Source organism: Alligator mississippiensis, chromosome 3, assembly GCF_030867095.1.
Source record: "Alligator mississippiensis isolate rAllMis1 chromosome 3, rAllMis1, whole genome shotgun sequence".
Classification (NCBI taxonomy): domain Eukaryota; kingdom Metazoa; phylum Chordata; order Crocodylia; family Alligatoridae; genus Alligator; species Alligator mississippiensis.
Window position 1 is genome coordinate 236,817,893 of NC_081826.1, and position 140,111 is coordinate 236,958,003.

The window sequence follows — 140,111 nt, forward strand, 5'->3', positions numbered from 1 at the left end:
CACCATCCCTGTGAATTTTTACTAGCCTTGAGTTCAGCGGCTAGCTTATCTGACCCTGGACCATATTTTACTTCACAATTTTCTAAATAGGAAGACACTTCATGGGCCGTGCCCTGGAACGCTGCCTCTCCTCCTGTTTGTGCTGCCTCTTTAGCTGCCATGTCAGCCTTTGCATTTCCCCTTTTCTGGCGTTCATCTGCAGCCTTGCCATGGGCTCTTACATGTACCATGGCCACCTCCTTTGGTAGCCGGAGGGCTTCCAATAACATTATTATTTGTGGGCCATTGGCAATCTTTTGTCCAGAGGCCGTGATGAATCCCCACTCTTTCCACAACAACCCATGGGCATGAACAGTGGCAAAGGCATAACGTGAGTCTGTAAAAATGTTTACCCTTTTATCTTTTCCCAATTCTAGTGCACGAGTTAGGGCCACGAGCTCCGCTGCCTGTGCTGACCATGTTGCAGGGAGCTTTTCTTTCCATACCGTTTCTGTCAATGTCACCACTGCACATCCGGTATATCGCACACCCTGTATCACACTGCTCGAACCATCTACAAAGAATTCCTCCTCCGGGTTCTCAGTTGGGTCATCGTTCAAATCAGGGCGAATTAGTACTGTCTGTGTCAATACTTCTAAACAGTCATGACCCGGAGGCCCCGGCTCCGGCAGTAGAGTTGCTGGATTTAAGGCAGTGGTGTGCTTAAAGGTAAGACCTGGATTAGATAAAAGGAAGATTTCATATCTCGATTGTCTGGAGGGGTTAAAAAATTTCCCTCCTTCTCCTCCGAGAATCTGGGGAACCCCATGTGGAGTGTGTATCTCCATGTCAGCTCCCATAACAATCTTTTGGGCCTCTTCCACGAGGGTAGCAGTGGCGGCGACAGCCCTCAAACATGCAGGCCACCCCTTTGCCACCGGGTCTAAGACCTTGGAGTAGTATCCCACTGGTTTCCAAGTTGGACCAACTGGCTGAGTTAAAACTCCTGAAGCTACCCCTTTGTTTTCATGCACATATAGTCTATAGGGCTTGTGCCCATTTGGGATCATTAATGCTGGGGGTCGCAAGAGGGCAGCTTTCAGTAATTCAAATGCATGTTGTTTTTCCTTAGTCCATTTCCAATTTGTGAGACCCTCCTTCGTGAGGGACTCATATAGGGGTTTGGCTTTTCCCCCATAATCAGGAATCCACAGTCTACAAAACCCAGTAAAACCCAAGAAAGCTCGCAGCTCTTTAGGGTTCCTGGGAGCAGGCATATCCTGAATTGCTTGAATTCGATCCTTGCTCAGAGCCCGAATCCCCTTCTTAATCTCATATCCCAAAAAGGTAACCTTTGGTTGGCAAATTTGAGCTTTTTCTCTAGACACCTTATACCCTCTCTGTCCCAGGGTATTCAGTAAGGATTCTGTCGCCTTTTTCCCTGTCTGTAAGTCGGGACTTGCTATTAATAAATCATCAACATATTGCAACAGTGCCACTTCGTGGTGTCTCTCTTTCCAGTGCTCCAAATCTTTTTGCAAAGCTGTTCCGAAAATATGAGGAGATGAAGCAAATCCCTGAGGTAATACTGTCCACAACAATTGGGTCTTATAGTATGTATCTGGATCTTCCCATTCAAAGGCAAACAATTTCTGACTATCTTTATGTAGTGGAATAGAGAAGAAAGCATCTTTTAAATCTAGCACAGAGAATACCTCAGCATCCGCTGGAACCTGGGTTAAGATGGTGTGGGGATTTGGGACTGTATGGTGGTCCACTAAAATCTTTTTGTTTATGGCCCTTAAGTCTTGTACCAGCCTAAAAGAGATTCCATCTGCTTTGGGTACACCCAAGATTGGGGTGTTAAAGGGGGATGATCCCTCTATTAACCACCCATACCTCTTAAATTTTTCAATTAGTGGCTTCAAGCCTATTCGAGTGGCTTTCTTCAGAGGATATTGTTTGACACACACAGGACCTTCTCCTTCCCTCAGGGGAATTTTTACAGGGTGTACATATTTTGCTCGGGCAGGAGTTCCGTCTGCCCATACACAGGGATCCACATTTTCTAAAATCTCAATCCCTTTGGGTTCTGATCTTGTCTCAACTGTCCGTAAAACCATCTGGTAGTTTGAGCCTTGCTTTACCGGTAATTGCACTACTATTTGATCTTCACGGAAGAAGATTTCTGCTTGCAGTTTTGTTAGCAAATCCCGTCCCAATAGTGCTACTGGGCAGGCAGGTGATACTACAAATGCATGCTCCAGCTTATTATTTCCAATCTTCGTGAGGAGGGGCTTATATACAGGCAATCTGATCCGTCTTCCCTCTATCCCTTCTATCGTTACATACTTTCCGCTTCCTTTAGCTAAAGGGGGTTTCACAGGAATCACTGAAAAAGTGGCCCCAGTATCCACTAGGGCCTCATAATCTCTGCCACCTACCCTAATCTGTACCATGGGATCCTTCTGGGCGTTTGCCCGTAGGGCGGTGGCCTTGAATCCCTGGACCCTTCAGCTAGAATCTTCTCCTGAGGATTCCGCTACCATCTGGTGGTCCCCTCGTTGGGTTTCCCTCTTTTTATCCCGTAGCTTAGGACAGTCTTTTTTCCAATGTTCTTTTTCCCGGCAATATGCACATTCATCCGGCTGCGGCCGACCTCTTCCTTTCTTCTGCCCCCCCTCTGGTTGCCCTTTCCATCCTCCATTGCCATTAGTACTCTTGCTTAAGGCGGCTGCTAGCATGGCCATTTGCTTCTGTCCACGCTTCTCCTCCTTCTTTTCTGCTATTTGATCCCGGTTCCCATAGACTTTATACGCAATTTCCACTAGCTCTGAAAGGGGTTTCCCTGGTCCTCCTTCAACTTTTTGCAACTTCTTCCTTATATCTGGGACCGCCTGCCCAATAAACAGCATATTCACCATGAGGTGATTTTCTGAAGCCTCAGGGTTTATTTCACTAAATTTCTTAAAGGCATCATACAACCGCTCGAGGAAGGCTGAGGGAGATTTATCCTTTCCTTGGCGGACCTCGCATATCCTGGAGAGGTTTGGTACCCGTGGTACTGCCTTACCCAGAGCTTCTACTATAATCCCCAGATATTGACGATTCAGATCTCTCCCTTCCTCTGAGTCATTATCCCAATTGGGACTCTCAATAGGACATACAGCACGCAGGTCCCCTCCAGGGGCTACTACCCGCTCCTCAGCTATCTTATCCGCTACTCCCTGTACCATTCGCCTTTCCTCAGAGGTCAGGAGGGTATGCAGCATCATTTGAACATCAGCCCAGGTAGGACGGTGGGTTTGCCCTACTGACCAAAACAGATTTTGCATCTTATCGGGGTCTTCTCTAAAAGAAGGATTTTGATTCTTCCAATTAAACAAATCTGACATGTGAAAGGGTACGTAAACGAAGGTTGTTCCCCCCCCTTCTCCTGGAGTCACTACTTGTCTCATGGGACAATTGTAATTGGGGTTCTTGTTACGGGAACTCCGGGGGATTTTATCATGCCAGGATTCCACGAGCTTTAACGCTGATTTGAGCTGAGACAGCCCCTCTGGGAAGCTGTCCATTTCCTCATAAGAGGGAGCTGTTGGTGGGAGATTCTCTGGGTCTTTTCCCTTCTTTTCTCCTGAAACCCCGAGGCCAGTTAGGGGTACTACTGAGGGACTTTCTGACCTCTCCCTGCCCAACAAGTCAGGATCCTCTCGGAATGATGAGGATGATGGTGATGATTCCTGGCTCCTGGAGCTGGGGCTAGAGTCCGTCTGAGATGATGATGGTGACTCCTGACTCCTGGAACTGGGGCTGACAGGTGACTGTGTTCTAACTCTGTGTCCTGGTCCCTGAATCAGATCTCCCTCACTACCAGAATCAGGAAGGACTTGGGCTGTTCTCCCAGTGTCTTTTGCCAATAACATCTTACACATTTTCTTTTTACACTTCTGAACCCATGAGTTCAGAATATATAAAGTGCATTATAGCAGTTATCCAACAATCTATATATGGCCACTGATCCCAGTGGCCGTCCCGGGTTATCACATTTGAAACTGCATTAGCTAATTTTACATTGTAAGAACCAACTTCCGGCCATCCAACCCCAAAAGTGGGCCATTCCTTCTGACAAAATATAATCAAGTCATCCTTTGTCATTTCTATTCCATAGTCTCCCTTAAATTTACCAAAATTCCTCAGCATGCATCCTAATGGGGAAGCAGAATCTTCTTCTCGGGAGCTACCCGAACCCATTGTGTCTACCAATATACAAATGCACTCAGGGCCCTGTCCACTGAGTCATGAGGTTCCAGCTGAGCCCCCTTGCGTTCGACTCTACCTTGTTGGGCAGAATCGGTGCGGCTAGGCTCAGCTATAGTCTCAGACTTGGTCAGCGGCTCATTTTTCTAAAGGGATTCCCTGGATCCAAAATCCAGACCAATATGCTGGATACCAAAACCAACACTTAAATCCTCAGGGCTCCCCAAATTCCCTTAGAGACCATTCAATTGACACAAGGAAAGCAAATACTCACTCTGCTGGACCCCTGGCGCCGTCTCTTTGGACCCACTCAGCCTGGATGACTCGTTCAAAGGAGTGCCTTTGACCTTTCAGGTGCCCGACTCACGGACCCGGGGGTCATGACGGACTCCAAGATCAGTCCGGTGGCCACTTCACGACTCCCCTTTGCCGATCTCGTCGTGCCCTGAAGTAGTCCAGAGGGCTCCTGCCTGGCTCGCCAAATTGTTGCCAAAACGGCTAGTTTCGTTCCCCTGGAGGCTTGTTCAATTACCCTCAAGGAAAGAGTCACACATACAGGCTGGGTCCATCTAGGTTTATTGTTTGCAAACAGTTCGACCGAGGAGCAGAGAGCTCAAATCAGGGCCGACGATGAGTCCGGCCTGGAATCACATTTTTATAGCTTACATTCAACAGAGTCTTGACGTACTAGAAGTTTATTGGCTGCAGTACCAGTTCCTAATTGTGACGTCTTATCTTGTAGGCTGTACTTAACTAGTTATTGGTTAATGTCTTTTATCAGGGTTAGTACGTGCGACTCAAAGGTAGAATTGCAGCATGCTCAGAAGAAAAGAGCAATTTCAACAAAGTTAGTTAAACTTTAGTAACTTCTTATCTTAACGTAACCTTAAGGCACTGAACAGAGATGATTTCAAAATGCAAGGCAAGCAGTAAGAACCACAGCTTGGACATGAGACCTCCTGATCTTTACACAAAAGGGTCATAAGATGGTCATAAGACACTTCTATCATATGGTTGTTGCTCAAGCATTACTGCAAAATTATGGGGGCTAACGTCTTTTTACTACAACTCCTACCCTTTTCTTTCTTAGTTGTCCCCCAAAAAAGTTAGTTGTATTTTTCAAACTTTGGCCCCACACAGTAGAGGGGGCTATTAGTTAACTAGGTGGACCTTAGGGCCCACAATCTCTGGAAGATACAAATAGACAGGCCAATTCCCACTGGCCTTGGGCCTCAGGCCCTCCTGGCCCCCATTGTCTTACCCATAAGCCCCAATCTCCCAGCATTGTCACTCATAGGCCCCACTCTCTCAGGCATTGGGCCTCGGGCCCTTCTGGCCCCTGTGGTCGTGCCCATAAGCCCCACGCTTTCAGGCTTTGGGCCTTGGGCCCTCCTGGCCCCTGTTCTGGTCACCCAAGCCAGTTGCTTTTCTTTCAGGGTGTACTCTCTCAGCCTTTTCCCTCCATGGGGTACCTACAAGGCAGCAGGGACTGAGGCTTTCTGATGCCCCATACTCATCTTTCCCTAGGAAGGCCCAGGTGTGCCATTTCCTAGGAACTGCCTTGCCATAGGGAGCCCCACCACACCATCCAACCCCAACAGGGTTCAGTTTCAGGTCTTATCTAGAACCCCTGTAGGCCTACCTTCCCCGGTCTCTCTCCTCCCTCTCTGGGCTCCTTGATGTTCTTCCTGAGCTGCTCACTCCTGGGCACTGTGTTCCAGCCTTCACCTTATAATTAACCCTCTGTCACTGGCCCCAACTCTCTCTCTCTCAGAACCCTTACAGGATACCTCCCATCAGGTGCCTGAGCTTCAGCCTCCATCATTCCAGACTGCTTGCTGGCTGACCCCCTTACTCTCTTGCCAGTGGTCTCTCCCTTGAGACCTTCTCTCACTTGAGCCTGGCCCTGCTGTCTGGCCAGTTGGGACCCTTGGCTCCTGGTTCTGGAGCCCCTCACAGTGGGCATACTTGCCCTTCAGCCACTCAGGCCCTCGCCCCAGCTTGGGCCAGTCAAGAGCCCTGGGTCAATCTACAAACAGCGGACTCTCTCACTCAATAGGTGTCCACCCCTGGGCCCTTCCATAACTCAGTCCTATCACACTGGGCTTGCCTGGAGCCCCACAGATCTTGTACAGAGCAGCCCTTTATTTTACCTGGCTCATCTGAGCCCCTCCACAGACTCCTTCAGAGTCCCCCCACTCCCTGGCTTTCCCCAGGCCTTTCCTTGGTCACCCATACTCTCAAACAATTCTATTCAGGTGCTTACCTAGCCCCTCTGTAGACCTACAAACTCTAAGATCTTTCTGCTCAGGCTAGCCTATGTATTCTCTAGGCCCTTGTACATCCAGTCTCTCTCACTAGGCCATCCTGGCCTCTCCCTTGGGTCTCTGTGTACATGGCCCCTTACTATAGGATGGCCTCTCCATAGCTGTAGACCTTTAGCCCCCTCCCAAGGGCTCTGGACTCCACCTGGGTCCCTAGGAACCTCTTACTTCCCCATAGTACCTGCCCTAACCTCCATGATGTTCCAGGAGCAGACTCCTTCGGCCAGGCAATGTTACTACATCAGCTTCTCATTTGCAACTATTGGCCCCACTCCCTAGGCCTGGCCTTATAGGCCACATGTAGACAAAATGAGAGGCGTGTGTGCATGACACTTTAAAGCGTGCTAATTGCTTTTGCACTGCTTTAATGGTGTTGGTATTTACACGCCTTGGTGGCGTATGGTGTTTTAATTCTGCTCTAGGAAATTCAGCAGCATAATGCGCCTTAAATGACTTGGGGTGCAGCAAATTAAAACTCCTTTAAGGAGTTTTAGTTTGCTGCCCCTACACCCATGGAGTGAAGCACTGGGCTCCGTGCAGCTCCGCAACTGCAGGAAGCCCTGCAGGCTGCTTAACAGCAGCCGGTAAGCCTGATCTCCCACCCCCCACCGCCCTCCACCTGGAGCCTGCCTGCCTCCTTGCCCAAGCTGCACAGGGGCCTGGTGCTTCTCTCCATAGCTGTGGTGTCCCCCAGGACTGCCCAAGCTGGGTACCTGCAGGCAGGTGCCGCCAGGGGTGGGGAGGGGGCACAACTGCTGTGGAAGGAAGCACCAGCCCCCTTCTACAGCCTAGGGACCACTCCACCTACCAGCAACTTGCCCTCCCCTCCCCACCAGAGAGGCAACTAAGTCAGCGGGGTGTATGCATGACACAGGTTTAAATGAGCCCTAAATTGAAGTGGTGTTTTTTTTTAAACCCACTGCTTCAATTTAGGGCCCCCACTTTGTATACACATGCCATAACTCAGACTGCCAAGCCCTCCTCCAATCAGGTGTCCTCCTGGCTGCCATGTGACCACCTGTCTCTTCTCCTACCTGCAGGCTGTTCTGCAGCCTGCTCAAGCCCCTTAAAGTGGTAGGCACCAAAGGTGCCCCATCATAATGCTCTCAACTACAAAGTAGTGATAAAAAAAAATTTAGTCTCTCCATCTCCCAAAACACCCAAGTTGTAAAAACCATAGATTATAGTTTGAGGCTTTATGGATCTTTATCAAATGTCCTAATTTGTGGTTAGAAGCAAGTAAGAAGTCAATACAGATTTTGGCTAATTGGTATAATATTGTTTTCTCAGATATGACAATGCCAAGATATATACTTTGTTTATTGGAAGGCAGAATAGAAACATCTTTATTTTTTCAGAGTTATGGCCACGTAGAACAGAGACAGAATCTAATCCTCAGCTCATTTGTCCCTTTCCTACTCGGAAAAAACCACAGGTTTTCATAGATTCATAGATGTTAGGGTCGGAAGGGACCTCAATAGATCATCGAGTCCGACCCCCTGCATAAGCAGGAAAGAGTGCTGGGTCTAGATGACCCCAGCTAGATGCTCATCTAACCTCCTCTTGAAGACCCCCAGGGTAGGGGAGAGCACCACCTCCCTTGGGAGCTTGTTCCAGACTCTGGCCACTCGAACTGTGAAAAAGTTCTTCCTAATGTCCAATCTAAATCTGCTCTCTGCTAGCTTGTGGCCATTATTTCTTGTAACCCCCGGGGGCGCCTTGGTGAATAAATACTCACCAATTCCCTTCTGTGACCCCGTGATGAACTTATAGGTGGCCACAAGGTCGCCTCTCAACCTTCTCTTGTGGAGGCTGAAAAGATCCAGTTTCTCTAGTCTTTCCTCGTAGGGCTTGGTCTGCAGGCCCTTAACCATACGAGTGGCCCTTCTCTGGACCCTCTCCAGGTTATCCGCATCCCTCTTGAATTGCGGCGCCCAGAATTGCATGCAGTACTCCAACTGCGGTCTGACCAGTGCCCGATAGAGGGGAAGTATCACCTCCCTGGACCTATTCGTCATGCATCTGCTGATGCATGATAAAGTGCCATTGGCTTTTCTGATGGCTTCGTCACACTGCTGACTCATGTTCATCTTGGAGTCCACTAGGACTCCAAGATCCCTTTCCACTTCCGTGCCACCCAGCAGATCATTCCCTAGGCTGTAGATGTGCTGGACATTTTTCCTCCCTAGGTGCAGCACTTTGCATTTCTCCTTGTTGAACTGCATTCTGTTGTTTTCTGCCCACTTGTCCAACTTGTCCAGATCTGCTTGCAGCTGTTCCCTGCCCTGCGGCGCGTCCACATCTCCCCATAGCTTTGTGTCATCTGCAAACTTGGACAGAGTACATTTCACTCCCTCGTCCAAGTCACTGATGAAGACATTAAAGAGTATCGGTCCAAGGACCGAACCCTGCGGGACCCCACTGCCCACACCCTTCCAGGTCGAAACCGACCCATCCACCACGACTCTCTGGGTGCGACCCTCCAGCCAATTCGCCACCCACCGGACTGTGTAGTCATCCAAGTCACAGCCTCTTAACTTGTTCACCAGTATGGGGTGGGATACCGTATCGAAGGCCTTCCTGAAGTCTAAGTATACGACATCCACCCCTCCTCCTGTGTCCAGGCGTTTCATAACCTGGTCATAAAAAGAAACTAGATTGGTCAGGCACGATCTGCCTGCCATGAACCCGTGCTGATTTCCCCTCAGCATAATTTGTCCTGCCTGGCTCTCACAAATGTGAGCCTTGATAATTTTTTCAAAGACTTTGCCAAGGATGGAGGTGAGACTGACTGGCCTATAGTTGCCCGGGTCCTCCTTCCTCCCCTTCTTGAAAATGGGGACCACATTGGCCCTTTTCCAGTCCTCCGGGACTTGGCCCGTGCGCCACAAGCGTTCAAATATTCCCTCCAGTGGCTCTGCAATGATGTCGGCCAGTGCCTTCAGCACCCTCGGATGGAGCTCATCCGGGCCTGCCAACTTAAAGGCATCCAGTTCTTCCAAGTGACTCTGCACCATTTCAGGGTCTACACATGGAAGTCTGGCGCCTTGCTGCTGCCTCTCTACAACCCCAGTGAGAGACTTCTCGTGCCCCTCACTTAGGAACACTGAGGCAAAGAACTCGTTGAGGAGTTCAGCCTTGTCCCCCCTGTCTGTCACCAATTGTTTCTGCCCATTTAGCAGGGGTCCTATTCCTCCCTGGGCCTTCCTTTTACTCCCTATATATCTAAAAAACAATTTCTTGTTGTCTTTTACTTGGGTTGCCATCCTCAGCTCCATGGTAGCTTTGGCCCGCCTAACTGCCTCCCTACAAGCACGAGCAGAGGAGGTATATTCATCTTTGGTGATCTCTCCCTGTTTCCACTTTTTATGTGCTCCCCTTTTGTCCCTTAGGCTGCCCTGGATTTCTGTGGTCAGCCAGGGAAGCCTCCTGGCCCCTTTCCCTCTTTTGCCTCGCTCGGGGATCATCTTGCTTTGTGCCCGAAGGATTGTTTCCTTAAGGCACAGCCACCCTTCTTGGGCTTCCATTTCTTCAAATCTTCTACTCTGCAGTGCATCCTTGACTAATCCCCTGAGTTCATTGAAATCAGCTTTCCTAAAGTCTAGCACTTTCACCCTACTAGTTACCTTACCCACTCGACGTCTTATGGTGTATTCTATTATTAGGTGATCAGCCAAAAGCAGAAACTGTAACTGTTGTTGAAGACTGGACTCGATGGGCAGACATAGGATTTCAAAAAGAGCTTCTCCACTTGCAACAAGCACTCCAATTTTGGAAAGAAACATGTGTGTGATATGTGAATAAGCTTGCCATGTTTTGAATGACTTAAAATCAGAAAGTACATCTATTGCTAAAATGTAGATCCCTTCAATAGCTACAGTGGCTTTGTTTCATAATAGAGAGGGATTTTGAGGTTGGAGGCGAGGAGGGGGGTAACTCCTACAATAAGAGAGAAGAGAATGTGCATCTACATAAAGAAATACTGTTCCTGAAAAAGAAGTAGCATAACAGTACTTTGCAAGCTAGAGTAACTTCTAACACCCACAACATTTATATAAAAAATCCTAATAGGCAACTTGTTCCAAGAAGCTTAAAACATAACTGAAACTAAAAATAAAATCCTGATCACTCCCTCAGCAACAAGCAGGAAATAGTCAAGTCTTAAATTGCTATTGTTGTAAATTTTAACTCGATGCACCGCAGGAATCCTCACACATGCTTTAGGATTGTGACCTCACAGTCTCCAAAATGACGTTAGAAAGTAGATAACACAATTATTAAGTCCCTTGACATCAACCTTCACTGCTCTGGGTCAGATCATCTCCTACTCAAAAAACACACAGTTAAAAATCCTGCATGTTTCATCTTGTTCAGGTTTTTTCATATTATCTTTCTATTAAATCTTCAGCCATTTCTGGAAATACAGGGCATGGAAATGTAAAGCATTTATTAAGGTGTTCATCATAGTCTATCCATGTTACTTCCGATTCAGGCTAGCTGAAAAAACAAGAAATTCATTTCGTGAAAGAGAAAGACTCCAGTTTTAGTTTCCATTCGAAAGTTCAATGAAGGTGGAACTTCCTGGCAAGCTATTGAAAAATCATGAGAAAGAATAGCACTACTGTGGTACTCAGAGCTCTCTCCCCTGGTACAAGGGACTTCCAGACCCAGCTTTTCTCTGAATCAGGCAGGTCAAGGAGTTCAGTCTCCCACCTATTGGGTGACTTCCAGTATTCTGCTTTCTCCTTTTCTTTTATATGTGCATTTTTTGATGAGGAAAAGATCTAGGGACAGGTTAACCATCTCTAGTGCTGAGATATCTGAAGAGAAGCAAAACTGTTTCACCTTTCAACTTCTCCTTGGTGAAGGTGAAATTATGATAGCACAGATTTTGAAAGACACAGAAGGATAATTTTTATAAATTTGCAAGGAAACTCATCCAGGAATGCTTCCCTGCTCTGGTTTATAAAGGGGTTCTGAGAGTTGGGCTAAAATACTATTCTTTAAAAAAGATAGAAAGTGTTTTCTCTCTGCAGTCACAATACATATCTGTATTATATGCAGGATTTTCTTATCAGAGAACAGGACCATGTGTTAGTCTGCTTATTCATGTGGTGTACCTAGGGCTTAGGGTTATATAAAATGCCAAGCATATTCTTGGTGTTGAAGAAAAAAGTTTATGTGGACTGGTGGTTAATTGTTTTTCTTTGTAGGAAAGAGATTACAAAGTGATTTATTTTTATACAACCCACTGTGGTAAGCCGTTTCACTTCCTTGATCTGGTGGTTGCAAAACAACGTATCCTCTCGCTTCAGAGAATAAACGTCTATGCAGAATAGGCATTCATGGAAGGAAATTTAGTATTTATCAAAAATTACTGATAAATTTACTCTGTGTCAAGAAAGTTAATTTTAAAAGATCTGATCCAAAGATGGAAATATTATCTCTCTCATTTTGAGGATGAGGACTATTCCATGAAAGACACTTTATCCCACACAAAAAATTGTGCCTCTTCTTTCCTGGATCTAAGGGTAAGCTTTGTTCAGCCCTCAGACCTGTCATAGACTTCCTGGGTGACCGTACACAAAAGTTAGAGGCCTTTTTAGCTTCCTCTTTACTGGGGTAAAAATTAGAAGTGTACTGAAATCAATGAAGTGTACTGAAGTAAAGCTGGTATAACTGAGAGGAAAATAATTTTCAAATATAAATAATACTTTTCTCTGACAAACACACAGACTTTCAGGCAAATGTGTTTTTCACTATTTTTTCCTGTTTATTTTAAATTCCCACATTTACAGGGGAAAAATTCCACTTTAGAAACTTTATTATTGTATTATTATAACAACGTCACTTCTAGCTTCCCCTTTTTCCAGATTTTCAAAAATGTTTCTATTGACAGACAGTCAGTTTAAACAAATGTGTTAAAAAAAATGCATTCCAATGGAAATAGTTACATAGATAAAACTGCCAAGTGTGGACTAGGCCTAGGTATTTGCAGGATCATGGCTTTAGGGGAGGGAGAGAGGTACATATAGTTTGTGAATGCCCGTGTAACATATATTGGTTTTTGTACACTGATTTACATTAGTGTCCAGGGCAGATGAGTGAGCATATCTCCTAAATTAGCAGCCTACAGCAACTACTACTGTGCCGTGCCATGTGACTGGCCAGAGAGGAGCTCGTAATGGCTGACTGCAGCCAGACTAATGGCTACCCCAGGATAAAACTAGTGCTGTGGATATAAACTTACTACACCAGTCTAATGTATAGCAGTATAGTTACTGCTTGCTTTAAGGGGTAACTTTACTGTGGCACAGCCCAACTTAAACCAGTGTAGCAGAGGCATAGCTGAGCAGCTATGCAATGCCTGGGGCAGTCCTGGCTGCAGCAGCTCAATCAGCTACTACTGTGGCTGCAGCTCTCCTCCCCAGTAAAAATGGCATTTGGAGCTGCTAACTCCCTTCCCTTCCCTGCCCCTGCCCCTGCCCTCCAGTTGCAACCCTAAACTGTAGTAATGTGCGTTTTGTGCCCTCTCCAGCAGATAAACCCAAATGTAAATGCATCATTTCTTCAAACCTGTAGTAAGTTATAGTTGTGTCTTCAAGGGGCTTATAGACTACAGGTGCAGGCACAAGAGAATGTTATTCTAATGCGATCTGCCTTCATAAATATAGAGCTATTGGCATAACCTATACTGGCATAAAAGTCATTCCACTCTATGGTAAAAGTTACCCCTTTACAGTAAGGTGTAAAGAGCAACCATACATTGATGTAAATTATATCAGCATATGGGTCTTGTGTTCCCAGCATAACTTAATCCACGGTCCACATTTGCTCAGTGCAAACAAGCTATTACAAGCTCCCTTGCCACCTCCTGACAAGGCACTGTAACAGCAGCTATAACAGGTTGTTATCTCAGGAGAACTGGTTCTCTTTGCTCTGGACACTTCTGCAAATCCAATAGCAGAGGAAGTGCTTATACCCCTTGCCAGAACATGTCTGTACAAGGGTGGGTCCAGGGAGGGTGCAACCGTGTGGTTGTACCCTCTTTAGATCCTGCTAGAGGAAAGACCCAACTCCTCACTGGAGAAAAGGGTGGCAAATGAGGAAGCTGGTGCTGTTCCCCAGGCTCTCTACCTTTGTGCCAGCCAGACTCATTGTGGCACAGCAGCTAAGGGGTCAGAACAGATGTGTAGCACGATGTGTAGCACTGGTGACTGTGTGGCAGTGTTCCTGCCTACCATGTGCCCTGGGCAAAGCAGGATGAGGGCAGACCATCAGTGTGTCAGCAGTGTTACCCGACACTGGTTGGGTTAACCACACTCCAGCTGCTGCTGAGGCACAGATGCAGGCTCACCTACTGCAGGTGGGAGATGGATTTCCCCCACCCTAGTTGCAGCAGCCCATGGGCTGTGGGCTCCCTGGGTGTCAGGGGCTGAAACCACCTGTCAGGGACTCATATCAAGCAGGCCTGGCTGGGCCAAACACATGAGTTACTACACCTGCCCCTGATTCCTGGCTAACGTAGCTGACCCAATTCTCTGCAGCCAGATTGGCAGATGAAAGCACCACTCATCCCTCTTAAACACACTGGCAAACTCAGGCTGTAGGCATGATTTCACAGTCTCAGTCTGTTCTGGCAAGTACTGTACTGTGTTTGTATTTCTCCCAACTTCTGACCTGGATTTGGCTTTTTCTGACCCCGATCTTAAAGCTTCCCTGAAACTCAGTGCTAGTTCTGCTGGTATTCCTGGCATCCTGGCTTGGCTTCCTTGATCTTGATTTCAGATTCTCCCTGGATCTCGCACTGGTTCTCTGACCCCTGGCTCATGTCTTGGACTATGTCTCTTGAATTTCCCCTCTTGAATCTGGTAACTTGTGCCCCCACCCTGATAACCTCCTACTTACCTTCCCTCCTCCTCCCCAGCCCCCAGGGCCTATCCACAGGCCTGGTTGGCTACATCCCAGCTGAACTCTCACATCAGGTGCCATCAGTCTAGTACCCTCTCCAAATTGTCTTCCAAGATTTTTGCCCCACTTGGAGCCCACACCCCAGATATGCTGCTGCCCATCACCCATCCTGTAGCTGCAGCAACTGTTACCCACACCACAGTAGCAGCAGCTGGAGAATGGGGAGCCCAAACCGTGGCATGTAGCACCACTGATTTCATTTGCTGGTGGTTGGTATAATATTGCCCTCCATCCCACTTTGCCCAGAATGCAGGTACCTGAAATATCTTAGTAAGGGAGAAGTCAGTGATGGAGCCTACCATGTGCCAGTCTCCTACACAGAACACAGGAGGGCCTGCTCCCCACTCCTTTACCCACTGTCCCAACTTCTGTGGGCTTCTCTAGGGTGGCTGATCAGTCCATGAAATAGCATGGTTAGGGTCAGGGCTGTGGAGACTGTCTAGGCTCTTCCAGCCCTGTGACGGGGCTGGGAATACATGCAAATGTCAGTTATGTTGGGTTAACCTCATGCTGATCTAAAGTTAGTTCTCTCATCTGATCGGGCATGCCTTTTTTTTTTTTCTTTTTTTTAGGGTGACCTAAGCCCTGTGAACACTTGCACAGTGGGGCATTTAGATCACCTAGGCTTGTTTAGGATAATCTAAATGTACCACTTGTATGTACCCACAGTCATCCATCATGTCAGAGGGAACTTCCAGCAGCTCTCATTCCTGTTAGGCTCTTTGTCCTCTCAACGTCAAACAGACTCATCTGCTGTACTTGGTTTCTCTGTTGTGTGCTCTAAGTACCTCCAATTTTATACTTCCCCCCCCCCCCCCCCGCAACCTTGATGTCTAAATTTCCCCACGTTTCTGCACCTCCTAAAATAAAATTTAGTGTGGGTATTATGAGATAACTCCTCAGTGAAGTCCAAACTATAGGATTAAACACATTCAACAAATCATATTTTGTTACAACCTACACACAATACAACTGCTAAAATACAAAATATGTAAGAGTCAAGTGAAAATGAATGTCAATATCTCTTACCAAGAAAACAGATGTCTGTGTCATCAACAGATGTCATTTACTATCCCTGAAAACAGAACAAATGCTGAACATGCTCCAGCTTCTTTATATAAAAACTTTAAGGCTGAATAGGTTGCACAAATAACCTAGAATTATTGTATCTGGCTACTGCACCCATAAAGGCTGCCTAAGAAGGCGATTCCAAGTATAAGTACCAGTAGTTTAAGTATAATCTAGCTCAAATTAAATATACTCTTGCAGAGACCAACTCATTAAATTATGCTGCTTATAATAATGGGTGTTGGGGTGGGGTGGTATTTTTTTAAGCTATTTTAAAGGCAAACTCTTCTTAGCTGATTTTTTTATTTTACTTTTACCACTCTCCACATATACCCACTCTAGGTTTATAGAATGTAGTTTAATGGTCTGGTATAAAGTTGAAAATGTTCAGTTGTCTAGTGGTGGTACCCATACCAGTGGTGGGAACTGCTGGTTTAAGGCAACAATAACATTTGCTAGTATAACAGTGTTTATTACAGATGTGATGTTTTTATACTGTCATGACCCAAAGGTATGATTTTGTGTGTGCTTCGGCACTGCAGAATTATTTCCCGCCACATGGAGCTTTCTTTGCACGGTGCAATTCTCAGTTGCATAGAGAAAACCCCGGTGCAAAGGAGTTCCCACCACCCGTATGTAAATTTGTGTCCCACTATTGGCTGTTTTTAAATTATTCCCACGTGGCGGCTAGCGATTGGCTTGCTAGCCGTATAAGAGGCTTGAGCGGTTTCCGCCCAAGTTGGAGGAGGAGAAGGAGGACTTCACATTTCGTGAAGAACTCTAAGCGTGCTGTGGAGCTTAACGAACCCAGCGTGTGCCTTAAGAAGGATATAGGGGCCTGATCAACCTCTAGCCTCTCCCCGTCGCCAAAACACTATCCCTCGACGAACCCCTTCCCTGTGCGCTCGTGGAGAGTCAACTTTTGGACTCTCATCGTGGTATCCAGAGCTCTGTCCAGGTTGTTTCAAGAGGCTCGAGTTTTCTACGGGTCTTGTTCGTGCGAGTTTTCTTTTCGTTTATAACTGCCTGCACCGCGACCATCTACGGTGTAAGTAAAATAATCTTTAATCAACTGCTACGAGTCCGTGCCTAATTCTAGTCCGCCGTGCCAAATTCCCCGACCCACGTGCCAGGGCTGCTGGCCACAGCCCGCCACGCGGCCCCAAAAGCCTTGGACCGCTCCTAGCCCGCACATATACCACCAGTGGTACTCAGACAACTTGTCAGTGGTACATATTAATATATGACAAAAATTTGCTGGTGGTACTTAAGGTTGTCGTTTTAAAATTGGTGGTGTGCAATCTGTCAGAGGTTGGGAAACTGCTGCCTTAGACTATTTTCCTAAGTGAAGCCTTCTCCTTTTGTTATGCATTCAAGTTCACATACAACCAAAGAAGGTTAAAAAAAAATATCTAACCTTTCCCCTGCAGAAAATTCTTGTCATATCCCAAACGGAACCCTTTTCAGCATTTTTGTTTAGTCCTATGATTTTTGGGGGACAGGAGGTAAAGAAAGGCTAAATTGTACATACTATGCATAGGATCAGCCTAATATGAAGGTGAAAAGGGGAATAACTGTCAATACTTGATCAAACCAAATACACTTAAGGAGTAACAGTTGTTGTCAAACTAACATCTGGCATCTGGTTTGTACAAGAAAAGCATAAACTCACTTGTGAGACAGAGTTGGATTTTATTTACTTTCTTGGGTTGGGTCTTTTTTCCCCCCAAATTCCAGAATATACCATGGGATCTGAAATGGTTTAGTCTAGTCTCTATACAACCCTAGGGTTAGGTTCTCCTATCTTGACAAAAATCATACATTCCCTTGTTTGGCGATCTTTTTTGGTAACATTTTCTGCTCCCGTTTACTATAAAACAGACATTGGCCATCTTTTGGAGTGGCAGGACTCTAACAAAGGCCTGCCATGCCTTTTTTGAAAAACCTCCAGTGAAGGAGATTTTGCAATTTCTCCAAACACTGTTCCACAGGTCCTGTGGTGACAAAGTTTTTCCCTGAGAAATGCCGCAAAGCAGATTTAGATTATTTTAAATGTATTGCCGTGTGCCCTACCCTCTAAGAGAGGGAAAAATATGTTTTCTTCTTTATGCAGGCTTTCAAACATTTGAAAACTGCCATCATATCTACTTTCAAATCTCTCTCTCCAAACTAAACATACCTAGTTCTTTCAATCTTTCCTCCTAGGTCTTGCATTCCAGCCTCTTTATCATCTTTATAGCTTTCCTCTGGATCCTCTCCAAATTCTCTATATCCATCTTAAAATGAGGTGCCTAGAATACACACAATATTCTAGATGAAGCTAAATCAACATTACGTAGAGTTGTTCTGTCACCTATCACCTTGTATTTGTAGTTCTGTTCCTGCATCTGTAAGTTGCATTTACTTCTTTTTTTTTTCTCACCAAAAAAACCCAAAAAACAAACAACCCCCCCCAAACCCCCCACAAACAAATTAAAAAAAAATCACCACATTGCATAATCATGTTGAGTATAAAACTCACTGTGATGAAAGGAGCCAACTCGCGGCCCAGTCATGATAGCAGCCCACTCCTTTTTCTTTGGGTCTATTGCCCAGCTCTTTCGCTTGCCACACGTTGATGTTCTATTGTTCTGCTGTTAATAGGCAGAAGGCTGCCCTTTGATCCACCCTGATATCAAGGGCCAGATGTACATGCTCCAGCCATCCCTACATGTGTCCCATGCCTTGCAGATAACGCTTCTCTGGCTTGAGACCAGGCCAACTCAACACCCAGTTAGGCCTCTCCCTAACTGCACCATTTGGGGCCACATGCATGCCACCCCTCTCACCAGGGCTTCTTGCACTCCCCTGCTCTCACCAAGGCTCTCACATAACCCCCCCCCACCCCCATCTAGGGCCTCACTCACCCCACCCCACCCCTCTTGGGCCACAGTCACCCTGCCCTTGCTTCCAGCAGGCCAACAAGCTTAATTCCCTTTTCTCTTCAGCCAGCAGGCACACAGCCTTTTGGGCCTCTCCTGCGATCCTCATCTGAACAAACACTGGGCAATTCACAGACCTGGGAGCAGGGTTTGCCTCACACCCCTCGCTGGGCAAATACTACACTCCTCACACTTTGGGCCTCACAACACCACCCAAACTCAGGGCCTCTCTACTCTGCCTTCCCACTCAGGCTCAGGGTCAACCACCCCTGTAGGCTCACTTGCCTTGCCTGGCCCATCACTCCCAGCACTCAGGGTTGGACACCCCCATAGGCTCAGGTAGCACACTTAGTTCCATGCCTGGCCCATTTCCAGGGTCCAAGACCCCATAGGACTCAGGTGCAGCTACTCTGTGTGTCTAGCCCCCAACTCCCTCTGAAACCCACCCGAAGGTGGCGGCTGTCCTTGAACCTGGTAGTTAAGTGGCCCTACCCCACCACAGGCAGGACCACCAGGCCTCCTTATCTCAGCAAGGTACAGTTTCAGATCATGTACAGGACCAAAAAGGCCTCCACCTTCCCCATAACCTCACCCTTACCTCTGAGACATCCCTAAAGCGGAAGCTCTACCAGGGCATATTACTCCCAGCACTGCTGGGCACAAACTGCTCTGCTCTTATAACAGAACTCCCCAAAATGGCCACCCTTGTCAGACACCTGGCAGCTGGTTGCTCCAGCACTTAAAATGACAGAGCACTAAAGCTGCTCCATCACACTCATCATAACACTCAAAGCCTTTTCAGTTCTCTATTTGTGCATTTGACTTCACTGTGGGTAAAATGAAAGAAATAATTCTAAATGAGGGTGCCAGTGGCGACGTGTAGGGAGTGCATGGGAGTGCACGTGCACGCCCTGACCAGTCGCGCTCACTGCTTAGGCGACAGGCGGTGGGGCAGGCAGGAGCGTCAGTGCCCCCCTGCAAGCGCTGGCCAAGGAGTGGAAGCAGCTGCAGTGATCGGCTTCCCCGGTTGGTGGGATCAGCTGCGGGGGGACCCTCCCCCCGGTTGCTGACTGGTCACTGGAGGGAAGCACATGCCCTGCCTAAGTCGGCACCAGTTGCCTATGGAGGGTGCCATGGCACCCTGAGGTGCCTTGAGAACCTTTCAAGAATGCCATGCTGTTCCACACAATGTTATCATTGCTTGGGGTGCAAACATAATTCACAAGATAAACCCAGACATTTAACACTATAAGTTCCTATTTGAAAAATATTCTGACCTGTCGAGGTTTTTCTGAGTTCTTAACAGAACTGCTTTATTATGTTCTGCAATCAAAAAACAAATGCAAGCTAAAAACTGGCATTTTCCACAAAGTGCCTTGAGTCTAGAAAAGTTGAAAACCACTGATCTAGAGCAGAGGTTCTCAACCTTTTTTTATACCAGAACCCATTTGTAAACATTGATGGCCAATGCCAACCCAGTAAGTAGTTTAAGTAGAAAACAACCCTCTGGCCCTGCCAGTATCCCTCACTCCTGACCTGCTGCCCACAGGCCCCAGTCCCACAGTGTGTGGGGCAGGGCGTGGGTGCACGGGGGGCCCCCAAACACAACCCTTTGCAGGTTGGAGCTCTGCCAGCCTTCAAGGGAATACCCATGGTTTCCTATGTCTTTCTCCTGTAAAGGAGGATCCATTTTTAAAGTTTGATTTATTTTTAAAGTTTGTTCATGAACCTTTCATATATTCTTGCAACCCACTTTTGGGTTGAGACCCACAGGTTGAGAAATGCTGATCTATAGCCTAGTATTTTAATAGATCAACATTATTTTGAATTCTCAGCCTAGCCTCCTAATCCTTTGTAACTTTTTCACCTAAAAATGTTAATCAATAAGCTCTTTTCCTGGATAAAAGTTGTTAATAAAAATGCTAAACAGCACCAAACCCAAAACTGACTTTTGTGGAACTCCACCTGAGACTTCCTGCCATCCATCCATTTAAAACTGCACTTTGCTTACACCAGTTGAACCAATTTTGTAGCTTAACAGTAACTCTCTCTTGCCCACATTTCTCCAGTTTGAACCAGGTTAACTGATATAATGCCCTAGATCTGTTTCTTCTTCCCTGTGTTTTCAAAGATGGGCAATCCATCAGCTCTTCTCCAGTCCTCTAGGACCTTGCATATTAACTGTGACTTCACTTGATCTGAAGCGAAAGGCTGAGAAGTATTGCCAATGTATCCAACATTTTTTTTCAACTGTTTTCTTCAGCATACTGGGATGACTTGCTGATTTAAATTAATTGAAAGCTGTTAAAAAAATCACTGCTGTGCTTTTTACTTATAACCTGAGTCCTTTCAGTCTGTTTATATTCATTTTGTCAGAGGGTTGATTGTAGTTTATATTTTTGTGTATACTATGGCAGCTCTATTTTTTTCCTTTGTATCTTCTTTAATTTTATTAATTGACCATAGAAATGGAGTCATTCTTTTCTCCCTAATCTATTTGTAGAGCTGCTTGAGCTCTTTAACCTTCCTTGCAAGTAGTATTTTTTTCTGTCCCTACGTGTCTTTGTCTTTACTATTTCTTGTTACACTTCCTTAGTGACTCACCATTCCTTTCACTGCCTCATTTGATAAAAGGTAGCTAAGAAGGTCCTTGTGTAGCCCAAAGCTGTCTGGTTCTTACCTTTCCCTGGTGTTACTGTGTTTCAAGCTCAACTGCAGATCACTCTAAAGTCATCAGAACTGTTTAAAATTAAAGCCAAACCAAATTCTTCTCTTTCTCTCTTAAAGAGAACAAGCAGATAATGTAACCTAGAAACCAGTGAGGAACAAAGAAGAACCAGGATCTCAAAGTCAGAGGCTTGCCCCTTGTGAAGCCATTCCAGGGCTGGCTACAAGAAGTCCTTCTGGGAGGTAGACCAAACAAGGTTATATCTTGGGTAGTCCTGAGGCAGAACTTCCCCTGAAAGGGGCATGAACTGTTGCAGTAAGATAAGCATGTCTTCTATGCAGGTTTTACACTACTTTATTTAACAAATTTGGAAACAAAAAAAAAAAACTGCGGGCCTGGACAGATGAGAAATTCAGCAAGGGAGGACTTGCTCTTTTTCCACTCCTCTCTTGCAGTAAATGAAACTACACTTTGATATTAACCTTGTTTCTTTTTTTTTTTCTTTGGGGAGCGTGGGTGGGATTTCCAGTTAAACTTCCACTCACCACACAATAGGACTAGTGGTAACTGATGGTAACTGATGGTAGAAGTAGGAAAGTGGAGATAAGGAGACAATACTTTTTCAAAGGAAAAACAAAAGGAAAAAGTAAGAGAGGATAATACTAAACCTTGTTTAGTCCAGGGGAAGGTATTATTTGAAGTATTCTTTTCCCCAAATTCCACAGCATTTAAACAATTAAAAATATCAAAAGTAAATATCTAGATTTTACCGTCTTAAAGATGCCAAATCTAAACAAAGTAAGCCAACATAAAATTGTCTTTGACCTGTGAGAAGTGTTAAATTGAATTACTTCAAGGTTAGACCTTAAAACAAATTGAGTTAGGTGTACAAGTGTGCATGTAATTTGTGCAGTCTGTGCATGTAAATAAATATGTTAATGACTTAAACTAAACCTTGGCTATATCATGCCTTTTTAACTTTTCCTTTAGTATGTGATACCTTATAGAATAGGAACAACATTATGGTCTTGATTTTGGGAACATTTAGAGTACATCTTCAGTAGATATGCTTGTGACAACTGCTAAAATAACTAATCATTTTATCTGGGGGATGCTGCCTTACTTCCATTTCCTCCATACCACTTTATTCAAGGATTTTAAAGATATTACTGGCAATATATAGATTTACTCAGCATCTTTAAGCATCATTTGGAAAGACTTTTAATTACCTTCTTTGGAGAGAACAAATAATTCGAGAAAACAAACAAACTGATTTTTGGGGAAATAAAGTGCTTTCATTTTGAGTAATTAGGGGTTTGTAAGGAATGTTTAGAAGCCAAGGAGGTGAATGCAGAAGAGTGTGTTCCAGTAACATTTGGTATCTTTATTAGCATTTGATTTCTGGATACTTAGTATTAGTCAACTGTATTCTATAGTTACAGTAATTGGAGCATACTTTCTTCTTTTTGTTACCCATTTTTCCTTCCTGGGCAGTTTTGACCCATCTTTGAACTAGGCACAATGTAACAAGTGGTTGCTTTAAGACTTGAACTCAATTTCTCCTCAGAGGATATCTTTATTATTATTATTATTGCTTTCCACTGCTTGCATGTAATGGTAGATGCATTTGTAACAAAACAATTCCTGCCTCTTATGGGTCACATCTGCTTTGTAGGGATAATTTTTAATTTCAAGTTTGATATTCCAACACTGAAGTCCATAAGCATTTTGCAACTGGTTTCAAGGGGAAAAGCTGATTCCTATTGTCCACTGGAAACCACTTTCTAGGTTATATCATCTGGCTGTTCTCTGTAACCCAGATATCCCCGGCATCTAGTCAACTCTCAACCTTCATAAACTACACTTAAAAAAATCAATTAATAATATAATTTTAAGGGATCAACAGTCATTCTGATCATCTTGTTTGAACTCCTGCATGCTACAGCAGTTGTAATATCATCCAATAACTCCTGTAGCTTATAATTCTGGTTGAACAAAAATAGTATCTTTTAGAAAGCCATCTAGTCTTGACTTAGACTTCAACTGATGAAAAGCCACCATGTCCCTAGGAAGGCTGTTTCATACAGAAGTCACCCTCACTGCAAAACAATCTTATTTCCAGCCACTGGCTCTTGTTGAGTCTGTCTGCTAGGCTAAAAAGCCCTCTTTCAAATCTTTGCCCTATGAAGGTACCTTTAACTTGATTAAGTTGCCCTCCAACCACTTTTACGTGTTCTGCAAAGAGGTTTTCTAAACTCTGAATCACTCTTATGCTCTTTTCGGAAGACTATTACTATTATTTTCCACCCCAAAAATGTCTTCACCTATGTCTTCAGGTGCCAGGCCTTTAAGTTGGTCTATTTTGTTTCAATGTGTGGAAGGGAGGAGAAGGCCAAGAGCAAAAGTCTTTCTTTTTTCTCTTAAGATGCTGATGTAACTAGGGTGAGGCAAGCCCCTGCCTGGGTCTTTGTTTCCACAGTGGAACCTGATTATGATGGAGCTGCCACCACAGCCAATCAGAAATGCCCGGTGCGAGGTTCTGCTCTTGCCTTCTGCAGAGCAATGGTTGGGAGTCCAGACTGCCAGCGTGGTGGTGGTTTCACTCCTCGCTGCCTGGAGTAAGCAGTCAGGGCAGGGCGGTTTGGCAGTCCAACCTGGTAGGTAAGTAACTACTGATAGGTGATAGCTGGCTCCGTAGATTCGGGAATCTGAGAGGTTCCTTGGCACCTGGCTGCTGCTGTTCTTGATACCCTTGAGTCCCAACAAAACATCACACCACCAAAGCATCACACCACCAAAGCATCACACCAGACTCTCCAGCCTGTTGCCTTTCCAGGTTATCAATACTGAAGGTCCTGAGACCTTTTCTCCTTTGTTACCATGGAGGTGAATAGTTCTTGCTTGCTTCATGCTTGACCTCCTGGGAAAGCAGCTGCTAGGCCTGCTATCTGGTTCGGTCAGTAAATATCTGGCAATTTGTGCAAGGCAGGTGAAGTATCCTCACATATAATGCCGTGTGTGAGCAGGAAGGGGGGGGGGGGAGAACTAGCAGACAGGAAGGCATCTCTCCTCCCCAAGGAGGAGGGTTTGGAGGTGATGGGGTGCAAAAGTGCTGTCAGGTTTTGCTGGGTTGAGCCCCACAGCGCCTGCTACAGCCCCCCTCCCCGATTTCCTAACCAACCTGCGATTCCACATATCTTGCTGATTCCCCCCATGAAACTTCTTGTTCCTTTAAAATAAAATGGGGGGTGTCAAATATATGGCCTGTGGGTCAAATCCACCTTTCAGAGCCCTGCTGTCCAGCCCCTGGTGCTGGGAATTGTCCCCTAGGGCACATGTGGCACCCGCCCTGGCCGGCCCAGGCCACGCGTGGCGCCACCGCAGCTGCCCCAGGGAAGGCACCACGTGCAGCGCGGCTCCCAGCAGGGCCGGAGCGGGCACAACACGCGGCCAGCGCCCCGGCCCGGCCCGGCCCGGCCCCGCCCCATCGCGCGGCGCAGTCCTTGCTAGGCCGGCGTGCGCTGGGGGGCAGCAGGCCCCTGGGCCGGGCCACATGAGTTGGAGGCCCAGCCTGACCACAAGGATCAGCCGGCGTCTGTGGGCTGCACGGAGGTGCCCACAGGCCTGGGCCCGGGGAAGGCGGCGCGGGGCCTTCTCGCTCGCGGTTGCCGGAGCCTTTCCCCGCCGTGCGCAGCCGCAAGGCGCCGGGGGACAGGCTGGGCGCCCGGGGTCGCCCGCACCCTCCTCCCCCCGGGCCCGGCTGAGGCCGAGCTGCCCCGGGACCTGCACGGCCTGGCTCTGCTACGCTTGGCTCCGCCCCGGCCGCTCAGTCCGTCCCTAGGCGCAGGCTGACATCACGCCCGGGGTTTCCACCCGACCGCGGGAGGGAGGAGGAGGAGGCGGCTGAGCGGAGCGGAACGGAGCGGCGGCAGGAGCAGCGTGATGGCGGCGGCCGGCAGGACCTGAGGAGTGGCGGCGGCGGCCCGTGTTGCCGGCGGCCCGTGCCCGGCGCGCGGCTCATTGTTCCCGGCGGGCGGCGGCGAAGCGGCGCAGGCCCCGCGGCGGCGGCCCCAGCACCAGCAGCGGCCGCGCTCCCCCTCCTCCCTCCTCCGCAGGGATCGTGCGGGCCCGGCCCGCGCAGGTAGGAGCGGCTCTGGCTCTGGCCCTGGCCCTGGCCCTGGCCCTGGCTCTAGCTCTGGCTCTGGCCCTGCTGGGGAGGGAGGGCGCGGAGCCCGGGCCGATGCAGGCCGCGCCGGGAGGGAGGCGGCGGGTCGGGCCCCCCTTGCCGAGGGGGCGGCAGCGGGCAGCGGGGCCGGCAGCTGCAGGGGCCGCGGCAGCGCGGCCGGACACGATGGCAGGCTCCTGGCGAGCTTCTGCCGCCGCCGCCATCTCCTTTGTTCCGGGCCGAACTGGGTGCGCGGCGTGGGCCGCTCCCGCCCGGCCGGCCGGCCGCGGCACCTCGGCGCCCCTGGGTGCGGCCCCCCGCCTGCTCGCGGCCTGGGAGGAGGATGCCTTGGTCGCCCTCCTTGCGGGGCTGCAGCAAAACTTATGCATCTCAAGCTGCGCCATGAAGCGCCGCATCTGCGTCCGCCCCCCCCACGCTGGGGTATTTTTTTAAGGAGAGCTGAAACCCCCCCTCGCTGGCCTTTACCTGGCCCCTGTAAGCATCCTCTCAAAGCCACGAGGCCCCTGTCACTGCACAGCCCCTCACCCCAAAGTATTTTGCGCAATGCCTCCTGGGCTGTAAACTTCGATTCAGGTTTCAGAGTGGGGCGCGCAGGCAGGCGCTCTTTGTTGAGGCCTTTCACATGGAGAAGCGCTTTTAAATGGGAACGGGACCGTTGAGCGACGTGTCCAAATCGAAGAGTTTGTGTGACAGGCCAGCCTCTTCCATATCCTTGGGGGTGGCGTGAGGGAGGCGGGGGTCATGGAACGCTTCAAGTCGTGTTAACCTTATGATATCCACCTCTGTTTCAGGTAGCGTGAGAAAAAAAAACTATCTCTGGTCCCTGCAGTGAGCAGGCAAGCAAACAAGCTACCTTGGAAGACGCACGTGGGCTACAAGGAAGAAGCTTAGAAAGTGGACTTTTTAATACCTGACTTTTAAAGTGTTTGGACTTATATTTTAAACTTCTGAGTATTTACAATGAATGGGCACAGTGATGAAGAAAGTGCAAGAAACAGCAGCGGAGAATCAAGGTAAGTCCATGCCATTTCAGGGTTTTCTTTGCTATCCAGTTGTATCATATTTTATTAGAATAATTGTTCTCAGAATAATTCAGACTACAATGGTTTGGGCAGAGCACCCAGCCTAGTAGGTTCCTGCATCATGATTGTCGCTTTAGCACCTTGATGTCAGTTTTGTTAGCTTATGGTTAAACTGTGAGTTTTTACTTATCTTCTGTTGTTTGAAATAGTGTATCTGGCATTCTTTAAGCGCAGTGCTGTATAGTAACTGTGAAAAATAGTTTTTTTTTCAAATTGAGAAAACAAAGCTCTATGAGAAGCGTTTTGTTGTTTATAAGATCAGGTTTTATTTCTGCTTCCAGTATGCTGAATAGAATCAGGTATTGGAAATGGCAAGCTGTGTGTCAGTTCATAGGAGTGTAAAATACTAATTAAAACAAACTTTAATTCTGCAAGAGGATGTTGATCTTTAGGACTTTTTAGTTCCTCCTGCCCTGAAATATGAAAACTTTGGGCTTCACCATAAGTTTGACACAACCTGCTTGAAATGCATTTCTTACAGTTAGAAAATGTATGGCCCTTATTTTTATGTTATTTTTAAGTCAATAGGCACAGAAAAGATCATATGATTTTAAAAATCCCTAGTCTTCAAACTTTGTTATGGATTTTAAAGATCTATGTAGCTGTCTTTTTAGAAGAACCTCCCCTTGCTGTAAGGGAAGTTTTTTTTTAGTATGATAGATAACTGCAGTTGTTTTTCCAGACCAGAACAACAGATCGGCCTTCATAATCTTAGGCTGTTTTTTGGTTTTAATAAACTGAGGTAGGACAGTTGATCCTTGGGTTAAAACTGGCATCTCTGGATTTTTGCTGCCTTTTTGTAGAGCACAAGTCGCCCAAAAGAGGGTGAATTGCACAGGGGAGAAGCTAGTAAAAAATATGATCTTGAGATTGAAATTGTTGTTATGGTGATGTGAACTGCTTCTCTTTCAGTGGGATGTTAACTCTTCATTATTCGGGTTTTTAGTTCATTAGTTTTAACTTTCACTAGGCAATTTAAGATCCTCTGCCACCACACTCAAAATGCCCAGGCACACTTGGCTAGAATTTTAAATGTGGTGCTCTACATCCGTGCTTGAAAAGGACAGCGGCTTTTTATTACTTAAAGAAACTCCATGAGTTCTGCTTAAAACACAGAGAGAGAATTCTGTGGTTGGGGGTGTGGAAGATCACAGTTTATTTTGTACGGTAAATCTCTTAACATGCATTTTATGTAATGAGAACTTCCTGCTATACTAGACACTTCTAGTTATCATTTAGCAATGACAGAAGAATCCAATTCTTGTTTTAGTGCTTGATGATGATTCACTTTAACTTCTGAAGATTACTTGTGACTAGGTAAATATTGTGCCTTTATTGCAAGCAGCAAGTTTGGGGAGCTTCAGCTATGCGGGATATCATAACCCTGCTCATGTACAGAGCTGTACTTTGTATTCTCCCTTTCTCAAAACTTGTCAACGAGGCTGGCCTCTAGAATTTTAAAACTACAGAAAAAGCTGCTGCTGTTTCTTGGGGGCACTTCTAGTTTTCACATTTTAGAGACTATATAGTTCCCTGAAAACAAGCCAGTTTAGTTGAAGCTGATTTAGGAAGACATGCTTCACAAAACTAAAAGTGCTGTGTAAAGTATGTGAATTGACTGTATCTACATTCTTGTTGAAAGTGAAACATTCAAACCTAAAAACTTTCCAATAATTTGAATATATTAAATGTTAGAAAGAGTCAAGACACCAACAGCTTGATCAGTAATTGTTGAGTAGGTTACAGCTTGTTCTACACTTTAAGTATGTTACTGAGCGTGCCCAAAACTTAGATTACTTAGATTTAAATAGCTTGTTTAAACGGATCAATCATTAACCATGAAGTCTAATCCAAGAGCAGTTTTTGAATAATCGGGAAGCTTTCCCTTTGAATGAATGGCATTTTACATTCTAAGAACTCAAGTTTTTTTCTAATAAGGAAGACAAATTGAACTGAACGTAAATACTGACGTCCTAAGATATAATACAATCCTGCCAAATGTAGGGCCTGCACAGGTAAATTTCTTACTTTAGAACACTTTCAAATTCTCCACTACTTAAGGTTTCATTAAAAGAAAAAAAATTGGCCCTCTTGGAAGTTTTTGTGAAATCAGATGTAAACAATGCAGTAATATATCTGTGTTCATCCTGAAACGGTGATCCAAAGATATGAATTTCCCTGTTCCTTATTAATCTTCCTGGAATCTGAGTATTCAACCCTGCAAAGCCAAGTGATAACACTTTCCTGTGAACATTACATTTTTAATTGCTGATTAGGGGATGGAATGGGATGTAGGTATTTGAAATGAAGCATGCCAAGTAAGGAACTGAGGGTTACTACTGAGAAGGAAATGTAAAGAACAGAAAAGTCTCAGAGAGGGGAAACTGAGAAGGCGGGAAGGAAGGAAAAACAAAAGGCAGAAATAGCAGTAGACTTAAAAGGGAGCATGTGTCCCTGCTGAGTGACACATGCAACAGATAAGGTGTTTGGGGAAAAAAAAAAAAGTTAAGTAAGCATTAAGTTACTATAGGAAGGCCATGTTTTGCCTTGACTGTACAGATCTCATGATATTGCTGTGTGTTGTAGACAGTATGTGGTCCTTAATGTCATTGTGGCCTACAGTCTGCCATTAAATATAACAAAGAAACCCTCTCAGAATAGATTTGACCTAGGAAAGTTGTCCCTACTGGTACTGCTGGAGCAAGTTTGTGCAGCAACTGAAAAGGACTGGACGGATAAGAGGATGTAAAGTAGAAGTCAGGAGGCTGTATAATTGTAGTTTAGTAAAGAACCTCCTCTCCTGTCACAGTCATTTGGAAGCTCTTCTGGGAAGCAGGAAGAGAGAACATTCCCTTTGAGTAGTAGGAGAGGCTGGGAGAAAACAGTTGATTTCCTCTTGTTTCATGCACCAACAAGAGGCTGCTGCAGAGATGACGTACACAGAGAAAGTTCCAATAGGACCCTATTAAGGTACTAAAGTATCTCCCATTCCTTGATGTTGATTATTGGAGAGGAAGCAAAAGTTTTGCTTCTGGAGGGTGTGTTTTAGGGAAGGAATCTTCCTTTCTCTTTCCATCTCTCCTCCCTCTGGTAAATTTAGGACTGGAAAGTTTTAGTAGTTAGCGTATAGCAACAGTTTCTTGGGAGAACATTATTTTGCTACTTGTGGTAAAATTACCCTTTAATTTTTCATTGACTAAGAACTTGCCTATATGGTATTTGGGCTGTTTTTGTGTATGCTTGAAACTTGTAAAACTATATTCACCACTGATACTATAATAGTAAATGAGTCTAGCGTGAATCTAGCTAGCCATTTTGTCATGTAACCTTGCTGCCTTAGAGCTCTCTGGACATGTCTACATATTCATTGATGCTCAGTAATTACGGCGCATTATGTTTAATACTCTCTAATCAGCACTACTGTGTATTAGTGCTGGTGCACACTTTTTGAGTGATGCTAACATGCAGTAGGTTAATTCTGCTACATCTTAGTGCATTAGCATGGCTTTTTCATGCTGCTCTAATGCGCAGTAGTGTTAGTCTGCTGCACCATTAGCGTTTCATGTAGATGCACCTTCTGTTCCCTGTAATAACTGCTGTGGAGACAACTCTTTCTGGTCCCTGTCCTTCTTCCAGTCTCCCAACCCCCAGTGTGAAGTTACAGTTTTGTGATACTAAGTATCCAGAGCAACAGATGTCACAAATGTGCTCCTCTACAAGTATGACTAGATCAACTCAGAAACAATGCTGTCTTTGTAAATGGCCTGTGTAATAAAGGGGCAAGACAGCAGTTAGTTTTCAGTAGAACACCCTGGTCAAAAAAACAGAACTCTCTCAAGGTCTGATGAGGCTCAAAAAATCACACTTACTTGTGATGAGCTAGTAGTAAAAAATCTCAGTGAGCATGGTGGGGCATCTCTGCTTGAAAGTTCAGTGCAATACCTGAATAACATCAGTACTAATGGGGAAAACAGAGGCTTCTTGTATTGTGCTGTTTCTGGCTTTGGCTGTTTCAGATTGAAAAAGGAATGAAACATTAGAACAAACCCTCCTCTTAAGATTTAGAACGTCCCACCCCATTTGCCAGGCATGAGAAGAGGAAAGAGAAGTGTTGCTCTCCTTTTGAGCGATAGTCAGAAAGTGATGACTGCTGGTGTTGTCCCCAGTCCTTTTCATATGTACACTAGCCAGGAACTGATTTGGAATTGATAAGAAAAATGGCTTTTTGAGGGCACCTGAAGGAATCAGTCTCTGATTTGCTATTATTAGGTATCGGGTATATATGAGCCCTTTAAATCAAACTATTCCTAGAAGTTTTCTCGCTACTGGGACAGACAAAATACTTTAGGTTATGAACAAATGATCGATGTAAAGCAAGTTAAGAGAAGGCAAGGGCTTATCACAGAAAAGCTGTTTTGCAGAAACTGTGTTCCTGCAGTTACCCTGCTAACCTGCCCTAGTTTAGCTTTTCCTTATCATTGCATAGCTGTGGGCACACACAGTTATTGCTCATTAGCTCTTGCACAGTAAGTCCCCATCTTCCCTTTAGTCACTTCAGTATGATCATTTGTCCGTGCTCTCAGAATGACAGAAGGAGGTGTGATTATTGCTGCATGTAGCTAGCCAGTGGGTAAAGAAACTACATTCAGTTGCTGGTGGCAACAGCTGTTTCAATTGTAAGTTCAAATTTTTAAAGAGAAAGTTGTGGTTAACTTTTTATGAGTCCCCAAACTGGGAACATTTGAAAAACACTTCAAAATATGATAAAATCCTGTTAAATTTCAAAACAAGTTGCAGGTCAAGTGGGTGATGCTTTGTATACTGCTAATTTCTGAAATCCGCATGTCATGGTAGAGGAAGGTTCTTATTTAAAAAATATCCAAGTTGATAGCTTTGATTTAATTATAAAAGTGAATTTTGACTAAGGTATCCTGCTGAATTGCATCATGGCTCCCTTTCCCTGATTTTTTTTTTTTTTTCTTCTTCTTCTTAATACTAACGCTGGTGAATTGTCATTCTAAGTCCCTGTAAGAGTATTCTCACAAGCATCTGTGTGGTGGGTGATATGCTTGTTTTTTGGTTTGTGTGTTAATATTCTACACTAATTAAACTAAATCAATTTATCTGAAATTTCCTAGAAGTGATCTAATGCCAGAGTGAGGTGTCTGAGTATGGGTAGTGCTTTCATAGATTGTAAGGCTGGAAGGGACCTCGGAAGATCATCGGGTCCAGCCCCCTGCACCAAGCGGGAAAGACAGATGGGGTCAGGTGATCCCAGCAAGGTTCCTGTCCAGTTTCCTCTTGAAGATTTCCAGGGTAGGGGAATTGTACCACTTCTGGAGGGAGCTTATTCCACAGTCTGGATACCCTAGTTGTGAAGAAGTTTTTCCTAATGTTGAGCCTGAAACGGTCTTCCAGGAGTTTGTGACCATTACTTCTAGTTTTCCCCAAGGGTGCCCTGGTGAACAGTTGTTCACCGAGCCCTTGATGCATGCCTCTTGATGTAGTGGTAACCTTTTTCAAGGTTGAAAAAACCTGAGACATTTGAGAGAGATTTTAAAGTAGAAGAGTCCCTTTTGAGGTGCACGTAATTAACGTGGTGATGAATATCCCAAGACTTGCCTGAACCAGCCACCTCCAGATTTATTTTATTTTATTTTAGTAAGGTTGTGTGGTAACCAAGATAGTCCAGAAAATGAGAGCCAAGAATTTTTTTTATGATAAGCTTTATTGGGCTAACTGTGTAGTTGTGAGAGCTATTGGACAAGCTTCTGTGTATGAGATGCTCTTCCCCAGTCCTTTAATTCTCTTGTATTCACTAAGGACCGATATTTTTGGCTAGTGCATTAGTTTGCCATATTTACTCAAATATAAAACAAGGTTCTCCCACTCCCCCCCCCCCCCAGTCAGCATGGGGGGGGGGGGGTGGAAAGCCCCCTGTCTTGTATTTGCATGCCAGCAACCCTTCCCCACCAAAAAAAAAACTTATTAAATACATTAGCTATCATTAAACTGCTGGTAGAAGCGGGCATGAAAGCCAACTAGGAAGTTGATTGGGTTGGAAGTCTTGGAGTTTAGATGACTCCTAGTCTTGCTTGCTCCTAGCCAAAAGCCCAAAAAGCAGCTAGGGAAAATTGTGAAAACAGTCCCCCATTGCCACAAAATTGATGGGAACGCCCCCCAAAATGGGCAGTTGCTCCCCAGGATGGAACGAACACCAGGCCAGGAGGTACTGCAATACTGCACTTGGAGAGGTTGGAGCAAGCATCCTCCCCTGGTACCAAAAATGCTGATGGGAACTTTTTTGTGTTTGTGCCCTTAAAAACAGAAAAATGAACGGGTGTTTTTTCTGCAGGAAACTAGTACTGGGCCTGGAGGTACTGCAATACCATGCTGGCATTTTGAGGGCCAGAGCTAGCCCTGACACCCTCCCCTGGTGCCAAAAAATTAATTTATTAGAAACTGTTAAAGTTAAGACAAGTTCAAAGAACAATGAAATACAGAAAGACCCAAGTTGGGGGCTAAATAGTAGAGGATGGGGGTAGTGGGTGGGAACACAACTGAAATTACATATGAAACATGCAGCCAGCTAAGCCCAGGTGCTACATTTGTTCGTAGCCAAAAGGCTTAGATGTTGATGAGAACCTACTGTAAGGATAAGCTAATGCAGCCCGTCTGAATAAGACACAATACTCATGCTCACTCCCTCTCAGCACCAACTCTTTTTCATGTCCTGGTGAATCACTACATCAAATATATTTTGACTTCCTCTTCACACCCATAGCTGAGCAGTGCCTTTCTTTCCTGATTCCTATGATTTCTGTTTATTCATAAGACTTAAATGTGAACAGCAGAGACTCCTGTGCCCAAAAGCTTTCCAAGAACTTTTTTCTAACTATTCAGTTGGTCTAATAAACGATATCACATCTACTCAAAGAGCTTTGCCTGCCTATGTCCTTAGACCAACACGGCTACAATCAAAAACCTGGCAAACATCACCAAACTTCTATATAGCTGTCATCCCATCTCTCAGCCTTTTGCACATGATTAGTATGGTCCCACTCTCTGTAGCGTGGAGATGCATGTGGCATTTCTGCACCTCATCTGCATGTAAATTTTTGGAGGGTCCCAGGACTTGTGACAGGAACACCTGGTTTCAGTTGCAAGTAAGGGATAATTAGCACGTGGATGCTTTGTTGGGGGAGGGCAGGGCAGGGGGCATGGTATTTGGAGTACATATACTGAGAAGTGCTGGTCTTTGAGGTCACCACCATGGCTTGAAATGCTGTTGACTGTGGGGTCCAACCCAATGAACTATATGATTAGTCCTTTTGGCTCTGAACTAATAACATGTACATGTACTGGTATGAAAGTAGGTATGAAAATGGTGCTCAAAACTGTTTCTGGAGTACCTGTGATGAAATTTGTAGCAGTCAGGGTTGGGGCCAAAGCCAGCCCCCTCAGTCTGCAGTTTCTGCCCTCCTCTCTGTCCCTTTCCCCCCTCGCATGCAACTTCCACATTGTACTTGGGGAGGAAACAGAGCCTGAGCAGGGTCTGACAGTAAGCGAAGGCAGAAAGGCTGCAAGGGGAAGAAATAGTGGGAACAGAGTACAAGGGGACCACCTGACACCACACCCACCCCCTTCCACCTCCACTCCTCCATGCTGTAGTAGTGGAAAGGGAATGAATTAAAGACAGTACTTCAATAATTAGATTCTATACCTGGGAAATTATAACAAATTTATGTATTTTTCATATATAGAATTTAATTGGGGGGGGATTATTTTATATTTAGGGTCATCTTGTATTTGAGTAAATATGGTAATCTAAAGTTTATGGTAGCTTTTGAAGCTGTATTTGGTCAAAGATTGTGGTCCCTGGATATCTGAGCCTGAATTTAGGGTAGATGCTCTTCTCTATTTCCTGGAAGCTAGCAAACCTAATAAGAGAAGGAGACAAGCAGGCAGGGGTCCACATGAGTATGAATTTGTAGGAGAAAGCAGAGGAAAACATGGAGCGGGTTTCATTGTAGTATTTCCAAAGTATGTGGTTGGGGGATATCTCTCAACTCTGCCACATTTTCTTTGGAGAAAAATTCAAGGCAGAAAATGGCTTGAAAATCCTTCCTTTTAAAGGGTAGCAGAAGGAAAATTAAGAAATTGTTTTTTTAAATTGAAAGTATGAAAATGTCTGCATAGTATAGGATACTTAGTGTGGCCTTATGTACTTGGTATAGAGAATGCTAAACCTTGTATTGGGATACGTGTAAGTATTCTTAGGAAATGCAACTTTTCTGAAATTTTGATAAGTCGCATTTGATTGTAATGTTTCTGTAAACTCACAGAATCTTATTGCAGATTCTACCAAAGCACTTGGACTTAGGGCCTCCAAAGGAAAGCAAAAAGTACAGTGCATTCAAGTGCATCTTTTGTTGGGGTTTTGGTTTATTTTTAATAGTACTTCAGTGGCAGCTCAAGTAAATCCAGTTTCTGTATCTAGTCTATCTGTGTTTACTGTCCCTTACTAGACTCAATAGTTTATTCCCCAAACCCAGCTTTTGCTTCTGAGCATCTCATAATGCTGGCGCCTCATAAAACATCTCGAGCTCAAGTGTGGCAATTCTAACCTGTTAGTATTATGAACAGCCCTCTTTCTTGATCTTGAATAGTATGCCTCTGCACAGTTTTTCTGCTTTTAGTTTCTTCTGTGTAAATTCAGGCTGCCCTTCTATATGCCAGCAAATCTACTTCCTAGTCACATGTTCTGTCAGTTGACCTTTGCCTTAAAAGTAACCTGTAGGGAGGGAAGATGAGCCCAGCACTCTCTTTAACAGGTCAGTTTAGTCTGTACATAAGGAGTTTTATACCTTTACTTTCTTTAGAATAACATCTCATAGCCATTTAGCTCTCTCCTTTTTTATTTTTTTACATTCTGTCCTTTATTACTTTTTTAAATTTAGAGTGTATTCCAAATCACAAGCGAGTGTACGCGTAAAAATCACCCTTTTGGCAATCTTCCTGAATTGTCTCACTTTTTTTCTTTTAGCTGGAATCTGTCTTACAGGACACTTTTATGGACCTGATGATTTGTCCTTTTTCATCATTTTTAGTCCTAATATGCTGAAATGTCTGTAAATAATGATGCTGTCAGGTTATAAAATACTTTATAGGCCAACTTTTTAGCTGTACATGGCAAACTTATAGAAGGTGTCAAACCTGGCTTGATGCATAGTACACGGGCCACCACTTGCTTCAAGGGGAGGCAGGAAAGGAAGGCATCTTATGGCAGAAAAACATGCACGATAACTGTTACCGTGGTGGAAACTTACCTACCATGGAAAAACCTGATGCATGGTCACTGTGCACATGCAGTTACCCTGGTATAAGTGCAAGTTAACTTGGAGAACTTAAGCTGCTTTTATTTGGAGGTGAACTACCCCATTTAGCTTTCACTGAGCCCAGGGTAATTGCAGATAGATCGTGATCATGCATCTGCTTTTTTATGACTAGTTCCCACTATTAACATTCTTTTAATTCATGATTTGCCTATAACTTCAGGATATACTTATGACTAATGTGTGTAAAAAGACTTTGCCTTGTTTCTTTGCACTAGGATTTTATTACAGTAGCTGGCAAACACGAAGTAAGGACACACTATTTTCTCTTGGATAAAATGCATCTAGTGTCTTTATTAGCTTGTAATTGTACCACATCGACATTGTTGTGGCACTTTGTTTGGAGCAAGGGTATCAAATTCATCAACCCCATGGGTTGGATTGGGCCCATGAACTTGATCTGCTGCGCAGCCCTCCTTTCCCCTGCCCCAAGCAGTTCTTGTTCCGGCTGGTCTGGGATGTACAACTCCTGTGGGAGGCTAGTCTGGTATTCATACTGCACATGGTGTTTGCCCAAGAGTGGCTGGGCTGAGGGGGGCACCAGGTGCGCCATGCGTTCTGGACTGACTGTTTGGATTCTGGACTGACTGGAGTGGGTGGTGATCATTCTAGACTGGCCAGGGCAGGCAGTGTTCAGCATGTGGGTCAGCACCTCTTCTTCTCTTTCCTCCTACCAGTCCTGTGATGTCCTGTAATAACTCTGTTCAGTATCTGTTTTTCCATGCTCCTGATTGTTTACTTCTGTTCAATAGAGTGCAAAGTAGTTATGTCTAGAATTATGTCTTAAGTGTATTTTTATTTTTTAATGCACCTTTTATTAAATACGAGTGCCATATAGTTTTTACATGATGCATCTCCAACAGGGTATAGATGCTCCTATAAGGTAACGTTGCAAGCAACTGCACTGCTGTTACTCTCCTTAGCTGCAGTCAGTTAGTGAAGGCAGGATGTTAGTTGACTCCTGCTCCTCACCAACAGAGTCCTCTTTTATTTAACGCTAGAGTGAGAAACACCAAAATGTTTGTGATGGTTGTTCCATGATAATATCTTACCATTTTGTATATTTTTGCGGTTCCTAATTTCTTTTGGTCTACAAGTGGGGTCTGAGACATTGGAACATGGAAGGAGGAATAAGGAAGGTAGACCAAAAAATAGCATCTCTGGTCGACTTGGTGAAAGAGAAAACATTATGCAAAAATGAAGATGGGGTGAATATGAAATGTCAAAAGGAACACACACACATGAACACTTGGATGATAAAAGGAGGGGCAAGAAAGGGAACCCTGGTTAATAAGTCTTTCTTACAGATACCTGTAGTTTTCCCTGTCCCTCCTTCACAGTTCGAGTGGCCAAGATCTGGAATGGGCTCCCAAGGGAGGTGGTGCTCTCCCCTACCCTGGGGGTCTTCAAGAGGAGGTTAGATAGGCATCTAGCTGGGGTCATCTAGATCCAGCACTCTTTCCTGCCTATTCAGGGGGTCGGACTCGATGATCTATTGAGGTCCCTTCCGACCCTAGCATCTATGAATCCTCTCTGGAACTCTTCCTAAATTTCCAACACTGGTATGCAGAGATCTAACAGAGTACAATGAACTGGATTTCAAAATAGGAAAGAAAAAATGCTGCCTGTATCATGCACCCTGCTTAAACCTGGCTTATTGATCTTCAGCTCCCACTGAGGGGATACTTATCTTTCTGCCTGTAATTACAGCAGTTGGACATCCTGCTTAATTTTTCTCTGCAGCTGCTATTGTGTATAAGCATAACTGAAAAACAGGTAGAGCCTTCTGGTCTGAAAGGGAGAGCTGAGTAAACAGCTTGCTTCTCATGCTTTTTTCTTCTCTTTCTTTCTCTGTCTCCCCAACAACAGTGGAAGATCACAGTTGTAAACCTAGAGAGAACAGCACAGTGAAAACTTTATGCTCAAGTTAGCAGTTGGACAGCAGCTAAGATGTTTTAAGATAGAGCTTTAAAAATCTCTAATGAAGAATCTTCATTTTTCTTTAGCAGATTTACTGTGGTTTTTCTCCAGGGTATTGTTTTGGATCAGACACTGTTCCTTGCTCTGTGTACAAACAGGTGGTAGTAACAGACTGATGCTAACACTTAGAGACATTCCTTCAAGGGTTCAATTTTAAAGATCCCAGGAACTGGTTTCTAGGATCATGTGAATAACTCTGGTCAATAGTTCTGCTGAGCTCAGTTGGACTTCTTACATGAGCAGATATTGTTTCTTGTAATAAAGAGTTGTCAAATTGGTTGTAAAGCAGTAGAGATGATAGATTGGGGGTGGATGGGGGTGGCGGGGAGAGGGTTGCTGGCCTGTGCTGCCTTGGGGTAAGTGATGCAGCGTAGAAAAAAGGCCTGGAAACCTGGAGAAGAGGAGTAAACGTGTTGAAGTATGCAGATCAAATGTGTTCTGTGACCAAATGTAGTCTTGTGTCTGGATTCATATTTTAAAGTATGCTGTCTTATATTCATATAGGTTTACTTTACACTTTGACTTAGAAATTTTTTTTAACTGATGTGATGTGAGACATTACTGGGTAGTTAATTAAAATGAAAGTTTGTAATGATTCTTGCTTGAAAACATGTTAATTGCTGTTCTCTTCCATCTCGGGAAAGATTTAAAATGTTTATGCCACTGTGATAAAAAAAAAACCTATCGTGGGTTGGTGGTTGGGGAGGGACGGGGTAGGGAGAAGAAGAGAGACGCTTGTCTTTAGGCATGGACAGACAGACAAAAAGCCTGGGTCTGGGGTGGAAGGATATGCATGGTCCAGCTTAATCTGAAATTGTCTAATTTTGTCTTCTCTTGTGTCAAGTAAAAGTTAAACTGGGGCAAATGTTACCCCTGAATGAAGTGCAGGGGGAGTAAATTACCCCCAGGTTAGTTTTGCTTTCTGCATTATGGAAGCAGACAAAACAGCACAGCAGGTTGGTTTACACTCTTTTCTTTCCTGCAGCCCCAAATGGGGTAAATGTTTGCTTAGTCATGCTCTTAATTCTATAAGTCCTTTAAAGTCTATCAAACTAATGTCTGTGACTTGTTTTCTCTTGTATGTGCTTCCTGTTCCAATATTTAGAGGACAAGTAAATCTCATCTGGGTCTCTAGAAATCTGGCAAGGAATTTGGTTTCAATGGTGGGGGTAAAGGGCTTGGTCTGTTTTCATGTAGACCTATCATTTTATATGTAAACATCAGTAACTTTTAAAATTATTTATTGTTGCCAAGATATCTTTCCAAATTTGCAGCTTTTTATGCAGTTTTGCCATGACAGTATTCTTTAGGTCTTGGAGATGGGGAGGAGGAGGACATGTTAAATCAAGATAAGTGATCAAGTTAGAAATTGTCTGTACTTTCCCCTTTTAATTGCTCTGAAGTTTACCTAGCATACCTGTAGGGTGCATGTGTATACGTATGTGTTTTCAGTGGCTAGTTATTCTAAGCTTTTTACATTTCAATTGGAATTAATTTCAATACATGTAAAGTTAACCATTGTGTCACTTTGCATCCCCCCTCAGTCTCAGTGTGAAAGGAAATAGCTCATTATTCAGTGACAGCTCTGCTTCTATTGTCTGTTTTGCTGACTACATTTAAGCATGAAAGCTGCTGAAATCCAAGCTCTTGCTTCCAAGTCAGGGCTGACCCAAGAACAGCAAAGCTGAAACTACTGAAGCTCCCTAGGGTTCCTATGCATGCACATTCATATTATTTTTCCAGAAATCAATGGAGGGCATAACAATAATTGAAATAAATGTATAACCTAAAAATAACTTTTCTCATCTAAGTTTTGCTCCTGTGAGAGGAAAAGATTTCTTAGGGTGTTATCTTTTTATTGTACCAATTGCATAGTTGGGATAGAGTAAGGCTTTCAAATGTAAGATATTCTTCAGGTCTTGTTTTGTTCATGAAATTCCACCTGGAATCATACTTCCTCCTTAAATTAACTTTAAAATTTTGATTATGGATTTAGCCCCAAGTAGAGAGGGGTACCAGGAGTTTGCACACGTTTCGAATACCTCTCATAACACAATCACCCTCAGTCCTCAGCACTGAGAACAGAATAGGGTGTTTTACTAATGTAGACGTATCAGCCTACCTTCCCATCCCCTGTCTCCTGCCACCATTTAAGACTCTTCTGTTGGTGTTGATCCATATATTATCTTCTCTCTCTTTTCTTCCTCCTCCCTTTCTATCCTTATCTATTGGGTTTCTGTTGAAGGTGGTGGAAGAACTAACTGGCTTCATGGAAACTAGTTAGTAATGTAGAGAAAGTCTTGCTCTGATTCTTGCAGAATGGAAAAATGTATTCTGTGCCTTTCAGCATCACACAAGTTACTTTGTTAGGACGAATCATTTGAAATTGACATAAACAGTGGTATATGGATTAAAAATCCCTCCCCCCGTAATTACCTTCTTCAATTTATTTAAATTATAAAGATTTATTTTGCCCCCCTTTTTTTCTCAAATTCTTTAAGAATAATGAATCCGTGAGTCAAAAACTGCATTATAGTCTGTGTCCTTTTCTGTGTAAAGGAGAAAAAAACTGGAGGGTAAGCATCTGACTTCTCAGATCAAGCATTATACATATTAATATATTTATGCACTAAGGACGTGATGATTTTAGGAGCTCAGGCGTTGTGCTACCAGATGTAAGAGGGTCACAATCTTTACAAGTACTTGGATCTGGTCTCTGACTCAGATACCAGTTTCTTCAGAATCATTCCTTGAGCCTACCTGGTTGGTCTCAGACTCCTGCTTTTACAGCTTCTCCCAACGCTTGAGCTTTCTTGTTGTGAGTGGGAAAGGATGAAAAAAGATTTACCAAATCAAGTATAAAAGCTCTGTTCTACTGTACATTTGTGTTTCAGTGGTTATATACAATGATGAGTGTGTCATTTTCTAGGGAAAGGCACAGAATTGTAAAAGGATCAATTTAAGGTTACATGCGATTCTTAATCCTTGCATATTTTTGGAATAAGACCCTAAGCTGGAACAATTTTGAGTTTAGTGGCAAAAGTTCATTCTTTGCTCATATTTTTGAATAAATTATTATTTTACATAGATCGTGGATCTGTATATTTTTATTATCTGATACAAACAGGAGGAGAAGGGAGGAAATGGATTTACCTGAATTAGAAATCTCTTGGACTTTCTGTAATTTCTGTCCAGATGTTTAGTTCGACTTCTCCCTTGTTATTTTTTATTTTCCTACATCATCTTGGTTAAATCTCTCAGCAGGTGTGTTAACTTGATAAAAATAATTCCTGCTGTATTTTAAATTGACTTTCAGTTTAAAACAGGAATCAATCAAATTATTGTTCCTACTTGGCCTCTATCACTTTTATCTATAGGCATGTTAAGTAATTAGAGATTTGACTTCTCTACGTTTTAAATTTTCAAAGTGTTCTTTAAAGGCAACTACATTTCAAGCTGACTAATTTGGGAATAATGCTGACTAATCATTTCTGAGTGAGATTCCCTGCCATTAGGAAAAATAAGAGAAAAAGAGAGGATTTGCAGGTCCCATAGGGCCCAAACTCAGGAAAAGTCTCAGCTGGCACTTGATCCATAAGGGTACTACAACCAGTGTTTCCTGTTCTTCAGGGGAGCAGTGGTCCTGCTACTAAAGGCAGATGGTAAATAGAAAATGGATTTGTCTTTGTATACACAAAAACAACAAACAAAGAACTGCATACCTTTTTTTTTGGACAAATTTAGATTTTTTTTCTATCTTTTATAGCGTCGGGATCATTTTTTTGCCTAGCACTTCACACCATTGTTATCTTTGATATAATTTCACTAGGTTGTGTAAAAAAACACAACAACAACAAAGAACTGTTTCTTAGATGACATGATGTGTCCAGAAGGGCAGACAAGTTCTGCCACATTTCATTGGGAAAGAATTGCAAGAGTGGGTTATTATTCTACTGCATAAAAGAACCAAGGGATGTGTCCCGGGTAGTCTTACTGCAACATACAGGGAAGTTGACAGTGCCTCTAGAGTAGCTGGCCTCACTTGGGCTTCCATGAATTTGGATGCTTAAACCTGAACTAATTCTCCAGCGAGTACACCTGAATTCCCACCATTGCTACTGTACTATTGGAAGTCTGCAACTGAAGACGTCTCAGTTAAGTAAAGCCTTGTGTAGATACCATCACAATGACAAAAAATTGAGTGAAATTATAACAAGAGGGTGAAAGTTGAGTAACTGCAGGGGTGGCAGGGAATTTAGTTACCAGGGGCTAACAACTTTGTTTCTTTCAATGATTTTGCACTGCTTTGAAGCACAAATGATTGACTGTGCCCATGCTAACCTACAAACTATTTTATTACCAGTACTGTACCACACCTACGCCTGCCCTCAATGTGGACTCTTATTTTTGCTGTCACCTCCCTGTTCCTAGCCATATATTTCTTTTATGAACTTGCATAATCTGTTGATGACTAGGTTGAATATTGAATTCTGAAGTTTTCGCTCTAATTTGTCAGATGCTTAATAATAATTCAGATTAAAAAATATATATATATGCTGGACACTGAGATGGTTAATATCTCTTGTCTGATCGAGTATGAGAACTGTGTGAGTTAGTAAATCTTTTAATAAAGACAAAAGTTTGTTAGGTCATAACTAACTGCCTTATGTCTAATTTTTTGATTCACTACTTCCCAGGTTTTTATTTTCCTTTCAGCGCATATCCTTTTCTCACTGAGCACACTCTGGACAAGCAGTAATTTTAAGGATTCAGTAACTGATTGGTGGAAAATCATTTTAAAAAAATGTATGAGAGGTGAATTGTTACTAACATGGTTTTGCTCTGGTGCCTCAGGCCTGATTGACAAAACTTTCTAATGTAAATGGAAGTTGTGTTCAGCTGATAAAAGTTTGCATGAGTTCACACACAAAATGCCTGTAAGCCGATAAGACTACAGATTTGTCATTTGGGTAATGCTGCCTCCCCAAATGACATAAGCCCTCACCTGCCATAGGCTTGCTGACATAAAGTTAGTGCAGGCAAACCTTTGCATCTGTTTTTTGAGGGTGAAAACAAATGTCATCTTAGTTCTTGTTTTGTGCCGCCTTAAAAATGTTTAAGGTGGCACAACTATGGAGCAAACAGATGTCTTTACCCTTTGTTGCACCACCTGACCGGAAAATCAGTGGCACAACAAAATATAATAATAGACCCTGCCACTTTATTGCGGTGGACGTTAGGGCTGTGCAAAGCTTCAGTAGCTGATTCGATTCAGAGGAGATTTGGCCCAATTTGGGGACCAAATCTCCAAATCTGAATCAAACCGGGAGACCAGTTAAAAGCTCTAAATCAATTCGGAAAAGCTTTGGAAAAGATTTGGCTGCTTCAGAGATTTGGCCATAGACTAAACAGGCAACTGACACAACTGGTAAGTCTGTTGCTGTTGGGGGTGCAGGAGGGAGGGATTGGAGCTGGGACTGGGTCAAGCTGCCTGGGGGGGGCGTTGTTACTCGGCAAGGGGGACGAGGGGGCGTGGGATGCAGGCGCAGCAGCACTGAGAGCAGGGGACTCTGCCCTGCTGCCGTTTGCCTAGCTGGGGTGAGGTGGGGGGCGTGGGATGTGGGCACGGCTCACTCCAGGCAGAAGGGGGCAAGCAGCAGCAGAGCAGAGCCCCCACTCCCAGCGCTGATGTGGGTGCGGTAGCTCTGGGAGCGGAGACTATGCCCTGCTGTCACCCAAAGCAAGCTGCACCTACACTGTGCCCCCCCCCCGCATGCTAGCTGGGTAAGCGGCAGCAGGGCATAGCCCCCTTGGCTCTCCATGCTGGAGCAGAGGCAGACACAGATGGGGGAGAAGCTGACATGGCTGCCCTGCCTGGCCCCAGCCTAGTCCCAGCACTTAAAAAAAAAAAAAAAAAAAAAAAAAGAAGAAAAGAAAAAAAAAGCCCAAACTCACGGTCTGCGGCAGCCTCTGAGGGCTCATGGTAGAGCCCCCCTGTGCAGCCTGGAGCAGCAGGGAACACTCCCCCCTGCCTGGCACCCACACAGCAGCTGTCTCATCATGTGGCTCTGCAGGGTGCTGCACACTGTCTGAGAGCTGGGGTGGCTCCACCTGCTAGCTGGAGCCTGGCAGTGCTCAGCCCCAGTGGCCCCAGCTCCCAGAAAGTGCACGGTGCCCTGCTGAGTCACGCTGCATGGGGCAGCTACCGTGCAGGTGCCAGGTGGAGGGGCCAATCCCCACTGTGCGGGGGAGATCTGCCTCAAGCACCCAGTTGCCACTGCTGCAGCTGGTGAGTGCAGGGCTTTTTTTTTTAAATGCCGGGACCAGGCTAGGGCCGGGGAAGCTTCTCCCGCTGCTCTCCCCAGCTGATCTGAATCACTGAATCTCTCCAAATCAGCGCTGAATCTTCCAAAGCTGATTTGGCCAAAACAATTCAGGACAGTGATCCAAATATCCAAATCAAATCACTGTCCTCTGAATCAGCCAAATCCAAATCCGAATGGAATACTTCCCTATTCGCACAGACCTAGTGGACATCTGTTACCTTGTGGCACTTTCCCTGCTCGGCCAGCCCCACGGGCCTGGATGGGCAGGGAAAATGCCGCTTTCCTCACTGCCCCAGATGCACATTGTGTGCAGGGGGTAAAGTACTCCCCTACTCGGCCAGCCCTGCAGTACTGCCTTGGTAGGAAACATCCCTTCTTTCCTTGCTGCCTCAGACCCACACGATGGGGGGAACAGCTGACATTCCCTGCTGCCCCAGCCCCATGCTTGGCAAGGGAACATCCATGGGTCTGAGGCAGTGGGGAATGCCGAGTGTTTTCTCTGCCCGACTAGCAGGGCAGCAAGGAAAAGTGTGGGTCTGGCTGAGTGGAGAAGCACTTTTCTCCACTGCCGCAGACGCACAGCATGGGTCTGGGGCAGCAGGGAGATCGTCACCCCTTGTCGCATACCGTCAGGAGGCGATGTGCATTTGGCACAGTTGAGCTAATCATCTGTGCTGCAACACATCGCAGCACTGTTAAATCACTCCATTAGGCAATGTCTGTTTCAAGCCTTAGAGGCATTTAGCTGTGTTAGTCCAAAGTCAGGCAGAAGACTGGGAGACAGTTGCAGCCATAACCTGTGTCTTGTGTTGAATGTTCTGGTCGCATTTTTGAGTGCTTGTTTTCCAAGTTCAAACTAACTGATAGATCTTTCCTTAATCGGTAATCCTTTCTTCTAGAACAGCGTCTTCCTCTCCCAATCTCCCCACAGTGTCATGCGCCAGACTTCCTCTATGAGTAGGGTGATCATACATCCCAGTTTGGCTGTAACAGTCTTGCATTTCAGAGGATGGTCCCAGCTGGCCAGTATAAATTAAAACAAGCATCCCTGGCATGGGATGTGGAGGCAGAGGGGTAGGAGCTATGAAGTAGGAAGCCCTAGCAGACAGGAAACTTGTCCTAAAATAGGTTAGCTTGATTAGTGGAATGATTATTAACATTAATTGTCACTTCACAGGTGATTGTTGACAACAGTGAAGTAAAGAACAATAGGTCATTAATGGCCACTGACTCCTTGCAGCCTGGGTAGGGAGGGTCTTGGATTTCAGTTGTCCCATATGGCCACTTTGTCCAGGAGAAGCTTCATATGCTGCTACACTACAGGGCCCAAGGGTGCACGCTTTTTCTGTCTTCAGGGCTTGGTGTGTCCTAATGTTATCATGTTGATTTTTGTCTTTTAAATTGCATGCTTTGTGGGTTGTTTGCTCTGCTTGTTTTCTTTCCATTCAAGCACAGCGGCACTCTTACCTCAAATCAAGTCTTTATTACTGCAGACTGAATTTCATTTTGAATGTTAAAAATTAGTCACTGACATACACCAGCATATGATCATCTGCTGTCCTTGTTTTTGTTTTGTTTTTAAAAGCAGTAATAGCAGTGATTTGTGACCCAGCACTGCAATGCTCTTTTTAAGGCTTCCCTCAGTTCATCGTTACATGACCTCTGCTAATTGCCCTTCTGCTCACCTGTTCCGTGGACATTCTTACAAATATTTTGCAAGAAATATCAGACACCAAGAGCAATGGGAATGGTTAGCTTATTCAAATTGAGCCCTGCCATGCTACATCTCCAGCACCCTTTCAGGTGCTCAGAATCTACTTCACTTATCTGGTAGTTTTTCAGGCCATAGTTAAACCTCTGCTTGCTTACTTGTTTTGTAGATTGCCAATGTATGGGAAGCCAGGTGCCCAGCATGACTATTGGCATTTCAGTATCCCTACTCTGGATGCAGCATCTGAAGAAGAAAGTCCCTCTCTGCAGTTTCTGCCCACCCTAGGGCTGCTACAGGATGAGCCATGGGCCCCCATGCAGATGCCTCTCCCTAGCCTCCCCATTGCACCACATGCCCACTGCTGCACTGTATAGGCCCATTGCCACAGTCTCTCCCCTTCGCTTTCCCCACATTGTATCATGAGCTTGCCAGCCCCAGACTCACCCTGGAGGAAGGAGGAGAAGCCCAGAGATTTTGCTTTTGCATCAATAATGATGAGGGGAGCAGTGGTCAGAAGAAAGACTAGGGGCTGCAACTCATCCCATAAGCCACCTGTTGGACAGCCCAAATATATCCCCCCTTGTGATATAGTAGTACCTGTATCGTTGTTGTCATCCAACTGGGTGAACTGCCTGAACACAGACTGGATGAGCAGAGCCAGATTTAACGAGTCTTGCCTGGTGCTACTCTTTGCTCCCCTCATCTCAAATCTCTCACTTATTGGCTCCACGTTGCCCAGAATTGCAACGCTTTGCAGGAGGATGTCCGTGGTAGCTCTGCACAGTTCAATGACAGTAGCCTTAACTAAACACTTTCTCACCCTAAACTGATTGTTCAGAGGGCAGTAATAACTGGTAGCATTAGCTCTCTCAGCATGATTACTACCTGCTTCTTGATAAAATGAGCTTGTTTCACAATGTTGGGAGAGCGGGACAAACTCAGAACAGAGCTTCAGATACATTGCCTTCTGCATTTGAAAGGTTTATAACCGCTACTGATCACCCCAGACTGGTGTTATGCTGCATGTCCACCAGTCTCTGCTAGTCTTAAAGTATGCAAATGGTGCTCTGAGGTGTTTAGATCAGTGAATGCCTTGCTAAGCCTTTGGTTGCTGGCTATATAGAAGCTTAGAAAATCTGGGTTTGAAGGGACCTCAGGAGGTCATCTATTCCAGTTCCCTGCTCAAAGCAGGACTAGCCTCCAGCTCTGCCATCTCAAGCAAGGCTTTGTCTAGCAGGGTTCTAAAAACCTCCAAGGATGGAGATTGCACAGCCTAGCTGGGTAGTCTGTTCCAATGTTTTATCTTCCTGGCGAGAGAGTTTTTCCTAATATCTAACCTAAACTTCTCTAGCTCCTTGTTCTGTCATCTGCCACAAAGGAATGTAAGTGCACAGAGGAAGAATTCCAGGTTGGGCTGTATGGGTCCAGCCATGTTGTAAACATTCTGAAGAGCAATTCAGCTAGATATGATACAGCACCTGTATTCTCCTTATTTATCCCCCTTGCAACAGTTGTACAGCAGTAGCCCCATTTCACACTGCTATCCTTTAAATTATACAAATACAAAAGAAGTGCTAAGCTCATTTTTTGGAATGGACTTAATCCTTCTGGAGACCTCTGACATAGTGGGGAAAGAAAATGCAAGTAGCTTTATGTAGTAATAATTAAAAAAAACAAAACAAAAAAACCCATGCCAAATAAAGGGACAATCTGACAAAGGGGCAGAGAGATATAGGCATTGCGGGAGTTTTTCCCAAGCACTTACAGTTCCCTGTTGCCCTCAGGATCCCATAACATTGTTCCTACCAGGCATGTTCCAGTTCAGTATATTGAGCCATAAGAACCCCTGGGCTGTCTCCCTGCCGTGCACTTTGTCTTCAGCCAACACACAAATTCACTGCGAGTATTCACAGTAGAGTTAAAAGCACCGGGGTATGCATCTGTAAACAAATTTATGCTTTTTTCTACAAAAATGTATAGTTCAGACGCACTTATTCATCTGCGCTAACCTAACATTGGTTAGTTGTAAATGTTCTGAAAAGCACCTCAACTTAACTGGTTCCATGCGTTCTAACCTTGAATTCTGCTGAGCATTTATTGCTTTTGGGCTTAGGTACTGGACCATTATGCATAGTCAGGGCTGTCCCTGGTTGAGTGAATTGGGGCAACTGCCCCATGCTTTGGGGGGGCCCCCATGGACAGTGCCATATAGGCGCCGCCATGCGCCATCAGCTCCACACTCCAGCTGCTTGCTATCCCCCTCCTCCCCTCTCTGTGCTCCAACCGCTCACCACCCACTGGTGCTGCACACCCCTAGGGGTGGCTCTGTGCATAGTACAAAAAGTAAAGTATTGTACATCATGTTCTCATACGTTAACAGCTTGGTTTGGAGGAGTGGTGCTGTGTTAAGGAGTTAGACTTCTTACTTTTCCATGGAAAAGTAACCTGATTCTTAATTGACTGTGCTGTGCTTAGCTTGTACTGGTCAGACGTGATGAAAAATATCTTGCAATCTAACTATTCCAACTACACAGTTGGTCCAACAAACGATACCATCCTAAGAAATCCTTGTCTCTTGCCTAATTCTTAATATGCTGTGGCTCAATATAAATTGACGCTGTTTGAGTCTCTTAGGAGTGCAGATCTATTTCCTTTCCTTAATGACAGTGCACTTAATCAAAAGAGTAGCATAATTGCAGAAGTTGTTTTGTAAGAAATTCTGCTTTTTTTTCACCAAGATAACATTGAAGTTTAAGCATCTTCAAATGGCATTTCATCACCCATCGCTTAGGCTTGTTCATCCCATACTTCCTTTTATCTCCTGAGTTTTCTCTAGGCTGACTTACCCATCTTTCTCTTTGTTTTCATACTGAATTTCTGCCACTCACTCTTCCCTCTGACATTCTCTTTGGGATTTGCTTTGGCGTCTTCTTCCACTGTGCTCTGCCTGGCTTTGCTGCCTCCTTTGAAGGAGCATCTGTTGCTGAAGGTCAGTGAGCTTTTTCTTTTTCTGCTCCCTGCTGTGCTAATACAACAGGGCACATAGAGAGATGGAAGGAAGCAATGTGAAGGAGGATGAGAGGTCACTCTTTGCTGCCTGCAGAAAAGATATGAGAGTTTGTGTCTTAGTTCTGTGTCCCTGGGAGAGAGGGGTAGTTAATGGAATCCGTAACTGCACCAAAGTTTGGAATGTTCCCAGCAAAATTGGTGCCGTTCAGCATTTATCCTTCCAAAGGAAAGGTGAATTTAGATGTCAGCCATTCCTTTTCTGCTACGCTACTCCAGAACAGGGAAGCTTAAAGGTTGCTCTTCCTTCTGTTTCTTTCAATCTTGGTGCTTCAGTACATTAAGAAATAAGGTGTTAAAACTTTTTAACTACATGTTAAATACAACAGTGGCATTGATATATTGTCCTAGAATTATGTAACTAATCAGGTTGGATACCAGCTATGATTATTTCAGACAGTCCTAGTCTACAGTAGGTTAATATATTTATAATGGTTATACTTATATATAATATTATTACTGAAGTGTGTGTGTGTGTGTGTGTGTTACAATGCAATTTTGTGCACTTGGAAATGACAGGTTCTTGATCAACGAATGGGGCAGTTTAGACACAATCTAATATGTTCTCTCTCTCCTCCTTGGCAAAAGTAGAACAGTTCAGCAATGGCATGTTTTTTCTACATTCCCACTTTGAGACAAGGTAATTCATTAATGTCTTGTTTATTTCTCCTTACATCTTCTGCTCTGAGCCAGAGACTTAGAGGACAGACCTAGATCTTTTTTTTTTCATGGCTCTGGTGCAGTGTTATTGATGCTAGCAACAGTATAAACACTAATATAGTTTATAACATTGATTATTAAGCATACTCTAATACTAAAGACCAGAATGGAAAATAGCACTGTTGGCTTTACAACATGTATTGCAGGAGTTTTTATTTGGATATGGGTACTTCTGCTACTGCCTGCAACCTGCTACATGCAACTATATAAAGATTCCTTTTTTCCCTTTTACACCTTTTTCATCTAAAGTTATCAGTTTTTCTTAAAGATGGGAGTATCCCCATTATAGACACAAAAAGACACAAGAAGGGACAAGACTTTTAGTTTTGGTTGCCTCAAGTTTAGGATGCCCATTTATAAACACCAAAATGCTTTAAATTTGGACATTCTGAACATTCTCTGTTCCCATTGTATTAAAGTAAATTATTTACAGATAAGGTTCATTTGTATATTGTAATTTCATATTTGAAAGGCTTTCTTAGCAGTCAGGAGGACTTGAAACTTTATTTTCATTGCATAATTTGCTGCTGCTCAAACCCCACATCCTTTTATTTTGGAAAATATTTTCCTATAAATATTTATTCACTTTCTTTTAACTTGTTAAATGAATATAGAACTGTTAAAATAATGGAATACTTGTGTTCTTATCTGTGTAGACAGGCCATTAGGGATGGAATCCAGGTATCCTGATAATCCATCATTTATAGAAATCAGCAGTTCCAGATTTACAACACAAGGTGTGAAATGAGATTTAGGAAGGGATTTTGTTTTTTGGAGTGTTGGTTTATCCCATTTTATTTCTTTATAAAGTTTAAAGACTGACATTTGGGGACTTAGGAGTTTTTCTGTGTCTGCTTTAAATTGAAAGGTAACAGGAAATACTGCCTGATCTTACCTAGTTTTGGCTGGAAAATATCTTTGTAGGCTTGGAGTTTTATTGCTCTCTCTCAGATCTTACTTAAAAGGAGTAGGTATTGCCAGTTGTAAAGTTGATTTTATTTAAAACAAGGAAACAAATAATAGAGGGGGGGGGGGCAGTATGAAGCACAGTGCCATGCCCATTCTATCTGCTTGGATAGTATGTATTGTTCCTGAATGATCTGTTCTGCATTAGGGTATTGTTTCCTGGGCCCTACAAATCAACTTGGTTAAGACAAGTCTGATAAACTGTCTACTAGCTATTTGGTTAGGAGGGGGAGCTGTTCTTGATTCTGCCCTTTTCATCTTGTTTTTGCTGTCTGTAATAGCTGTCAATGACTACTGGGTGAAATTCAAAGTACATATTGCTGTCTCTACATTGAATTACCTATGCTTGACCAGAAAACTAAATATGCATGTCCCATATGGTGAACTTTATGGACATTGGATATAGAGCAGTATACTCGGTCTTTTGGCTTCGCAGGCCAGATAAGAGGTGCGAGGCCAGTCCACAGGCCGAATCGGGCCTGCATTCCCAGATAGGGCCCCTGCAAGGACTCAGCTGTCCCCCTTTGTGCTTGGATGGGGCTTCATGCCAACCCACCCACTGGGATCTGGCTCTGGGGCCCCGTGCTACTTCTTGTCTGGCCCCATGTGCTGAGATCAAGGCCCCAGATCCTTGCACTGCTCCTGCCTTGTCGCATGTGCTGGGGTTGGAGCCCCAGGGCTTTGCATTGCCTGTATGCTGGGATCACATCAACCACACTGTCTCAGTGGTAATCTGGTGCAGAAGGCCATGGCGCTAGGTGCCAGACCTGGCCTGCAGTTTGTGGGTTGAGCCCCTGGTGTAGGGCATTCACAATAATAAGGTAACAACTGTAGAATTTCCTCTTGAAGAGAATATGTAGATCAGAGATGTGGGACAGAAAATTTTCCCATGCTTTATTTTTCCATGGGAAATTTTACATTTCTAAAAATTAATTGTTTCATAAAATTAATTAGTAACAATGAATGAACGCTAATATCTGTGATGACAGACATTGCTGGGTACCCTGCAGAAGAAATACTTTGGAGCAAAGATGTCATTTGGTGGGTAGCAGAGAATGTCTCCTCTCGCATGGTAGAAGGGATACTGTAACACCTGACTGTTGTCCAGGATTGCTCTAAGGATCTTAAGTATTCTACCAACAGCAGGTGCTTGTGAACAGAACTGGAAGGCTTTCAGCTCAATCAAAACAAAAAAGAGGAATAGACTAACAACTGAATGCACCTCTAAGCTTGTTTCTATTTCTCAAAATCTCTGGTTTCTGGAGACAAGGTTCCTTGGGTGAATTTGATATCTTTTATTAGACCAACCCCAATGGTTGGAGAATAGTTATTAAGCAAGCTTTCGGGTTCAAAAACCCTTCGTAAGGCTAAGGAAGCTGCAGCAGTTGGTGTGTGCTCTGAATCAGTCAGAAGCACAATTAGTGAAGAAGATGCAGTGTGATGATAAGTTGCCCTTGCGCATAGACTCATTGGTAAAACCATCCTTTAGCAAAAGAGAATGTGGTTTAAGTAGTTCTGAATCAGATTTGCCTCAATCTGATTCTGAAATGGAACTAATAAGTAGTGCAAGTGATTCTACCAATAGTGACAGTGAAACTGGAGGTGCTGCAATGACCTCAGTGGAAGAGAGTTAAACTCTGTTGTAGATGAGTGGATGACCATGGCATATCATGCACAGTTCTTTAGGTGTGCTAAAATTAGTGTGCCAAGAGTTTTCAGTGCCTTTGCTTGTTTAAATGTATGGGAAAAAAACAATGTAAGGGAAGTACTTGCTATTGTGTATTGTCTTTACATTTTTACAAGTATTCCAATAAAAATAATTTCTTTCCACATAAAGCTTTGAATTTGTTTGAATATAACTTTTAAACCACATTAAGTGTGCTGTATTTAATTTTTTCCTAATCAAATATTTCAGTTCAAATACTTGTGGCTATTGGGACATAAAATTTACATGGGGTACATTTTTAGTTTTGTTTATTCAATTTAAGTCAAATAAATATGCCAAATCAGATCATACTCTATTTAGGGCACTGGAAGATTTTCCAATTCAAAATTCTCCAGAAAACCCACATCTCTGACAGATGCTTCTCACTTGGATCTGGCTACCTTTAGGAAGACGAGCAAGACATTCTAGTTTGCCTATGCTTTGAATAAATGTAGAGCCCTGGGCATGTAATTGACTGTTAAAGCTTTAGGTTATAGGGAAATATAGTATATGTATTCTTGTTTTGATATGTTGTTAATTGATTCAGCCTGTACGGTGTTCTTGGCTACTGCGTTAGGAGCTCTACAAAGCGAGTTAAGAGTGTGTTATCTGTATGTGCTTCACAAGTTGAGCTAAATTATTTCTCTTATCACTGTGAGTTAAGCCAGTAATTAGAACAAAGCATAATAATCTTTTAACTTCTAATTGCAGCCAATCAGATGACGATTCTGGGTCAGCGTCAGGTTCTGGAACTGGTTCAAGCTCTGGGAGCAGCAGCGATGGAAGTAGCAGCCAGTCAGGTAGCAGCGACTCCGACTCTGGTTCAGAGTCAGGAAGTCAGTCAGAATCAGAGTCTGATGCATCTAAGGAGAAGAAACAAGTTCAGGCTAAATCACCTAAAGTTGATGGAGCTGAGGTAAAATTTATAAATACCCTTCCATGGAAGATGAGCTTTCATGAGTAGTTGTTTCCTACAGCTTTTTTATAGTTTCATACAGCTATTATATGGAATAGAATGGGAAGTCTTATTACATTTTTACGATCTGACGTGGATTGTTTAGCAAAATAAGCACGTGCTAGGACTATCACAGCAAATCTCAAGGTCAAGATTTTCAGTAAATGGATACTTGAAGTTTTTTTCCCAAATCCTTTTGTAGGTTCCTAAATAAATAGCTTAATCAGAAGTTCTGAGTACTCAAACAAGATCAGTTGATTGGGCACCTGGAGTCCTAAATCCTTCCTAAATTTTACTTTTGAAAACCTTGGCCTCATGCCTTAGCTTGCAGATATCTGATAAATTGTTGAACGGGTAACTACAAATTTATATGTAGTAGTCTTTTCATGAAGAAAAAATGTACTAAACTGTGAGAAAAGTATCTAAATGACTTACTAAACTCACTAGAATGGGTTTTTAAGCCAAAACTATCTGAACTTCACTGTAATGCTTTTCTGTACATGGTGCATAAGTTTGTGAAATGTTTTCATTTCCTATTGGAGGAATGTATTATATAAATTTAAAGTAATATTAATTAACACAAGATTCAAAGACTGCTTAAGACTCACCCTTTCATTTAACAAAATTATTTAAAGATTGCATCAACCACACTGTCTCAGTACTATTAACTGAATTATAATGCATTTAAAATGTTTTACCATGAAACAGGATATTTAGTGTATTTTTGGTCTAGTTTTTATTTAAATGAGTACAGTTTTGCAAAACTAATACATTTAAAAAGTGATGTTAGATAAAATTGCATGTTATTTGCTGTAAAATTAATGAAAATGGCACCAATTTTATTTTCAAGTTGAGAATAATTGAAGTGAAACTTCCCATATTAAGAAATCTAACTTTGTATAAAATCATTTTAAAGTTTCTATACAATTGACTGCATTAATTTTGTATTTGATTTCTGATTCAGTTTTGGAAATCGAATCCAAGTATTCTAACTGTTCAGAGATCAGCAATGCTCAGAAAGCAGCAGCAGCAACAGCAGCAAAAAGCAGCTTCATCAGACAGTGGTTCAGAAGAGGTAAATACCTTGTTGTAAATGTTACAAATGTAAACACTCAGGTTTTGCTGCCTGGAATGTAAAATAGAAATTTATGCAGAGCCAAATTCTCTCGGAATATGTCAGTACAAGAATTTTTAATGCATGTCTGAGGCTCTTATAGAGAAACATACTAATATTTTAAATTACATATATTCAGGTAAGTGGTGAAATTGTACAAAGCAGTGTGTCTGTATTATTTTTAATTATATTCTCAAATCCATGGACAAAGCGGAAGGTCACACATTGCTGTTTTTATCAGTTTTCTAAATTGCATTTCAAGGCTTATAATGATATTAAAATATTTTCCTAATTAATTTTCCATATAATGAATTGTGTTAGTTTCAAAAAGTTATGCAGAGACAAGTGGGAGGAGGGATCTGCTTCACCAAAACTTTAAGGTACAGTCTATACCAGGGGTTCTCAGACCGGAAGTGGCTGCAGATCAGCAAACCACAGCCCCCCATAGCCGGGCTGAGAGTCTGTGGTCTCCTTCCACAGGGCCCATGGCAACACAGGGTTTGGGCTGCCTGCTGCCCCCCCTTGCTTGGGGGGTTGGGGTAGCCTTACCTGCCTTCTGGCTGGAAATTCCAGCTGTGGTCAGCTGTGACTGCTGGGCCGTGGCATAAAAACTTTGCAAATCCCTGGTCTATACTTAAAAAAAAAAAAAAGAATCCATAGCCTAAAGCATTCATCTTTTCAGTGAATCATTTAAATCTCTGATTTATTTTAAACACTTTAGAATACAAAATATAATTTTTTTAACATTCATAATATAAAATATTAACATATGGTTAAAGATGGCACTGTTCAAGATAACATGGTGAAAATTACCTGTAAAACAAAAATTTTATGGGCATCTGCCCACACTTTTAAGGTATAGATAAACACTGATCAGAAATACAGTCTTAACGGTTTTTCTTTTTGTTCTCCCATTGTTTCTATGTGATGTAGGTGGTTCATTTTTTAAGAATTTGTTCAGTGTTATTTCAGCTATTTAATTAAAAGCTGCAGTGCATATGTAACTTTAACTTATAACTGGTGATAAGTATTTCTCTCTAGATGCCAGTTTTGAAGATGAATTTTCTCTAGTTTTCTCACTGCCTGAATATGAATAATAGTAAGAAAGTCTTGAGAGACAACAGTTCATTCATTTTTAAAGTACCCTTTACACTGGGCTTAAATTTAATTTTTGAAGCTGTTTTAGTCCATAAATGCAAGAAATGGGAAGGATACAAAACTGACAGGGATTGTCCTTAAAAAAGGAGACAATTCTCAGGTTTCTGGTACAAGTTTATCTTGATTTGATCATTATAAAAGTAGTTAAAACGGTTATTCTTTAAGACTAAAGTTTTTCTAGTGCTTCCCAGTGTTCTGATGTGCATGAATAGAAATCTGGGATGGTTTAAATAGTACTAATAGTACAGGTTTGTATTCAACATATGGGTGTATAATGAAATTGGTTGGTATCAGATGGGAAGAATAAACTTTGCTAAATAAGGAATAGAAGCCAGATTGCTAACAGTTTTTTTGCTTTTATAATACTATATTGTAATGAATCCTGTATATTCTTTGTTTTTTTGGCAGGATTCATCTAGTAGTGACGACTCTGTGGATGACTCAACCAGCGAAACCAAGAGGAAAAAACATAAAGAGTAGGATATTCTCATAAAAACAAGAATACTATATCAAAATTTCCTTATTCTTCTATATGTTAGTATTTACACATACAGCATTTCTCCATGCAACAAAATAATTCAGTTCTGCTTTGAATTCAGGTTACTGTTTGCACCTTAGGCTTGATTTTTAAAAAAAATATACTTTTTAATGTTCAGTAGCATGTTGGGATACTTTCCTTATAGATCATCCCACCAATGTATGGGTCAAGTTGAATCTTAATATGTAAAATGCAACATAAAAATCTCCTGAATAGAATACTCTGTTATGAATACAGGAAGTTAGTGATTATGATCCTAATTTAAGAATTTGAGGTCATCTTGTCCTATAAATTTGTAACAGTATAGGAACCCAAGAACTGTTGATGTATCTAATATTGAAATGAGACCAATCATTAACATTTTATTTTATAAGTATTTTAACAATAATGTCTGTTTTAACCAAGTATATTTGACTGGATATAACTGCATGCCCCCACTTAAGAGTTTGTCAAAATCTGCAAATCACAAAGGCCTATGTAGTACCAGAGCATTAGAAGTACATGCATGCTCTGAACAAGTATCCATTTACTTAAACTTGGAACCTTGATATTATGAACATATTTTTCTTCTTGTTTTTAGAAAAGAAGAAATGAAGGAAAATACTTATGATACTATTCTACTAGATTTCTTAGATGAAATTTAATGAATGGACACATAATGGTGTCTTTCAGAACTTGGGTGTTTTTCCAAGTTTTCAGATGAAGGTCAAATGCTATATTAATAGTATAACACAGTGGATGGCAGAGGAAACATAGTGGGAAATACATAGTTTATCCAGAATCCATGTTGGTTTTTTAGATCATTTGAATCTGGGAAAAGTCATGTGAACATTTGCAGCCTTATAGATGTAAATCTATACTAGTCATTCTTTACCTTTTTAGAATCAGGGCACAGCCCCATAACTTATTTTTTAATTTGGCAGCACCCTGGTTGAGCACCGTTTGTGTACTGTTTCAGCTTACTAAGTATCTCCTTATTCAATAAGGACTTTACCAGACTCTTCTTATTTTCCTTTTCCTACAACAGCACAAGCGAACAGCAATGCAATTGTTATGTCCTATCCATACTTAAAGAAACCCCCCCAAAAAACAAGAACTACCCACCCCTTCCAGACAAGTTTGCTTCCTCTCCTATCCCCTTCTGCTTATACAAGAAATTCTCAGATAGTTGCAATGGAATTCTGATTTTATACTACATTAACTGAGATAGGAATGAGGCCTGCCAAAGATGCTTCCCAAGCTGATTATGCAGGACAGGTACACTGCAGTTCCACCTGGCTGCCCCCACAGTGTTGGTGCCCATACTGTGTCATCCCTTTCATGGTGCCCTGCTTGAGAACCACTTGTAAAGTATAATATCTCACTGCCAATATATCACTGTTGTTATGAATGCCAACATTAACTTTAGATAGCTATTATTATCAAACTAATTTCTTAAAATTGAAATATGTATGTAAGTCAGAATTTATCTTACTGGAAAATCAGGAATGTATATTTCTCTTTATTAGGTAGCCTCCACTGGAATCAGTGAGAGTTTCCTGATGTATTTGTAGTAATTTTCTGTTTCTAGAATTTTGCTGCCTTAATAATTGTTTTTATCAGCAAGATTATTCTTGTATCAGGAGTCTGTGTGCATTTGTGAAAAGTTCAAATATGCAGCACATACACACACTTTGTAATTTTTAATATTAGATTTTTTTAAAACTTTCCTTCCTTTTAATTCATCCAGTGAAGACTGGCAAATGTCTGGGTCAGGATCAGTCTCTGGGACTGGTTCAGATTCTGAATCAAGGGAAGATAGAGAAAAAAGCAGCTGTGAAGAGAGTGAATCTGACTATGAGCCAAAAAATAAAGTAAAAAGCAGGAAACCTCCCAGCAGGTAATAATTTTGTAATTTTAACTACTATATATAATAAGATTTATTATGAGTAATGTTGTTATTTTTAATGTTCTCTCTCTCTCAGCTTAAAAGCCAGATGGTACAATTTATTAGCAGGTTTTAGCGTCCCAAAAATGGCAGTATGTTTTCTAAAGTTACTTAAAAAGTTATGAAAATTGTTCATAATAAATATTTGTTTACATGAATAAACATTTCAGGACAGTTAGACAGTCATTATGAAATATTACTGCTTTGAAAGAAATGGCAGAAGATTTGCAGTTATCTATATTAAAAATAATTTCTTCGTGTTCTCTTTAAGAATTAAGCCAAAAAGTGGTAAAAAGAGTGTAGGACAGAAAAAGAGGCAGCTTGATTCATCTGATGATGATGACGATGATGATGAGGAGGAGGATGATTATGATAAACGAGGATCTCGTCGCCAGGCAACAGTCAACATTAGTTACAAAGAAGCTGAAGAAGCAAAGACAGATTCAGATGATTTGCTGGAAGTCTGTGGAGAGGATGTTCCACAACCTGAAGAAGATGAATTTGAAACTATAGAAAAGTTTATGGATAGTCGCACTGGACGAAAAGGAGGTATTTATGCCCTAAATACTTGCTATAATAAATCATATAGCAGTTTTTACAAATTCACTGAGTTTTCTGGTATTATAAAATACTGCTTATTAAGAACAATATTGAGCTCTAAAAAGCTAGTCAATAGAGTAAATCTTTAAAAATTCATAGATTCATAGATGTTAGGGTCGGAAGGGACCTCAATAGATCATCAAGTCCGACCCCCTGCATAAGCAGGAAAGAGTGCTGGGTCTAAATGACCCCAGCTAGATACTCGTCTAACCTCCTCTTGAAGACCCCCAGGGTAGGGGAGAGCACCACCTCCCTTGGGAGCCCGTTCCAGACCTTGGCCACTCGAACTGTGAAGAAGTTCTTCCTAATGTCCAGTCTAAATCTGCTCTCTGCTAGCTTGTGGCCATTGTTTCTTGTAACCCCCGGGGGCGCCTTGGTGAATAAATCCTCACCAATTCCCTTCTGTGCCCCCGTGATGAACTTATAGGCAGCCACAAGGTCGCCTCTCAACCTTCTCTTGCGGAGGCTGAAAAGGTCCAGTTTCTCTAGTCTCTCCTCGTAGGGCTTGGTCTGCAGGCCCTTGACCATACGAGTTGCCCTTCGCTGTACCCTCTCCAGGTTATCCGCATCCTTCTTGAAGTGTGGCGCCCAGAATTGCACGCAGTACTCCAACTGCGGTCTGACCAACGCCCTATAGAGGGGAAGTATCACCTCCCTGGACCTATTTGTCATGCATCTGCTGATGCACGATAAAGTGCCATTGGCTTTTCTGATGGCTTCGTCACACTGCCGGCTCATGTTCAACTTGGAGTCCACTAGGACTCCAAGATCCCTTTCCACCTCCGTGCCACCCAGCAGGTCATTCCCTAGGCTGTAGGTGTGCTGGACATTTTTCCTCCCTAGGTGCAGCACTTTGCATTTCTCCTTGTTGAACTGCATCCTGTTGTTTTCTGCCCACTTGTCCAGCCTATCCAGGTCTGCCTGCAGCTGTTCCCTGCCCTCCGGCGTGTCCACTTCTCCCCATAGCTTTGTGTCATCTGCAAACTTGGACAGAGTACATTTCACTCCCACGTCCAAGTCGCTGATGAAGACATTAAAGAGTATCGGTCCAAGGACCGAACCCTGCGGGACCCCACTGCCCACACCCTTCCAGGTCGAGACCGACCCATCTACCACGACTCTTTGGGTGCGACCCTCTAGCCAATTCGCCACCCACCGAACTGTGCAGTCATCCACATCACAGCCTCTTAATTTGTTCACCAGTATGGGGTGGGATACCGTATCGAAGGCCTTCCTGAAGTCCAGGTATACGACATCCACCCCTCCTCCTGTGTCCAGGCGTTTCGTAACCTGGTCATAGAAAGAGACTAGGTTGGTCAGGCACGAAATGTTTCATTCACCTTTGAATTGAATACAGTTTTAGATTAGCAGTGTAAATCATCCAGTTCTCTGAGTACACATCACAAAGATGTATTTAGTTTCTGGTCTTCTAAGCTTTTGAATGAATTGTCTTCTGAGCTTTTGAATGAATTGTTTCTAGCCTCGTATACACAAAGATACTATTCTAAATCAGAAGTCAAAGTAAACCAGTGTCACTTCTCTTTCTCAATCTACTAGTTTTGTTGGATGTTAGCTACAAAGCAGCAATTCTCAATCAGGGTGCTGCAAGATTCGTTCAAGATGCACAATGTTAGCACTATAGATTGTACAAATTGATTTGGAAGATAAACTCAGAAATTTCAAATAGGAATTCACAGCGTTAAAAACATTTTGATCTGTTGTGATCTTTCTCTTTCTTTGTAACAGAAAAATTACTCTATGTCTATAGGCAAAAAGAGTGAAAACTCAGAGCTGGCATTTTCCAGGGGGGTGCCTTGAGTCTAAAAAGGTTAAAAACTACTGCTCTACCATTTGAAGATATCAGTATTAACTATTTAAATGCTGATTGTTTGGGGGGATAAAATGGAGAAGGATGTGGAAATGAAGCCTACAGAATCTTGGAATTAAGAGTGGCTTTAGGGAAGGAAAACAGGCCTTGTCTTTTCTAAAAAGAAATTTTTCTTTTTTTTTTCCTTTTTTGTTTCAGTTTACAATATCTGGTCAAAATACATGCTAGACTTGCCCTAAGGTTTACCTCAAACTGCAGATATGTTGAAACTCAGCTTGCTTAGTGTGTAATAGGGTTTTAATATGTTTACTTAAACACGCCAGTGTTTCAACACTTCCTAGATATAGCCAAGAAGTAAGAAAGGGAAAATGGGAGGGGAAAGAATGAGTGAGGAAGAGAGACAAGGGATAGGAAGAATAGTAGTCCTTAAAGAATTGGAAGCCTATTTTCTCACTGGCTGACACTGAATATGCTAGTAAGGATCTAGATAAATTTGCTGTTTGAATTTTAATATGTTCTTAACTATAAAGTAACATATATAATAAAATATTTCTATTATAAATGTATTGGAGCATTCATCTTTGTGACAGTGTAAGGCCTCTGACAGACATTCATTTTAAGGCACCGTGGGATCTAAATTGTGCTCCCAACAATTGCACTTCCTAGTATAGGGGAAGCCCCAGGGTCTGGGATACAACTATCCTGGCATCCCAGTCCCAGGGCTTCATGTGCTGGGACCCTTAAAAAGCCATACACTGCCCAGAAGACAAGTACACAGGGTTTTAATTCTGCTCCTGGTACAGCGGACTCTGGATAGGGCTGCTAGAGCCTAATCCCAGAGATTCCATGCACAGGGAACTTTAAAACCCTGTGTGCTATCCAGCAGGATGGCATATGGGGTTTTAACTGTACCTTGGCTCCTGGGGACCCTGGGATTGGGCTATGGCAGCCTGATTGTGGAGTCCCTATGCCCAGGACCTGTAAAAAAGGCTGATGACTAGAAAATGATACTGGTTTCTAAAAGCCTGTTTGTGACAGTTCAGCTGTGGTGGCTCCACAGCTGGACTGTCATTTCCTGGCAGCTCGTGGTGGTGGCTCCTTCCAGATACCACTGGCCACAGCCCCTTGGAGACTAGCAGGGCCCAAGTCCTGGACTGAGCACATGGCCCCGGCCCCAGCCCGTCCTGCCTGGCAGGTTGGGGTCCCTGCAGTGCCCATTCCAGACCTGCCTGCCCCAGCCATAATGAGCAGCGGTGGTGGCAGCCTCAGCACAGGCTCTGGGTCCCACTTTTTCCCACTGCCGCCACTGCTCATCGTGGTCAGGATAGTTGGGTCTGGAGTGGGTGCTGCAGGGACCGTGACCCCCTGCATGGGGTGGGCTGGGACCAGGGCCATGTGCTTAGCCCAGGGCTGGGCCCTGCCTGTGCCAGTTTCCATGGAGCCAGGGCTGGCGGCAGTGACAGCCAGAAGGAGCTGCCACCTCTGCAACCTGACCACCACTGCTGAAACCAGGCAGCAGCTCCAGCCGCTCCTCAGAGTAAAAGGGTAGCCCAGAGGCAGCGTTTGTGGTGGTGGGTGCCTAGGTGCAGAGACAGCAGTGGTTTCTTCCAGATGCTGTTGCTGTAGGCCCTGGGCCCATGGAAACGGGTGCAAGCAGGACCCAGGCTCCAGGCTGAGCTCACAGCACCAGCCCCTACAGCACCCACTCTGGACATGCCCACCCCAGCCATGATGAGTGGCAGCAGCGGGAAACAGCAGGACCCGGAGCCTTCGTGTTTCTGGTGCTGCCACCAGCAGTACCTCTCGGTGGTGGGGAGGAGCCACAGGGTAGCCCCGGCACATACATCAGCCTGCCCACACCCTGGGAAGCTAATTTGGTAGCATGCAAATGTTCTCCATATTACATGCAGCTCAGTTTGTACAGAGGGTTCTGGAAAATATACCCCTTTTGAGTAAGAATGCAGAAAGTGGACTAGATCATAAAAAACTGATCAATAATCAGTGTTTTGTAAAATGATGATGGGATACTCTAGTTGGGAATGGTACTGCTTTGAGCAGAGGTTTGGACTAGATGGCCTCTTGAGGCCCCTTACAACCCTAATTTTCTATGATACTAGGAGGAATGTTTGTTATGTTGGGATTTTTATCCCAGTCATTTCTGGCCACATTGACACTATGTCATAAAGTGACCCAGTGAATGATGTACAAGGCGATTCACTTTGCTTAAAACAATTCTAGTTTGGTGATTGTGTGCTTTTGAACTTGCTTTTGTATATGGATGCACAGTGGATCGCAGATATCTTACAGCTGACCAGTCAGAATGTAAAATTTCTGTAGACATCTGTAGATGTAACATTTATTGTGTGATTTTCATGGCAATTTGCCACACAGGCAAGGGATTTTTGAAGCCTTAAAATGCCAGGCTAGCCTCAAAGATATTCCATGTTGGCTAGTTTGTATTATTCTAATTTCCACATGTGGCATGCGTGTCCAAAGGGCAGTGGGTACAGCATGTTTGTTTTATTTAAAGGTCCAAGGGCACCCCTTGCTTCCATGTTTTGTTAACAGATGCCCAAAGAAAACTATGAGAAGGATGGGCACTTACCTAAGATGTATATAGTGGCAGGTTTACCAGTTATACTTTTCTCGTTCTCATCAGCATATTTTAGATATTCCTAAATTGCCCATCTGTCTTCTCTTTTACATATTAGCCACCTTCCACTCCTCCTTATTTCATCCTTATTCTGTTTACAGGCAGCAGTTTTTAAGATATTTGTTCAACTGCTATATCCTTCTATAAAATAATTATTCTGATTATGTGATCTGAAGAATGTAGAAGTCGTTGGTTGCATGTTGATAAATGTTTATATTATAAAAGCTTTTCCAGTTAAGTTGTATTATAACATTGTTGAATACTGTGCTGAGGTATATTCTGTGATTTCCTTTTAGCAACTGGTGCTGCAACTACCATCTATGCAGTTGAGGCAGATGGTGATCCAAATGCAGGATTTGACAAATCAAAGGAGCCGGGGGAAATTCAATATCTGATTAAATGGAAAGGCTGGTCCCATATACATAACACATGGGAGACAGAAGAAACTTTAAAGCAACAGAATGTGAAAGGAATGAAGAAACTGGACAACTATAAGAAAAAAGATTTAGAAACAAAGCGATGGTGAATATTGTCTATAAATCTCTTTCCTAATACAGATATTTATTATAGCATGTGTGCTTACATACTGTCTTCTCTCTGTGAAAGCATAATTCTAAAGTAATCAGAGTTTGTGCTAGAGGTGATCTCTTTTATTAGATCAACTAGATTTTTGCCAAAAAAATCTTTAATTGCAAGCTTTTGGGCACAAGCACCCTTCTTCAGGCATAGGAGAAAAGAACTTTTACAATCTTTTCTCCTATGCCTGAAGAAGGGTGCTCGTGCCTAAAAGCTGCAATTGAAGATTTATTATTATTTTTATTTATTTATTTGTTTGTTTACTTATTTATTTATTTATTTTTGCAAAAATCTAATTGTTCTAATAAAAGAGCACCTCTACCACGAGTTCTGATTCCTTCTGCCTCAAAACCAATATGGCTACAACCTTGATACTTAATTCTAAAGCAGCGGTTCCCAGTCTGTGGTATGGGTACCACCAGTGGTATGTCAGTAGTATGCATTAACAGATTTATTATAATTACTTTATATGTCAAAAATTTGCTGGTGGTACTTAAGGTTGTATTGTTTTAAATTGGTGGTGTGCAATCTGTCAGAGGTTGGGAACTGCTGTTCTAAAGTATAACACATAACAAGAGGATATAAAGTTTTTTACCACTGAACTTATTCCCATTGAGCAACTGGGAACATTTGGCATTTTTAAAGGTCAGACTCTATAATAAACGGTTATGTCTGCTTAGATACTATATTTTTCTTGAAGACTTTTAATGTGCGTAATATAAATACTTAATTTACAAGACCAAAGAATATAAATAGTAGCCATAATTTACTACTTTGATGCTCATTTCACTCTTCACAGTGATTCTTACATTTTTTCTGAGAGGTTTATCCAATTCCAGTTCACTTCATTAGGCTTTCCAGTCCTGCTGTTTTGTCGCATAATGATGTGCTGCTAGGCATTCTGAACCAAAAGCTAGAGGAAATCTATACCTTCTCTTGTCCCTTTTATGACATTTATTTCGAATGAAGCATTCAAAATTATCCTTGATAGCGATATTGAATTGGGGGACCCGTTTCATTTGTCTTTAGGAATAATTGGGATAAATATTTCCTTAATTTGTACCCTCTTCAAGTGTTACCTTCTCTGAAGCAAATGTCCTGCAAAACAATGTACTTCCATTGTTGGGTATGTACATTCTGTAGTACAGTAGTTCTACATGAACTGTATTTGCCAGGTGTAGGTGTCACAAGTAGTCTGTTGCCATTTTCTCTCAATTGCTAGGGAGGATGGATCTAGACTAGAAAGGATATACCATATGTTCTTGTGTGTAAGTTACCTCTTCTCCCCCGTCCCCCCAATCAGCTAGGGGAAATTGGGGTGTACATGGGTCTGGACATTTGGTGGCAAGGGTCAGGGGTATGGACCAGTAGTAGCATTAATTGCCATGGCTCCCAAACCCATGGTAGTTATTGCTGCCACTCGAACCCCATACTGCTGCTGCTTCCAGATGTCCAGACCTATGGGGAGCCCCCATCCCCAACAGCACAGTGTATCAGGCTGATAGACCCTGTGCACTGGCTCCAGGACCATCTGCTGGCTTCAGGGCTGTGTGCTGGGTTGGACCCAGCATACAGCTCTGGATCCAGCATGTAGGGTTGAAACTGCTGAATGGGCCCCAGCATCACTGCAGCTGGGTCAGGCCCCACCACACAGCCCCCCGCCCTGCCATGGCTGGATTGGGTTGGTCTACAGCAGGGGCGGGCAAAATGTGGCCTGTGGGCCATTCTATCCAGCCCGTGGGACACCTAAAAAATTTAGAAAATTTAATATTTATCTGCCCCTGGCTGCCTGTCATGTGGCCCTCAAGGGCTTGTCAAAACTCAATAAGCGGCTCTCCACCCAAAATAAATGCCCACCCCTGGTCTACAGGTTCAGGGCCAGCATCCAACCTCTGGTTCCCAAGCACCCAGTACACAGCCCCTAGGTCCTAAACCTCCAGCCTTGGCACCAATCCCTGCAGATTTCAGGTACTTAGCCATACTCCTAAGTAAGATGTTTCTTCCTTCTTGAAGCCGTCCAAAAATTGGTGCATGTTATAATCAGGGGTCTCTTATATGTGAGAAATACAGTATTTGTAGCAGTACCCCCCCTCTTCCCCCCTCCAGTCTCACCCTGCAGTCATTTCTTTCTTTAAAAAAGTTTTCCAAAAATATTCCTGTTATGCTTATATTGAAGGCTTTAGTACTATTAAATTGTTATAGTTTTAGAACTAAACAATGCAGTGAATATTGTATATAATTTCCATTCCAGGCTGAAAAATGCTTCTCCAGAAGATGTGGAATATTATAACTGTCAGCAAGAACTTACAGATGATCTGCATAAACAGTATCAAATAGTTGAAAGAATAATTGGTATGTGATAAATTGAAGAATGGTAATAATGCTGAAGATAATATGATAATACTATAATTATAATAAGTATAGTAATATTAATTATAATTGATTTTGTATTTTATTTATAATAAGTGCATTGGAGACACGATCTGTTTTTCTCTCAAACTAAAATAATTAGGTTAATTAAGATGGAGATTAGCCATAGGTTCCTCAGTTCTGAAGTCATGTTATTTATTCTGTCATAAAACTGAAAGAAGTGTGTAGTTAAAATAAAGACTGTGGGTATTTTTATATGTGAAAGCTCTTGGTGCTGTGATGCTTGCAGTTGTATAAATGGCAAAATGTGCATCAGTGCGGAGAAAATGGCAGTGGTGCACTTCGGTGCTTTAGTTCAAAAGTGCACTGCCGCCATTTTCTCCATGCTGACGTGCGTTTCGCCACTTATACAACTGCAAGCAGTGCTTCATGGTGCATGTCAGCTCCCACGTGCAGCAGAGTCGTTTAATTGAGTCTTTCCCAAAGCAGCGAATCTCCAGCTTGTCTGAGAACTAAAAGGTATGTGTATAAATGCTCTATTAACCATTTTGATTGTGTTCTACAGCTCATTCAAATCAGAAGTCAGCAGCAGGTTATCCAGATTATTACTGCAAATGGCAGGGTCTCCCATATTCTGAATGTAGCTGGGAAGATGGTGCTCTCATTGCCAAAAAATTTCAGGCACGTATTGATGAGTATTTTAGCAGAAATCAATCCAAGACCACTCCTTTTAAGGACTGCAAGGTGAGTACAAATTTATGGTATTTTTGTAGATTTTGGGTGATTGAGAAATTAAATTATAAAGGATTATGTGGTTCCAGGAGGTAGGGATGGGATATTACATCTTTTCACTCACAGGCACAATCATTTAGAATTGTTCAAGTTAGTACTCACAGTTGATATATGCAATATGAGTCAAGAGCAGCATTAGTTTTTAGCAGACAAATGTTCTCGTAAATAATTAGACAAATAAATAGAGTTATATTTATTAGTTTAACATTTAAAACATAATCGATATTAACGTCATTTCTTTTCATCCTTCTCCTTGAACTTAAATCCAATAACCTAACTAATTTTGAGATGGATCTTTGAGCGGGATTATTTGCTGTGCCATCCACTCTAGTTGTTGTAGATTAGACTCGCTGTCTTGAGAGTTCTTCCTTTTCTGTATTTCTTTAAAAGTCATATTGAATACCTTAAACCATTCAGTAATAGGAATAATATCCAATTTCCCTTTCATAGGTATTAAAACAGAGACCAAGGTTTGTTGCACTGAAAAAGCAGCCATCATATATTGGAGGGCATGAGGGCTTAGAGTTGAGAGACTATCAGTTAAATGGACTGAACTGGCTTGCTCACTCTTGGTGCAAGTAAGTATCATCTGAAATAAACGTTATTACTCATAAATGGCAGACATCCATAAAACCCAATCAAATAACTTAGTTGTTGGAACAGTAAAACATAACATAGACATCTCAGGGGAATTGTTTTCACATGTAAATTATATGCAAGTTTATTGTAGTCTGTCATGTGATAATGGCATGTAGGCTTTCCAGAGCTTTTCTTTCAGTTCTGAAATCCAGAATCCAAACCTCATATACTGGTGTATATCTTTAAAATTTAATGCATGAAAACTATTTAAAGCTTTAAAGAAACTGTATCTCATATTTTATTTCTGCCAATACTGTTTAAAGATATAATCATCAAAAACTGGGCTTGCTACATTTCTTTTAGGGGTGGTGTATTTAGAAAGTCTTTCTGTAAATCTTGAACAAAAACGATTAAAGAATCTGCTTCTTTTTTTTCCTTCCAGGTGATTTAGGAATGTAATGACAACCAATTCTATTTTTTTCCATTTGCAGGGGGAACAGTTGTATTCTTGCAGATGAAATGGGCCTAGGTAAAACAATACAGACGATCTCCTTTCTGAACTGCCTGTTCCATGAACATCAGTTGTATGGTCCTTTCTTGCTGGTAGTGCCACTTTCCACTTTGACATCTTGGCAAAGAGAAATTCAGATATGGGCTTCTCAAATGAATGCTGTGGTTTATTTAGGTGATATAACTAGCAGAAATATGGTAAGAATTTCTTTACATTATTGAAAAGCCTAATACTAAATTATGTTCATCTTAAACATTTGTCTAATATTAACTCATGTGTTTTAGAAGTAAGCAACTACTCATTTGAACTACTCATCGTATGAGATATGCAAATGTGAAATTTTGTTGGGCTACTACAAATCTTTGTATACATTTTTTAATTTCCTTCCTGGGCTCTTCTTACTACAGTCAAGGAGTTTGTTCAAAGTATCATACAGATACATGCTAAACCTTGATTTGAAATTTGTCTGGAAAAACAGTTCAAACTGATATGCTGATGTCTATTTGAGCTATTAAGGGCACAAGAAACGGTAGCTTGGAAAAGTGTAATTTGTCCAATTCACTTGAAGAGGTTTTTAAATCTATGCTTTAATGATGAGTCATGACTGTTCCAAATGTCATCATAGTTGACTGTTTTACTTCTGATCAATGCATTTACATAAACTTTGGTGTAAGTGGATTCTAAGCATTGTTACGTTTTTTGTTTGAGGCCAAGTTTGAAATAGGACATAGTGCAATATTCTTAGATGTTAACAAACAAACTTTTCATCTTGTTAATTTCTTCCTCTTGAAGAAGTTTTGAAATATTCTGTGTGTAATCACTGGCCAAAAAAACTCTTCTTAATTTTTCTCATTTGCATTTAAGGAAGCTTTTACCTAGTTCCTGTTTTACTCAACTAACAAATATATGTATAGGAATCATATTAATGAGGCATGGGGAAGCTGTTTTTGGGCAGGGGGTTCTTTTTTTTCCCCCTTTTTGTATTGGAAACATGGATCTTTATTGGTTTGAGAAAAAAGTTCTTAAATTGTGGTTAGTAAATATTCATATTTATCCTAGACTGTAATGACATGAAAGCATTATTATTTCTCTTATTACTCTTACTTTGAAATAAACTGCTAATGTACAAAAAACTACAATTCAAAGTGGAAAATAGATGAACATCCTCTTTCTCACCTCTCAAATGTTGTTTTATGTCAAAGAAGCATGTCTTCTCTTACTAGAGTGGTCAGGTGGACTTCTTGATTCTCTTTTAGCACTTTGACATTTATTCATACCTAAAAATGTTACATGTGACTATTTATTATGTACCTGACTTTGCATCTTAATCCAGTTCCTTCCTGCTAGTAAAGCTCTTTGCTGTTATGTTCTTTTCAGGAATTAGATTACTGCTTGTTGTTCAACATTTACATTGCTCTAGCAATGGAAGTTAATGCTATTCCTATGTGCTTGCTTAAATTTGTCACAAATTTTCAACTTTCCTTTGTAGATAAGAACTCATGAATGGATGCATCTGCAGACCAAACGGTTAAAATTTAATATCCTTTTGACAACTTATGAGATTCTGCTAAAGGATAAGGTGAGTCTTAATAGAAAATAGCTATTTAGTAAACAGAGATTGCAACATCTACTTTACTATGCCATGGGGTTGCATTTTTCTCTACATTTATTTTAAAAATTGCTTGAATGCATATGCAAGCCTTGTTTCATAAATGATGGTTATATAAAAATGTTGGGGTGGGGGGTAATTATTTTTTTAGAGCCTTGCAAACATTTGTTTCTTTGTCGTTACTGAGGCAACTAATAGCTATAGTATTCTTTCAGTCCTGGTGGTAAACAACAACACCACAGAACAGCATCAGAGAATCATGAAAAAACTAAGGGATAGTGTCCTGAAATTATAGTTTCTTGTCTTTTTATAGTGGTGGTGGAGGTTGATGACTTTCAGTAATCAACATGTTTTCTGACCTGCTGAGTTTGGATTCTTTTTGTTGGGATTGCTTGGGGAATTCTTCGTTGTTCATATTGAATTTAGCAGAATCCAAAATGACTTTGAATTTAAGATGTCCTCCTAGTATTAGATTCTGTACAGGGAAAATTTATAAATTTGTACTAATTTTTCTTGTACAGAATATAATTACTGGGGGGTGGGGGGGGCCATCTTAAATTCTTCCCCTACCACTGCTGTTGTGGTAAAAGCAATGGCAGGGGGGCAAGGGGCCAGACTCTGTGCCCCCTTACCCTCACTGTCTTCCCTCTTGCTGTCTGTCCTACCTACCACTTGCATTCCGCTCACCTTGCCCCCTCCAATCTTTTGGTCCCACCTCCTGCTGCCAGTCCACGGTACTTGACCTCTCCCTCCCATGCCTGAGCCTGACACCCTGCAGCCTTCCCACCCCCTGCTGCCTGCTCCCCGTGCCACCTGCACTCCCACTGCCACTTTTTCCCCCCCACACTTACCTTCTGTGGCAGCTTCACTCTGCTGCTGGGGCAGTCAGTGGCTGTGGCCCTGGTTCTGACCCCATCCTGGCCAGGTAGAAGCAGTGGCAGTAGCTCCAGGCATGTCCAGGTCAAGGCTGAAGTGGGAGAAGAAGGTAAGTAGGAGAGGCAGTCTATGCTGCCTCTCCCATGCTACCCTCAAGCTGCACACAGTAGATCTCCCCCATGTGCTCCCTGCCCCCACCACACAGTCTCCCCATACATTCCCCACACTGTGAGCCCCCCCCTGCCCTGCCACATGAACCCCCTCAACCCAGAACAAGTACTCAAATCTAAGATGGCTTCCCCCCATGTTGATGGTGGGAGGACGGGGAGAAATAAGTCATCTTGGATTCAAGTAAATACAGTACAGCTTTTTCTCCAGGGCTTAAAAAGTTTTTTGGCAACTTAAAAGGCATGATTCAGTATTAAAATATAGAGCTGTACAAATTTCAGTCTTTAAAAGCATGAGTTGTCCTGCCTTGTGTTTAGCCTAGTAAAAGGGATCAGCAAAACTGGCTATCAGTTTAATGTTTGAATTTTATTTCTTCATACCAAAAAAAATACATAACTTGGCCTTAATCATCCTAAATAATCATAGGAATTGCTTGTTAATCTAATGCTTCCTTTTTGGGTTTTTTTCCTCCCCCTTTTAAGTCATTCCTTGGTGGTCTAAACTGGGCATTTATAGGAGTGGATGAAGCTCATCGTTTGAAAAATGATGACTCTCTTCTGTATAAAACCTTAATAGACTTTAAGTCCAACCATCGTCTTCTTATCACTGGAACCCCTCTGCAGAACTCTCTCAAAGAGCTTTGGTCTTTGCTTCACTTCATCATGCCAGAAAAGTAAAGAACAATTTTATGTCATTTTTGTCTATTTTTTGTTAATATTGCTGTGCTCCTTAAGAAATGTCACAGTTGCTGAGTTCAGAGAATACCTTTAAAACACTGTCATAGTTAAAACACGCAGTAAATATACCATGTTCATGATGCATTAAATAAATTACTGTAATAAAAGTTTACAAGTTTTCTTTTACAGCAGGCCACCAAAAAATATTGATTGATGCTAGAAACTGAATGTGGATTACAACACGGACTGTATGCTGCCTCGCCTTATTGCGAAGGACAGTCTCCACATAGTTAATTCTCCATGTACTTGCAATCATTGTCCCCTTTGAGATGGCCAAAAGATTACAAAGTGTTATGTAAGGGTCATTCTTTCAGTCCACGTACACTTACCCTTCTACTGATGACTGAATTTCAGCTAGTAACATAGATGCTGTAGATAATCCAAGGGTTCTGCCCTGCTAAGTAGTCTGCCTGCCTAGGTAGGACTTTCTGATTCTGAAATAAATCAACCTTGATAAATAGCAACACTCCTGTCTTCTAGTCAGGATGGTCTAGCCTTATAGAACAAGTGTTCATTTCCAGTTAGATTGAATGCTTGTTAAAATAAAATAAAATAGAACAGATGGATATCACAAACACGCAATAATGGTTTTATGTTAACAGCAAACAGAAATGACTGGTTTGTGTGGTAAACCTCTTCTGGAAGGAAAAAACCCAATTAAAGTACAATTTAATGACCTGGAACAAATTAAGGGAAGAAAAGGAGAGTACATCTGAAAATATTAGATAAATCTGGATTCAGGCAAATATGAAATTTGATGTCCCTGAAGCCAAAGATTTTCTGTACATGTCCATCTACAACTGTCAAACAGGGTTAACCATAAAGGAAAGAGCAATTATGGCCCTAGAGTCTTGAGTTTTTGTCAGTTGTGTCTGGTATGAGTTGCTTTGAAACTTCATCCAGTCCCCAGTTTTGAAGTACTAACAATCCACAAATGCTCAAAGAATTGAACACAATAGTTTACCACTCCTCAGAGGCAGTGAAGCCAATTAAGTGAGCCAGAGTTTCTTTAAGAAGCTTATTTCAGGCCTGTAAAGGTTAATATAATTGATTTTAAGTAAACGTAAACCTTTGATAATTCATGTTCAATTAATTGTGTTTTACACATAAGAGAATTGGCAGTGGAATCGAAACAAAATACAGCAAAAGTTGTGCTATCCGGCACTTTATTAATTGGCATGCCAATTGAGGCAAAAGTGAAACCAGCAGTCGTTGTTAAAAGTTTTACTATTGTTTCATTGTGCATTCAACTAATTGCTATCACTCCACATACATTAATATTTTGGGTAAAAATATTTATTTAAATCTGTTTTTTTCCTCCATAAAATGCAGTGGGTCCTTTAGTGTCACTAGTATTTGTATACAAGTACCTATTAACTTAATTAGAGGAGTTTTGGCTAAAAATCTGTGACATTGTATGGCCTGTGATAGTAAATTAAATGACAGTAAGCTGATCGCCATGTTGAAAGGCAGTTTTTGTTTGTTTGGGGGGGTTATTTGTTTGTTTGTTTGGGTTTTTTTTTAAGTATCCTTGAATGATTAAACAAAGCAGCCAGTTCAAACAGTAATCTAATTTTCAAGTTTATTTCTGACATTTTTGGAGAGACTTGAACACTTCTAGTTAGCATACTTTTTCCAACAAAAATGCAGTTTCTGCTAAATCAAAACTTTCTTCATGTAAGTTCTGTTTTTGTCAAAAATGTAGAGTTTGCCTTGGAAAAAACAAAATTAATATTTCCCTTTGAATTGGTTCAGTGAAGTTTTTAACTGCATTTCTCTATGTAGTACAGTGTTGGGAGTTGTGCTCTAGGTCTTCTTTATTTTTATCTCTGCCTTATTTTATTTAAACACTTCAAACTACTGAATTTAAAAAAAATTGGTATCATTGTGATCCCTTGTATTATACTGAAGGTTTTCTTCCTGGGAAGATTTTGAAGAGGAGCATGGCAAAGGGAGAGAAGTCGGCTATGCAAGTCTTCACAAAGAACTTGAGCCATTCCTGTTGAGGAGAGTTAAAAAAGATGTAGAAAAATCTTTACCTGCTAAAGTTGAACAGATTTTGAGGATGGAGATGAGTGCATTGCAGAAGCAATATTACAAGTAAATAATGAAAAAATTGTGCAAAAATGTTTTTGCTGTTTTTATAGTGTCTGCATGATTCAAGGTGCAAAATAGAGAGAATTTTCTATCATTTGACAGATGTGTTAAAAGCCTGTACTCTGAAGTGGAAGTTTTGGCCTTATCTTTAATGGAGCCAAGATTTTAACCCGTAGTTTATAGAATTGATATTTAAAACTGATTTTGGTGGAGTTCAGATTTGTTTAAGCCAATTCAGTTAGTTTTTCTTGAATGGGATATTGTAAGTTGTATGATACATGCTTTGTTCTGTTTTGCCTGTTTTAGCATCTGTGTGCCATTTTTCGTTTTTTCCTCCACAAATTTGGTTAAGTATTTATATTATATATTCTATATTGCAGGTGGATTTTAACCAGGAATTATAAAGCCCTGAGTAAAGGTTCAAAGGGCAGTACCTCAGGGTTTTTGAATATCATGATGGAACTCAAGAAGTGTTGTAACCATTGCTACCTCATTAAACCACCAGATGATGATGAATTCTATAATAAACAGGAGGCCTTACAGGTAAAGATATTAGTCTTCATTACAAAATAGTGTGTTCTGCTTATCATCTTTTATTTCTCTAATACACATACATCTAGTTTGTACGGTATTTAGTAATTTTTAGATCTTGTTGAAGTATAATATGTAAACTGTGATAAACTTTGTCCCATATAGGACGTGGAATTGTTTCCTAGTTAGAAATTTTATTTATAGTCAATTACAGAATTAAAAAAAAACCGTATCAACTGGCTAGAGTAAATCAGTCAAATGAAAAAGCCACGGTACCAGTATAATAATTATACTGTTTAAATTTTGTAAACCCATGTGGACTTGAGAAATATATGGTAAAGTACCTTCATCAGTGGTGCATTCAGCCATGGCCAAATATAGTTTTCATATCGTGAATAGTGACAAAATGTTATTTTATAGAAGCTTTTGAAGATCAGAGAGCAAAAAAATTCTTCATTAGCACTTTTGTAATTTTAAATACTTTTCATAGGAGCACTGAGTGACATCTCATAATTCCAGTGTAATTCATATTTTAAACTGTTTCTTAAGAAGGCAAAAAGGTATTTAATTTACAACTTGGCATACTGAGTTGCTACATAAATCATAGGCCATATTTTTCAGAAATATTCTTCAGCCATTATTTTAAAAAAATGCCTATTCTACGTAGTAGCTTCCCTGATTAATTTTAATAAGGATATGAGTTAATTATTGAAAAAAGGAAACCAATAATATACATTTGCCGTCTTAATTCTACCCAAGGAAATTACTTGGGTCCTGATATAGACAAGGACTTCATATCAAAAGTGGCTCTCAAGTAGTATTTAGGCATCTCAGTGCAGAATTTGTATCCTTAAAACTAGGTAACTGCCTAAAGTTTTGGAAATTTGAAATTTCATTGGTACCTAAAGTTCTGTTTCTTGTTATGTCTTCAAGTGCCAAACGTCATATCCCAAATTCACATGTAATCGTTCTTTGACTTCTCTTGCCAGAAGAATTCAAACTGGTAGATATGTTCGAGGAGTACTAAATTCTAGTGGATTGGATCAGTTCTGATTATAATAACAGTTATCTGAATGTGTTTGTATTCCTGAGACAGCTGCCTCTTTGAAGAGTCTTGGGAATTTCCCACATTCATGCAGGCTAGTAAACTTCAAAATTGAACAGTAAAATTGAACAAATAAGTCCAACCAATTGTATTGTTTTATAGGGCAGCAGTGGGGATGAAGGGAGGAAGGGAGGGTGAAAATTGGGGAATAAAAGAGGGTAGAGAGAGTATGTTAGGAACCACTATATATTATGTTAAGGTATTTAATACCTTATGAGCATGTGAAGTGTGTGGTATAAAACAAATATCCTCTGCCTGCACCCCAATCACCACCGCTACTATTTAGATGGTTGATTAGAGTAGTAATCCCATAACAACCATATGTAATAAGTGTACTGTAATGCAGTTTGAACTGGAAATTAATACATGCTTAGAAGAGAATATCAGACTCTGTATAGCATACTGAAATGCTGGAGAGCCTTAGTTAGAAGTTCTAGGCGGTTTGTTCTGGAAGTTACTACTCCAGAAAAAAGCTCTACTCCAAGTTACTAATTACTGTGTCATCCTTGGCAAATATCTGGGAAAAGATAGTTAATGATAATTTATTCACTAAGTAACTGCATTTTAGATTCGTGTACACATTATTTAGTCTGTCCTATAATAAAAATAGTCTTCTGGTTACACAATGCTAACTGATGTGGGTTCATTTTGTAATAGCGTTTTTATTGTTTTGGCAGCATTTAATTCGTAGCAGCGGGAAACTCATCCTTCTTGACAAGCTACTGATTCGCCTACGGGAACGTGGCAACAGAGTTCTTATTTTCTCTCAGATGGTGCGGATGCTGGACATCCTAGCAGAATATTTGAAGTATCGTCAGTTCCCCTTTCAGGTAAAACTGTATTCTTGAATCTGTGTTGGTCTAAGAGACTGAGAGTTCTGTAATTCTTTTCAACACTTAATTTCTTTTGTAGAAGCTTCCATGTCACATTATCTTTACAGTTTTACTTAAGAAAAAAGTTAACAATGCTATATATCTTTCTAGAAAAGTGACTTTATGTGGAGAAATGCTGTCAAATGATATATGTTAGAAGCTTATTTTGAAACTGAATTGATGGGTTTTTATATGTATAGAATTTTTAAAATTCATATTTTTATAGCAGTACTCTTAGTTCATATTTCAAATTTTACTGTAATTAGTATGTGATATACGGGACAGTATTTTGATGATGGTGTTCAATACTTCTAGAGACTAGATGGATCAATAAAAGGGGAATTGAGGAAACAAGCACTGGATCATTTTAATGCAGAAGGATCAGAGGTAGGCCACCTTACCAGAATTTTCTACATCTTTTTCTATTACTTAAATTATTTTTGTTACAGGCAATTATAATAAAAACCTTTATAATAACATTCATGTTTGGGGGCATAAAACCCACGTTAATTAGCCTTTATTTTTAAATGTTTTTATCTATCTAGAATGTAATTTTTACAACTAAGAGGATTAGACATATCTTCATAATATTTTGTACTTTTCTAATACCTTGTCTCCAAGTATTTTAAAGCACTTGACAAATATTAAACAATTTTGCTTTGTGGCACTCTTAAGGGGTACGACTCCCAGTGGTACACTTTCACTTGACTGGTAATCGTCTTTTACCAAAAAGTCTGTTAGATAATGGACATACAAAAAGAAACGTATTCCTCAGCCTTAAAAAATATAGTTCTATATAGATATATAGATAACTGTAATGATATTAGTTGGATTGCCTTTTTATTATATAATAGGAAAAGATTAAAACTATTCTTGAAGAATGTTTGACACTGAGTAGATCTAATTTCCCTTACTGCATATTGATATGTAAATAACAGGCCAGTATTTTTACTAAAACACAGGACTTGAAAAGGTACGCCAAAAACCAACAATTTTAACTTTGTCAAGAACAGTCCATTACAATATTTAAGTAATTAGCCTTTTAGATACTCAGTAACTCATTTTTGAAAATTCAGATCATGAATTTCCTGCTATATTAAATTCATGCATGCATATAAAAGCCCTCAGATGCATATTAAATAAAAAACCACAACTAATTTTATCCAAATGTTCCTAATCATTCCACTTCATACATTAGATATGCCATTTTTTTTCTAGCCTTTGTTAGTTCTGTTCTAGAGTTCTGGCAGGCTCCTTTGGTGTCCTTTAACATTAAGGAAATACTTGCATCAAGGAATGAGACAGATTCATCTTTGTTAATAGGATTTGGAATCCCGTGACTCCAAACATCATAAACATTTTTTGTTATGATACATTCGTTATATTGTATTTGCGTGGCCAAGGAGTTTTGCAAAAATGAATTGCCACCTAAATTTTAAGTTTTGCTATAAGTTGATTTTATTTATTTATTTATTTTTTTGGCCAGATTGCTAACTTGTGCTTACAATCCATTCCTTTATTTTATAATTTCAGGATTTCTGCTTTTTACTGTCTACTAGAGCTGGAGGTCTAGGTATCAATTTGGCATCTGCTGACACTGTAGTTATATTTGATTCTGACTGGAACCCACAGAATGATTTGCAGGCACAGGCAAGAGCTCATAGAATTGGGCAAAAGAAACAGGTATGAGCATTTTGGCTGCACCCCAAAGCTGAAGTAGTGTGTTCTGCACACAGGTAGAGTTGTATGAATGTAAATAAGATGCTAAATAGCAGCAACATTTATCTGCTTTAAAAAAAATCACTTTATAAAACAGAGTGACAAATCTATTGAGAAAGTAACTATTTAAGAAAATCACACATACGTTTGTATTACTTCACAACTGAAATATGATTTTTATGAAATTGAATTCACAGTGAGAATTGCAGGTAGCATGGGTTGAGATTTGAATCTGAAACATATATAGGGAGACTTTCTGTGTCATTCAGGAATGTAATTTCTCCTTTCATCTCAGTTGTGAAATATGACTCCATAAAATAGAAGGGTTATACTTTCCACAGGTGCCCTTGTTAAGATCTGTTAACAAAAATCAGGATATGAAACCAAAGTTTAATACACTAATTTATCTTCATCTCATTTAAGTTGTTTCTATAGTCCTAGATCCATTTAAAATGTTGATTTTTATGAGTAACTTGGAAAATGTTCATGTAAAGTTTGGGTGTTTCATATGTAGGTAAATATTTATCGGCTAGTCACAAAGGGATCAGTAGAAGAAGATATTCTAGAGAGAGCCAAAAAGAAGATGGTGTTGGATCATTTGGTAATTCAGAGAATGGACACTACAGGCAAAACTGTACTACATACAGGTTCTACTCCTTCAAGGTAAAATAATGGGGAATGCAGAAGGCTTGGAAATATGTCTATCAAATAATTTTTCATGTGTATTAGTCTTTTAAGATACTGACTGAAGAAGAATATGAAGTAAAGTTTGTATAAGTAATATAAAACATTCTTAATACTTTTGGAATTGTGCTTTCTTCAAAAACCCTTCATTTTCCATGTTAGATACAACTTTTTTAAACAATGGATTGAGGAGAAAACGTGTTTGAACCAATACTGAAAAAATTGAGAATTATTTGTTAATATAAAGTCTAAGTGTTTTCTGTTATGAATGGAAATTGAAAGCTAATTTCTTTTATTTTAGCTCTACTCCTTTTAATAAGGAAGAGCTGTCAGCTATTTTAAAGTTTGGTGCAGAGGAGCTTTTTAAAGAACCTGAAGGGGAAGAACAAGAGCCCCAGGTAAGTGGAACTGAATTTCTGCATATGCTGAATACATCAGTCTTTTCAATTTTTTTTTTTAATTTAAAGCAAAATATTATTCTTTCAGGAAATGGATATAGATGAAATCTTAAAGAGGGCTGAAACTCGGGAAAATGAGCCAGGCCCATTAACTGTAGGAGATGAGTTGCTTTCCCAGTTTAAGGTACTGTTCTCTGCTCATTGTAATTGATGGTAATTTCCTTTGTAGTGATTGTGAATTTGTTAGAAAAATTTTACTATACATCTTTTTAACATGTAACATTCATATTAAAGTGATGTATTTCCACAAAGTACTGGTGTCAAGATGGATTTTAGATTTACACATTTAGAAGATTAAATAAGCGTGTAGTATCTGTTTTGGGTAGCACTTTCCATTGGTCTGTAGATGAGTCTTTTCACTGAAATTTTAATTCAGGCTTTACTGAACCAGAAGTAGTCAAAACTAAAAAAAACTAAAATTAAACCGAACTCAAACTGGTTAAAAAAAAAAAAAAAATCCCATTTATTTGACTTCTTTTTGTTGCATTCCTCAGGAATTTTTTGGTGGTAAACCCAAATAATTCCTTACAAAAAAGCAACCTCAAAATCTAGTTAAGGTCAAGAGTACATACTAGTGGCCTAAATGTAAAAACACTAATTTTATCAGACCAGGAAATTGAAAATCACACATGAAAGAAATCTCAGTATATAAAGACACGCAAACAACTTTAACTCTGCCTTGTTGAGATATCATGCAATAATCATAATTCAGTAATCATGACTAATAAAGGTATTACATTTTTTTTATAGTCCAGATTATTTTTAAATACAAATTAGGCTTTTCATATTTTCCATTTCCCTCTTCTGACATTATTACAGGGAACAGTATTGTGTTGTACGTGGCTTTATGAAAAAATAGCCCACAAAGTTTATATTACCACATAAACAGATAAGTAGACATAAAAACTGCATATACTGTCATGACTATACAAACTGTATTTTCCTAAAATATTAGTTTGTAAATGTGTGTGGAAGTGTATTCTTATACGATGATTGGCAAAAGTACGTGCATTCTCATTCATAAGGTGGCCAACTTTTCAAACATGGATGAAGATGATATTGAGTTGGAGCCTGAACGAAATTCAAGGAACTGGGAAGAAATCATTCCAGAGGTTCATAGGAGAAGAATAGAGGAGGAAGAAAGGCAGAAGGAACTTGAAGAAATTTACATGCTTCCAAGAATGAGAAACTGTGCTAAACAGGTATCTCTGCATTTTGACCGACTTTCTCCCATTTCATTCCTTTTTAAAAAATGATCCTGTGTGTTAGACTGTTTAGAAATTAATCAAAAATGTTCATGCTACTTTATTTTTTTTCTGAAATTTCAGATTAGTTTTAATGGGAGTGAAGGAAGACGTAGTCGGAATAGAAGATACTCTGGATCTGATAGTGATTCTATCTCCGAAAGGAAACGACCCAAAAAACGTGGAAGACCACGAACTATTCCTCGAGAGAATATTAAAGGATTTAGTGATGCAGAAATTAGGCGGTAAGTTGGGGAGGTTGGGAGAACCTGCATGTTTATAGCAGTGAGATGAGATTATTGTTTAGAAATATGAAATAATCTATTTTTCATGGATTTGAAATAAGACTATTTATTATAACCATATGGGTCTCCTACATTAAGTATGAATGTGGTACTGGCATAATGGACAATTAACATGGTCAGAATGAGAACCTACTTGGGGTAAGGGATACTGTATTAAGCATTTTATTGAATTTTTTTAAAGTTCTTTCATAGTAATACAGATTCTAATCCCTGAATTCCCCTGATACTGCAGTTTCAAAAACTAGTTGCTATAATGGTGAGTGTTTTTGTAATATATGCATATAAAGGGGAAATGTGTTTTTGTTTTATGCAAAACCGTGGATAAAGAGTCTGCACGTTTTTGTAGGTAGGCCTGCAAGAAGTTGAGAGGGTACTTTTTTGTTTTCGTCTTTTTTGTCTTAAATTTTTACCGCTCTTATTGTATTTATGTGATGTGATGCTTTATAAAATACTTTAATCACTTAAAATAAGTGATCCATACTGAGAGTTCTTTCAGTGTTTGGTGCTGAAAGCATTTTTGGTATGATGGAGAATATTCATTTTTGTTAGTTTCTACACAAATGGATTTTGAAAAAATTGCTGGTTTGTTTGTGTAATCAAAGTGTTTAAATTGATATCCATTAAATCATAGTAAATCTTCTAGAGTATTTTGGGTTGGAAACATAATTTTTAAATTTAAGATCCTCATTCTTTCTCCATTTTACCTGGTAACATATCGTAGACTGCTGCTTTTGTCAGGAATGTTTTTATGACTGCACAAGTAACTTGGAATCATTAGTGAAAAGGGAATATTCTGTCCTGCTTCACTCTGTTTCATACCTCTTATCATCCTAAAACTACCCCCATACAGATAATTGCTATTACTTAAATCTTTCTTTTCATGTTATCTAACTCGCAATTAAAATAATCGTTCTAGAGTTGGTACTAACTCCTCTTAATTATGAGGCATACTATAATCCATTAATCACTCTTTGCTGTAAATCCACATATGATCTTATGACTAGATGCATCTAGTTGCTGAATATCTATGGTCATGTGAAAATAATAAAGTAATTTCTGAAATAAATTGTATTTTCTACTGTTTTATTTATAATATTTATATTAGTTTGAATGTGGATAATCTTGATTCAGTACACTGCCCAAGTTTTTTTTTCTTTTGTATCATTATAACGATGCAAATATAACTTGATTTGCACAGCATAATATAGATTATACTCAATATAGATTTTTTAAAACAACATAGCCAATTAAGCTGGTGCTTACACAATGAAATTATTTTCTGTTATTAGGTTTATCAAGAGTTACAAGAAATTTGGTGGCCCTCTGGAAAGGTAAACCTATTTGATTGTAGTTGTGTAGCAACTTGAAAGCTTACCTTTCATAAGACTAAAACAGGATATGAAGAGTCCATATCTTCAAAGGGAGAACACATTACTAATTTTTTGTATTAATATTAAACCATCTGAATAACCTCTATTTTTCTTACTCCGTTTATATAAATTGAAAGCCCAAAGAAAACACGCTTAGAGTCATTTAATCATCATAATTTGCAGCAGTATTAGTTGCATCTTTCTCAATATTGTCTTAACTAAAATGTTGTTTAGTAATGCTCAGTGATGATCCACTCAGCAAACTTGCTTGATAGGACATACTGGGCTCTGCTCAAAGCCTATCGAAAGACTTACAATGATCTTGTCCCAACTAGTTTTGTGTTTCAGAATTTTTTCCTAATGTTTGGTCTTTTTTTTTCTTCTTATGCCTATCATTTGTAATATGAGAACAATACTCACCTTGACTTCTCTTGAAAATATTTATAAATTTTGCAGTCATGTAAGCAAATACTGTCAAACTTAAATACATAAACATTCCAATATTGTATAAGAAAAAATAGCTTCCTCACTTTTCTAAATCATCTTTTCTATGTCTGGATCACATGCATTTTCTTTCTTTACAGTTCTTCTAGTTTTTTCTCTAGTCTTTTTAACTGTTTGGCTCAGAACTGTATAACAGCATACCAGAGGCATGGATGCACAAGGGTGAATGTTGACTGATATGATTACCTCTCTAGTTTCACACTTTGAAGGAGAAATTCACAATCAGATTTCTGAGGTGTAAAAACTTCTTGTGTTTTATTACAGGTTGGATGCTATAGCTAGAGATGCTGAATTAGTTGATAAATCTGAGACAGACCTTAGACGATTGGGGGAGCTCGTGCATAATGGATGCATTAAGGCTTTAAAAGACAGTTCTTCTGGACAAGATAGAGCAGGTAGAGTATGTTTGAACAAAAAAAATGGAATGAAAATAATTTATCAGTAATAAGTACTGTACATCTATAAAGTAGGATGTCTGGGTTTATTATTCTCACATTCTAACTTTGGTAAATGCAGAACCCCTTTACTCTTTCACACCACCCCCACAGGGCAGGGCTAGGTTCAGGTTGGGCTGCCCTCCTCCCCACTCGGCATAGCCGGATCTTAGCTGCCACATTGGCTCCAGGCACTGGATCAAAACTACCATCCAGTCTGCAGTTTGACTAGGCACTTCCTATCTGGTCCACAAGGGAAAACGATTGAGCACCACTGACTCAGTTTTGGGTAAAGGTGTTTTATTTCATCCCTCACTGGATGAATCTCCATAAGAGTAAACTGGAAGGGCACCTATACACATGACAGAGCTCTGCTCTGACGCATGATAATTAGAACGCATCAGAGCAGACTTGATTAATCGAATCTGCTGGCGTGTGCCAATTAGTGTGCTCCGGCAGCCTCTGCATCGCCTTTTCAGCATCCCCACATTCTAAAATGACAGTAGGGGTGCTTTAACTAATGCTCATTTGACATGCTTTAGTTAAAAGCACCCCTGCTGCCATTTTGAATTGCAGGATGCTGAATACACGTGACACTGCAGGTGTTTTACTAAAGCCCCTCTCCCCCACCCCTGAGAACATGTATAGTCACGCTAAGTTTCTACTTTACCCAGAAGTTTAAACTTTATCTCAGTAGCAGTAAAATATATTTGATTGCTAAGATTTTAAAATGTACTGTTGCAGGCTGGGCATTTAAATCAGAATCTGACTCCTGTTTTCTTTAAATGTGGTCATTGATAAAACATAATTAGTACTTTCCCATTTATAGACAAAAGATTTTACATAAATGTTGTTTTTTTTCTTTATTCAAGGAGGCAGACTTGGGAAAGTTAAAGGCCCAACATTCCGAATATCAGGAGTACAAGTGAATGCAAAACTGGTCATCTCTCATGAGGAAGAGTTGGTACCATTGCACAAATCTATTCCTTCAGATCCAGAGGAAAGGAAAAGGTGAATAGTTGTTTAGTGTGAAAAGAGGCCATTTTCTGGTAACTTTTAATACTTTTATGAATTTATTCATGGAACACTTTTTAGCATAATTAACAAAAATCTGCAATCTACACCAGGAGTGACCAACCTATAGCAGCTGTACCACAAGTGTATGACACACAGCAGATCAGGGAGGGAACAAACTGTATGGTGGCAGGTAGGGAAGGAAGCAAAAAGCTAAGCAAGAGATTGGGAAGGAGATTGGAGTGGACATGGTGGAGGGCTAATTTGTGGCATGCCTGCCAAAAAGGTTGCCCCCTCTTACCCCCCCACTGCTCTACACCATTGTACATGGATCCTGTAGTTAACCCCTTATCACTATATTGAATGGTGGTAATAGATTTCCTTCTTTTCCCTCCATGGAGCAGCATAGGGATGATCTGTTCCAGTCACCTGCACCATTCTAGTGGAATGGTGTTGACACAAATCTCGTCACATTGCAGTTGGGCTTGGCATTAACTTGTGGGTATGCACAAAAATTCTTGCCTCTTATAGATTTCATTAGGCTGTCTGAAGACTCAAATGTCACTGAAGGTGTTAAATTTGGATCACATCATAGTTTCCTTCACAAATACCCAGGTAACCAAGACTGAAAGCTCCCATTTTAAATAACTGCTGAGAGTCTTATGGACACATGGACCCAGAGTCTAATAAACGCATGGACCCATGTGAGCTATTTGAAACACAGATAACAGTATTCATGTAATTAAATGAGTACGGCTGTTATAAAATGTTGAGAAAAGTACCTCAGGTACTTCTTAATAAGTCAGAGCTTCATATATAAATATAATGCTCTTCCACCCCTTATTCTTTCCATTTTACAGAAATAAAAATAGCTCATCTGGCTTACAATTTCTTCCTTCTAGATATGTCATCCCATGCCACACCAAGGCAGCTCATTTTGATATAGATTGGGGCAAAGAAGATGATTCTAATCTGCTAATAGGCATCTATGAATATGGGTATGGCAGCTGGGAAATGATAAAAATGGATCCTGACCTGAGCTTGACACAGAAGGTATGTTCTGTCATCTAACTGGGTATACACATTTTATTTGGTTGATAATGTTGCTAAGAAAGAATTGAAACTGCTTTTTTTTTAAGTTGCTGAAGCTGCACAAAGTTATATGTCCATTACTTTTTTTGGAATTCCTTTTAGGAATTCCTTTTATGGTCATTTTAGTAGATGTCATGGCCATCCCTGTCTGTCTTTTTCATCTTCTAGCATTTCCTATTTTCTCCCCTCCTATTTTGCTTTGTTTAGTCTTTTATATGTTAATGTTTATATTCATTTTCACTCTTTTTTTTCCCCCCTGTTCCTTATTTGCTTACTTAACAGATGTCCTTATTGTACAAGCATGTGAAGCCCTTGATGGCTATATGATGCAGTAGCTGAAGGTCTTCTAGCTCAGTTGTAGTTTAGAACAGAAATTCAAAGCTGGGACTGGTTACTAGAATTTGTAGCCCTCATGTATACGATTTGTTTTTCAAAGCTCCCTATATTAAAAGATGTTGCTGGGGAGGGAGCCAGGGAATTAAGGTAATTTTAAGAGATTCTCCACTCTTTCAAGCACACTAGCACATTTTGCTATCTAGAATCAGAGTAGATCCAACTTCATGAAGACTTTTCCACGTTAATATTCCTGTCCTTCTGTCCACTGCTCCAGTCTATTTCCTATTTTCCAGTCTCACCTTCCAAATTAGAAGTTATATAAATATATGATTTTTTTTTTTTCTGCTCTCAGATTCTGCCAGATGATCCAGATAAGAAACCCCAGGCCAAGCAGTTACAGACTCGTGCAGACTACCTCATTAAATTACTCAATAAAGATCTTGCAAGGAAGGAAGCACAAAGACTTTCTGGTGCAGTAAGTGATATTTAGATCTTCAGTAGTAAAATACAGTAGTGATGTGCTTGTGGGACATGTTAGTCAAGCCTTTTCCCTGCCCCCGCATCCCTAACCTGGTGCCTCCCTCCCTCGCCATTTGGATTTTTCTACACACTTTTAGCCAAGTTAATCAGCCCATGACCAGCTCACATATTTAGCACATATAGGAAGTTTGTACTATTTTGTGTGTTCTCATTATTGTCAGACAAACTCCTTTCTCCATTACTAGTCAAATTAAGTACTTCTTATATCTGAATGCCAATTAATAAGATGAACTTAGATTTAACATACAAACAAATCCTTCTCTGTAACGCACGGCAAGGTATTTCTGTCAAATCAAATAACGGTGTCTTTGTATTCAGGGAAATTCAAAGAGGAGGAAAATGAGAACTAAGAAGAATAAAGTGTTAAAATCTGCAAAAATGAAAGAGGAGGTAAAAAGTGACTCTTCACCACCAGCCTCAGAAAAATCTGACGAAGAAGAAGATGACTATAAGGTGAGCATCTTCATTTAATTTAAAAATACCTATTTTAGTGCTACTTATTGGAAATACTTTTTGTTGAAGGACCACATCTTCAGTTCTATTTGTTCCATGATATTTAGATATTGATTCTTCACTGAATAGTTAAAATGGCACTCACAGAAAAGTGCTTTTATCATTTGACTCTTTCATATATGTTCTGTGGTACCGCTTGTTAATCTTATGTAAATTAAATATGGAGGAGGAGGATTTCACTTGAATGGTAAAGAAAATATGACTGTATGGTTAGGATTCTGAATTACAGAATTCAGAACAGTTGAAATTGTTTTCATTTCTTCAAAACAAGAAAAATGGCATTGTCTGGTTTCAAGATTTTTTAATGGCCTCACTGTCCTTGTGGCTGGAAATGAAAATTTAGTAGATAAATGTAAAGCTGGGATGTTTCTTGTTAAGGTATCACTCCTGATTCTTTGGGTGGACTACTGTTAGCTATTGTGGCCAATAATAACACCTAGCCCTCGTATATTGGGTTTCATCAGTATATCTCAGTGTCTAAATTAGAGGTTTACCAGTATATTGGTTGCATAATGGATAGACACCAATAATAGGAAAATTAACATTATTGGCTATCAGCTTTTTTTTTTTTTGGCCAAGAATGCCACCAATAAGCCTCTTCCCGGCAAGGGGGCTGCACTCAGGGTAGGCAGGGGCAGAGCAGTCTCAGCTGCATGAGGTGGGCAGCTGCAGCACTGTGAGGAGTGGCTACGGGGAATTTTGGGGTGACCATAATCCCCAGTCCCCCCCAGTGCTGCCGCCGCCTGCCCCGCATAGCTGAGTCTGCCCTGGCCCAGCGCCCCCACTGGGAAGAAGCTGGCTCAGCCCTTGCCTCAAGCCTGGAGCAGGCAGCGTGGCCTTGCCCCATGCACAAATTTGGGGGGCACATGCCCCCGCCATGCCTCACCCGGGGGCACTCTCCACATGCCCCTGAAAAGCCATCCATGGCTCCACCCTGGCTGAACAGTGCCTGCCCCAGCCCTACTCCCTCTATCACTACGGGGGCCTTGATCTGCCCCCCACAGACTTACCAGCAGGGCGCTGCTCTCCAAGCTGCCAAGCTGCATTCCTGTAAATTAGCTGTCAGATTGTTATCAGCCGATAGAGCTACTTAATAATCAGCCATCAGTATCAGTCAAGAAAATCTTCATCGGTGCACCCCTAGTTTAAATATCATTAAGGAATGCCATCTCTGTTCTTCAGACAGGAAATAAGTTACAGTGAAGTAAAGTGACATTTTCTCTTCTCTTCTCTACGTGTCTTTTCATCAACTCCTAGTCTCCAAGAGAAGCCAGTAGAAAGAGAAGTGTAAGACTGTGTTGTCTGTTTAATAGATAAACCGGTACCAAATCTTAGATGGAAATTTACTTCATCTTAAACCAGGCTTGAGATTAACTTAAATTGATTAGGAATCTTTTTAAACCTTTTAAATAACATATTTTAAAATCTTTTTAAATAAGAAACCTTCAATCTGAAATAAGTGTGTCTGCACAATGCTCTGCATTACTGTATCTAATTGATAAAAATATTAGTTAAAATGAAACATGTTCAGCTCTCTTCTGTAGACCTGGAATATATTGAAATAGACAATAAAAATGGAACCAGACTTAAGAAGCAAGAACTAGACTTAAAAAGAAGAGAGATTACTGAAAGTATTAATTCTTTAGTTTTAATATTCCTATATGTATTTCTGTTGAGCACATTAACGTATAAACAGCAACTCAGGCAATGTGTAAAGCTCGTTTACTATTTGTCCAATCTGCTGCGAGTTAGAGAGAATAGCCAGGTTATTGGATAGTCTAAGCAGCTTGAGCTGCCAAAAGGTTTTCATTTGTTTGTTTTGTTTATAAGGTAACAAAAAAATCTAAAACGAAGTAATCAGGACTTCACTTGTCCTATGCCAAATGAGTATAGGACTTCACTTGGAGCACTTTGGGGGCAAGGTTGTCTGTTCATTAAACTTGTGCCACCATAAAAATGTTGATGGTGGCACAAAGTTGACATCTGTTTGCACTCTAAATAGTGTACTTTTGGGGCATATTCAAAATTGTTGTAGGCCATGGACAGGTGTCCGTTTCTACAGTAAGAATTTTTTCCGAAATTCTCACTAATAGGAAAATAGCCAGGGAGCTGAAACATACATGCCTTCTAGCCCCCTGGCTGAAGTGCTACAGAGCTTTCCAGCCAGGGAACATGTGAGGGCTGCTCCCTGGGCCATGCCAGCCCTTAGGAGAGCCTGTTACTTCATAGCCTGTCCTCTTCCCTGCCTAGGAAGACAGCAGGCTGTCAAGATGGGGTTATTTTAAAGCTGGCCAGGAACTGGGTGGTCCCAGTTGGTACCTTGCTTTGTCCTGGTTCCCTACCCCATGGTCTTTCGAATTGTTGCCTGCTTAGCTCGCCAGTATGGGTAGCATTTAAAGCTGGGGGGGAAGGTGAGGGAAAGATATTCTCTTGGGACTGGAATCCTCTTAGGCCTCTGGGAGGGTTCCTACCACAGAAGAACTCTCTTTTGCCTGTCTTGCCAATCAGCTGATTGGCAGGACAGGGACAGAGTCTCTACAGGTCTCCTTAACAATTTGCCCCTGAGCAGCCCCAGGGGCCCAGTATTTTCCCTCCCTCCCTCTTCCTCAAAGGGAGGGAGGGAGAGCAGAGGAGTGTGGGCTGTTTGGTGTCCTTCATAACTGAGAGAAGCATATGGCCATTCAAGTTAAATTTGAAGATACCTAACTTTTTGAGTAAGAGCCAGTTCTGTGTCATAGGAAATCCCTTGAATGACTTATACGCTCTCCTTTTTGTGTCTAGAGAGACTTTTCTCCCAGCTCAAAAGTAACACCTATTTATGGTCTTCTGGATAAGGCTAAGCAGGTAGTCACCTAAGTTCCATTGGGATTCATGAAGTGGCATCCCGCCAGCTATTTGGCCTGAAGGGCTAGATCTAGAGAATCGCTTTAGGTTGGACATAAGGAAAAACTTCTTTATGGATCGAGTGTCCGAGGTCTGGAACAGACTAGACTTCCCCAAGAGGTGGGGTGCGAGCACCTACTCTGGAAATCTTCAAAAAACATTTGGACGCTCACCTTGCTGGGGTCATCTGATTCCAGCAGTCTTTCCTGCCTAAGCTCAAGGGGACTGGACCTTATGATCTTGTGAGGTCTCTTCCAGCCCCTAATATCTATGAATCTGGTAAGTATTCTCTGAGTTATACCTCTTAATCAAGGCCCCGTACAGAACACAGCTGAAAGAGATGCTAGAGCAATCCTTTACCCAATAACCAAGGCTTTAGAAATCTAAAATGTCTAAAAGTGCTTCCTCTGCCTGAGAGGAATTTTGATCTGCATCTTCCTGATGAATACTATAATGTAGAATATTTTGAGGCTGGGTGTTCTTATTCCCTCTTAGTGAAGCTGTTCTGCTTGGCATGAAATAAATACTCACTGAACCAAAAATAAATGTGTGAACTTGATTCCATAGCCTAGTGATGAAAACATTCACTAGGCTACAAAAAGAAGAGGAAAGAGATACCTGGGTTTCGTGTTCCTCATCTAATGAATTCTTAGTATAAGATATATAAACAGCCAGTGTAGGAGTACCTGGTACACAGCTCTCCTTCCCCTGGCTCCAAGTGCATGTCCTGAGCACTAGAATTTGTTGCAGTGCCTGTATCCTTTTTTGGATTTAGATTTTTGTGACTTAACTGCACTTTAGAGATATTAAAGCAAATATAACAGTCTATATCAACTTTGTTTTCTTTATATTACTAATATGATCATTATAATATTTTTTAACATGGGAATGGAGTATGAAATGATATATTGTGCTTAAATATTGCAGGATGAGATCTCTTCAGTGAAACATCCAAATAAAAAAATAAAAACAGAAAAAGAAAATGAAGAAAAGTCTGAATCAGATATTGGTGTAAAGAAGGAAACAGAAGAAAAGAGAGAGACAAAAGAAAAGGAAAATAAGAGGGACCTGAAAAGGGAGAAAAGAGAAAAAGAGGATAAGAAAGAATTAAAAGAAAAAGAAGTAAAAGAGAAGAGAGATAATAAAATAAAAGAGTCCACACAGAAAGAAAAAGAAGTCAAGGATGAAAAGGTAATTAAGTTAGGTTTCATCTTTTAAAAAAAAAAATTCTGAGGTAGCTTTTGAAATGGTCATTATTGATATATTTTTTTTATTTTTACTACTTCCACCCAGAAGGAGAGAGAAATGGTTTTGGAACCTCAGCCTACACTGGCAAGTTAGCTGGCTGATGGTACAAATAGTATAAGAAACTTGTACACTCCATTCTGTCCCATTCCTAGGAAAAAAGGCTCAGTACAGACAGTCAAAAAGCCCAGTCAAAAAGCCTAAGGCTGAATCGATTCAGTCTTTGCAGGTTAGTCTAAACTGCAGAGCTTAAACTCAGAAACAACTGGACACACATTTACTTTTGATTCAGGAAATGCAGCCACATGCCTGCAGTGGCTCAGGTCAGAAGCTGTGGGGTGCTAGAGCATGGCTCTTGCATGTAGCCAGCATGGGCTGTGTGTTTGCTTCCTCTTCCTGCTGCCCCCAAGGGCTCTGGGATTTTCAGTCCAGTATCATAGCAGCAGGACTCTGTAGGGTTGCTTATTGCTTCCTCTTCCTGCTTCCAGGTGCCTCTGGGATTTGTAGTCCAGTCTGAGCCAGCCCTAAGTTTCAGTAAGTTTAACAGGAAGGGCAGCTCTGTACTTTTAGGAAGGGGAGTTTAACCACCCCACCCTCCCTGACCCTGGACCCCAGCTTTGCTTCCTGCATTTGTCTGGAGGGAAGCAGTCCCTGCGTCTCCCCCGACTCTTCTCCCTGCCGCCCCACTTCTGTGCTGGAGCAGACGGTACAGCCCAGCCCAGGGCTTGAAAGCATGCTGGCGTGCTGGGGGTACTGTGATTTAACTTGAACCAGGAAGGGGTCTGGGACCAGTGTGACTCAAATCAGTTAAATCTGATAGTGCATTCAACCAGGCTTATCTTAAACCAGTTTCAGCCATTTTCAAACTAGTTTATGTGCACTGAACTTCTGTTCTGTTACAGGTTTAAACCAGTTTCTGATCACTTAAACCAGTTTATGTAACGTTTGTCCATAGCCCTGATCAGGCAAAAAGGAGAGGGAAAAGAAAAAAAATGTAACCAGTCAGTGTGCGTAGTAAAGAAAACTATCTTGTTATTAACAGACTACAATAATTATGGTATTGAGCTGGTTAGTACTGTAATTCTAGACCTAGATTATAATTCCCTTTTCAGATCTGGTTTTTTTTCATGTTTTACTTGCAGACAAACGAAGTCAAATCTGAAAGTAAAGACAAAACTAAGAAAACTCTTTTAGCAGATACTCCAGTTCACATTACTGCAAGTAGTGAGCCAGTTCCTATATCAGAAGAATCTGAAGAACTGGATCAGAAGACATTCAGTGTAGTAAGTCTCTTACTGTTAATACTGATAGTAAGAAATAGAGTAACATTTTGAACTATAACATTTTGTTTCCACATACGTAGTTCACTTCCTGAGCCTAGGTATTGTGGTACATACTATCCCTGTCGGTGAGATCCCAGAACAGTGCAGGGAAGAAATGTCCATGTACTAAAGGTTTAATTCTGTCTCTAGGCAAATAAGCATAATGCACAAAATTTACTATTCACCAGCCTCTTTTTCTTTTTATGCCCCGTGTGTGCCCCATTACTTTTGAGCTGTATGTTGAATATGGATTCTCGCATTCAATTAAAGCTTGTTAAGGGATATTATGACTATCAGTTTGTGATCTCCAGTGATAGTCTAAATATTTGGGAATGATATAATCTGTAACATGAATTTTGAAAATGTGTCCATGAAAAGATGATGACTGTACCATCATAGGTCTCTGTCACCAATAGACAATTAGTATTCTCTCCAATTTCATCTCATCTTCATCAGTGAAGTTCTGCAAATGCTGAGGGAGCCTTGGCCTTGCCATCCATAAAACGGGACTCTGTTCAGGATAGAGTCAGGGATTGCCATTGTTTAGGATAAATAGCTGTATTGAGAGGTAAGATGCCTTGTTCATTCAAATCATCAGTTAAACTTAAGCCAAAGCCCCTGTTACTTTGAGGGGACAGCAGCTGGGTGCTGCAGCAAGCAGCTGGCCATCAGTGTCAAGTAGAAACCCCAGCGTGTGGCTGGGGAGTCATGCACAGGAAGGGTGGGGCTTCGGGGCACATAAGCCCAGTGATTGAGACCCAAGCTGCCCCTGCTTGCTGCAGGAAGAGGAACTCCCAGGAGAGAAGAGCCACTGGAGACAAGAGAGGCAAGCACCCAAGCCACCTAAGAGAGCTGGGATAAAGAGGCCTTCAAGGGAGGTATGGCCTGCAGGCAACAGTGAGGGAAACTTTTTGTTTTGAAGCAGCTTGCTTGTGTTTGCTGCATTTCTAACTTGAAACTGGAGGACTGGATTATGGCTACCAGGGAGGTGTGGAGGCCTGGTGGGGCACTCTGCAGACAGGCAGCCTAGCTTGGGGTCAAGAACCTGATGGCTGATACAGCAAGCAGCCTGGCCTGAGGCTAGGGACCCAGAGGGCTGAAGGCAGAGACAGTGAGGGCAGTCCAGCCCCTGGAGTCAGGGACCCTGAACACTAGCCCAGGGTGCATGAGGCAGGAACCAGGGGCCCAGAGCACATAAGTGCAAGATGGATTTGGATCCAGGAGCCAAGGTGCAGGGCAGTGGACATTCTGGCTGAGGGGTGCAGCCAGTATAAAGGGGCCAAGGCTAGGAAGGGTGGCATTTGGCATCCGAGAGCCAAAAGCTGCATTGGAGCCAGGGAGCCCCCTCCAGTGAATATGAAGTAACATCTGCGAGGCCTGGGTATGGCTACAAGAGAGGAAGAGGGCCACGAACATAGCACCTAAGGCAGCTTGTGCCCCAAGGCACTGATAGGGCAAGGGGGACACAACTACTAAGTAATGAGGCAAGACTCAGGCCAGCCAGGTACAAGGGCTACCAGCTGGCCAGAGTGAGCAAGGGTTCGTTCTGAGACCCCAAGGCAGTCTCCTTTAACAGAATAGTACTATCAAGGCGTGGCAGACGGAGAAAAGAGAGGGTCCCCGTAGGAGCTTTACTGGGGAGGCATGAGTCATGTGGCCACCTGGGGTGTCACAGCTGCCCCTAGGGTATGGTCCTACTGTAACTCCAAAACTGTTTTAACCCTGACAGTCTTGCTAGCAATTTCTATTTTTTTCTACTTACCCCAAAAATAAAGGGTTAATGTAAAGACTGTGAAAAAGTACTTGTGTGTGCAGTATATTAATTGAATCTTAATATTAAATTTGCATGATAATTGAATCTTAAAGCTGATTATAGCACAGTATAACAGATGTAGAAGTTACAAGTTTTGTCCGTCTTTACTCTGTGCACTGTACAAATGGAGAATGATCAATATCCATACCCTACCACCAGCATGTTATTTATAAATGCTTTTACATTCAGGCCATTGAGTGTGAAGCAGGCGTGGCCAGCCTGCAGCCCTGGTACCACAAGAGGCACAGGCCACCTCTGTGTGGTACCCAGCAGACTGGGGAAGAGACGTAGCACAACAGCAGATAATGCAGGAAGGAAAGCAGCAAATTTGGCAGGGATCAGGGAAGGAAGCGGAGCTGCAGATCAAGCAGGGGAAAGGGAACAGAGTGGCACTTGGGGAAGGTTACAGGGCTAATTTGTGGCACACCTGCCAAAAAAATTCCAGTGATCTAAAGAATTCCTATTGAGGTCACCCTAAAAGTAGAGTGTAGTAAGAAAAATAGGTGATAGGAAGTCAGTAAGCTTATTTATTATGAATTTTTACATACCATCATTAAAGGCTGTACCAATTCAAACTTGTTTGAATTCACTTACATCAACAAAGGGATGTAAATACCTTATTTACTAGAATAGAAAATGGTTGATAAGAAGATGACCCCCCCCCCATAATTAGATTCTGTATATTGAAAATTTATAAATTTGTTATAGTTTTCCAGGTATAGAATCTAAATATTTGAGGTTTGTCTTGAATCTATCCCCTTCCCACTGCAACAGCAGGGAAAATCTGCGGGAGTTACGTAGCCCCTTTGTTCTCTGTTTCCTCCCAACTCTCTCCTGGCAGGTTCTTCCCCCCTCTCTTTGCTATCAGATTCTGCTCTCCCTGAACTCATGGAAGTGAGGCGCAAATTTGAAAAAACGGACCTTGAAATAAACATAGCTGTAGTAATTTTCATGTAGTACCCATATGCTTAGTTCATCCAGAATTAATGCATGTTGCCTTCTTTTGCAACTGCTGCAAGTTTTAGCAGAGGTACTACATAAACACACTTTTGAGCAGCACTTTGGACCCTGCTTGTACATAATACAAACTATGCATGATATTAGTCCAAAGCCAAAGGCTTGTGATTTACCACATATGTTTCACAGTTCAGCACTGCTCTGTGTGTGTGTGTGTGTGTGTGTGTGTGTGTGTGTGTGTACACTGCAGATACTCCCCTACAAAGGATCCATGTGCTAATTACTCCTCAAACTAAGTATTCTTGTCCCGAGCCATGGGATGCTCCAAAAATGTATATGCAAGTGAGGTGTAGGGCAGTCTGCTCTGGCTTCACCTCATGGAGGGCAGGGCCACATGAATAATATACACCAGGCTGAGAGGAGGCAACAGAGAGATTCCGTGTGAATTGCTTGGGGCCCCATTTGGTGATGTTTGCCAGATACCAAGGCTGATGAAGAAACAGGAATCATTGGAAATGGGAAAGGAAGGCATAGTTCAACTGCAGGAGTGAAGAGGAAGTTGAAATGCATGCAGAGTAGTGGCTCACCATGACTTGAAAAAGACACAGCAGTGAGGGGGACTGCATTCCATGGGCACTTTCACATGTCTTAAGCTGAATAAAGCTTTCCTTGTGATAAGTTCCCATCAGCATGTTTGCTCAATGTGGGCTATTTTGACTGCATTTAATCAACTTCAGAGTTTGTTTCCATTGCTGAACACATGCCACTTTTGGCAGCAGTTTAATGATAATGTTTAGTGAGTTTTCCTTGTATGGAGTTACAAGATGAGGGGCTTTTTTCCCCTTGCCAATTACAAGGAAAACCTCATCTTATATTTGAGTAAATACAGTAGGTCTGATTTAGTCTAATATATGCCTCCTCACAATTTACTTATATGGCAAGTGATGCACTAGATATTTTTTCCTTTTTATTAGATTTATACAGTGTTATAAAGATCACTTATCTAATGCTCTGGATGCCCTTGATAATTTCTTAAAAATACACCAAAATGAAGCTCAGTTGTACAAGATCACTTTAAGTTTATAGCAACAGCATAAACAACTTAAATTAGTGAACCTCTCACCCAAGTACATGTCCAGCCTTACACAACACTCACTTCTTCATGAGCTGGCACAAAAAAAGTGTGCATTGCAGCATGCCCTGACATCTAACTAATTCAGGTTGTTAGGGATATGAGAAAGTGTGTATTCTAAAGTCCTACAGTGTCAGGCAAGAACATCTGGGCTGCATCTCAGATATCAAAGGTGCTTCAGCTGAATTGCCTTTACCACCCTAGCAGTATTAGAGGGACAGGGGAAATCTCTGAGAGAGGTAGATGGATCCCAGCCTGTTTAGAGGTTTATAAGACAAAACCAGCATCTTAAAGTCAGTCCAGTAACAGTAGGCAGCCACTGTAAATTATAGACTAGTTATGCGTATGAAAAGAGATACCACTCAATAAGCGTGTGTCTAATTCTGTGCCAGTTACAATTTGTAAGTATATTTAAGATGTTTCACTCTGAAGTGCATTGTAATAGTCTAAAATAGAGCTAGCAAAAGTAGAAAGCAGTTGCAAGTTCCTCATCCAAAAGAAACGCATCTGTATGCTCCATAGAAAAAGACCAAGGTTTGCTATTGCTCCGGTTTGATTGCTTGATATTGGCTGATCTGTGAATAACAGCTGGGTTCAGGCACGTTTTATGAACTGTTTTCTCCTGGGCCATGTAATCCTGGGCCATAAGTAATCAACTTATGACAACGGCCATAAGTTGATTGAGAGTAGATTCAGGCTAGACATCAGGAGGCACTACTTCACAGTCAGGGCGGCTAGGAGCTGGAACCAACTTCCAAGGGAAATGGTACTCGTCCCTACCCTGGGGGTCTTCAAAAGGAAGCTAGACAGCCACCTAGCTGGGATCGTTTGACCCCAGCATCCTTTCCTGCCCATGGCAGGGGGTCAGACTTGGTGATCTGCTTAGGTCCCTTCCAGCCCTACTAACTATGAAACTATGTTTTAAGACAGTGGGAGTCAACCTTTTTGGCAGGTATGCCACAACTTAAGCTCTTTACTTTCCCCAAGTTACACTCTGATCCCTTCTCCTACCTAAGCTTTCTGCGTCCTACCATATCTGTTACTTTGATCCCCAATCCCTCCCTAACAGAGGTTGCCCATGCCACTTGTGGCACATGTGCATGGGTTGACCTCCCCTGTTTTAAGGCTTTAAAATCCATAGGATTTCTCATGTCCTCAGAGTTAGACATATGCTTTAGTACTTTATTGAATTGGTACCCCTGGAATGGTGCACGGGAATGATATTAAGCAATTATTACTCTGCCTTGAGGTGCTGGCATGCAGATTTCCCCAGACTTCTGTTACTATCCAACATGTTTGTGTTGAGCTGCTGACTGATGTAAGCATTTTGTGCTGTTTTGCCAACAGTATCCATATGACAAGTACTTCTTCATTTGCCTTTCTTTAGATATAAGTAGTGCAATCTTTGGCTTCCCAAGACTAGAACATAAGTGAAAACAATTTTAATGAGGCTTATGTTGGACAATAAAGTTTTTGTTTTGGCAGGTTGATGTAAAGGTTATTGGCAGCAATGGTGTCTGTTCCCATTAACAAAGGATGTATAAGATTATTATTTTGTCAAGGTGGTTTGTAGTCTGAACTATCCTGGGTTTTCAAGTAGTATAATGGGCAGGAATGCCTCTTTCTTTTGTGTTTTGGCTAGATATTTGAAAAAAAAATTACTTTTGTTGTGTCCTTGTCATTTATGTTTGTCACTTCTGTGCTTGATTCCTGCAGTATATTCTGTGGGGGGGTATCCTTGAGGAATGCTTTAAACCCACAGCTTTAAAGTGGGCATGCTTGTTCCCTTGGATAGCCCTCTGATTAGGAATTGGCTTCCTTTTATAAATCTAATAATTGACTTTCAAGGATGTATTGAAAGTCATGTTTTTGCATAAGAAGGTGAATGGATGATTACAGGGCATGTGCTGCTTCTTCATCTGGATTGATGCTTGTAAACATTTTTATTTCAAGAGATGTATATGATAAATTGTATAATACAGGATTGAGTGAAGCTTGCTAAAGCATCCATAAATGATTTCACTTATAAATTAGGATGACAAGGAATGGGGTAAAGAAAAATACAGGAAAGACCGTATTTTGGCATATATTTTGTACCTTTGCTCCCCAAAATGAGGTTGTGGAAATTGGACTGTATCTGAGAAATATGGATTCCTCATGGGTCCGGAAATTTGGCAACAGGAGAGCAATGGCAACTAATGATGCCCACTTGTCCTCCACTGCCAAATTTCCGAACCTATAGGGAGTCCACCTCCCCCCCCCTCCCCCCCCCCAACTGGATAATATGATGCTGCTCACCAGCTCTGGCCAGAACACACGGTTAGTCTGCAGCTGGACCCACTGTGATGGCTGGAAACCCAGCACGTGGGCCCAGACCCAGGCCCCCAGAACAAACTCAGTATGTGGTCCCAGACATGGCATCCTCAGATGGATTGAGTGTGGCTCCCATCTAGCACATGGGGGGGGTCAAGGCTTAACTCTCTAGCTGATAATACTAAGTTTCTCTGCAAATAAGTTTTGTTGTTGTTAATGCTTTTCAGAAGCAAGACACATTGTATATGTGGGAGCAGGTTGTATATGCAAAAATATGGTAGCATTCGCCAATATGTACAAAAGATATTTTCTTAGATAACAAAATAATACTGCCTTATTTGGGATATTGGATCCACTTCTGGTCACCCAGTCTCAAAAAGGGTAACATATAATTAGAGTTCAGAAATTGCTGACGAGTGATTAAGAGCATGGAGAAATTCATATGAACAGAGTGGAAAATATTGGGATTATTTTCCTTATATGACAGAAAAATAATGGAGGAATAATATAAGTATACAAAATACTGAAAGATGCATAGAAAATAAATAGGAACCTCTGTTCTTCTATTAAAATGAAATGTAGTCTGCAAACAACATACTGAAAGATTCCAGTTAAAAATTGATCAAGCTTTGCTTGGATGGTAAAAGTTTGGTATAACCTCATTTAACATTTTAACAAATTCCTGTGTTTGATACATCTAGCGTTTAAATGGTGCTTTAAAATATCTTGTTATAAATATACTTTTTTAGTTCAGTTAGCATGGAATCAGTTTGGGATTTAAACTCAGTCCATTGTTCTCGTAGCTGGCACAATTGGCAGATTTATGGAGACTGCTTTAAACTTCCTGGTGCAGGTCCTGCTCCCCTTCTGGTTGCGTTGAGATGGAATTCTACTCCATTTATGCTTTTTTGTTCATTTGTTTTGTTTTTTTCCCTAAAGACCAGAATAATACATGACTAGGGAATAATCCTGCTTGGGGGGGCAGGGAAGGAGGGTCAGCGTCTGCAGGTTAATCTTGCACCAAACAAATTTAACAAGTACTATTGTCCCCTGTGGGACTGTCCAAGCATGTGCGCTTGAAGCAGCTCAAATAGAAGCGGTGCAAATTTGAGCCAGGGCTTTTTGCCTCATCACACGTGCTTGGACATGCACTTGGTTGAGGAGCAAATTGTGCTTGGGGCAAAATAACCCTGCCTGGCTCCTCCTGGATCTGCAGCCAGGGGGACCTAGAGCCTGGGGCCAGCACCTGTGCTGTCCCCAGCAGTATAAAAAGCTGCCCTGCCCTGGCCCCAGCAGTACAAAAAGCTGTCCTGGCAAGTAGCTCGGGGCTACTCGCTCTCAGGAGCTTCTGGGGCCCAGCCAACTGATACCTGGGGAAACTACCCTTTGTGCCAGCTAGACTGCTGAAGCAGTCCTGAGAGTTTCCTGCACCCTTTACCCACTGCAACAGCCTGGCAGTGGGGGCTGCTGCCTGGCTGTGACCTGCTGCACACCTGCGAGACCCAGATGGGAACTGCACAGGCAGTAGAGGCATCTGCTCCTCTGGGCCAGCTGCCAGTGGGATGTGGTTGCAGCATTGGCCTCTGTGCAGTGCTACTGCCATTTGTGCCCCTGCCCAGCCATCTGGGCAGCTATCGCTCAGAAGATGTTGCGGGTGTGGCGGCCTGCTTTGAACTGTCAAAGCATGTCCTCCTGGTCCCATTTGGCCAGGAGGTCAGCCACAGCCAGCTGGGTCCAAGGTGCCAGCTCTGAGCTGGCAGGGTTCTGTCGCCAGCCTCCTTAGCAGGAATTCTGGTGTTCCTTATTGGAAAACTGAAAAATAAAAAAAAATAAAAAAAACCCCAAAGTCACTCTGTAAAATACCCCAAAATCCACGTTCCTCCACAAGTAAAACAAAAGACCCTGCTATAAAGAGAGAGACAGTGAGACAGAGATAGTGATCAGTTGGGCAATGTTTTATTGATGTATCTACAGTGTTCAAGCAATGTGGAAGCCTACCAGTGTCTATCATAATAATAAAGTGAACTCTAAATACATGTTTCATGAATACATGAATACATATTTTGCTGCCCTCCCACAGGGGCTACAGCCCCCCAACAGGGACCAAATGGCCCCTGCAGGGGCTACCAATCCCCCCCCCCCCCGCAAGGCCCACATGCCCCACCCCAGCCTCCCAATGGCTGGCCCGCCCAGCCCTATCCCCCACTTGCACCCCCAGGCCCCCATGGCTGCCCCCTCCCCCCCAACCCCAGGCACCATCACTTAAAACAAAACAAAAAAACCAGAAAAGCCTCTATTTACCCTAGAAGCTGGGGCTGGGGGGCTCCGGGGCCTCTTGGCAGAGCCCCCTTGCGCAGCACAGCGCAGCAGGTTGCCAGAGGGCCCAGGCTGGGGCTGCTGGGGCTGTCGCTGTGCCCCGTGCTGTGTGGGTGGGGCTCCAGTGACAGAGACGGCTGCTGAACTGCCAGTAAGTTCCAGGGGGTGGGGGTGTTGCGGGGGGGGGGGGGGGGTTGATATGGGCATGCTGGGTTGGGGGGGGCCAGGTAGAGCAGGGGTTGTGGGGGCTTGGGGGGCAGGTGGGGGGTGGGGTCGGGCAGAGCAGGGCTGGGGGAGCAGGCAGGGCTGGCAGGAGTCCCAAGAACATTGAAAAATATTTGGGAGAAATAATATAAGAGAAAATGAGTGCTTTTTGTACAATATAATAAACTGGTAACATGTTTTTAGATCAGAATTGATTATTAAATGAACATTAGGGTTTCAGTAATTTCAACACAACTTTTCTCCAATATTTATGAGGCATTTGAGTTTTAAAAGTAAAATCTTTTCTATACTGAAATTTCTTGATTCCGTTTTCTCCCCCAATTCTTTCCTTTTCCTGCTAATATCAAAGACAGTTTAGTCATACATGTTGAGCTCCAGATCTCAGAGCTGGCATCCTCAAGCCAGTTCTGTGCTTGCTGGTGCAAAGAGAGTGGCATTTTCCAGTTGTGTGTCTACCCTGATTTTTAATGATTGATTTGTTGGCAAAAATAGGAAAATTATGTTCACTCTTCCTTTGACATAATATGGGACCCACTACCAAACAGTCTCTCTCTAGATGTTTCCTTTTCTCCCGGATGACAGAACAAGTCAAATGGTAAAAGCAGAATTCTTTAAAAAGTTCAGTGTGTGCTGCTGGCTTTAGAACAGTGGAATGAAATATCTGTCACCGCCTCTGACAGTTTTCATTATGTATTTTCTGCTGGGGAAAGGGCTCAAGGTTAAAATAGCATGCCATGGTTTATACAGAGGTAGGATTTCTCTTCTTCATTACTAAGGACAGTCCAGCTTGAGTTGTGACAAAGCAGAGTTTCTTTGAAATAAATAAAAAGGATTAATTTTTGTGCTTGTACAGTGCTGGGGACTCCTAGAAGTACAAGAGAATAATAATACTGCAATACAAAGAATAGTAACAGGAAAATGAAGAATGATAATCATAGAGTCATTGATTACAAGGTGTCAGATGTGATTTCATAACCTTTTCTTTTTACCAATAATATATTAGAAGTTTAGTACAAGAAGCCAAAGCTTTAGTTATGCATAGGCTAGTCCCCAAATGTGAATGTACTTAGTGTATGTCTACATATCGGAATAGTGACTGCTTTCATTCATGTAAATGTTCCTGAACTAGTTTTAAATAAGCAAGCTGTGGTACTATAGAACTTGGGAGCTGGCTGCAATATCTGGTAAGCAGTTAAGTAGTGCGATTAGCCTGCACTGAGCTTCATGCTACCACAGCTATACTGTTAGCAGTACCCATCCCCAAGGTGTCTCATTAAGAACTAGTTTTGGTGCATCTGCATGAGATGTTATCACAATACCAACTGCAGTGTAAATACACCTTTAAACAAAGACCCAACACATTCTCTTCTAAATTCCAAATGCGGATCATTTCCTATGCAGCATGTCATCCCCTAGGCTTCAGGTCTATTCTAGATTTATCAAGCGCTTCCATTTATGATCTTCATGTTCAATTTATATGTTTTTCATAGTACTTGTATCAGGTCTTGTGTTTTGCATTTGTAGGGAAGGTTAAGGAAAACACAGCAGATTTGGATGTTGATATTCAGAATTATTGTGTCCATATGTAATCTGTTTCTAAGAAAATCTCATAAATTAAACCTGTACGTTCTTAAAGTTGAGCAGCTTAGTTACGTATGGTATAATGCTTTCATAGAGAAACGAATTTCCAACTGGATTTAAATTATTCATTTTCCAGAAGAAAACTGTAATAAAAAGGAGTTTTAAGAGCTGTGAGCAAAGACTTGTGTTTCATTTGGCTTATAATAGCAGTGTTCTTGCCTATATAAATATTACAGTGAGGGGTGGGTCATGTTTTAGAATTCAGTGTGGCTTTTTCTTTGACTTGTATACACCTTTTTCTGTTTTTCAGTGTAAAGAAAGAATGAGGCCTGTCAAGGCAGCACTGAAGCAGCTAGACAGACCAGAGAAAGGCCTTTCAGAAAGGGAACAGCTGGAGCATACTAGACAGTGTTTGATCAAAATTGGGGATCACATCACTGAGTGTCTAAAAGAATACACAAATCCTGATCAAATTAAACAATGGAGGAAGTAAGTAATTCTATATTTCTTGTAAGTGAAATAGGAGAATGCATCATTAATTCTGTTGTTTAAAAACATTTCCATACAGTTTTGCTAGTTTATGACTCATATCTATTTTTTAACATTTTCAAATGCCACCTGAGGACTTGTAAGAAAATAATTATAAATTTCCTTTGGACTTTGAAATTGGATTCTTGGTTGTTGACACACTGGACTTGTCTGGTACTGTAAACTGTAGTTGGCTAACTAGGTAGATTCTCTTTTTTCTCTCTCTCTCTTATTATAAACAAAAATGAAGTGAACAACGGAACAAATTCCTGAGTAATTAATATTAATTTGTAGATAGTCTGAGTGCTAACTTCTCAAAACCAAGGTAGCTTCTAAATTTTATTCTTGATTATTTTTTCATTTTCTGAGAGCCATTTTGAATTTTGTTTATTAAATTAGCATGATTTGATTCGGTTGCAGAAATTAATTTACTTTTGTGTTTATCGTAGTGCCATCTGGTAAATATGCTTTACAACTAATATATTTTAATATAAAATAAAAGTTAAGAGACCACCAGAGAATTTCTGGAGATGTTTTTGTACAGAATTATAAACCAAAGATTTTATCATTATTCTGTCAAGTTAAAAATAGAGGTAATACTTTTCAGTTTATATAGATACATTTCTAAAGAAAACTTATCAAGTTAGTTCTAGTCCAGTGAAAGGAAGACTTAATGTAATTCCAGATCTTCTAGAAATTTTACCTTGAATGCTGCAACATCCCCTAAAGTAGTTGTTAGCCTACAAATGCTTATGCTGCCTTTATTTACTTTATTATTCCAGCATTTTGTTAGGCTTTTAAATACAAACGTGAAAGTAAGATCCATTCCCCAGAATGCTTACCACCTAAGTAAACTATTATGTTCTAGCATTTAAGGTTATCCACCTGAGGTCATTATAAAACACCTTACTACCACGAACTTTTTAGGAAATGTTACCAATCCATGACACACAGATTATGCTTATAAGATGGTTTTATAATTACTCAGTAGCGTTGCAAATTCCAGCTGCCTTTTCACTGGACACAAAGACAATATTTTGTATTGGATGAGCAGTAAGTACTCATTTTTAGCTTTCCAACAATTATGCCTTTGCCTGCTGATGAACATGAACACAAAAAAAAGTGCTTTACCTGACGCAGCAGTGTGTTAGTTTTACCTTTTTATGCAGCGTCTGTATAAATCAAATGCTTCAGCGGGACTTTTTGGCACTTTTATTGAAAGCTTATTCAATCAACTATTAGATAAAAGCACCAAAAAAAGCCACATTAAAGCACCTGATCTATACAGACATTGGGCGAGCCAGGTCCAATTAACACAATGCTTCTTTGGGTATGTGCTGGGCTCGGCACAGGGGCACACCAATTTTAAAGAGTCTGTTTTATTTTTTTCTTTCTTTTATTTATTTTAAACCTCTGTAAGGAGCACCCGAGATTATATCCGAGTTGTGTCTACAGATACAAATCTCTAAATCATGGTTATATGGAATCAGTTGCAGGGAAAAAACAAAGTTCTGAAGAAACATCATATTTGGTAATGAAGACGTGTTTCTGACCTTCAAACATGGGCCATAAATTTGGGCTGCCCTCATTATTTCCTCCAGATAGAAGAAGTTAGTTTCAGACATGGTAATGCCACTTCCATGTTCTCCCTGTCTTCCAAATTTTTCTCTCAGTAAAAACATTCTTCATTGCAGTCTTAGCTTATAAAGCTGATCAGGGGCACCAGCAAGAAAATTCCCTTTCCTCACTCCCTTGAATCAGTAGGGTTCCAGACTTGCTTTCCCACATAGGAGCACCCACTTAGTTTCTTTTCACACACATAATGGAGAAGCAAAATGTCTTCAATAGACTACAGGGTTTCTGACTAATCAAGAATTCTTCAAATCAAATCTACTTTTAAAACTAAAAACACATATGGCCCCATCTTAGATTCCTTAAGTAGGTAGCTGCATTGGGGATCACATCACTGAGTGTCTAAAAGAATACACAGATCCTGATCAAATTAAACAATGGAGGAAGTAAGTAATTCTATATTTCTTGTAAGTGAAATAGGAGAATCATCATTATTGGGGCAGGGAGTCGGACGCGATGATCCTTTGGGGTCCCTTCCGACTCTATGAATAAGAACAAAATGAATAACTTTTTAATACTTCAGGCTTTAAAAATTGAAAAAATTATGCAAAATTAAGTATTTTTTCGCTCAGTTATCGTAACTATACGTCTGGTGGTAGGGCCTGCATTGACTTGAGTGCACCAAGGTATCTCTGAAATAAATTAAGCTCATATTCTATGAAGTGGCAAGAAGGAAAATCAGTATAAAGAGAAATGTTGACCTCTTATTCCCCTTTTTCTAGAAACTTGTGGATTTTCGTATCTAAGTTTACAGAATTTGATGCCAGAAAGCTGCACAAACTGTATAAACATGCAATCAAAAAACGCCAAGAATCTCAGGTAGTGTATGGTCTTATATGTAGAAACATTCTGAAAAGAGGTTTTTGTAGGTATTGACATTATTCTATGAGGGTAAAATCTTAGTGGATTCTGATGTTATCTGTCTTAATGGATACATTTTTGTGTGTCGGTAGTAAACCGTCTTTTTCACAGTTGGAATATTTTTAACATGTAACTATTTGATGTAATTTTGAAATTTAACAATGCCGTTTTTTTTACTTATGTCTTTTAGCAACACAATGACCAGAATATTGGCAGTAATGTGAATACACATGTGATTAGAAATCCAGGTAAAAAGTCTTGCATGTATTTGTATGCTGGAGTGTTTTAGATGAGTGTATAAAATAGAAACAAACTTTGTAATAATTGAAGCTTCCTAAAATTCCCATAGAACTAAGTTTCAACCTGCAGAGAGAGTCACATGATGAGTCTCCAGCTTGTAATTTGAGAGTTATTAAAATCAATGACAAACTGAAATTCAAAGATAATTTTGGAATCCTTTTTGTTAAAATATATTTCAATATATTTTAATTCATTATTGCATCTTCAAATCCATGTGATCATGCCTTAAACGTTTCCTTGATTACAGTACTGCTCTCCCACTGGTTTTGCCAAAATTACAATGCTAAAGGCAACCATGACCCTTTCTATTTGAAACTTCTCTGTCCTTGAGTCAAAATGAACTTCCTTTCCTTGATTTTTACATCTTACCTAACCTCTCCCTCACACTTTTACATTTCTGGCCTTGTTTCTTTTGACTTGCCTCTCATCTCTCAATTCGCTCATATTTGATCCTTGTATCTTTCAGCTAGTTCACATTTAAATCACAGTGGGTGCATCTACATATCCCTTTTTCTGTGGAGCTGACTAATTAGCTCCACATCACCATCTATGTGTGCACCTGTATTAGGGTGCAGTGAATTAATTAACTCTGCTCTAGGATAGTACAGTCCAGGACAAATACTGTCCTAAAGCAGAGTAATTACGTGCACCAAAATGCACGTGTAGACACTGACCATGGCTGGCTGAGGCACAAGGATGCTACAGTGCAGGGGCTGCCTGCCAGCTATCCCTGCACTGTAGCATCCTCATGCTCCAGCCAGTTCCTCCACAGAACATTGAGCTGTGGCAGAGCAGCCCCAGGCTGGCAGGCTGACCCCCTCAGACAGCATGCAAGCCTGGGGCTGCTCCACCCGGCTCAACGTGCTGCGGTCCTGGGCAAGTGTGTAAACGCTGCACCCAAGAGAAATAAAATCTAGTGTGAACAGCACTGGAGTTTATTGCTGTGCGCTAATTGCATGTGTAGATGCACCCAATATTTCTTTCATACAGAGTTAAATCTTGCAGATTGAAATGTATTTCAGTTAGAAATGGTGTAACATATGAAATTCCCCTACACAAAAATGCACAGTTCAACGTTGTTCTCTACTTTATTAAACAGATGTTGAACGATTGAAAGAGAATACAAACCATGATGACAGCAGCAGGGATAGTTATTCCTCTGACAGACATTTATCACAATATCATGATCATCACAAAGACAGACATCAGGGAGATGCTTACAAAAAAAGTGACTCTAGGAAAAGGCCCTATTCTGCCTTCAGCAATGGGAAAGATCACAGGGATTGGGATCACTACAAACAGGATAACAGGTAAGTTTTGTCCTTAATCCATTGAAAAGCTTTCGGCTTCTTTTCTCCCTTATTTGTCATGTGTTTGTTTCTGTGGAAATATTACGTGCATTTCAGTTGTGTGCAGATCATGTCTAATAAATTTGGTTTTAGCCATATTGTAGACGTATATTGAATTTATATATTCACATAAGATATTGTAGAAATATAGATAAGTTCAAATTCAGTGGATTCTTATAGAAGCTTACTCATTGTGCCGCCTTACCCTTCCTGACCTAATTCCCAATACCTTCACCCTTCTTAACGTTTAAGTTCCTCTCGATGCACAGCTTTTTCCATCCTATATACAGGATCTCTTGTCTGATTGACAGTGTTGTGTGTGTATACTTACATTATCCTCATTTTGCAAAGATGTAGCTAGTCACCACTTTGAAACTAGTTATTTTGGGCTTAAACCTGGAATATAGAAGTCATTGTCTCATATATCCACACATTGGAATCCTCCAGCATGAATTCTGCTCTTGACTGCATCTTTCTCTGTGCCTTTGTTTGGGCAGTGATATTATCCAGTGATATTATCATTTCTTATGGAAAAGCACTGACCACATTATATATGATATTACATGTATACAATAACTAGTAAGATGGGTAATAAGTTGGTTACAAGGAGTGAAAAGCCTGTTTATCAGGTAAAGAGGGAATACTCTGAGCCTAAAAAAGTTTTAGGACCGGATGGCTGACCATGGAAACCATGCATTAAAGATGCTGTTTCTAATTAGGCAATCAATAAAAAAGTTTTAGTACAAGGACAGAGATGGGAGATGCTTTGCAATTATAATTAATGGAGATTTTTCAGTAATAAAATATCAACTAAAATATGATGAGGCATGATTTTGTGGAACAAAAGTCACCAAAGGTTTTGGAAACTGCTTTGGAATGCTTATTTTTATTTGGTGGAATCTATTAAAAAAACAAACAAACAAAAAGCCTATATTTTATTTTACTTCTGACAACCATGGTTCTTCTAACAAACGCCAAATATAAAGAAATCCAAGTTTCTGAGCACAAAGTATCTTTCTGTGTAATGAAGAATGTACAAAGAAAAAGCTCTTGATATAATTTTAATGGGTTGATTCCATTTTAATTCTTATTTATTACCAAAATCATAATTTTATCTTTCAGATACTACAGTGATAGTAAACATAGAAAGCTAGATGACCACAGAAGTAGAGATCACAGGTCAAATCTGGAAGGAAACTTAAAGGACAGCCGGTCTCATTCCGATCACCGTTCCCATTCAGACCACAGAATACACTCGGATCACCGATCCACTTCAGATTATGGCCATCATAAATCATCCAGGGATTATAGGTACCACTCAGACTGGCAAATGGACCATAGAGCTTCCAGTAGTGGCCCTAGGTCACCACTAGATCAGAGGTCTCCTTATGGCTCAAGATCTCCCTTAGGACACAGATCTCCATTTGAACACTCATCCGACCACAAAAGTACACCAGAACATACATGGAGTAGCCGGAAAACATAACAAAGACTGACATTTTCTGGACCTTCTTTTAGCCATATACAGTAAACTAACACAGTAATTGCCTTACATGACTTGAAAGATATGGACTGGATATACTATCAGTAGCAGTATTGTTACTTCTTTCCAGGATGCAAGGTCTATTATCCCAACAGAAGAAAAAATATTTTTGTATTTAAAAGTTTATGCTGCACTGTGCTGCAAATGTTGTGGCACTTTTTTTTAAGAAATGGAAGATGTTTACTTTTACAGGGACCTCAACACTGCCCCATTCAGACTGGATCTTATTATAAAACTCTTCATGTCAAAGTGGTTTTAGGCTGAACACAGTTTAAATTATGTTTGTAAATGAACTTTTACACACTGACCTGTGATCATGTTTCAGGAAGGAATGAGGAGTTTGTTGTTTTCTTAGTAAAGAACTCTCAAGGACTTTGTTCACTTTCCAAAGCTACTTGTTTACATTGTACACTGCGACCACCTTGCCGCTTTTCATCACAAGCTTGAATATTTAAATTCTGTACCTATAACTGTAAAATAGCCAGGATTTCTCCTGTTTGTGATCAATTGTAATGCCTTTTTACAAAAAACGGCTGTAAATTATTGTAAATTAATTAAATGAGCTTTTTTCCCCTCTCAGGCTTTTTTTGACTATTCCTTTCCCCTCCAACTCAGGCCTTCTTGTCACAAGTATGAAACAAAAATCAGTGTATTACACTTTTTAATAAAGTATCTTGATGGAATTGCTGTTCAGAATGTAAAAATGGGGAAAGGGAACATTTTATTCCATTTAGTGCTCCTTTTTTATTGGATACTTTTATTAGATATGTTTTGGTTTTTTTCTATTAAAAACTGTCAGTGTTGTGATTGCTGTAATGAAATGGTGGAAATATACAACTAAACTGTGCTCTGAAACGTTTTTCAGGTGCATTGGTTTTAAAAGGAGGACCGTTCACTACATGAACACTTCAGAATCCAAATCAGCCAAAATTTACTGTAAATCCATTTGTTTTCCCTTTTCAACTTGGGCAATAATGTCAAATGTGCTATGCAGCCAGTTAATACTTTAGAAGATTTGAATGACTTTATTAATAGAACTTGTTACAATGCACACTGATTGTACATAGATAACTTCTATCTAACAAATTAAATTTAACTAAAAGGATATATATGGGCTCTTTTTTTTCTGATGATGTTCTCCTATGGTATTCTTCCCTCATACCTTAAACATAAAAATGTTTCATCTCTTTAAAAAGATATGCTAAATTATAGAAAGTTTATACAAATTGAGACTGTATTGTGAAATATGCTACTTTAAGGAGATCTGGACAAAAGGGATAATACAATTTTAAAAATTACTGATTTGCTGGAATACTTCAAATGATATGTTTGAGGCTACTTATGTTTTTTCCTTTACTTTTCATAGGATTTGTGAGGTCATGTGATTTAAACAGAATCTCCTTTTTGTTTACTTAATCTACTTTGGATTTTTTCAGTCCTTGTCTAATTTTTTTCCTTTTTTTTGACAATGTCACCTTTATAGTAATTATTTGTAATGTTATAGATCCTGTACTTGTATGAATGGTCATTATAAGCAGGAAAAGAAAAGAAAAGATATAGAGGTAGATTTTTTCTAAGTTGAACCGTAGGGGGGAAATATTTTTTCTGGAGATTTAAAGTGAAATAAAACCTGCAGTAAGACCTGCCTGACTTTCCTACATCATGAGGAATTTTGAAAAAAATAGGTGTTATCCAGAAAAATTCCTGTTCCTCTGTTGTTTAGGAAGAATAAAATACCTCAGAATATTTGGATATAGTTTGCTAACTGTAAAACAGAAAAATTTAAGAACGATAAAATTTGGTTTGCTAACTGAAATACTTTGTGGATGACATGGACTTTCTTTCCCTGAAATTTTGCTCTAACGTCAAGTATATAAAACTATTCAATTATTTCTCTATTCAAAGCTATATTAATTCTTTCTACTTTCCAACTGTGTAATTTTTTTAATGTATTGAAAAATGTAAAAGTTGAATTCAAGGTTCTTAAATGCATCCCACTGTAAATGCACACTCTTAAAATTTTACATGTATCACATGACAGATTATAACATGCTAGATGTTAAGCCACTTTATCTCTAGACAAAAGTGGTGGAACAGCCATGAAGTGGTCCTCTACTAGGATCTCTTGACCGTATATTAACCGTTTATAGAAGCAGGACATTGGCTGTCACGGTTTCATCACTTTACCTGTGTCAGGTAGGGTGTTACGTCTTGTGTTGTCAAGATTAACAGTAGTTTTATGAAGAGTTTAGATTATGGATTTTGTAGAATGGTTTGGATAAAGATGATCCTGCCTAAAGCAAGACGTTGGAGTAGATGATGAACTCTGGAAGTCCCTTCCAGCCCTACTTTTCTATGATTCTGATTCCTTGTGGTATGGAAGCATCCCGAAATAATTTTGACTTGGGACAGTTGGTATGGTACAACTTGTTGAGCAATACTTGTACAATGTGCAAAAAAATCGCATGTCTGCCAGGAGTTTTTATGTTTTTTGGTGTGTTTGGTATACCCTAACTCTACCCAACAACCAGAGAATAAAAATGGAGCAGCTCCAAGCACCCCTTAATTTTTTTTTTTCAGTGACATTCTGCTTGCCTTCCTGTCTTGGTAGTTTGGCATATTAGTTAGTAGCTGGTGTAGTTTGTTAGGTTTTGATTCATTTTACTTAACCTCATTGGATATTTCAAACTTTGTTTCCCTTTTACTTTTGCTTAGGTCTTACAAATCATACTTGGTAGAGACCAGCACTATAGGCTTTAAGATCTGCCTTACCTGTGAGACTGTTGTAACTGGTAATGATAAACACTGTATCATTTAACGAGTCCTATATTTCTTCTAAGCGTGTTATCTGTAATTCATTTTCTGAATGTCAGCAGTGGTGCCAATGTAAGGGAGGTTTTTTTCTAATGGAAAGCTTTTGTGAAAAGGTACTTTGAAGTGTACCATCTAATCAGCACTCTCTTCATGTTACAAAGCTGGTGCTCTCAAATAAATGACCTAGAAGTACCATTTGGGGCAGTAAGAAATCTATCGACTCCTAAAAACTCATGCGATTTAGCAAACGCTCCAAGATGTCTTATCAGCCCTTAGTTCAGTAATGGCTTCTGCTGCCCAAGGCCAGAAAGACGGAAGGCTTGGACAGGATTTTTTTTTTCTGTTTTTTTTCCTTCACAACCCATGAGAAGTCAGTGATCACCCAATGTGATTTCCTTTGTGTCTGTGATCACACAACCCACTGTAATTTCCTTGCTTCAGATGATGATGATGGACTGTGACACTGAATGGTACCTTACAAGACACAAATCTGGCACCGTTAGCCTCCATGGAATTTCTACTCCTTATTTTATTGAATTGAGATCCAGGAGAAAATTGCTGACTCCTAGGGATCTGGCTAGAGAGAACTCCAATCAATCCATCAGGAACTGCAAACCTCTTATCAGGAACATTGAGCAACCACACACACCTTGTAGAAGAATGTAAGTATCATCTCATTCTTCCATAACAGTGGTTCTCAACTTTTACAGACTCAAAGTACCCCTTGAGATTTGAGGTGCTCCTCAGAAAATGCCAGCACTCTTCTGTAGTCAAAAACAAGTAAAAGCTCAATAATAGAGCAATTCTTCTGTTGCAAAGAACTTAGAAAGAATATAAGTCAGAACGTTTTTGACACTGTGGATTCCAATTTGAAATCTCCGGGTTTTATCTTGTGACTTGGATAGGTGTTTACACAGCTAACTGTGCTAATGCTGCATGGCACTGTTGAAAGGATCTTATGGCACTCCAGGGTGTCATCGCACCCTGCTTGAGAATCACTGTTCTTTATGCATCTTCCTCATGTGCTGAAGCCACAAGTAGTATAAGGACTACATTGAACGTCAACTATTGACAACTTTAGGATCCTTTTAAAAAGATGATGGACACCCTAGAGATTGTCCAGGAGAGTGGGCATAAAGTGGTTTAGCCCTGCATAAAGGCATTCTTGGGCATGCTATGATCTTATGGCAGACCCCTGCTTCTTGGCCACATCTTTTAGGAGATATCACAAAGATGAAGATCCCTCCTCCTCCACCTGGAGGGAAAAAATACAGAAATAGTCACTGGATTGGCAAATTGAATACAGATTTCCTTTCCTCTCCCAGAAGAGAGCCTTATTGAAGGCTTGGCAGCGCTCTCATCTCAGAATACCTCACGGCTTGATGATCAAGCACTCTCTGGGAGGTGGTGGATATTGGTTTGAATCTCCAACAGCACAGGAAAAAATGAATCCAGGCTTCCACGTTCTAGGTGTAAGTACTGTAACCAGTGAGCTAATGGATAAAAGGAGGCATCTGACACTGTCATTACTCTCATGTTTTAAAGCGGTAATAACTGCTCTGTTTTGCAAGCAGCTTCTCTGAGGAAAGAGGATCTACATTTTGTATTCATGTCTGAACAATTTGTTGCTTCAGAGCCAGTGTGTCAAATGGTTAAAGGAATTGGGCTTCAGTCCAAAACGGACAAGTCTAAGAGATGACAGTCTTCCATTATATGAAAGGATATTCTCAAGAGGAGAGTGATCAATTGTTTATAATGTCCATTCAATAAGTGCAAGAAGAAATCAACTTAATTTGCAGCAAAAATAAGTTGGGTATTCAGGGGAAAAAATTAACTCTAAGGTTAATAAGAAAAAGCCACCTAGGGACATAGTGACGTCTTCAGTGGTGTTTTTTAAGAACTGGTTAGAAAAACATCTGTCAGGAATGGTCCAAATATATTTGATCCTACTTCAGTGCTTAGGGATGGATTAGATGATCTCTTGAGATCCTGTTCATTCATACATTTCTGAGTCTGTGACAGTTCATAGGAGCAGTCTTAGACTCCAATTTGGCAAGGGCATACTTCAAAAGAGATTTACCTTGACAAAAAAAAAAAACAACTTGAATTTCGCCCAAAAACCAGAGTGGGAACCATGGTGTCCCAGCTTACCAGAGTATAAAGGAACTTATATGCACAGCAACATCTTCTGGCTCCTAGAAGTTTGACTGAGGAGAAGGGAGATGCAGTACGAATGTAATCTGTGCAAGTTCAGAGGTGTCTTGTTTCACTAATCAAGATTAGGCTGCGTGGGCTGACTTTGGATACAGGGCATGGGGTTGAGCTATGTTCCACATTTATATGCTAAAGTTCAGAGCAGTTTGAGTCTGCAAGTCTTTCTGCTGCTCTCTTGGAAGACAAGCACTGGAATTCTATATATCAACTATGCAGTATAGAAACAGGCTGGGAGGAGCAATGTCATCTGTCTTGCATCAAAAAGTGAAACATCTACAGGACTGGTACATCTTAAATCGGCTTATTAGCTATTTGCATTCAGGTTCCCAAAGCAATCTGGAAGATCATTTATAAAGAAAGAGCACTCATTCACAAGCAGAAAGTCTGAAGTCGGGTAACAGGCTGCAGTCCTTATTCCTGAAGTCTGTAGAGCAACTATCCAGTTTCATATATTCACTAGCCATTACTCCATTTTTGTGGTATCTAGTTCTGATATGGAGACCTAACTGGGATTTTTATGCTAGTGGAACTGAGTGTTAATTGTTTAACATCATTATAAAAGGGTTGGGGGTGGGTATTTAAGGGTAAAGGGACAGCCCCAAGAGACTGCTGACTGAACATTTCTGGGCTCAGGCACAGGTCGGGTCTGGAATCTAGTGGACAAAAAGCCTTTCAAAAACCTTGCAAATTACCTCCCTTTCTATACTCTAAATCAAATAAGTAAACAAGTTTAAACAGTCTAAACTGAATAGTGGTAATCATTTTGAATAGGTTATTTTTATAAAAGTCTAGGAGTTTCATGCAGATAAATAGATGTTAGTAATTTGCATAGGAAAAGAAATGTCACTAACTTATTTAAATGAGAATAGTAGCCCCAGAGATCATGTGGATGGTTAGAGACCTTTATTATCTGAACAGTAATATTGATAATTCTTTGTAACATCTCTTCATAAACTTATGTAGATATTATGTTCTGTTTTGATGCTCATGACTGAGTGTATTAGGATTCCTTTGCACATTACAATGGCAGTAAAAAATCCCACCTTAAATAGCTGTATAATAAATGAAGATGATTGTAAAAGTAGTTACTATTATTATTCAAGATATAATACAATGCTAGTCTATTTGTAAGCATGCTTAAGTTGGGTTTTTTTTCCTTGTTCTTCACTCAGACTTACTGTTTGAGCAACTGTGGTGGCTGACTTGTTTTCTTGCATTGTACAATAGTGGCATATATGTCATATACAAGTGACTTAATCAAAGAGAAAGTAAGTGATTGAACCATAATCATATACTGAGCTAGGGCCAGAAATGAAATAAGGACTTGGAATGTTTACAGCCTGTGTTGATAGCCTAACCACTAGATGGCACTGACACTGACCCTGTTTAACTACAAGGAAAAGTGTGATAAAAGAAAATGCTTCAGTAATAGTATCAAGGTACACATAATATAGTTGCTTCCTCATACCTAATTAACTACCAAACTCTATTTTGTTATGAAAAGAACATGCTGTACAAACTGTACGAGGGGTATGCTTAAATGGAATTACAAAATCCTGATCCCATACTAACTGCAAGGACTATTGTGGGTAATGTCTTTTATTGGACAACTGCGTAGATACACAATTCAATAAAAGACATTACCCACAAAAATCTATGCCTCTTGCATTTTTTATGAACCATCATGGCTACAATATCACCCCAATGCTACCACAACATAGAGGATATGAAAAAGTGTTGTTTACAACAGAAAACCCACAACATGGGGGAGGGGGGGAGAGGAGGGGAGGAGAGGAGAGGGGAGAAGCAGCAGCCTACACAGTGACATCTTCTTTGGACTGTGCAAGAAACAACTTAATCCCCAAGAGACTTTTCATCTACAACCTTCAGGCTAGCACATGCAACACAATTATGCAGGAAGTTTCTCCATTTTTCTGAGTTCTATCTCCATCACCATACCCTACTCCAAAAGGGATCAACTTAAACCAGACATAATAACGCTACTGAAATGAAATTCAGTGGGATTATTCATTTTAATTTTCCTGTTTTAGTTATGAATCATATACTATTACCATTCATAACTGAGAGCCTTACCGTGTAGTGAAAGCTATTTATGATCTACAACATTAATAGATGTGCCAACTGACTGAAATACAAGCAATATTTTCAGGAAACTAAAAACAGTATTCAAAATTAAGCATAAATAATTTAAAATCTATTTGTAATATTATCTGGCTAGTTTATGCTTTACTAAATACAATGCTGAACTTCTGTAATGTATTATCTTGAACCTGAAAGGTCAGCCACTCAAGTTAGACATTTATTCCTTTTTGGATGAAGTCCTTAGTCCTTTCTTTACTGTGAAAACAGTTAGAAAGCACAGTTTACCATATTTATTTGATGTAGATGTTGGAATTAATTTCATAGGTCAGGTATTATCAAACTTTTTGATGGAGTGGATCAAATTTTAAAAGAGAAATTGTCATATCAATCACTCTTCCCATGCCCTGCATAGATCATTTGCCCTCCTGGAGTAACTGAATAACATCCCTGGAACATCTACTTTAATCACTTGAAAAATGATATATTTTTTTAAATATATGATTTTAGTAGCAGAACCTAAGGAGTGGTATTAACATTACCAAAAAGTGCTTGGTTGATCCATTTGAAAGAACTGGATCTCAGTAAAAATTTCCTGTATCTTATTGTCGTGGAAACACACGCAGCATACTTTTGGGTCAGGTCAGCAGAAGCTTTTATTCAAAAGAAACTACAGCTGTAGGGGGAGTTCCAAAGTGACATGGATTTCCCAAGCACTTGGAAGGCCCCCCCCCCCCCCCCCCCCCCCAAGAGCAAAATCAGGAGGCTTATATACTTTTTAACAGTTGCTTACAACTCACGTGACCATATAGTGAAATTAGCATGGAAAGCGGCTATAATATTACTTCATTATTTCTTTGCTGTAATCAGGATGGGAACTAATGGGGGAGGCGAGGTTAGTTCACAAACCTCCTTGCACCTGGAAATTAACTTTGTATATACTTTTTTTTTTTTTGCTACCTTCAAGGCCACGGTGAGCAAAGCAGTTGCAGAGGAGTTACAAAGAACAAACACTTGCCCTTATCTGTTCTCCTGTACAGAGCCAGCAATTCTACACAAAGCGGTTATGTCATCTTATAACTAAAATAATCAAAGTTTAAGGCGCATATTTTTTCTGATTCCACATTATTTACTCGCTCCTGATTTTTGTTTTCTAAATTTTCCTTGAACCATTTCATTTCCCAATGTGATTTTGCTATTCTCTTTTATCTTGTACGCTAATTCTTTTCTTACAATATGGTTTTAATTTTAGTTTAGTCTTTCATCACAATTATTTTCGTAAAAGATGTACTCATCATTCAGAGAAAAAACACAATTCTTTTCTAACAATAAATTGAAAGAGGCAATTCAAACCACTAGAGGGTAGTATGCATTCAGGTACAGTGTCGAACAATAGGTTGGTTGAAGAATAACTCAGGAATTTCAGGGCTGTGACACGTTTATGAAGACTGTTACAGAAGCTAATATGTCTAGATCAAGGGTCACAACCTACAGCCCAGAGTCTGCATCTGGTCCACAGAACCACTGGGTCTAGCTCATGGACATGGGGCTTTGGTGGCGTTCAGCAGCAGGGGGCTTTATGCAGGTGCTCTTCCTATGCCACAATATCCAAGATGCCAAGGTGTCAATTCTTTGTATATACAGGTCTGCCTCAATAACTAAATACTGATTATTTTAATTAATTTTCTGGTGGTGGACAGTAATGTCAAAAATATACTATTCTTGATGTATTTAATATGAATGACTCCTCCTGGAACTCTGAGGATATTTATTTATCAGACAGTGAAAAATTGGAGGGTAATTACAATTATCTTATTTGTAATATGAGCACAGTAGGGGAAGGGACTGCAGCATACCAGCTAAAGAGGAAAATAAGCAGAATCCCACTAGTGCCAAGTATCTGTAGAAGCTAAGAGATGGGGAAAGGGGTCTGGACCTCCTCCTGCCTTTCCAGTTGCTCCTTTGCCTCTCTTTTTACCTGCAAACCTAGTCGGGGTAGAATTTCAATAGTATGGATAGTGGAACTTGCTGCTTGCAAAACTAATCTGCCCTGGGACCCATTTGGGAAGCAGTCTCTCTTGTCTGACCTATAGTATACCCAAGAATTAGCTTACACGTATGTTTTCTCTGATTTTTGAGACACTTCCCTAGCTCTTGGAGTTCAAAGGAAATGAATAGCTGACAGCTTTAAAGAAACCCCGTACTCCTTTTCCAAACTGGTACATCTGTGCATAACCTAGCTGATTAGGTTTATCCAATATATTTTCTTAACAGCACAAAATGAAGTTCAACTAATATATTTTTTATAAACTGACTTTTCCTCCAGGGTATACCTATAGCTTGACATTGCCACCTTCGTGGAAAACACAGCAGGTTGTGCTTCGCTTGAATCATCTCCCAGCCAGGGTAATACAGGGAGAGCCCTGTCAATCTGTCTCTTTAGTGCACACTAATTTTGATATTTGGGTTCCCCTTTCTGTCATCTCCTGGCTTGTATCTGGTACAGTCAAATGTGCATATCTCTCCTTCTGAAATCACGCTCTGCCTCTCATCACAGTTTTCATCATCAGTGGCTGACTTCCGTACACCATTGTAGCAAAACCCCCAGTTTTTCTTTTTTTTTATTTATTTATTTTAAAAGGCATTCCTTCTCCTTTCCCCACCCACTTCTGACTTGTTCTCTCCCTCTCTATTCCCTATAGCTCAGTATAAGTGAGCTCAGACTTAGGATAAGCTTTAAACATTTTTATTTTGGTAGCAAGTTTTGGTTTTGGATATCCACCATTTTATATTGTATTATTGATAGGCTTGTATTGATTCTTACTGTTTGTATATTGCATTATCATTTTCATATTGATTTTTATTGTTTCATATGGATATTGTATGGTTTAGGCCTGTGTTTGTAAATGAATCAAAGTCATGTCAAGTTTCCATTTTATATGCCAAACCTCCATCTTATGTCCTCTGCCTGGGCATCCCATGTTGCAACTGTATGAGTCACGTACCCCTCCCATGTAAATTGATTCCCCAATGAATGAGAATGATTGGGAATGATTTAAATACAATGGTAGCAGGCCTCTACTGAATGGCCTGTAATGACTGGGCCATCACCTCGCATTGATTCACCCAGGAACCCTGGACCTCACCCAGGAACAGAGACAAGACCAGCATTTGAAAGACAAAGGACCCTGAAAAGCCAACAACTCTCACCATTACAGACACCCGAAACTGCACATCCCTGCATGGAGCGCACATGCCCAGTATGCCAGGGGCTGACCCTTGCCTGGGCATGCCTCCTGTCACTAGGGTCATACAAGGTCTGCCCCTATAAAAAGGGGCAGTGAAGACAGACCCAGTGGGACGCCCTCTCCATCCGGACCAGCATCATGCCACACCACCTATCCACCCAGAGGCCCTGCTGGCGACCCCCCCCTCTGGACAACACCTACTGGACAAGGACCCCTTTCCAGCCTGGATAGGTAAATATTACCTGCACACCTCCCTCCTACAATTTGGACTCTCTCTCTCTCTCCTCCTGGACTTCAGTGGACTTCAGCCCCTGCACCAAGCCTCTTTAACTCCTGCTGCCGTTGTGGGTGGGTGGGTGCAAGGGAATCAATTTGGCATTGTGTCACCATCTCCTCTGTTCAATAAAACCACTGTAATTTGCAACCCCAAGCTGGGTCATGTTTACTGAATCCCAGTCCCTTCCCTATCTTAAATTCCAGTCTCATTCTCTCAGCTCCAGTCCCCACCCTCTCTGCTAGTTTCCCGATCTCCTCCCAATTCCACCTCCCCTTTTCTGCCACCCCTCAGCCTCTCCTTGCTTTCCTGCTGTCTCAGCTGCCTACTTCTTTTCCTGCGATTTTTCTGCTGTCTGTCTCTGTTTTCAGGCTTCCCCCACACGTTCTGTAATTCTCCCCCGCAGCTTCCCAGCTCCTCTTAGCTGTCCTGCAGCTTTCTCCAGCTTCCAGTACCTACTGCCACTCCCTGCAACTTCTCTGCCTGCCCCAGAGCCATCCTCTGGCTCCCCACACCCAGAGCCCCTCTTTAACATCCACACTTTCCCTTAGTCCCATTTTCCCTATCCCCATCTACCTTTTCAGCTCCCCCATAGCTCTGGCTCCAGTCCCAGATTCTGTGCCAGCATGCTTCCCTGTTCTGCAGGCTTTGGGTGTTGTCTTTTAATCACTTAAGATCAATTAACCTAAAGTTACCCCCAGCCTCAGTTCTTCAGTCCAGGCCCCTGCAGTCTACTGGTTCTAATCCCGGTCCTGGTAACTTTAACTCCCTACACATCTACTTTTTTTACCTTAACCTTTCCCCAGATATCCCAAGTACACCAAGCACATACATACATATATACATATCACAATACCCAACTTAGGAACTCACTTGTGTGTATGTGTAGGTGGGTGGTATGTGTGTAAATTAGTGAATAGATAGATAGATAGATAGATAGATAGATAGATAGATAGATAGATAGATAGATATCATTGTGTGTGTGTGTGGTATATGAATTAGTAATCCACATATGTGTATTGGATGTGCAGGTGTCAGTAACTGGTAACTGATTCTGTCTAAATTTGGTGTGTGTAGCGTGTATGGGCTTAAACTGGTGATGTGAACCTAGACTAGTATTTTGAATGTGTGTGTATCTGAGTTGCTAGTGTGTGTGTGTGTAAATAAAATATGGCATTGTGTGCATGATATATGAATTGGTGATCTGTGTCTAATTTTTGGGGTGTATAGTGTATGTGCTTGAATTGGTAATAGGTATGCATGTGCCTAGGCTGGTTTGAATGTGTATATGCCTGAGCTGGTAGTGTGCGTGTGTATGCACCTAATTGATTTGTGTGTTTGTGTATGTGCAATTGTGTTACACCCTCCTGTCTAACAGTGCAATATTGTCCCTAAATCCTTGGTTTTCTCATATTAGATTTACAACTGGTGGCAACAGCTTCAAGATGGCTAAGAAAAAATGCATTGGTTATGCATGCATTGGTTATTGAGATCCTGAGAGTTGGCCTGACCCCACAGGGCAACACCATAATGCCAAACAATTCTCTTTATAATCTCTCCAGGCTTTGTCACAAATGGTTAAATGCCAGCATCATACTTCAACAAGGACTGACAAAGGATCTTTCTTTTCCTTTTACTTTTTTGTTAGGAATTTTTGGAATTTAGTGTTGTTTGTTAGGGGAAGAGGGGGAGTTAGGTGTGGGTTTTTTTGAGAGAGGGGGGCCAGCCACAGCCCACTTGTAGAAAAGGGGGTGCAAACTTGGAGAGGATGATGGGGGGGTCTCTCGAGATTGAGGCAGGTTGGTGGGACTGTGTGGGTGCAGAGTGAGAAATGGGGTGGGAAAAGGGCTTCTTGTAATTATATGTGAGAGATGGTTGGGAGGTGTAGCTGGGATTGATGGGAGGGTTTGCTTGGGTAGGTGTTTGGGTACAGAAGCAGTGGTTGGGGGTGAGGGGAAAGTTGACTTTTTGGGGGTATTCAAATTGGAGTTCAAGGTAGAGGGGAAATTGGAGATTTTGAAATGATGCTTGGAGGAATTCTCTCTGGATTGTTTACTGTAAGCCACTCTGAGACTTTTGAATACAGTGAGAGATAAATCTAATAATTAAATAAGTGAAACCACTTAAGCAATCTCTATTAGGTAAACTTATTGCTTAATGTCACAATTATCGAATGATGTTTCAAGAATGAATCAGCAGACAATTATTGGCAAAGTAATTTGCCTTGCTGAAGAAATTTATGTAAAGATATACAACAGCAAAAAAAATTATACTTTTCTCAATGATTATGAAATCAGCTTGCCAGGTGCTTGCTCAGTGCAAGGGGTTTTAAAGTACTAACTGTATTTCCTATGGCTTTAGTGCCATGTGTGCAGTCAGTTTGCAGTCTAAATCTACAGCTATAGGAATTTTTATTGTATAGTAGAATAACTTTTAGGATGTGCTTGTGAAATTCTTAATAAAAAGCAGGGAAAAAAATAAATTTCAGGACAAGAGAGTGGGTAAAAGACAGGCTCAATACCACTTGGAAGTGGGAGGGAGAACTAGAGGAGCTTAAGCTCTCACAGCTTCTTTGTGTAGTGATAATAACCTCCTCTCCCATCAGTTAATTAGTATGCTAAAAACGATATACTATAATTGTTCCAGTTTTACTTCATTTCTTTTTGTGGTCCTTATTTTCAAGAAAGGGAGGAAGGAGGATCTGAGTAATTATAGGCCAGTTAGTCTCACCTCCATCCTTGGAAAAATCTTTCAAAAAATATCAAGGATCATATTTGTGAGAGTCCAACAGGAAAAATAATGCAGCAGGGCAACCAGCATGGGTTCATAACAGGTAGGTCATGCCTGACTAATCTGGTTTCTTTTTATGACCAGGTCACAAAATGCCTAGGTGCAGGAGTAGAGGGGGATGTTGTTTACTTAGATTTTAGCAAGGCCTTTGATATGGTATTTCACCCCATTCTCATAAATAAATTAAGAGGCTGTGATTTAGATGTTTACACAGTCTGGTAGGTGGCAAATGGGCTTGTGGGCTCACACCCAGAGAGTGGTGGTGAACAGTTCGGTATCAACCTAGAAGGGTGTGTGAGCAGTGGGGTCCCACAGGGCTTGGTCCTTGGACCCGTACTCTTCAATCAGTGACTTGGATGAGGTGTACACTGTCCAAGTTTGTGGATGATACTAAATTGTGGGTGAAGTGAACACACCAGAGCGTAGGGAATGACTGCAGGTGGACCTGGACAGGTTGGAAGAGTGGGCCGAACACAATAGGATGCAGTTCAACAAGGACAAATGCAGAGTGCTGCACCTAGGACATAAAAATATCTAGCACACTGACTGGCTGGGGAATGACCCTCTCAGCAGCACAGAAGTGAAAAAGGATCTTGGAGTCATAGCGGACCCCAAGATGAACATGGGTCATCAGTGTGACGAAATCAACAGCAAAGCTAACCGCACTTTACCACGCATTAATAGATGCATGATGAATAGTTCCAAGGAGGTGATACTTCCCCTCTATGCCGCATTGGTCAGACCACAGTTGGAGTACTGCATCCAGTTTTGGGCACCATGCTTTTAGAAGGATGTTGATAACCTCAAGAGGGTGCAGAGGAGAGCCACTTGTATGGTTAAGGGTTTGCAGACCAAGGCCTGTGGGGAGAGACTAGGGGACCTGGATCTCTTCAGCCTCCAAAAAAGAAGGCCAAGAGGTGATCTTGTAGCCACCTACAAATTCATTAGGGGGGATGCAGCAAGAAATTGGAGATGCTTTGTTCACCATGGTGCCTCCTGGGGTAACAAGGAACAATGGTCACAAACTGACAGAGAGCAGATTTAGACTAGATATCAGGAAGAACTTCACAATAAGGGTGGCCAGCATTTGGAATGGGCTTCCAAGGGAGGTGGTGCTCTCCCCTACCTTGGGGGTCTTCAAGAGAAGGCTGGATAGGCATCTGGCTGAGGTCATCTGCCCCCAGTACTATTTCCTGCCCAGGGCAGGGGGTTGGACTTGATGATCTGATGAGGTCCCTTCTGCCCTAGCATCTATGAATCTATTAAAGAAACATAAATACACAAAAGCAGCTAGGATATAAATAATAAATCCTCAAATGTGGACCATTTGCATTCCCCTTTCCCATTCATAAAGCTATTGAAACACAAGTGCCATCTGGTGTGGGCCTCCTGTTATTGTCAGCTCCTTTCAATACCCCAGGCTTTTGTTTGTCCAGTGAGTGAGACATTACCAGGGTTTGGCTGTATTTCAGAAGGGCTAATCAGCCGTCATAGCCATTGCAAACCCATAGCCATTGCAGTTTTAATTATTATGTTTTAAGACTTGCATGCTATACTAAAGAGCTGCTGTTAAAGGGTTTTACATCCCTGTCCAACAATACTGCTCAGCCCCGAGCTACCTTCTCATCAGTCCACACATGAGGAAAGAGCTCAACATCAGATAACTAGGTACAGGTTCCAGTCCCATCTGCATAACCAATGCATTTTTTCTTAGCCATCTTGAAGCTGTTGCCACCAGTTGTAAATCTAATATGAGAAAACCAAGGATTTAGGGACACACTGTAACTGACAACTCCAGCTACACACCCAGGATAGACCTTCCTTCTGTCTTCTCGGATACAAGACAACAGTGTAATCCAAATAAGGCAACAACTTAGCTCTAAGATAAAAAAGATCTCACTCCCTATATTGGTGGGGTTGCTATCTACATTGCTAATCACCTCACCTCTCTACCAGCACAGATTTATTCTTTGTATTTCATCCAACTCAGTTTTCAGTAATTTTCGTGACTGCACTTCCTTCACTTCTGTTGAGAGAGAAATTAGTTTTAATTATTATGTTGTTTAATTAATAGCACCTCAAATCTTGGAGCATATATAGATTGTCACTCCTGGTCTTGCAGATTTTGCCCTCTAAAGGCATGCATGACAAGGGTGACCATAATAATTTGAGAGAAATCCAGGATGAGGGGGTACCAGTGTGTGTGCATGTGCATGCATGCACACACACCCCCTCACCCCCTGGAGCTCCCTTCCTCCTGACTCTATTGTACAAGCACCTCCGCTTGCAGTCCAGTGCAAGCTGGACCAGGAAGCAGCCAATTGGCTGAGCGCCCTGGAGAAAATTGACACAAAAGTCCCAGATCTGTGTGAACCTGCCTGCACATGCCTGGTTCCTGAATCAGGAGCTGGACACATGCAGGCAGATTTGCACCAATCCGGGACTTGTGCTTCAGTTTTCTCCAATGGTCAGGATGCAGAGACAGCTTCTGAAATCCCAGACTGTCAGTGCCAATCTGGAACATACAATCACCCTACTCATGATGCAAAAAACAAGAGCTACAATTTTTCTCAGATCAGCAGGAGTTGATTTGGTTCAGTCTGCTGTCCTCCAAGCTCCCTTACAACCATAATACAATGGTTCTTGTGAAATCTCCCAGCTGACAGATGTGACTTAGAGCATCTTAGAATCCCATCCTTGTGCCCTGAATGAAACTGGACCTAAATGCAGCAACAGTGTCTCTTAGCACACCTATGCATGTGCCTGATGCCTGTTCTGACACATGCTCCAGAATAAATAGCATGTTCCATCAGCCTTGGTGTCTCATGTACTTAGCATCCACATGCTTCAAAACAGTGGTAGGAGTGTTTAACTAAAGTTTGTTGAACGAGCTTTAGTTTAAATGTCCCCACCACCATTCTGAAGTTTAGGATGCTGAATACAGGAGACACTGCAGGTTCTTTAATTAGAGCAGCGCCCAAGAACCACTTTAATTAAAGCACTCCCCCCTCCCCCCGAGCACATATAAAGATGCCCTTAGTTTCCAAAATACAGGGTAGATATGAATCTTTATAGACTAACTAAATAAGATGTATATGATCACAAGCTTTTAAGAACCCAAGTTCACTTCATCAGGTGCTGTGAAAGAACTTGCACAATGCAGAGTATAAGAAGAGAGGAATTTGAATACAGAAGACAAGGGGAAGGGAGGGAAGAAAGAGAGAGAGAGAGGCAGCCACTGCTAGAAGAGAAAAGCAAACTAGCAATAAGCCCGGAGGAACAAAGCAGGTCACAAAAGTTAATCCAAGCAATGGGATAAGAATCCATATTCCCTATTTAAACCATACTTAACACAGTCCAGTTTGTGGATGATTTCTTGTTCCACAATTGCCTGTTCAAACTGGGTTTTAATTTTTTATTTTTTTTTTTGTCTGAAAACAGCAGTCCTGTGGTCAGCAATGGAGTGTCCAGAGACACTGAGATATCTCTTTGAATGTCAAAGAGCCAAAGTTAATTAAAAAGTTAAAGTTTTAAAATTAAATGAGAAATAATCCAGTTCCTAACCTGTTCCTTGTTCTTTTTACTACAACTTCAATTAATTTTAGGCTACCCCTTAGCTTTTACATATGTTATTATTTTAAAGGAAAAGTGATTTTTAGAAATCCCAAGGGAAAGGTAAATTAGGGAAAGCTGGACTTTTGGTGTCCAGACCTGAAATAGATATTCATTGTTGCATTTTGGCACAGAGGAGACAGGCAGATGAGAACACTCCTCTTTTTCCTCTCTGTTTTGATCAATAGACAGAGGTGTCTTAAAACTGAAGGATTAAGGGAAGACCTTGAATTCCTTATTTCTTGTGACCTCTTAACAGAAGATAGCAGCCAACCTGCACTTGCCTCCAGTCCCTGTTGTGGGAGTAGGTTATGTTCTGCATGCTCCTGATTTCACACCAGACATTCTTTTGTCCCTTTTCAGGTGTTTATTGCCTCTGTTCAAGCACATAGTCTCACTGTAGCAAAGTACATGCAAAGACTTGAGGTAAGTATACCTTTTTTCTAAGCATACCAGTTTTTTTTTAATTCTTAATCAGGTTTTAGATACTCATTTTCTAAGGGCTTGTTTCCAAGGGGAAGTAACTGCACACAAGGAGCAAGGATTTGAATTTACAGCACAGTAGCAACTCAGCATTAACTGGACACTCTTAGCACTTTGAGAGTAAGTGTTAAGTGTGTGCAATAAGGGCTAAATCCTCCTACACTTTCATGTACCAAAGTGGCACTTAGCTATGTACTAGCAATTTTTGGTACTTGTTCACAGATTGGAGTCCATTTCTATCCATGGTAGAATAGGATTATCTTGTGTTTGTACCTGCTGAAACCAAAATGAAGGAGAAAGACAGCCCTCTTACCTTTAAGTCCAATAATCTAGTGGCTGCAGCACTTGCCCAGGGAACAGGACATTGAGGTTCTAGGCCCTCCTCATTCAGAGGAAGTTTGAACCTCTATCCTCTACCTCCCGGTGGAGTGGTCTAATGTCCAGGCCACAGGCTAGGCTAGGGGTAGCCAACTGCAGGATGAGTGCCACAAGTGGCACAGACAGCCTCTGTGCGTGGCACATTGGCAGACTGGGGAGCACAGAAGTCAATAGGGCAGAGACCAAAGCAGGAGATCAGATGGGAAGCAGACATCAGAGCAGCAGATTGAGGTGGCAAATGAGGAAGATGCAGGGTTAATTTGTGACACACCTGTCAAAAAGATTGGCCCCTTCTGAACTAGGCATTGCCGTAAGTAGATTCATAGATTCATACATGTTAGGGTCGGAAGGGACCTCAATAGATCATCGAGTCTGACCCCCTGCATAAGCAGGAAAGAGTGCTGGGTCTAGATGACCCCAGCTAGATACTCATCTAACCTCCTCTTGAAGACCCCCAGGGTAGGGGAGAGCACCACCTCCCTTGGGAGCCCATTCCAGACCTTGGCCACTCAAACTGTGAAGAAGTTCTTCCTAATGTCCAGTCTAAATCTGCTCTCTGCTAGCTTGTGGCCTATGTTTCTTGTAACCCCCGGGGGCGCCTTGGTGAATAAATACTCACCAATTCCCTTCTGTGCCCCCGTGATGAACTTATAGGCAGCCACAAGGTCGCCTCTCAACCTTCTCTTGCGGAGGCTGAAAAGGTCCAGTTTCTCTAGTCTTTCTTCGTAGGGCTTGGTCTGCAGGCCCTTGACCATACGAGTTGCCCTTCTCTGGACCCTCTCCAGGTTATCCACGTCCTTCTTGAAGTGTGGCGCCCAGAATTGCACGCAGTACTCCAACTGCGGTCTGACCAGTGCCCGATAGAGGGGAAGTATCACCTCCTTGGACCTATTCGTCATGCAAGTACCCTACAGAACTCTTATTGAAGCAGGCCTACTGCACTTTGCATTTAATCCTCACTGGGATAATGTCTGCCTCACTGGGCCCAGGAGCCCAGGCTAAAATCCAAGGCCCCCACCTATCCAGGGCAACATCCATCACTAAACCCCACCTCTTCTACATTGCTTTCATCTTCTGGCCTGGTCAATGAAACAGCTTCAAAAAGTAAGTCCTCTGGGCCTATGGTCTATTGCAGCAGTTCTCAATGCTCTAGCGCTGTTAGGTGTGCAAACATGATTCACACGATAAACCCGGAGGTTTCCAATAGGAATCTACAGTGCTGAAAACATTGTGACCTGGTATGTTTTTTTTCTGAGTGTTTTTGCAGCAGGAAAAGCTACTCTATTATTTTCCCATAGTCAAAAAACAAGTGAGAACTAGGAACTGGCATTTCCCAAGGGCTGTGTCAAGTCTAACAAGATTGAGAACCTCTGGTCTTTTGGGAAGGATCCTCTGTTAGAAGTAACAGGTAGATTCAAATATTCACTGTGTGAGAGAGAGCCTAGAAGCCACCAGGTCTCCTGGTTTCTGGGTTAGTACCCTCACCACTAGGTCAAAAAGTTTAAACATTGAGTAAGAGGATGTACTCTCTTTGTCTGGCACCAAGCATCTGATAGTTTTGTTTTTTCTGGGACTTCTATGGTATTATGTGTATGCCAGAGTGATTCTAATGCCATGGCTATCCATGCAACCATTGTACAATTAACTGAGCATGCTCAAAAGAGATTAGCATAGTTATGTGGAATCCAGATTGTACAGATGTGCCAGAAATTGCAGTTACATGCTACGTCAATGTTACTTAGGTGGATGAGGCTAAAGTAAGATTTAGCCCTGGGAGAGTCCATGTGAAGCATCAGTGCAAAGCAGCTGCTAAGCTGTAAATTCACACCTCCTCTTACTGTTCAGTAACTTCTTCATGGAAACTTATCTAAATTTAGTGTTTGTAATATATCTGTTTTTCTGAACATTTCATAAGATGCTAAGAATACAACTGATGGTAAACTAATTGTAACTTAAAAATGGTGTTTTAAAATATCAACCAGAATTAGTAATGAAACATCATAATTAGCACAATGTACATCCATATATTTTTGTCATTAGCTAATACATCGACACTGAGTACAGGTGACAACTGTGAGGAATTCCTTCTTCAGTCTTTCATGGACCAGAAGACTGTATCCTTTACTGTCAGATAAAGAGCAACCCACAGTGACCAATGCTTTCATCATGTTCAGGTGAGAATATTACAACACATTCTGTGAGTCTTAGTGAACTGCTAATATGGAGGCAGCATTTCAAGAAACACATAGCTGTCTATTTTGCAAGCAATAAAGGCAGCCATAAGCATGTGATTTAATTTTTTGGAATTTTCCTTGCACCCCATCTGTTTCAGAAACAAAACCCATTGGTCCTGCTGGACTTGAAAATCAATAGCTAATCACATTTCAAACCCCTTTTTTCATGGGATTGCATTATAGGTAGGATCTGCCATTCTGATTTGCATCTGGTTGAAATGGATGTGTTTTAGTCTGGATTATAATCTTCCAGACATACAAAGAATCAGGTTCGAATGTAAGCATAGGGCAGTGTTCATTCTAAATGCTTTCCATAACCAATGTTGTAAATGAAAAAGACCTGGATACCTTTTTCCAATCCAAATGTAACCTTCCCATCTGGGTGCCATAACTAGTAAGCTAATGTCACCCCCTTGTTCTGTTCCTCCATCTCAATACATGTTGATTCCTTTCTTGCAAAGTGGAACAGCTTTAAAAAGTTCTGTCCTTTAAAGACAGGCTCTTCTGGGTATGGGCAGAAGCAGAACTTGACAAGCCTGGAGAATTTTATTACTGAAAACTGGTGCCCACAGATTATGAACAATTCCATGTTTAAGCAACAGATGAGTGGAGGTTTTTGAGGAAATCAGTTCTAGATTTAGATGTCAAAGCCCTTTTCTGGATCTAGATTCTAGTATTTATTATACAATGCTTCCTTTTCAAACCAATTTAATGCTGGAAATGCCATGCAAATAAGACTAGCTTATAACACTAGTTACTCCACTGCAGCATTAGGTTATTTTACAAGATTCGCTTGTTGGTCAACAAGACTGAGTTTGAAATTTTTTGGTTTACTAATATCATTGCATTGAATTTTTGTACCCTTTGGGGTTTATAAGGTCCTCTCTGAAGCTTTCATTTGAATCTTTTAAATGATTGCCAGTGAAAGGACCATAATGTCTCTTTTAATAATGTATCTGACCACATGCATCTTGTATGCGATCAAATGAGCAGTATCATACAATGTCTGAATTATAATTACACCCTCAGTTTCTGAATCTGAATGATCCAGAGGCTAAATAGGAAGATCAAAATTTAAGTCTGCTTTGGGCAGGCAAGTAGCATTTATACATTTAACTTCAGTCATGCATATGTGGCATTTTGAGTGACTTACATGGATTTTAGACGTTCTACTTGCCTTGCCCTTCTGAGCATGCTCAGAAAAGATCTGCTCCTGCTGTTTAACCTCTGTTGTCATCCTGCTCCAACTGGGAAAGCATGTGAACTGTATGCAAGTCCCTGAAATATTGCAGGAAAGCCAGTGGAGCAGAATTATCCCATTGTTATGTATTTAATGACCAATATATGGTCAATATGACCAATAAAAAACATTATTCAGGCAGGATCTTCTACTTTGAGCCAGAACCTGTCTTTCAAATGCTCCCTCTTTCAGGCACTGAGCCATACACCCTCTGGATTATTCTTGGTCCTGTATATTTTTACCTCTGACTGCTCGCTAAGCCAGCTTCAACAAGAGGGGTAGAGTATATTTGCAGTCCTCCCTAGACAATAGACAGGTGGCTAAGGCACTTTGCTAGGCAGTGGAAAACATAGGTTCAAACCTTTTCTGAGTGGGAGGAGGCCTAGAAGCTCTCAAGCACCCTACCCTAGGCTACTGGAATAGAAGTTGAGGATGTTCCCCCTGTTCCATTTTTCCGAGTTACAGAATAATATACCTTGTCAAGGGGTAGGTGATCTAAAATCTCTAAGTGGCCTGAAATGCCTCTTATGCAGCTAAAACTGTCCATGCAAGAGCTACTTACCTACCTAAGAATGAAATTTGGTTTAGGCCAAAGCATGTTTTCCTCATTGCCCCATTCCCAAGTTAGGAGATAGTGAACCAGAGTGTCAGTTCGTGTAAACTAGCATAGATTTGTTTCAGACTCTCTATTTATGTTTTTTTTTTCCTGTTTAATTCCCATTTCCCAAGAATCAGCATGTTTAATACACTACCTTGTTGCCCCAGTCTGGACCCTACCACAAGCTCAGTGTGCCATTACTGCAAAAAAATTGAAATGATGGGGCTAAGAAATACAAAATGAACACACTGAAAAACCAAGGAATTCACAGCTGGGATTCTGATACCCTAATGCCTAGTGTCCTACCTTATACCAATTATAATGTAATGCACATTATTATGAATCTAATGAAATACTGAGACACAAAGAAGTGACTTGGAAGACAAATTAGCAGCCTTCTGCATTTCCTGGTTTTTTGTCAGTCCAATAGACCTGTACTATATATGTCCACCAGCATTTGACAGGAAATCCCTGGGCTAAAAGAGATGCCAATAAATCTATCATTTTTTAAAGTTGTCTTTTGTGATACAGAGCGAAACTTTGTAGTTGAAATTCAGACAGTGAAGTACGTCTGTTTGAGACCCCTGGATACAGTTAATCCACAGCGTTAATTAACAAGGCCCCAGTCCTGCAAACAAGTTTATGTATGTGTTTAATACCATTAGCAGTCACATTGCATCAGTGGAACTATTCACAGTAATAAACCTATACATTTGCTTTACTGTTTTGAGGAAGGGGCCCAACGTTGTAACTACCAGGAAAAAATAATCCAGAATTATCTGTGGCAAGTGTAGCCATCACTATGCCATATGCCCTATCTTTAAACTGTACATTGAGTCAACAGACTGATTGAACTAGAGCATTTGGCAAATGCCCAGAATTACAGAGAAGGAAGTGTTATTGTTTAGTCCTTTGAAAAGAACTAATCTCTTTTTTGCTCTTGTTACTGAATAGTCCTTTGTTCCTGATGAACTCCAACAAGCTCTTCTAGGAGATGGTGGCAAATGAGTTATGATAAATGCATCTTTCCTGTGGCATGAATCTAACTTTATTAGGTTATTACCATGTCAGGCTTGTTAATTCAATTTCTTTTGGGGTTCTGCAAAACCCACAACCATAAATAAAAATGTGTAAATTGGGATCAAGAGTATCCAAAGGTTGTGACCTCATACACTGAACCACCTGAGCCCAGGTATCTCCCATGTACTTCAATGTGTGCGTGCAACTGATCCAAAGTGCCCTCAAGCAAACCAGCCTGATGTAATTTTCTCAGCATCACTGTCATCCAGAGAGAGCTGCTGAGAACTAGCCCTTAGTGGCACCATCCATCCTCTTCCTCTAGAGAAGCCAACTTGGCATGAAAACCTGGTGGCAGGTGGATTGAAAAAGCCCTTTGTTGCAGAGTCCCTTTATGCCAAATCAAATTATTCTCAGCTGGGGCAGGAAACAGTTATGCCATCAGACCTTGATACAGTGGCTTTCTGCCTACCTAATTTAAGATGCTTTCATTAGAAGAAGCCCAAAGCTAAAATCAAGTTTGATGTTTGGATAAATTATAGTGTACATTAATGAAAAGACCACTGTATGGGAGGAGGCAGGCCATATGTTGAGAGTGCTTAGGGAGACAACAGGTCAAAACAACAATCTTTTATTTTATAACCAAATCAATGACAAGCATGGGCCTTCTGTCTTCCTCCATTTATTGGCATGATTATTATTTACAGATCACCAGGGATAGGGTAAAGTGGCTTTAAAAGTGGAATTGCCCCTGTTCTAATTTGCTTAGAATCTAGAAAATTTATAAACGCAGGGAAGTTAAGTAACGCAAAGCTGCCTCAATAAGCAGTGAAATGTGGCTCATTTATTATGGGCTGCATGCTTTTTGTTGTCTATGTTGAATTATTGTTTCTAATAATTGCACTATATTTGGAATAGAGAAGAAAGAACTGTGACTACTTCCCTGAACTTAGGAGTAGATAGCAACGTTAGCTTCTAGTAATTCATTGAGAAGACATTTATTACTTGGAAAAGTATTAAATGAGCTTTTTGATTATCTGAATGCAAATGTCATTAATGGTCTTTTTATAAAAAAATAAAGTATCTGCAAATGCGATGGAGGAGGCGAGAAGGGGAAATGTCCTCATTTAGAGTCAAGAATGCAGGGACAGGGTTACCAGTTCAATGAGAAGCTGAAATTGAATCCCTAAATTCAAAGTTGTGTGTGGTGGAAAATCAATGAAGGGGCAAGAATGGAAGAATTGTATTCCTGTACCATGAACAGTTACATTGTAGGTGAGAGACAGATGCTAAAAGACACAGCATGCCCATTCAAGACTGATGGAAAAATATTTAAAAGTGCCTAATTGACTTGGATGCCTATGTCTCACGGAAAGCCACTTAGGCACTTTTGAAACGTATACCCTGAATCTAAAATCAAGCTGTCACTTTATACCCTTTACATGCTTGACAATGAATTACTGAGAAGCTGTTTGGAGGTGGGATTATGTAAAAAAAAAATATCACTTGGGTTTGTCTGAGCAGTATTTGTGAGAGGAGACTATTATCCACAGTTACATTTCAGTTAACAGATGCAACATTTACCAACTCTGCCTTGGCTGTGTTATGAATCTGCCCTTCTGAGGCACGGCTACCTGGTCAAAATGAGCTCGAAGAGCAGGCATGATGCAGGTCTTTTTGCTGAGAAAATGCAATAAGACATTGGCGATGTGGGGAGGGGGCTCAGCATTATTTTGGAGCTGAGAGGTTTCACCTGGGTGGCAGGGAGAAGTGGTGACACTGGAGGGGGGAGCACTGACTGTGGGTCCATCGGCAGAGAGGGCCAGGTTGCAAATGGGCCCCTTTGGAGCTAAATTCAATTAAAGCAGGTTCCCACCCCTGTACTATAGTTTAGACTGAGTTTGGCAACACCCTTGCCACACATTAGGAGGTCCATTGAGGACATACCAGTCAAGGCTGTTCTGTTCAGATACTTCAGACACCTAGGCTACACCCTAACAACAGGCCTGTTACAAAACTGGGCCTGCTATGTAACCACACACATCTTCCATCACTTTCATTATGGGTTTCTGCCCAGAAACATTAACTTTAGCAGCATTCTAACAATCTAGAACAAGCGCTCACACCTAGAATAAGACATCGCAGAACATAACTTCCTGTCATGTTGGTAATTTTCCAGCAGTTACTTTTCCAAGAATGCTTCACTCTGATGCTACAAGATAGTACAGTATATATCAAGTGCAGCCTGTTCAGGGCCCTTCGATCTTGTAACCAATGCAATACCCACCTCTTGGCTCATTGTCTAATCAACTGTGAGGCCAAGCTAATGTAAGGCTGCATTGTGGGTGCAGATCTCTCAAGTGCAATGCAGGGGGAGAGCTTCTTCCCTATGCAACACTTCAAAGATGGCACCACAGCTTCCCCAGGGAGCAGAGGAAACAGGGAGCAAAGTCCTTGGCTTGTTTCCCTGGCCGGACAGTCTCTAGTCTGGGAAGGAATGGGAAGAGGTACTCCAGTACTCCCCTTGCCTTCCAGACCAGTCTGGAAGAAGAGGAAAGCAGCAGTGCAGAGGTCCTTAACCCAGGGCAGCCCCACTTTTTTCCTCCCCTCAGAGCAGACCAGGAGGGGAGAATACACGCATTCATTCTTGTGAGAGAAACTGGCTTGCAAGGGGGATTGTCCAGGTTCTTACCTGGAACATCTTCTCCTGGAAGGTCATATTTCCCCCAGAAGAAACTGAACAAACACTTGTAAGCTTGTCATATCTAGAATGACAGTTCTCCCAGTAGAAATGTAATGCCTGCACGTGGCCCAAGTTAAGTATTCCCATTGGTGATTATCACATGTATATGTCCCATCAAGAATGTTATCTGACTTTTGCTAATGCAGGCAATTCCTGTCATTATGTTCTATCTCTTTTCTGTCAGCGAGACCCTGGGCCTTTAAAGGCTGGAGCAAGTGATCCATCTCCATCAATTTCCTTACAGCTTCTGAACATATCTGTAAATTCAAAGGTCTCCTGGTTGCATTAGGCATAACCATTTCATACAATTTGTTTTCCAAATTTTCTTTCTATTTGCAACCAGTAGCATTAACTAGGAGCATAACTGAGGGGTAGCTCCCTGAGGTGCCACCTTGTTGGCAGGCTCAAAATAGGTGTCATTTCAGGGACAGCTGAATGGATTGACATGATCCACATGACAACAGGCTGGGGTAGCCTGGTGCATTACAGCTGCCCTGAGCACAGAGCTGCTCTGCAATCCCCTGCTTGCAACTCTGAAATAATTACCAGAACCTTGCCTATAGACTGAGGTCAGCCACATGGTAAATTCAGCTAACTCACGACTTTTCTGGGTTTTTAGCTTTCTACCTGCTTTAAATTCCAAAGGTAAAATGCTGTTAGATGTCCCAGTATCTTCCAACATACCGTTTACCTGTCATAATGATTGTAACACTGAGGTTCCCCCAGGTATCATGGGTTCATACTATCTCCCTGAGTTGGTGTGATGGGAAGGACCCAAAGGCTTTGACCTGGAGCCCCCTGTGATAGTCACAGACCCTTACTTATTAAAGCACTCCCCTATATCTGTATGTTCCTTTTTTTTGTAATCAGCCTCCAACAGGGAGTCCCTATTGGAACATGCCCTGCTTGTGCCTATCCATTTCCTCCAGGACTTGCTTTGGGGCACTCAAACTAGCATGCTTTTCAGAGGTGGAATCCTTTACAAAAGCACAAGCCTCTTCCTATGCTTTGCTCGAGATCCATATAACAATACCTGGTTCATTTGTTTGGCATTCAGAAATATAAAGCTATACCCCTCCACAGTATATATACTCACATTCACAGTCCTTCTTTTCCTTTTGGTTGACATTCTTTATGCTGAGCTATCAGTTGTTCTCTGCCAAAAAGGGAGATTGCCAAGGCTTGCCTGGCAGCCTTCAGCTGAGCTTCATTTCCAATGTCTTAACAATAGCAGGGGGCACTGATATAACCTCATACTATCTGACTCAGAAGACAAACTTTTGGTCTTTTTTCTGCTGTTTTCCCTCTTTGGACCTGAAACTAAACCTGTACCTTTGCAATAATCTTCCACTGAGTATGAGGGGCTGTGTTCTTCCCTTCCATTTTTTTTGGATCATAGTCTGGAGGCTAGCTCAGGTAGCCTTTAACTCCCATACTACTTCCTCTATTACTTTACCTAACTGGCATTTTCACAAAATTACCTCCCTCTCATTAGTGGCAGTCAGTGCCACTGGGGATGATAGTGTGGTGCCTGGACTGCCTGGAGGTTGCTTTTTAATATCTGTCAAACTTATTGCTCTGTTTGCAGCTGCACCTGCAATATATTTGATATGGCTTGGACTTGCTCCAACACTGCATGGCTTTGCTGTCCTGCTTTCCAGCAACCCAGGAGAAATGCCTTTTCCTTGATGGCCTTGCCAGGTTTATTGGCCATCAATTTTCCCCACTGGCCCTTAAACACTTCCTCACAGGAACAATTAGTGTCAGTTGTGAAGGCCGTACAAGCCCACTAAAGGCTGCCATGGGAGGAATGTATCTCTGTACCTCTTCTTTAATAAAAGGGCTGATTTTAACACTCCACTAATAAGAAGTGTCCCCCCCCCCAGCTTCTCTCCATTTGTAACATAAGGTCATGATGTCTAGTCACAGGTACTGAAAGCTCAGTTCTCAGGGAGTCAAAATAGTATTGCTCCTCAAATTAAGCACCCCATTGTTATGAGTCCACAGTCTGGAAGGGAGGGAACTTGGTCAAAATGAATTTTCAGAGCAGGTATGATACAAAACCTTTAATGGTCAGTGTCATAGCTCTATAGCATATGGCGAGTTCAGCAAGAACCATGTTGCATGTTGGAAGGTCCAGCGAGGATGTACCAGTCAAGTCAGCTCTGTTCATGTACCTCAGCTTTAGACTAATGCTGGTCTTGTAATGTGAACTCTGGTTCTTATGCACATGCACAACTTTGCCACATTCAATTTATTGTTTATTTTTGCCCAGCAACATTCATATTAATGACATTTTAACAATGTAGACAACTCAAAATTAAGCTGCTAAAGATGTCTTCATAGCCTGCTGATAATTTTCCATTCGTTACCTTTCCAAGGGACCTTTGGCCAGGTGCTGCAGAAGCATTGGCCAGGTACAATGTTCTCAGGGCCCTTTAGCCTTTGCCATATCCTAATTGTTTGTCATTCACTACAGGGAGATTTCAGTTTTAGAAGAAAGAGGCCCCAGGCAAAATTGAGCTACAAGCTTTTTTTGTGTTGTTTACCATTATCTTTATTTTACTATAATTTTGAAAACCCCACCTGTCAGGGCCCACCCTGTATGGTATGCTCTATACAAACACAAAGGAAGAGAGTCCATTACCCAAAGAATTTTTAAACTAACCCCCCAGACAGATACCAGGAAGGAGCAGGAACCAGCAGTGTTGAGGTGACTTGCCCAAGGTCTTACAACAAGGCAGAAGCAGAGCTGGAAATACAACCTAGGTATCTTGAATCGTAATCTAATGCTCTATCTGTGAACTTCTTTATATTATGCTGTAAACTACCCTCTTTCTGGCTATAGTTTCACCAACTTGCTCACTTACAAAATAAGTTACCTTAGCAAAAAAGCAAAGAGCTGTTGCACAGCATGTGAATTTTTAACGTATTGAATGAATCTTCTGTTCAGCACCACCAGATGCATGGCCTTTTTCCAACATTAAGAGGGTCAATAGCAGTGCTTTTGAACAAAGGTTCATTCAGTTCCTGTTTGGTAATTGTAAAATTAGATATTTTACCATGTAGTTCTAAACCCCGCTGTAGAAAATATTTTCATTTGTAAAGCTCTCTACCCCTATGTGGAATAAAAGCACAAAGGGTATTGAGCATGTTTAAGTGGATCAAAATTAAAAGATAAAGGAACTGCGAAAAGCCAAATGTTGAGCCACAGTCCCATGATGGCTGTTTGAATCTGTATTAACAGTTTCTTCTATGTTGGTGAATAAAGAAGTTTGTTACAGGAATTGCTGAAAGACTTTAAAATAAGTCTCAAAGGAAGGGCATCAGTGATGGACACAATCCTCTTTATTGAGGGGATTAAAATATTCAGGGCTTTATGCATGATGAAAGAACGTGAGAGTCACTAATCCAGTGGGGTGTGTGTGTCTGAAATTACTGGTCATGGCATACACTCTTAATCCCCTGATGGGGATATTTATTGATCCCTTTAGAATACGCCCATATACAGGCTGATTCATTTCCAAGAAAAAGCAAGCCTTGTGAAGTTCCCACTCACAGTGCTTGCAAATAATAATTTGTTTAAATATTTTACATTATAGGCTTTTGAAAATATTGTCTCAGTAGTTCACAGTATCTGGGTTTAAAAATGGATGAGTGCTATAACTCTACACAATGCTATAAAAGGGGTGTGGGAGACCTTCCTCTAATGAAATGTTTTAGAAAGGTGATCACAACTGTATTTTGCAAGGAGCCCAATTCTTCCGTTACATATTGGGCACGCTCAGACTTGTGAGCATACCTAGGGTTTAAGTGGGGCGATTCTTAGTTCCTAATGAGGCTTAGGCCACAGATAGATGGGTCACTGCTCAGATTGGGGCAGCTCTGGGCATGTGCAGAAGCAGATTGTAGCCATCTAGAGTTTCCAGATGAAACAGACATGTTCTTAGCAAATTAGGTGCCTGCTGAGCAGGAGTTTTTGAGTTGTAATTCTGGTTTAGGCACCTATGTCCTCATGTTGATCCAACAATTAATTTGTAGAACACAGAACAGTTTCAATGGGGGAAACTCAGTTGTTAGCATTCTCCTTAGAGGTAAAAAAATCTAAGCTCTCCTCCAACTAAGACAGAGGAGAAATTTGAACCACTTCCTATTCACTGGACTATAAGTAGGGACCTAACTAACTTGCTGTGAGAGAGAGCAATTTTTGAGTCTTGGTCATGGACCAAAGAGCTGATTTGCAGTGGCCCATCCCTCACTACTGATTGATGGAGAAGCCCTGCTCCTTGGCACCAACTGGAGAGGCCCCAGGGGGAGGAGGCACAACAGGGCAGCTGCCATTTTGACTGCTGGCTTCCCTTTGTATGGCCCTGACTCTCAACATTGATTGGTAGAGAGGCATAAGGGGACAGTCACCATCATGGCTACTACCCTTTGTGCCACCCTGCAAACCAGTACCTTCCCCTCCCAGAAAGGCTGTGAGGCTGGGTCAGAGTGACAGGGTAGACTGCTGGCTGCCACTGGGGAGCCAGAACTTCTGTTGTTGTTAATTTCCTGGGAAAGCCAATGCCACTTTTTGCGGTGATGACAGAGATTGCCATTTTTCAGGTTCTGCATAAATCGCAAAACCATGATTTAAGTAGGTCTCTACCTCTGAGGATGCCTAATATCTCCTCCACGCCACATCTGTGCAAAAGACCCATTCTGATAATACCCATCTGACTGGGCCCTGTAGGTAAAACCACCTCGTATGTGATTTTTAGGAAGTGTCTTGTAGAACACCGAGCTGCTAGTTCCTATCACGACTTGGGTGGTTGCGTGCCTTGTCGAACAGCACAAATGTAGGTGCCCATGGGACTTATGTATCTACCAGTTTTGTAACCAGGGAATTTAGGAATTCCCAGGTTTATCAAAAAGCTAAACAGAGGTTTTCATTATTTGAAGCTTGAACACAAGTACTTCAAGCGGCAGTTAGCTGCTTATGTTCCTTTGCAGATCTAGTCTTAATGCTTTCAGTAATGTGTGAAGTGACACAAGATTGTGTGCAAAACAAAATGGAAACTGTGTAGCAGTTGATTAATGTTTAAACTAACACACATCAGAAAAAAAAATATATCAATCCTATTCAGAGATGTCTTTGGTTACTTATCAAATAAGTAGCTTCCTGGTGTGCATCTCCAAAAGCATCTATTCAATCTTAATCATCATATTTAATTCACTAATCAACAGTGTTTTAAAGCTCAATAAAATAAACTCTGAAATCAGATCAGATGCAACTATTCCTTCCTGCCAACATTACAATGAATTTATGTGCAGTTTTAGATGACAGTGTTATGTTGATGTGTATGAATTGCTTTCAAAATGAGTTGAATACAAAATATTTGATGAACAACGTTGATGTATTCTTTCCTTTATAAATGTAAATCAGGCAGAGGGAATTTAGCAGCATATTAAGGAAACGGATCAAGTAAACACTACCGAATAATTTAAATCAATTCATTGAGGTATCTGAGCACTAGATAGATAACATTCTTTAATATTCAGGAGGTGCATGCTTAACCTTGGGCTCTAGATTGTGTTAAGGAAGTACTCTCTCAGAGTTTACTTTTCTAGAAGTCTCAATTGAGCCACAACCTCTGGGCAAGTCTTGCAATATGCAGACTGCAACCCCAGGTTTTCTGGGAAGGAAAATGCAGGAAGGAGTGATTGTTTTTGTTCGATAGGCCATTGAATGACAAGGAGGATTATAAAATTCATTTATATTACAAGAGCCCCATTCAGTACCCAGTGCACCAAATTCAGTCCATAGGAAAAAAAGGTACCAGAGTAGGACTGTAAATTTAATGTTCTCTGTTGGATGCTATTACATGCTTCCCATGTTCCTCAGTCTCTGTGCCTTGGTTTCTTCATTTGTAAAATGGAAATACTTCTCTCATGCACATGATGCTGTAAAAGGAGACATCATAGTAACAAATGCCACAGAGTAAGTCATTTAGTATAATCTATAGCAATGTTCTTGGATAAACATTTTAAAAATTAAAACATGTGCAATGGCAGGGAAAAGATACCTTCATCATAGTACAGTAACTATTATGGAAACTAAAATATATCATGTATTGTCTTCTCTAGCAGCACATTTGAAACAACTCGTCTGATACCGTGTATGCACCAGTAGCACACATTAGATTTTGAATATTTTCCATGTACTTACAGGTATTAGCTTGTATAGGTC

The 140,111-nt window shown here is 41.2% G+C and overlaps 1 protein-coding gene across 3 annotated transcripts; it reads left to right on the top strand.

The window, feature by feature from the left end:
* Positions 1-24,824: 24,824 nt before the first annotated feature.
* CHD1 (chromodomain helicase DNA binding protein 1) lies at positions 24,825-108,713 on the top strand. 3 transcript variants are annotated; one of them, XM_014597253.3, is made up of 37 exons: positions 24,829-25,329; positions 26,166-26,387; positions 53,037-53,241; positions 54,245-54,355; positions 55,961-56,028; positions 57,820-57,969; positions 58,289-58,566; positions 63,395-63,620; positions 65,926-66,026; positions 66,610-66,788; positions 67,287-67,414; positions 67,907-68,123; positions 69,416-69,505; positions 71,062-71,252; positions 73,228-73,416; positions 73,794-73,956; positions 75,727-75,879; positions 76,237-76,308; positions 77,455-77,604; positions 78,155-78,303; positions 78,626-78,722; positions 78,811-78,906; positions 79,808-79,984; positions 80,111-80,271; positions 81,621-81,662; positions 82,470-82,600; positions 83,512-83,650; positions 84,556-84,706; positions 85,434-85,556; positions 85,940-86,074; positions 89,945-90,208; positions 91,405-91,545; positions 102,232-102,410; positions 104,804-104,900; positions 105,133-105,190; positions 106,342-106,552; positions 107,714-108,713. In XM_014597253.3, exons 2-37 carry the CDS (start codon positions 26,335-26,337, stop codon positions 108,075-108,077), a joined length of 5,439 nt encoding a protein of 1,812 aa, XP_014452739.1. In that variant the 5' UTR covers positions 24,829-25,329; positions 26,166-26,334; the 3' UTR covers positions 108,078-108,713. The 3 variants fall into 3 exon arrangements, with proteins under 3 accessions (XP_059580974.1, XP_059580973.1, XP_014452739.1); XM_059724991.1 differs by lacking the exon at positions 91,405-91,545 and having other exon boundaries at positions 24,825-25,329; XM_059724990.1 differs by lacking the exon at positions 81,621-81,662 and having other exon boundaries at positions 24,828-25,329.
* Positions 108,714-140,111: the final 31,398 nt, after the last annotated feature.

Excerpts from the sequence above, each read along its gene's own strand:
- CHD1 (XM_014597253.3), top strand. The coding sequence starts at position 26,335 with ATGAATGGGCACAGTGATGAAGAAAGTGCAAGAAACAGCAGCGGAGAA. Across the intron at positions 81,663-82,469 it reads TTTGGTGGCCCTCTGGAAAG|GTTGGATGCTATAGCTAGAG; the intron begins GTAAACCTATTT and ends GTTTTATTACAG. Across the intron at positions 83,651-84,555 it reads GATCCAGAGGAAAGGAAAAG|ATATGTCATCCCATGCCACA; the intron begins GTGAATAGTTGT and ends TCTTCCTTCTAG.